We start from the raw sequence: 143,874 nt of genomic DNA, 5'->3' as shown, positions 1-143,874 counted from the left end.
CTTCAAAGTGATGGTGATACATACCTCAAGTGTTGCAGTAGTAGAAATCAGCAATCCCGGAGCGGCAATTTTGAAATGTGATAAGCAACTGCATTTCCTCTCCATTTTGAAACGGAAGCTGCGGCTTATTTGTGCATCTCACCATGCCTAAGACGTGGTGACATGTTATGTCTTTCATATGCAAAAGAAAAGCCTAATTACAATAAATAGCGTTTTGTACAAAGCCATCTGAATAAAGATCCTAATACAAGTTGATTCCAGATGCAGTTGCAGTTTAATCCAAGTCAGTAACAATAGAAAGACAAGAAAAAGAAATCATACTGTAAAATGTGAGCAAGTGATGGGGATTTCTCTGGATTTTTCTTTTGAAAGGTACAGACAGGATTTGGACGGACAGGCAGCCATTTCTGGGGATTTCAAACACATGATGTAGTCCCTGACATTGTTACTTTGGCAAAAGGAATTGGTAATGGCTTTCCAATGGCAGCTGTTGTTACAACAAAAGGTATAAGTGTTCTGTTCTGCTAAGGATTAAAATAGAGCAATTACAAAATATACTATACAATAATTACTTACTGGAGAGATGTGTGTTCAAACAGCTGAGCTTTATTAATAATCTTCATCTCAATCTATCTTTTGACAAATGAGTTGGATTCTCATTACTCGTTTGTTTTACCAAGTGCCATGCTATACCAGTGCAAAGCTTTATTTAAATGGGGTTAATTGTATAACTGAAGCAGGGATGACCTTCTGAATCATTGGTAGAGCTGGTAATAGATCCTGGAAATCCTCACTCAATTCACCATTTTACTAATCAACGTACTGCGAGTATATAAGGCAGCATGTTAGCCAACTACTTGATTGGTACAAGCAACTGGCTGAACCTGGTCGAGAAAATTTGTAGATGTCAGTTTAAGGGGACAATTGATAGCATATGTTAGAAGTGTGGCTTTTTTAAAAAAGTCTGGTTTTAGCATCTGCTAGACACTATAGTTTTGGGAAATAGTCGTATTTTGCACAGGCTACTTGCAGTAAAGAAAATAAAATCTTCCTATTGCATTGTCTCCAGTAGATTCAGGGTTGAAGCACAGCAAATTTAACTTAGCACTTAAGCCAAAGCAGGTAAGTACTGTAAGAGTAATCAATGCTATTCTTTTTCTTTTAGAGATTGCAAGTTCCTTGGCTCAAAACCTTCACTTTAATACATTTGGAGGAAGCCCTTTGGCCTGTGTGGTTGGAGCTGCAGTTCTTGATGTAGGGAGAACGTTACATATATTTATATATTCCATACTCTTTCTTGTAGCAAAAGACGAAAAATGTTTATGTTTATTCTTACTATAAAGTTATATATGGGCAATTTTTTAAATAACTGTATAAAATGCATAAACGTATGCATGTATTGTGCACACCTGGCTAATGTGCCCTATGTGTAGGGAAAAAAAAAATTCCTGGTTCGATCCATTGCAAAATTTTCATCCCTCTAGCAAGAATAGGAGTCCTCTAATTATGTTTTCAGAATCATCTTTCTTTTTCTGCCTTACATTCTTTACTTTGTTAATAAAAAAGTGGGAAAGCACTTTCTCAAAAGCCTTAGCTAACTCTTTCATAGGACTACGCAAATGCTCAGCTAAACCAAACTTATTCTCTGACACACATGCTTAACAAAATTTTTTTAACTCCACAGCTTTTACCTTATGCCTAAAAGCCCTTAACGACCAGGTAGTTAAAAATATTTGAAGTCAGAATTCCTATTGAAAAAAAAAATCCCTCATGAAAAAGACAATAGAAAGATTTGCAACATATTTCACTTACTATCCAGCAGCAAATCAGTCAGTGGGCAGTAGGTTGCTGTTTAATTTTTCTTGATCGTGTACAGCCCATTTTTCCTTTAATGTCACTTCGTTACAGCAGACACTGTTTCTACTCATGTTACTTTCCTGAGTGTTTTGGGGGTTTTTTTAAGCTATTTTATAAGATGACTGAACATAAAAGCATTTTGGAAAAAGCCGTTTACAAATAAGAAATTCTGAACTCATGTTTTGGGGTTTTTTGTTTCTGAAGTAACTTGGAGCCTGGATCTGAAGTAAGTCCAAGGAGGCTGTCAGAGTCAGGAAGAATAAAATGGAGTTCAAAAAAAGGAAAAGGAGAAGCACCCACTTTAACTTCTGTAATTGTATTTTTTGGTTTTTTCATGTGAATTTTCTTAACGCAAATATTAAGTTCATAAAACGGTTTGTGTGTGTCAGTGCTGATAGCTGGCTGCATGTCAGAACTTTCATTAAGGAGAGCAGAGTAAGGAACAAAAAAAAGATTGTGATTAAAAAGCATGGTGTTGATGAATCCAAGTAAAACACTCCAGTTGTTTCCTAAAAGGCTGCCTAGTACATAGGTATGCCTTGTCAAATTATAGTCTTCTTATGATACTGGAGAAAGAATTAAAATATTTCTGGTAAGATTTTGAAAATAATCCTACTGGTCAGGTATTTTTCAGTTTTGACTACATGTGAGCAACAATTACTGGATTAAATTTATGGAATAATAAATAAATGTGAAAAATGCCACAGCAACATCAAAATACTATGTTCAATTGTACTCTGATGCCATTAGAGGATTCCAAGAGAAGAAAAACGTAAGGACCATAGTAGTGAAGTAACATAGTCTGCAAGAATGTGAGATAAACATAATGCGTCATCAAGCTAAATAGGGATTAACCAACTGTATTGGAAGCTTTTCCTGGAAAACTGTCACTTTACATCATTTTAAGCAGGCTATTGAAGAAGATGGTCTACAAAAAAACAGTGAGGATGTAGGAACATACATGCTACTGGAGCTGGCTAAACTACGGGATAAATTCGAGATTGTTGGAGATGTCCGTGGCAAGGGACTTATGATTGGGGTAGAAATGGTGACAGATAAGGTTAGTGATTTACTTCATTCCTTTTGGTTTACGGTGCCATTGAAAGTTTTATCCCATTTTGTTTCTGTTGAAATAATAGGACGCTTTTCTGTTAAAAAAACAGCTAGTGAAGTGAGAAAACAGTGCTCTGGCTAAAAGTGAGCCAGAACATTCCAGCATTTCAAGTATTTCACAAGCTTTGAGTAAACAGTGACTTGTGTACCTTAATTGCATAAACTTATCTTAGAAAGCAGATAACTTATGCATTTAATGTTTTCAGCCAGAGATGGGGGTGGGATTTATTGGAGAGACTGGAATATACATCTTTTTCATAGAACTGATTTACAATATCTAAGTGAAGTTTAATGTTCACTTTCCTTAGGACAGTCGCCACCCTCTTCCAGCTGAAGAAATCAATCAGATCTGGGAGGACTGTAAAGACATGGGTGTTCTGATCGGCAGAGGAGGACTCTACAGTCAGGTACTAAGCCTCTGGTTATACATAAAGCTTATTTTCTGTCCTCATGCACTGCATCCCATTTCCCTCAAGCTAAATTAACTTCAGTTTAGTAAATAAACTAGAAAAAAGAGCTAGTTCCTAAGAGTATACGTTTAATTTTGCGTAATTTACAAATTGGGCATGAGGTACTTGTTTCTTTTCAAGTATGCTCAACTAGCTGTAAGCTTGCAGTTTTCCTTTAGAGGGGCAACCTCCCAGAGAAAAGCAATGTACTATAATGTGTGTAAATAAGAAGAAATCAGCAATATTTGGGTCTGCTAAGTCTTTGCTGCTGTTCAGGTTATCACCTGACCTGTAGGCACAGAACAAGTTTGGTTTTGCTAGTTCTTTCATTCTGGAGAGCTGGTAGCATTCCACCTGGATGGTAATTTTAAAAAAAAAAAAAAAAAAAGTCATTAATAGCAAGTTCAGCAATGCAGCACAAAAGTGAGAATTGCATCTGAATGGGCATCAGCCCACACCAATTGAAGATGGACCATGCTGGGCACTCTGTCACCAGCTTCTTAGAGCACGTGAGTTAATAGCAGAGAATTGCCTCAAGGCTGCTCAGGTCAGTGAAGCCCTCTGACATAAAGAAAGCAGCTTCTGTATGAGATGGATGAAGGATGGCTCAAATAAATAGGACACTGCATCTGTCACCTCGTCGGTTCTTGCACAAGTCACTGACTAGCAGGCTGCAGCTCAGAGTGCAGTAAAATCTAATTCTGTCTCACAAGAGTGCTGTTTATCTGTGAGTTTACCCATTTATCAGTTGGGTGGTGTGGGTGGGAAAGACCATTATTCCGCTCTTGCTGCATAAAGTCCTGGGATATGATGGCAGAAAAATTTAAACTGGAAGTTTAAGATTCTTAGAGAACTTAAATACTCTTGGCAGTATTATAATATACGTCAAACATTTGGATTTTAAGAACCTAAGTTCTTCACAAGTTAAACTGTGCATATATTCCCTTCCTGATGAACATACATTCAAGCTATAGCACCCTAACTGAAGCGATGCTTTGATAATACATTCTCTTAGAAGCCTTTAAAAAAGCCTATAATGTGACAGCAGATCAGCTGACACAATGCAAGGGCCACTCTTAACAGATACTGCTTTTCCCTGTGGCAAAGCTGCCAGGAAGGAAAACACAGCTACGTGTCTGTTCTTTCTTAGTGCAAACCCATCTAAAGTTTTATGCTAGCTCTGTCTGGAATAACAGAGCTGCAAACATGATCTACTCTAGTCAGGACTCTTTTGCAGGCAGTTGCTTTGTCACAAGAGTGGAGTGGCGAGTTGGATGCAGTGAAGTCCAAAATTGCACCACTTCAGAGTGGATTTATCGGAAGCCTTGGTCCTCGGTCTGCTGTTCTCCTATAATACTATTTTTCACACTTCTGGTTAGATTTTTTTGGGGCAGAAGGGGAGTGCTGACCTAGATGAGCTGCTAGAAACTGTATTCTTTCCATACAATTCTAAGGATTTCTTTTTTTTTTTTTTCCCCTCTTTTCAGACTTTTAGAATTAAACCTCCTATGTGCATTACTAAAAAGGATGTTGACTTTGCTGTGGAAGTATTTCATTCTGCTTTACAGAGACACATGGAAAGAGCAGCTGCAAAATAGACTTGTTTCCTTACATGAGAAAACCCAGACTCTGCGCTAATCTACACTGGATAAGAAAATCATAGTCTGAAGATGAAATACTTTTTCAGTATTGTAAGAGCAGTCTGACAGATCCAGCGTTTGATAAAGAATATGCCCTAATCTGTTTTGTAGACATAGAGTTAAGTTCTACAGTGGTGTCATGTATTAGCCACACCTGTTCTAGCATTAGCATAAAAACCCCCTAATTGGGTCAACTGGGTATCAGATGAAGAGGCAGACATGTGTTCATCTTTCATCTATGAGCATCATAACAAAATTGATAATTTTCATAAAAAGTGACAGCAAATTAATAAAGTTGTTTTGGGGAAGTACATGCGGTTTGGATTTTGTAGCACGCATAGTCCTCTTGGGGGTGGTACCAGCACTGCCATGGAATGCCTCCTTTGTTCCACAGCGTTGTGGCCCTCAAATGTGTTTTCACAGAAGCACCACACACTCCAGAATGGCTGAGCATTTGTGCGCAGTGGGTCTAGTGCGGAGCTGGCTAGGACCAGTGCAGGGCAGTCCCCCACTGCCTTCCACAGCTGTCACTGCTGCTGCAGCTACCACCCCTGCTACCAAAACCTTGCCATTTATACCCAATATACACAAGTATTTGTAAAACAGGCAAATGATATAAGTATTTGGTTTTATTTAAATAAGAAATAAAATTTAAGTCAAAAAGTAATACTGCAGGGCTAAGTCTGCGAGATTTCACTTACATAAGCATAGTCAATCTCTGGCTGAGAACCACCCTGAGCAGAACAAAGTTAAAACCATTTACCTTACTGTAAGGATACACTGTAATTAGAGCATGAAAAGAATCCATGTGCACATAGGAGTCAAAAAGTTTCTAATTACAGTAATTATTTTTATCATGGGAGTCTAATCCAGTCATCATCCTCTCCAGAATACGCTTTTCTTTTACTCCTGCTGCTTTTGGGATTGCACAGCACACCCATTAGTCATTTAGCAAAGATGCAAACTCAGGCTAGTGAAATAAGATGCCATGTTTCTTTCTTACATAATCCCTTTTTTTTTAATGTTTTAGTTCATTACCTCCTTCAGTTTCCAACAAAAAAAATGGCATTTATCATTTCACTTTCATTCAGATTTTAACATTTGAATAATTCCTTAACCCAATAAAAGTAACCATGTCAACTTGTTGGGGAAGGGGAGTATTCTGCCATTTTGTGAGATGAGTTGAAACTTAAGAGGAACTTAGTTAATGCAAGGTCAGTGCTTTTGGAAAATTGTACTCTAGGGGTTTCCTAAACAACATACTACAGGCCTTGCCAAGCACTGCCTTCTCCAACTGCATTGACAACTCCTGTGTAAAATCCACTTCCACTCCAAAATCAGGTGTTTGTTATCCCACCTGTTGTTTTTGTTTGTTTTTTTGTTTGTGGGTGGGTTTTTTTTAGGTACTACTCAAGATCAGGTAGATTATGCATTTAAACAGAGATACAGTACCAATTCCCATGGTTTTTTTTCACTAGAAATCAGAAGAAATTAATTTATGTCACTCATTTATTTCTTCCTTCACTTATTCCAGCAAGGCCTTTCCACAACTTCTTTTTCTAACACCTGGCATGCAGGTAGATGTACAAAACCAACAGGAACTGTCAAAACTGATTAACCAGCTTTGTCATCTTATTCTTTCCCTTCTGTCAACTGTTTAATGTAATTAAGTAATTTGAAAGGGCCCTTGGGGATGGCAGAAAAGGCTTTGTTTTTCCATGTCTTGGTGGTGTTTCATCCTTGATAGGTGATAAAGCAGCACAGGGCCCTCTATTGGCTATACTCACACTGAGCTAAGCCCTCTCAAAAGAAAAGCAGCAACACAAGTGTTAAAATAATAAATTATTTCCTCTGTGAGGGTACTTTATCTGCGAGTTTCAACAGAAATGCAAGGTGAGTAGCTTTGAATTACTCTTCCTCCACCCCCAAGGTAAAAGCTGCTGAGATGGTAGGTCAAATCCTGTCATTAAAGAAAGGCTGATAAAACCAAAAGGAAGCACATGTTCCTCCACAAAATGATGTTCCTTTTGTTGTATCTTCCTTTTTTTCTTTTTTAACTCCAAACACAGGCAGTGTGCACCTTTCGGTTTTGGGAGAGTCTTCATGTACAATTCTGAAGACTGTCACTGTCACAAAGTTCTATCTGGTTTTACGTTTCTCCTTTTTGTTTCTGGTGTTTACAGCTCCATTTACAGCTGGTGGTTGTGTTGCTTTTGCATGTCCTGTGGCTTTTAGGTGTTCAAACAGTTTATTTCGGGATGGAAATGCACAGTTGCAGGTTACGCAGTGGATGGGAACTTCATTCTACAATGAGGGGAAAAAACAAAATGCTTCACATTCGTATGGAATATGTAATAAATATAATACACCAATTTGTTGTATGCAGTTTCTCTTAGGCAATGAAATGTGAATAAGCTGTTTGTTTCTATCACAGATATTCCATTACTGATTAATAATTATGTATCTTAAAAAAAATCACAGATATGACTTCTTGACATTTTGAAGAGTACTAAGTAGAACCAAGAACACAAATAGAAGCCTTGCAAATGTAATTCAAGATAAAGAATACTTTTGATCTCACCTGACTAAAAAAGACTTCACTTACTACTTTCAGCTGTGAGATTTAGTGAATTTAATGCATCTTAGCTGTAGTTATTACAAGATTTTGCTCTTTCTGGGAAGCATCAATATTGGGAAAGATGCAAATGGTACTGCCTGTCATCTGCCTAATGACAACAGGTCTGTCTTCAGTTGTATGTTTGTTTTGAACTGACTCAGATATAGAGCTTTAGCAGCTCTCTCAGAACTGAAATTTAGTCCTGCTCTTCTCTGCAAGGACAAGAGCAGATGTTTCAGTCTCCTAGCTTCTAATAAAATCACAGGGATAGAAATACCTGCATTATTAAAAAATAAGCAAAAAACTGAAACAAAATTTGTAGACTGGAGGTCATGAACCAACCAACCTTGTTTGTAATAACATGACCAGCAGCTTTTACACAGCCTAAGTAATTTGACATACCGTTGCTGGGTGCTCTGAAGATGCCTTAGCAGATTTTTTTGCATCCTTGGCTTTTTTCCCTTTAGGCTTAGTACTGCTGATAAACAAAGAGAAACCAAGATCAGCGCACAGGAACATTCAACATTTAAGAGCTTCTGATGGTTTTCAATCATCAATGTCTCTGCTGTTTCCCCCTCTTCTTCCTTCACACAACACAATGCAAGTGCCTCAGGAAAAAAATAAAGCAATTTAACTTAAACAATCAATCATCGATCTCAAGATTTGGCTAGATCATAAATCTACTACTGGTAAGTGATGTGGCAGGGATCTGCAGTCAAATGCCATTTCCAAAGTAGATCCTAAAACTCCTTGTTTAGTATCATATTCAACTCTGATTTAGTGCAGTTGTCCCCCGTTCACATTGGTGAGTAAATCTAGATTTGTTTGACAGTATCAAACATGACACAGAATAACACGGGAACTGCAATATTGCATGTCAGCGCACCTTTTTACTTCAGTTTTTGTTTCATCCGCTTGGCCAACATCTTCTGCGGCACTTGCGTCCTCTGACGCAGCACATCTTTGGCCATCATTTACCAAATCCTCTGCTGAGCCACTGTCCTTGTCCACATAGGGCACCTCCTTTTGTTCAACTGTTTCTTCATCAGCACTTCTATCAAAAGAGTCCTCGTAAGTCTGTCCAAATAGAAGAAATGCAAGTTAACGACTTCAAGTTCATTAGTGATAATGTTTATAGTATTATACCTCATTTACCTCAAAATGGGTGGCTGGGGAGAACACAAAGCCATGGACCCTCTTAATTTTACTGTGTGCTTTCAGTGAGATTGTAACAGGTAAAACCTTAGTTCTCCTGTTTTGAAAGATGAGGCCACCTGTGATGAAGGGAAGAAACACCAATAAAACAGCCTCTAAAACTACAGAAGAGGAGAATGAAGGTAGCTTTTAATTATACACAGGGGTCATTCTGTTCTGGCTACCATTTCACATTATAAGATAGTGGCTTTGCTTATAACTTTGCAAAATGTTAATTATTTAGACTAGTTTTCTGTGCCAGACGTGTGTTAGGACACTTAAGCGAGAATAACTGAGCTGACTGAAGCTAGACAGACGCACTGTATTTTCTGTCCCCAACATCAGAAAACACTGGCAGCCTTTTCCATGCACCAGAAGACAGGGCACACTCAATACATGCAGTTCAGCAAAAGATCAACCCCTGAGCATGTCTGAATCAAAACAGCTCAGCTCCCAAAAGCAGGATAATTAACTTAACCTGACACTACATTAATGCAACTCTATAACCTCTAGTATCTTTCACAGAGTCCCAGCTACTGAAAAAACTTGGCTAATCTATCTACCTATCTTCAGGAAAAGAAAACAAAAACCATAGCAATTCCCTGCACTCCGTAAAGCTTGGTAGAGGATGGAGGTTATGCTTCCAGAAGAATCTCACTGCACAAGATTCCAGCTCATGCTATGCAAGAGTGGCACCTACTGTCTGAGCTGCAGAAGACCTTGTGACCAAACTGATGGAAGAGAGAGACAGTGCCTATATGCAACCTATACACTGAGGGCAAGACCTTCTGATTTCAAACTGAGGGGGCTAAGAGTTGAACAGGAGCCTGACAGCCTGCACAGAAACAAGGTCAAGCCAATACTGACTTGGACTATGCAATACCAGCCAAAGAGAAGCAAGAAAAATTCAGTTGCTTGAAAGTCTCAGGGGAGTTTCTTGAGGATGAGAGATAATGATGGTGTGGGAGAGGGCAGTGAAAGTAAACACGTAATAGGAGACTAGAGGGGGTTAGGCTGGGGGAAGACACAACCATCTGGGAAAAGACAGAAGAGGTAAGACTTGAAAAGGATCAAGCTTGAGGAAGGCAGACAGAAGAGTTTGCTCACTGTGGCACTCCTGCCACTCAAGCCTGAAACAGCTTGCAGTAATTGAATTCCACCCCACTGCTGTCAGCACAGATCTGTCATGTCATGCACAGACTCAGATCCTGGAGTACAACAGACTGGCGTTACTCATGTTTACAATTCAGGTGAAAGGTGGAATGGATGTGTTCTTTCCAACAACTACAGTGCCAGTAGGATGCTAATCTGTTACTTTCCCCAACTCCCCAAGTTAGAGATTAACAAACAATACATTATACCAACTCTAGCAACCAAAGCAGAAACCGACCACCAAACAACTGAGCTGCTAATGCACTAAGGCCATTGCTGGTCTTTCTGATCAACTCCTTGCATTCTCCCTATCTGCCTGTTTCCATCTGTTTTCCTTACACTTCAGACTGTAGCCTTTTTAGACCCAGCACCACATTTATTAGGTCTGCACAAACAGAACAAAGTGAGGTCTATGAGATTACTATCATAAAATATGATCATAAGTGTAATAATTATTTTGCAGTCAAAGAAGAATTAATATCTGGAAAGAGCCTTCAAGTTCTGTAGAATTTCAAGTTTGTTCTTATTTTTCAGAACAAAAAAAAGTTAAGTTAGGAGATAACAAAACTGGCTTGTAAAGTTCCCTGAATATCTTTATCTTTTACATACCATCATTGTTTTCTGTTTCTTCCTCTGCTTCTTTGAGAGTCTGTAAAGATAAGAATTTAACATTACCTCTTTTCAAGAAAATAAAAAAAAACAAACAAGTACCACTTCTAAAAAGGTGACAAGTTATATTTTTGCTTATCCTCTTAATGTGATATTAGGGAGAAGGTAGCCACAAACAGAAAATTACTCATGCCTGAAATACAAACAACAGTTCTGCTAAACTACCGATTTCATTTAGTAAAACACTGATCGTGAAGATACTAGTGAGACAGTTGGTATTATGATTTGGCCATTTAAAAAATGAAGTTGTGCAATTTACGTCATCAATTCTGATTTTAAGGACACTGTCCTGATTTCAGCTTGGACAGAGTTAATTTTCTTTCTAGTAGCTGGCATAGTGCTGTGGTTTGGATTCAGGATGAGAATAACGTTGATAACACTGATGTTTTAGTTGTTGCTAAATAGTACTGATGCTACTAGTGTAGCGTGTGTACTAGTACCGACACGGTACTAGTCAAGGAGTTTTTCAGCTTCCCATGCTCTGCCAGGAGCACAAGAAGCTGGGAGGTGGCACAGCCAAGACAGTTGATCCAAACTGGCCAAAGCAATCGCTGCTCAGGGACAAGCTGGGCATCAGTCAGCAGGTGGTGAGCATTTGCATCACTTGTTTTTTCCTACGTCTTGTTCCTCTTCTTGTTGTTTTCCTTTCACCATTTTTTAAATTATTATTATTATTATTTCCATTATTAAACTGTTCTTATCTCAACCCATGAGTTTTCTTACTTTTACCCTTCCAATTCTCTCCCCCATCCCACCGGGGGGCAAAGGGTGAGCAAGTGGCTACATGGTGCTTAATTGCCAGCCAGGGTTAAACCGTGATACACACTCATTTTCTACGTATGCCAGCACCCAAAAAGTACCAAATCAATAAACACTGGCCCTGCGCAAGTTCCCCTATTTGAAAAATAAGAACCACTACTTTTCCTTAACATGTAACTTTAAGAAGCAGAGAAAATATGAGACTATTATCCTACAACATTTGAACGCCGTCACATTAATGCATGCATTTTACTGGAACTCTGATGCTAAGAAATATTTTAAATTGCATAATGCTGTTTCAACACAACTATAAATCATCAGAAGCTCCATCTGAGGGCTTCCAAGACTTTTTCAATCATTAGTCATGATAAAATTAAAACCAATTTAAAGTACTTCTGTTTGGGCATGTCTTCTGTTTCTTCCTCCTCTTTGGTATGCATTCCATTTGCATCATCCAAAGACACAGGAAATTTCCCTTCTTCTTCTTCCAGTTGCTGTCGTAACAGTGCTACCATCTCTCGATGCTTCTTTGATTTCTCATGATTCTTCATGCTGTGAAGACCAGCAGATCGTTACTGCAGGTAGCTCGGAGCAAACATTGTTATATTTACGTATAAATTAACAACAGGCCCATTATCCATCACTACTAAGTATGGAAAATTCTGCCCTGACAATGTCTCTACTGGAAAGACAACACTGACCATTATGTGAAGTTAAAAAGTCTTAAAATGCAACACCCCCAACCCCAAATCCCCAACCGCAAGCACTTACGCTTTCTCAGTTTTTAACAATTTGTCACAAGCAGGGCAGTACAGACCATCAACAAATTCAGCTTCTTCAGTCTCATCATTCAGTTTGTCTGAAGAGATCAGTGGGGATCAGAGAGACAAAGTCAGATGAGTGATTTTTGTGTAAGCTGCTCTTAAAGCCCCAGAAAATAGTCACAACACTGACATTCAACTTATTCAGTATTACTGACACACAGACAGATCAAGACCATCTCACAAAATCACACATGAGCATAAATTAACAGCTGTAGCTTGATGTCTTCTCATGTTCAACAGAAAGCACCAGAGAGGGCCAGACTCTAGCCTGGCACACCTCAGCTGGAGGCAGGGAGCTGCAGTACAGTCAGAACTGTGAATCTGGGGCTTTAAGTGCAGTGAGCCAACACTCAGGCTGACGACTTGCTACAGGTCACCCCCTCACACCCCATACCTTCAATGTCTTTTGTTTCCTGTTCTTCTAATTCATCCTCACCATCTGATCCATCTCCAAATTCCTTTTCATATTGTGCCTCCATCTCTTGCAACTCTCTCTCCAGATCTGACATAGTTATCCAGCTCTGCTCTTTATACTGCTCAGCGAGCCTTTAAGCAGAATAATACAGTAACTTCTACATTGTGTCCATGAGATGGGAATTACAGAAACAGTATTATTTAAAAGATAACTTGTTCTTCTACAGTATATTAGTAGGAAAGTCCTGAACATATTATGATGGAGCAAACAATTGTCTGTAGGGCCTGGAAATCTGAGCAGTTAATTTGTGACATCAATGGGCAGATCTACGCTGCAAGTAAAGAGGTATTAACATAGGTGGGTCCTGCTTGAATTTCACGCAGGAAATGCTATGCAGCATGGTCAGTATCAAGCTGACAGCAGGAAAGTCATCTCAATCCTCAAAGCAGTACAGCTGCTTTTATGTGCTGCAAGATCCAAACCTGCAAACAGTACAGGACCACAAAAGCCACAAGCACATTACTGCTTGACCTTGTGCTGTGGGAACATAACCATCTCAGTTTTCCAAATCTAAGTATGGCCCAAGTTATCTATCAGTACAGTACAGCTGAATTTTGCTCCAGCTGGCTCCTGGACTCAGAATTATCAAGCCATTTGTCAGTAAATGCATAACTCTGCTTCATTCTCCCTTTAGGGGAAAAAAAAAAAGTGTACATAATATATTCCATATTTTTTTTATTATTATATAATTTTAATCAATATGCAGTTATTATGCAAGTGCACTCTTAAGAATTTAAGCTCCTTTCTCCCATTTGCAGGCAAAAAGCTCTTCTAGTTGGAAGAATAAATTGTGCTTACACTCAGGAGATTGCCTCCTCCTCTTACTTAATTTTGGGAAAAACAAAAGCATCAAAAAAAAAAAAATGCATTTAGTCCAATGAAAAGATCCTTTCTGAAGAGTTAAAAGGAAAAGCAAAACTAAGTTCATTTTTCCTACTTTCTTTTTAGCAGGTACAGTTCCAAGGCAGATGAAGCTGATCTAATCCCAGGTTGTCATAGTCCTGTTCTCCCTCATTCCAAAACATACATTCTTTTTTCTTTAAAGGAACCAATGATAACAATTAAATCTTACTTCCCCAGGTAAGTAAAAGCACACTGGATTCTGTGCTACTACAGCCAGTTACCTGCAGCACATACGTAACTATCCCCTGGTTATCTTAGATCTCTACTGTCAGTGCAATGAAGAGACACTCAGGTTTTAAAAAGCTCAGACTTAAGACCAAAACTAATGCGTAACATTTTCAGGGATGTTTAAAAGAGCAAGTGGAGCTACTATTAGAATCCAACTCTACATGGTATCCTCATGGATAGTTTCTCCAAGCTTAAAAGAAAAGATTTGTTCCACATTTACATACTTGGCTTGTTTGAGCTTCTGCTGCCTCCGAAATTCCTCTGCTTTCCTAGCTTTTTCTGCATTTTGTTCTTCTACAAGTTTTCTGTGAGCCTGTACTCTTTTATCCCTTTTACGAATAAAGGCTACTAGCTGACGGACCAGTTCATTCCTCTCTTTCCTTGCTTTATCTCTTGTTTTCTTGTTCTCTTTTTCCATAGCTCGTTTCTCCCAGCGGTTTGAGGCTTGTCGTGTGTCATATTCTTCCTTCCAAGCAAAGTTTTTCTGAGTACAGAAACTCTGCCAATATGCATAGAAAGGATGGACTACCTGTAAGAAAAAAAGAATTAAACAAGTCACTTGTTTTGGGGGGGACAAAAACCATATCAAATAATTCAGGACAACGTAGCAGTTTCATGTCTTCCATACAGGCCAGAGTTTTCCCTCAGAGTATAAATAAATCACACGAAGGTTTAGAGAAACCTCTAACATCAACCTTAAAATTTAAAACCATGCCAAATCAACAGCCTTGTCTAAACTATTCCAAACTGCAACTTCTAAAAAATATCCCCTTGCAGGATTGGATCATGCTGACTGACACTAGGGCCCAGTTACTTAGCTGTGCTGTACTTTTCTTGTCAAACTGAAAAGCACAACCAGAATCAGATACGCTGTGTGCAAGCAGGCATATGCATGTATTGCCTAAGAACCACTATACTAAATTATATCAAAGATCAGCCATACACTTCCAACAGCAGCCAATGACCAGCCAAAAAAGAGCAATAAAACAAACACACGTACATAATGCTATTTCTTCCCTGCATATTCTCTCTTCTTCCAAAACAAGACAGAAATTAATAGCCCTTGATGGATTTTTCTTTCATGAATTTAATATGTCTTTTATTAATTTAATTAAATAAATTATTAATTTAAAAATTGGTTAATTTAAAATCAATTTAATTATTTTAAGATATTTAATATTTCTTTTATTATTTTATTATTTCTTTTATTATGTATATTGGTATATACAATAGCACAGAGCTGTGACTTGGACAGTTTAACAAGGGGCTATGTGAAGATGCACTTAACTCCTGTTCTGTTAGCAAATTATATGACTGCAGATTAAAATGATGCCCTCTAGCTCTCTTTAAAAGAAACAGTAAATGATCTTTCCTTATTCTCCTTCCTTTTACTATTCATGAGTAAATGCTGGCATAAAATGGCATAATTATTTTTTGTTTTGTTCTCTATTCCTCTTCAAATAATTATTAAACCTCTGCATTTTGTATATTCAGGAAACACGATATGCCTAAACTCCCTTCTTACATTACTTACTCCATTAAGCTGCCTTTTTACTACTTACTCCTACATGCACTACTGTTTATATTTTGGAATACCTCATAGAAGTATTTAACCCTAACAGTTTAATATGTCTTCTTCTAGTATCTCCTCTTCTCCTCCTTCTGCCATTGGTATTCACATGGACTATAACTATCAACACCTCAACACTAATTTCTAATGGCCTACCTACACGCAAAGGTCCATGGCTGTGGCCTCTGGCAGGTAAGTTTTTCTCTGCTATCACAAAACCCCAGGTCTATAATAACCCATAAATATTCATATTTAATCAAATAACCTAAGTGACAGTAGACTCCCTATCTCAGATTTCTGCTTCCAAGGGGGTTATCTTCTGTGCAAAAGGATGCATGGCCATCAACTGATGACTGGGATCATCCTCCCCTTCACCACCTGTATAAGCTGAGACTTTCATCCTCCTCAGCAGCTACCCGAAATACAAGCACATCCCTGACACTCTCCAGAAGACCGTACAGCAGGTCTTGCTAACTCCCAGGTGGATTTTGTTTTGCCTACTACTTATACTTGGAGCTGATCACTTTTGTTTCTGCATCTAATCGACCTACAAGTCTTCCCTTCCCATGAAGTCCTGTGAAGTCACAGACTTAAGAATATCTTACCTGGCTGCCTGGCATTGATCAACCTGCCTCTCAAGCTTCTTGTGAATTAACTCAGCAGACTGAACCAGACAGCATTCACGTTACAGATTTTGAAGCCTCTACTGTAGAGTTTTTGTAGCTCCCTTCTAAAACTCTTTTCCCTTTTCCCACGATACTCCCACTGAGTAGAGAAGTGAGCACTGCAATGCTGGAATCGTCTGACAGTGTGATCTCTTTGTCTGAACATAAGGTAACAGGGATAATGATTTTCCCATTTAACTGAGGCCACTTCCCATAAAATACCCCTATGAATCCCTTTTAAAAAAACGTGAGCACTTTGCTTCCAAAAAGCGTGAACAAGGCAGATGTCAAAGCATGCTAATGCTAGAATATCAGCCATTTTTGCAGTTATTCATTGACAGCATAGAAGCTATTTTGGGTCTGTAACACTATCTATCCCACAGCCTCAAAACAAGCAGTTTCCAAAAGATGTTTCAAGATAACTCCATTAAAGGACAGATTTTAGCAGTTTCAGAGACACTAAATATTCTCTCCCTGGGACAGATTTTCATTTGTTAAGCCACCCTGTAATTTTACCTGACATTCAAACACCCATTCTGACACTTCTTAGTTTCATTTGTAACTTTGTTTCCAACTCCAACCAAGTTTTGTACCATTGAAGTTACTGATTTTTAAGGTCTGTATCAATTTAAATTTCATAAATAATTAGTCGTACAGTACAATTCTAAAAGTGACAGGGAGAAGTAGCAGACTAGGAACAACCTTTGAGTACACTGATACTGTGGAGTTATTCACTGGGGAAGTGAACTAAAAAAAAGAAAATTCTAAGTCTGATAGAATGTAACAAAGAGCTGGCAAACCAGATGACAAGAATTCAAGTGTCCCCCACATATTTTCTTTTCTTGCTTTCCTTTGGGAAGCATGCAATATTTTGGAAATTAAATTTTACTATAGAATAATTGTAGATGACAAGAGTACCACAGTGGGAGCTCACATCGCAGTTCAACCACCACATCTCCCATTTTCTACAGGCTGTGTTATGCAGTAAGTGCTATGAAGTTTTCCTAAATGAGGCAAGACACTACATGTTATTTAAAAAAAAAAAAATAATCTCAATATCCCTTTCTGTAATGTAAATTGCATTAAAACACTGGTAAACTATTCTCATCAGGAAGCAAAGAAAACACCTGTTCTTTTGTTTTATAGGCCTTACACTACACTTTAAGTTTCACTGGCATAACTGATGGTTAGCTCTGTGAAGTGTTTGCCTGACAACTTACCCTAAAAGCCTGGCTAATAATATAGTCCAACAGGAAATAGCAATTTTAATTCACCTAAATATTATGAATCAGAACACAAGCACTTCCTTTATAGTAATGGTCTACAGTAGTAACAAGGACAGCAGATACATGGTTTTGTACTCACATCAGAGATCAGCCAGAGCCCTTCCTTTGATTTCAGTGTGGGACAAAGTAATGACTTAAGTGTGTTACTTTTGGTTGATTTACACTTGTTCTTACCGTATCATAGTCACTTTGGGAATATCCAAACATAGGGAATTCTTCAGTATCTTCCTGGGTCATATATTCCATCTCTTCTTTTGCAATCTTTTCAAAAACTTGTCGATAGACAGTAAAGAATCCCTGAAATAAAAAAAAAAAAATCTGACTCATTTTGCACAGCTCAATAATAGATGTAAATGCTCAGCTACAGTAGTGTATTTTAGAGAGCTATTACAATTCTGCAACTGCAACTCAAAATCAGAGTAAAGCCCTTATAAGCACTTGCTCTAGATTTCTGTTTCACAAAGTTCCCGTTCTCTCACATTCCTTTTATTTCCATCTCTTTCGTGCAGTCTCTGTCTCTCGCACATCAAGCACCTGTATTCAAATCTAAACCAAAAAAAAATGTTTCAGCATGCTGGAGATGTTGGTAAGTTTCTGGTTACACAGAATCAAGTTTTGAGGAAGTTCCAAATAGAAAATTCACTGTTAAGTATCCTATCTCTTTTTAAATTAAGATGTTACTAACTTACTCCTAGTATAGTAACACAAAGACAGATAAGGATTTTCTCTTGCAGAGGTTCTTCTAATCACCTGAAGCTTTTAAAGTTATCACGAGTATCTTAAAACCCAACAGGGGATTCAATTACAGGAAGCACACTGTCCTCGTTTCGGCTGGGATGGAGTTAATTTTCTTCCTAGTAGCAGGCATAGTGCTGTGTTTTGGATTTAGTAGGAGAATAACGCTGATAACACACTGATGTTTTAGTTGTTGCTGAGTACTGCTTATGCTAGTCAAGGACTTTTCAGCTGCCCATGCTCTGCCAGGTACACAAGAAACTGGGAGGGGGCACAGCCAGAATAGTTGATCCAAACTGACCAGAGGGCTATTCCATACCATATGACGTCATGCTCAGTATAGAAACTGGGGGGGGTTGGCCGGGGAGCAGCGATCGCTGCTCGGGAACTGGCTGGGTATCGGTCGGCGGGTGGTGAGCAATTGCATTGTGCATCACTTGCTTTGTATATTGTTAGTATTATTATCATTATTATATTGTTGTTATTATCATTACTATTTTACTTTATTTCAATTATTAAACTGTTCTTACCTCAACCCAGGAGTGTTTCTCACTTTTACTCCTCCAATTCTCTCCCCCATCCCATTGGGGTAGGGGCAGTGAGCGAGTGGATGCGTGGTGCTTGGTTGCTCGCTGGGGCTAAACCACGACACACACTTTCCCCAAGGACTGTTGTTATATTGCTTTTTTTTAGTTTGAAGCATTCTCGCCCATTAAAGATATTTCTGAACAAACAGATGGTACTGCAAAGCACTGGAATGCTTCACTATGTAACGTAAATAAATAATACACGCACACTCTGCAGTTGTATGGTACAGTTGGAAATCATGACTAAGTAACTGTTGGACAATAAGCAGGAATTAAAGCTTCCCTAAGCATCCAGCCTAAGTTTTGTCCTAGAAAGACTTGTGTAAGCATTATCGCTACCTGTGCTCAACAATTCCACACATAGCTTTGCAACATGAAGCAAATGCCAACATTCTCCATGAAGTTTAAATTGATTCATTAAAGATTAATTAATTCATTACCTTTTCATCATCTCCATATCCAGAGTAACAGCTAACAGTGAAGTAGTGCAGCAGATCTAAACTATCATCTTGATAGTCTCCATCAACTCCTCCTTTCAGCAGAGCCTCCCTGTGAGTATCATACCTAGCGAAAATTCACAGTATCAAGGATGTAGAGACACAGAACATACCCCAGTGCTGGTAAGCTAACACAGTACGCATATCACCTCAGTGTATAGCTTAGCCCAGTGTCTGGAATTGGTCTCTCGTATCCAAAGGTTCCAGAGAGAAAAAAAAGATAGGCTCAGTAAATATTCTCTCCTGACTTTTAGTTTCCTTACTGTTACTTTACCTGCAATATCTACAGCAGCAATTTCTTAACGGGCAGGTAGCAAACACATTTGAGCAAGATGCTTCAATAAGCTTTCAGAAATGGGTAGGACATTATTTAAATCATCTAACACGTACACAAAAAAAACCCCCAAATTGTACATTAGCATATAAAAATCGAAAACCGGTACTTTCTAGGAGGACAAACTTAGTACAGGTGTTTTTGGCTGCACAATCCGACAGACGCTTCAGCCCATTTGAAAAAACAAGCTAGGCAGAACATTTGAAGCGGCAATCTCTTCCAAGAGAGACGTGTGTGCGTATTTCAAATTCGGACTGTTACAGAAACACGACGCTACGTATGTCATTAAGGCTCACCACCTGCAGCCACCGACAGCTCACCAAACACCCGCACGCGCTCAGCGCGGGGCTGGCTCGTCCCCCTAAGGCAAGGGCCACGGCCAGAGGGGTGCCCATGCCAACGTGCGAGCTGCCTCCTGCTCTGGGAGGAAGAAGCAGAGGCCAGCGCTGGCGCGCCCCGGGGCACCCCTCAGCACCCTGGGGCACCCCGGAGCACCCCTCAGCGCCCAGCCCGGCAGCACCCCCCGACGCAGCCTGCGGAAGCTGGGGTGCGCGGCCCTGCCTGCCCAGGAGGCCGCATGGCGCAGGGCCCTCAAGCCCTCCCAGAGCCTGCAGCCAAGCAGCCGCTCCGGCCCCTGCCGACGCGCGGCGAGGCCCAGCGAGAAGCAAAGTCAAAGTCCTGGCTGAGCGAGAATTTCTCAAAGCCTTCTGCAGGCTGCTACCACACGAACACTGCTCACCAGGCTCTTTCCTGGGGGTCACTGAGAACGTCGTAGGCTGCCTGGATCAGCTTGAACTGCTCGGCGGCTTCCTCCGCGTTCTCGAGGTTTTTATCTGTCAGACAGTTTAACGAGACGGCACACGAGTCAACGCGCGGCGGCACCGCCCGCCACAGCCCCTTCGGCAACCCGGGCCAGGCACACCAAGCCGCCCGTGCGGCCGAGGCCGCTGCCCGGCCGCTGCCCCCCGGCCCCGCTCCCCGCAGGCCCCCGCGGCGGCCCCGGCGCGGCGCGGCCCCACCGGCGGAGCCCCGGCGAGGGAACGGGGCCTCTCCCCGCGGCCGGGCGCGGTGCCGGCAGGCCGGGCCCTCTCCTCAGGCCTGCGGCCGGGCCGGGCCCGCGGAGGGCGGGCGTGGCGGCCGTACCCGGGTGCCAGCGCAGCGCCAGCCGGCGGTACGCCCGCTTCAGCTCCTCCTCGGCGGCGTCGCGCTTCACCCCCAGCACCTCGTAGTGACACTTCATGGCGGCGGGCTGGCGGCTCCGCGCCGGGGGAAGCGCCGGCCGGCCGGCGGCGCGGCCAGGGCAGCGGGCGGAGGCGGGGCCGGCGGCGGCGCAGCCATCGGCAGCCCGGGCCGCCCCCGCCCCCCGCCGGGAGGAGCCACGGGGCCGGGCGGCGCGGCGGGCCCCGGCCGCGGGAGGAGGGCGCAGGGGCGGCGCGGAGCCCGCCTTGTCCCGCACGCCCGCAGCCTCCGCCCGGGCGGAGCCGGCGCCTGGCTGCGGGGGCAGGGGGAGGCGCTGTCCCCGCCCGTGCTGCCGGAGTTGGGCCTTACAGTCACAGCATCATACAATCGTTCAGGTTGGAAAAGGCCTTTAACATCATCCAGTCCAACCATTAACCTACACTACCAAGCCCACCACTAAACCACGTAAGGGTAGGGTAGCAACCCCACGCCTCCTGGCTTGGTGGCTGGATCATTTATAATGAAAGTAAAAACTTGGAATCATTAAGATTGGAAAGGATCTCCAAGATCATCAGTCCAATCATCAACCCAACACCACCATGCCCTCTAAACCATGTCCCAGAGTGCCGCGTCCGCCCGTTTTTGAACACTTCCAGGGATGGTGACTCCACCACCTCCCTGGGCAGCCTCTTCCAATGCTTGACTACCCTTTCCGTGAAGAAATTTTTCCTAATATCCAATCTAAACCTCCCCTGGAGCAGCTTGAGCCCATTTCCTCTCGTCCTATCGCTAACTACTTGGGAGTAGAGCCCAACACCCACCTCACTACACCCTCCTTTCAGGCAGTTGTAGAGAGCAATGAGGTCTCCCCTCAGCCTCCTCTTCTCCAGGCAAAACAACCCCAGTTCCCTCAGCCGCCCCTCATCAGGCCTGTGCTCCACACCCTTCACAGCCTTGTTGCACCTGATGCCAAGTAAGCAAACGCCTTGTGCTACAATTTCTGTGAATGCTCGGGAGCTTGGGGGTACAGCTGATGCAGCTCCCATGTCTCAGGTTATCAGCATTAACTTTTTTATTTTTGGACACCTGGGCTCTTCAGAGATCTGAGGTTTGGCCCAAGCCACCTTTTTCTCCAGATTCGACGTGTATCGGTTGGCACTGCATGAACTCATTAGGCACTGCCTGTGGATTAGGCAGCGAGACCTGGGGGTTTGGGTTGATTGCAAGTTGAATGTGAGTCAGCAGCGTGCCCTGGCAGCCAAAAGGGCCAGCCGTGTCCTGGGGTGCACTGAGCACAGCATCGCTAGCCTGTTGAAGGAGGTGACTGTCCCACTCCGCACTGCCTGGCGCGGCTCCACCCCGAGTACCGTGTCCAGTTTTGGGTGCCTCAGTGTAAGAAGGACATCGAACTATGGGAGCGTGTCCAGAGGAGGGCAGCCAAGATGGTGAAAGGCCTCGAGGGCAAGATTTAGAAGCGGCTGAGGGCACTGGGCTTGTTCAGCCTGGAGCAGAGAAGGCTGAGGGGTGACGTCATTGCTGAGGGGTGACCTCATCGCAGCCTACACCTTCCTCACGGGGGGCAGGGGAGGGGGGATGCTGGTCTCCTCTCTCTGGTGACCAGCAACGGGACACGAGGGGATGGAACGAAGCTGGGTCAGGGGGAGTTCAGGCTGGACATTTGGAAAAGGTTCTTCAGTAAGAGGCAGTCGGTCCCTGGCACAGGCTCCCCAGGGAAGCGGTCACGGCACCAAGCATGTCAGAGTTCAGCGAGAGTCTGCACGATGCTCTCAGTCACGTGGTTTACTTTCAGGTGGTCCTGCGAGGAGCAGGGTGTTGGACTTGATCATCCTGACAGGTCCCTTCTGACTTGAGATATTGTCATCCTATGTATTAGACTACATGAACTGACTGAGCAGATGCCTGTATTCACCAGTCTTTCCAATCAGGTGGCACACAGGCCACCTCGTTACAGAGGTTACACTGAATTTCCTTTGCCCTACCAAGTGGGATAAAATTTAGCACTTAACAGGTCAGCATCCTCTTGTACTGGCAGCGTCTGTTCAGCACCAAGACACCAGAGGCTGGAACCAACAGAGGAACCAAATAGGAACAGGGCATGGGCAAGACTGGCATGAGCAAGACCTTGAAACACAGGGAAGCTCGGGAAGCAGACAGCGAGACAGCACTAGAGTCAGTGGAAGAACCAGGTCATGGGGGCTGGAACTGGAAAGCAGATTAAAGAAAGGTAATGAAGAAATAGCCCCAGAGAGGTCTGTAACTATTTGCTAAGATCGGTCAGGAAGAATTTCTTGGAATCCAACTTTTGCTCAGCACTATAGAGAAATTCTCACCCAATTACGGTTGAAATTTCTTAGTCTGGTTGCTGATGCCGTTAGACTTCCTGTGAGAGAATAGTGTACGCTCCTTCCCCCAGCTAATAACTTATTAACTCATTTAACTGCGCCTGGCAAAAGGCCAGGCTCGCAGACAATAATTTCCTAAAAGCTTCATGAAAATGCAGCCCCAAATTAAAGCTGACCTCAAGCTGCAGCTTGGAGGCTATGTCCACTGTCAGGCAGCAAGCAAGAACTACAGTGAACCAAACTCTGGACTTTCTGCTGCTCATCAGTGCGCAATGAACTCTGCTGCATTTAAAATACAGATGTTATCCATGAGCAAAATCAAGGCTTTTGGCTGTAAATTGGAAGCTTTGCCAATTTTATATGGAAAAATCTATGTGGACTCACTCTACTTTGAAAAACGAGACCTAAACACCACATACAATTGAAACAAGAGGACAGCATTTAAAAAAAAAATTGCTTGCATGTGTAAGCATATAAAAGTGTAGAATTCTGTTAAAAACAATCATTATTTTTAAGCACTGGTGCTGTAACAGAGAACCACAGGCAATTTGATTTCAGACGAGGGTAGGTGTATGGTTTTGATATGCAGTCATGGGTAACATGTACCTCTTGCCTTTAGGGAACTTGCAATTAATTTGGTATTAAGGGCTAGAATTGTAGGTTAGCCTGTTTCTCCCCAGTAGCCACGTTTCAGGTCCTAAGAACTTTATTAGGTACATGCACTGGTTTTAGGTGGGACAGTTAATTTTCTTCATAGTAGCTAGTATGGGGCTATGGTTTGGATTTGTGCTGAAAACAGAGTTGGTAACACAGGGGTGTTTTTGTTACTGCTGAGCCACTGCTTACACACAGTCAAGGCCTTTTCTGCTTCAGCGAGCAGGTTGGGGGTGCCCAAGAAGCTGGGAGGGGACACAGCCGGGACAGCTGGCCCCAACTGACCCAAGGGATATTCCACACCATATGACCACATGCTCAGCATATAAAGCTGGGGGAATAAGGAAGGAGAGGGGACGTTCAGAGCGATGGTGTTTGTCTTCCCAAGTAACCATTACGTGTGATGGAGCCCTGCTTCCCTGGAGATGGCTGAACCTGGAGATGGCCTGCCGGTGGGAAGCAGTGAATGAATTCCTTGTTTTGCTTGGCTTGCACATGCAGCTTTTGCTTTACCTATTAAACTGTCTTTATCTCAACCCATGAGTTTTCTCACTTTTACCCTTCCAATTCTCTCCCCCATCCCACTGGGGGGAGTGAGCGAGTGGCTGTGTGGGGCTTAGTTGCTGGCTGGAGCTAAACCACAACAGTCCAGGAGCTACCACAGGCTAAAGTGGCAGCTTTTTTACTATTAATAAAAAAGAGCAATTAAGAAGCCATAATCCTTTGCATTCCTGAGGGATTATGAGGTGAAAAAAACACCACCACCCCCCAAGAGAGATTTCCTACAAAGTTAAAACTTTTAAAAGGATTTTCTACTGGTGTCAGACTAGGAAGGCTGACTTTTGAATTCCAGTTCATGATGAGCATCAACGACTACCCAGTTATTTTTATTCCTTGTACATGTCACATGAGTTGTCTCCCAGAGGTATTCAAACATAAGAGACCAATTCTCAAAAGCAGAAATATTTGAAGTCTTACTCCTCCCTCCCTCTTGCCATGTTGTTTTTCAAAACCCAGAATCCTTTCAGAGGGGAAGACAATAAAAGAGTGCAAACTCAATCCTAATAAAGAAATCAGTATTTTGTTTACTTAAAAGTGAAGTCCAGTTAGTTTTGCCTGTAAAAACAAGTATTTACAATGTTATGTCAATATAGCTAGTTTCATTACTTGTAACGTTTATGCTGATGCTTCAGCTCTGAAAAACTTTTTTTGCTTCTTCCTCTGAATTTTGCGTGGCTTCTTTTTATCTTTAACGATTGGCTTTGACTCTGGTTTCACAAGCTGTATTTCCACTGGCTTTTCTTCAGCTGGAGTTTCAAAGACCACTTCAGTGGGATCTTCTTCAATAAGCACCTTACTCCCTTTTTTCTTAATCTTTTGTACTTCCTTCACTTGCTGTTTCTCCCTAAACTTAGCAGCCACTGACAATCTTACCAGTCGTCGATGCTATAAAAAAAAGAATTTAAATTACATCAGGTTTCAAATAAGCAAGATGGAAGAAATCAGGTATTAAAAAAACAGGTGGCAACTTCTCTGCTTAATTGTCAAAGTGTCAGTGTAATGCCATCTTTTCAGCAACATGAATTTTGCATTCATTCCGTTTTTACAAAATTACTCTGTTCTCAAATTGTGATCAGTTAGGGCACTCTTTTCTACAAAGGGTCCCAGGGAAGGACATACATGATTCTCCTGCACAGACAGACTTCAAGATCGGTTTTCAAATTAGTTGCTAAATGAAAGAGAAGACAAAGACAAAGCTGCTTACCATATTTGGGGACTGGTAGTGGGGATTTTCATACAGAGTTGGTCCTCCAAAGCTGCCTTGGAAGATTTTTATGAGGTTCAGGACAAAACGAGGCCCAATTTCTACTAGAGATGCATCTTCTTCTATTATCTGCAACAAAAAGAATGCTCTCTTCATTTCTCATGGATCGAATCAAAGTATATGACCTTGCAGGCACCTGCTATACGGTGACACACAACTGAATGTAAATCCAAGATATGATGCCACTGAAGCTGATAAGCTAGACTTATATCAACACAATTCTGTACGTAAAGCAAGTATTTTAGGTTCAAGCAAGCACTTAGAGAGTACTAGGTATTTGTGAGTTCCTCCTTTAGAAAGTAAGCTCCAGCACACTTTTGGTCAAAGCAGCAAGTAAGGTTAAAAGGCAAGCAAAGCTTAGGCTTTGGCTAGTACTTCCCATTACTGCGACAACCATCACAGAATCGCAACTAACAGAATGTACCAATGTTGAAATACCCAGAACCTAAATCAGCTCTCTCCAGAGATAGGGGAGAAGATAAGTAATTTTAGGACACTGAAATTACTTCGTGCAAGCACTAGGTGTTGGCATATCCTGATAATAATGATTCTTCTCATTTTATTGTAATTAATGGATTTGATATCAAATTACTCTACTGAGCTCCTCTTGAAGAGCTAAAAGAGACCACTAACCTGGTAATTCCGAAACCAGATCCTCTCATCTGTAATGGTGAAGGTAAAAACGTGATCTACAAAAGGCTGGCTTTTCGGGTGATACTGTGGTGTACTAAATATCTGTAATAAAAAGCAGTATTTCTAAATATCTGTAATTTAAGAGGTCAAACAGAAATGGCTTATTTTTAATATATTTTAATTTACTAAGATCCCGATCCCAGGTTATATTTCAAAACTTCAAAACTTAAGACCAAGTATCCCAGTGATTTTAAGCACATGACCCTAATCCTTTGGAGATTTTTTGCAAGTTCAGAAGTGTAAAACTATTACTTAAAAACACTTGATATTTTTAAATATGTTGCTAAAAAACGTTTCCAATGAGGAAGAAACACTGGACAACAGAACTACAGACTGACCTGAATAAACAGTTCTTTTAGCAGGGCATAGTGTGGCTCCTTGTCAAATGTCTACAAAGAAAAAATGTAATTTTACATACAAAGCTAAATGCAACAGTTATGCAAAGAAAACAAAAGCATACTCAATGAAATAAAACCGGTACTTACTGGATCAAAAGACAAAAGGGGCCGTGAGCCGCGTAGGCAATTTCCTGTCATCTTCAGTTCGGCCAGTGTGTGAACTACAGTGATTTTTTAAAAAGATCATTTTAGTACTTACAGAAAACTGTACAGACAAGAAAGCAAAAGTCCAAACACAATAACGTCAACCCACTTACCGTTCTGCACTAAGAATTTAGCTGATGGTCCCTGTGGTGTATTTGAAAGCCTGCAGAGAACAGGTAGTGGGGAAGAGAGAAAAGAAAAATGTTAACAGCAGCCAGAAGGCATGCTGGATTTCTCCAATACACTCCAACTAGTTATTTCTGTATTGAAGTAATTTCAGTTGCTTTTACAGCATTATTGAGTTCTTTTAGCGTATTTATAAATACTTGCTTTCTAAACAATTTTCTAAAATGCTTCTGTAAACAGCCTACAAAAGCTGATCTTGCATTGTAAACTTTGGCTACACACAGAAGTGCAGGATTAGTACAGATTTAACTAAGCAACACTACTTCATGCATCTTCACTATTACGGTAAGAAACATTAGATAGAACGGAAGCATCCCCAGCTACATATGGAAATGTAAGAAAACATAACATTAACTTACCACATATAGAGATCCTGTTTCTTTTTGGCTTCAAAAAAGATGCACTTATTGCAGTTTTTCATTTCACACACCTACACAAGACAAGCCAAATCAGCTGTTTACAAAATTCTGAAGACATTTTAAAAAACTTTAATCTTTAATCTTTAACATTAATCTCAAATACCTACACACCTCCCAAATAAAAGTTCAGAAGCAAAGGTCTTGTCTTAATAAATTATACCTACTGATCCGCAAACTTAAGTCGAAGCACTTGTTTTATTGAAAAATCTCATGTATTTATTACCATGAGTAATAACTTCCCTAAAGCTAAAAGCAACCTGATAAGCTCTCCAGTATATAGACACTAGAGCAGGAGCTGTGACATTAGGTTCTAGTTTCAGACCTACCAATGTCCTACTATATCATCTGGCCTGGCTGCATATTTGTTCCCTGCCTGCTTCAAGTACAAACTGTAACACAGCTTTCAGCTGTACAGAAAGACACATTCTGTTTTATGTCCGCATGATGAAAGTCGATGTTTAGTTAGAGGTTTCATTTTGGTTTTATTAATCAAAAGTCAACTTCCTGTTTTAACATGAGCACTTTTTGAGTATCATTAATTTTCATCTATGAAGTTATACAACTCCTTTAATTGGAATGAGATCCTTTGAACTTGGTTGCCATTTTCTCTTGCACATTGATTTTCCAGAGAAAATAAAAAAGCAGCACAGTTAAATCCTGGATTACCTCATTAATTACAAACAACTGGTCCTTACGGTCCATTTTAGTATCTGGAAGACAAGAACAACATTTCAAAGGCTGGAAAACCAATTTAACACAAGAAGTTCTTTTAACAGTCAATCCTTTTGCAAAAATTTTACTAGTTACAAATGAAAGATTAACTACCAAGTTGTTTCAGCTGTGTTATACAATAAAGAAATGTAGCAACAAAAGCATCCGGGCACTTCCAGGACTGAAGCAACAGGATTAATTTTCCAGAAAATATTAAGATACAGTGACAGTCGCTTTTTTTGTTGGCTCAAAAGGGATTTGGTGTTTGTTTGTTCAAGGTAGAAGTTTCATCAAAACAGTTATGTACCACATTTTTAAAAAGAACACGTTATTAGAAGTTCTTGATTTAAAACTATTCTGAAAATGTAAGTCAGGGCCGCTGCCTAACCCTACCTGCTTTAGAATGAGGCATCAACGTTCTTAAGTCTTGCATTAGGTGCCTTGTTCTGAAATTAATTCCACGAGAAGAGAAAATAAGCACTCGTTCCTTGTTTTTCCATTTACCCTAGGAAAAAGACACAACAGTTAAGCAGGAAAAGGAAGTTTCTAGCCTTAAAACGACTACAACACAGCAACAATAAGCGTTTGAACTGTAATTACAGAAAAAGACAGTAAGAACATCTGTTATTATCTCCCCATCGGTACAGAATCACTCTCTCAGCAAGAGTGCTGGCTTTCCTACAGAACATGGGGCATATGTTTTTACATGAAGAAGCGTCATCCATCCTGCTTCAGTATGTTCCTACATACAACCTTTCATTTGTACAAAACATGTAAGTCTTAAGAAAGCCATATGCAATACTTATTTACAAGAGGCATCCCTCCTTCCCTGCAAAATGACCTCAGCTACGGTCTTAGAGCACAATTTAGCTATTCCTACAGATGAGCATGTGATGAGGTCTCAGACTTCAACGTGCTACTTTTCGCTTCGCTTTTAAGCAAGCTACAAGGCAATTATTAAAGCCTTCTCAGGATGATTCCTAAATGAAACAGGCATAACTTCCCTCTATCCTTTGCACATAACAGAATTACCCAGCTCTCTAAAACACTTTTCAGATAAAGGTAGCACCATTTATTTGCATTGACCACAACAATGCTCTTCGCATGTTTTCATAGAAATAACCCACCACCGCACGTTACTTTAATTTGTGCTGCGATTACAAAAAAATTTCGAATGAGGTTCTCTATCCTCACTCAGCAGCTGGGTGCCCCCCAGACGCCCCGAGCCCCGGTACCCCAGCCCTGGGAGCAGCTCGGGCAGCCCGAGCCGGCCCCCAGGCGCCCCTGCCCCTGCGGCCCGCTGCAGGCACCACCCTGCCCGTGGAGGCGCAACACCTCCCGAACGCGCGGCCCGGGCACGGAGACGAGCTGCCCTTCCTAGGGGCAAACGCCGTCCCGGGCAGGGAGCGGAGCGGGGACAGCCGAGGCGGAGCGGGGACAGCCGAGGCGGAGCGGCCCGCTCCACCCCGCGCAGCGGGGCCCGGAGGTACCTGGGCGACCGGCGGCGGGATGCTGTACTCGTCCGGGGCCGGCTTGGCATCTGCCTCGGGCGCGCTCGGGGCCTTCTTAGCTCGCTTCTTGGGCCGCGCCGCCGGGCCGTCACGCTTCCTCTTGGTCGCCGCCATCTTGCTCGCACCACGCCGTGCCCAGCGTCACTCGCACTTCCGCCCGCCCGCCCGCACTTCCGGCCCTCCCCGGAAGCGCCGCGGGCGCGGCGGGGTGGCCGCCATGCCGCTCTCCACGCAGCCGCCCGCCAGCGGCGAGCCCTACGTGCTGGCCGCCAGCCTGGATAACGCCCGCCACCTCTCCAGCCTCCTCAGGGCCGTCCACCTCCAGGACCACGCCACCTGCTTCGCCACGTTCAACGGCCTCAGGGTGACGGTGGAGGACGCCAAATGCATCCAGGCCAACGCCTTCATCCAGGTGGGGCTGCGCCCCCGCCCGGCCCCGGGCCCGGCTGCTGCTGGCGGGGCGGCCCCTCCCCGGCGTCAGCGCTGAGGAGGGGCTGGCGCCGCTGTTACAGACCTTAGAAAGTCCCCGGTTACGTGGTGGGGGAGGTGTACGGCAAGTTTACCCCCGGAGGAGGGGAAACTTTGCTGAAATCACGGCATAGCTGCGGCAGCTGGCGTGAAGGAAGTGCTATGATGAGGCTGTGGTCATTTATGAGGTGTCGATGCTATTGAAAGGCCGAGCTCAGTGCCTTGTTTGTTCATGCATGCCTGCTTGTGTGATGCGCTTGCACCCTTGCTTAATGTGTTGGCACCTGCTAAGCCCACTTGCTCCTTCTGACCATCCTGTTCTTAATGCATGCGCAAGTTCGTAAAGCATCTATCTTGAAGTATTGTTATTAAATTTCATCCCACAGCCAAAAGGGTGAATTTAAGTCAAGTCTGGAGGAGCATGAATTCACAGACACTCATTAACAGCATATCAGCTGGGCTAAGCTGAGAGCTTCCAGCCACTGGGTGTGAGTGTGTGCTTCATCACAAGACTGGAGCAGTGGTCTGCTGCTTTTGCTCTCTCATTTTGTCTGTGCTGAACTTTGTCCAGAAAGGGTGCTTGAGAGGTTACACATAGAGGATCTCAGCTACGCTGAACACCATATAGGCAGCTTTAGATAGCAATCTAAATTATTTCTTCTTAACTTGCATTTAATATAAGATTAAAAGCAGCCTTCCTCACTTTTCTGCGACCTCTTTCGTAGCTGTGACTGCTGCCTTTCCTTCATTTTAATTTTTTAAGGTGCACTTTTAATTTTTTCTTCTTTTAACCATGGTTTACTTTCTGAGTGGGTTTTTTTGGTTGGTTATTTGGTTTTATTTAATGCATATCCAATTTGTAAATGCTTTGTTCATAAGAACAGGTGTCGTGCTGGTTCCTGGTTTTGAAAGCATGTGTGATGCTGGGGATGTAAGTGGAAGGGGCAAGGAATATTTTGTGGTAGTAACTCAAACCCACCTTTACCTGTCTTTTGTCCTTTTGAGTCTGTCTTTGCTAACTGTGAAACTGCAGCCTGCGCTGTGTGTGAAAGGAGAGAAGCCTGAGTCTCCCTGTTCCTGCATCTCCCCTTGCTTTCTCCTGCTCCTGGCTCTACAGTCCTTCTTTACACTAGTGCTGTATTGGTTTGGTTAGCTTTATTTGAGTGAGTTAAGCTGGCTCATGAAGTGGCAAGCATGTGCTAGTGGAAGTTAAGCAATGGGCACATGTGGGCAGGAACAGAGGAACAGTGTCTGGAGGTTCCTTTGAGAATAATGAGCTGTTCAGTATAGAATCATAGAATGCTTTGGGTTGGAAGGGACTTTCAGAGATCGTCTAGCCCAACCCCCCTGCAGTGAGCAGGGACAGCTTTAACCTGATCAGGTTGCTCAGAGCCCCATCCAACCTGACCTGGAATGTTTCTAGGGATGGGGCCTCCATTACCTCTGAATAATTCCAGTTGGAAGGGGCCTACAACAATCATGTAGTCCAACTGCCTGACCACTTCAGAGCTGACCAAAAGTTAAATCGTGTCATTAAGGGCACTGTCCAAATGCCCCTTAAGCACTGACAGGCTTGGGGCATCAACCACCTCTATAGGAAGCCTGTTCCAGTGTTTGACCACACTCCTGGAAAATAAATGCTTCCTCATGTCCACTGTAAACCTCCCCTTGTGCAGCTTTGAACCATTCCCACGTGTCCTATCACTGGATACCAGGGAGAAGAGACAAGCACCTCCCACTCTACTTCCCCTCCTCAAAAAAGCCTCCTTTTCTCCAGACTAGACAAGCCCAAAGTCCTCAGCAGCTCCTCATAGGACATGCCCTTCCAGCTCTTTCACCAGCTTTGTTGCCCTCCTCTGGAGGCATTCAAGGACCTTCACATCCTCCTTAAATTGTGGGGCCCAGACCTGCACACAGCGCTCAGGATGGGGCTGCACCAATGCTGAATACAGCAGGATGATCACCTCTTTTGACCATCTGGTCATGCTGTGTTTGGTGCACCCCAGGATGCTGTTTGCCCTCTGGGCTGCCAATAAAAGTTTGTAACTGCTTTTTCAAAAGCAGCTCACATCACCCTGCTTTATTTCTGAGATGTTCTGTTCCTGCAGTTAGCAAAAGCAGCTAGTGCCCAGTGGTGAACGGAGTAGCCTGGAGTACTTTAGGACCAATCAGATGAGTCAGAGGCGTGTTTCAGCACGTTTCAATGTGGTGAACTCACTGTTCTGTTCTGTTCTTACATATTTTTATTATCTGAAATGTTTATTCACTCTCCGAGTGAAGAAAAGTAAGTATTGTTTCTGGAGAGGGGTGACGCTCATATTACATAGTTCCCTGAATGTTTCCAGCTGCAGAAGTAGGCAGCTTTAGGCTTTAACATTTATAGCTTGTTTTTAAACTACAAAAGATAAGTGTTTAGATTTTCATGCTCATGCCATGCTACTTTGTTTCAACCGTGACCTGTTTTTATTTTACTAGTTTTGAGGATGAAGACTCTGATCTCTGAAAGTGAAAGCACTGAATTTAAGGAAGTAAGTGTAAACTGTAAATTAATTGCAGAAAGTCTCTTCATCTCTTTCCTTTCTCTTACAGGCAGATATTTTTCAGGAATTTTCTGTTCAGGAGGAATCGGTGACATTCCGGATCAATTTGTCTGTTCTTCTCGACTGCTTGACCATTTTTGGTACCAGCTCTTTGCCAGGTGTGGTGCATGTTTACCTTGACAGTGTACGTGTATCGTGTAATCACATAGTGAAACCTGTGCATAGCTATAGGGAGATTTCCAGTCCTGGCAGAACTTCTGACTTCCTCACCTTAAGTCCTTCTGAGCATGGCAGCTATCGCTGTTAAGCAGGATCCATCCTGTTTACTTAAGCTAATACAAGTGTGTGCTGTGATAGTAGTTGATGGAGAGAAGAAAGGAGCTCATGGATGTGAGCCTAGCCAGTGTGTCAGGGACTGCTGCAGCAAGAGAGGCTAAAAAGGGCCGATTCAGTTTGGAAGATGGAATAAAGGTGTATGTCTGTGTGACGCTATTAGAGTAACTGAGAAACAGACGAGTCTTCCTGTAAAGACAGTGTTTCCTGGATCTGTTTGAGGCACAAAAGAACCGCTTGTTTTGGGATACAACCTTTTTGTGGCATGAGGTCCAATGAACAGCCCCAGTTTGTACCCTTGCTCTGGTTTGGGGCTGAAGATCTCAAATACTTTCTGTAATCTTGGTAAGAAGATATGTCAAGTAATTTGTTCGGGCATCTCTGGCAAGTTGTACAATGTTTAGGCTGGAGTTCTGACTCTGAGGCCAGTGCTGTACCCTAGGACTGACACATGCCATGACTGCCTTTCCTGTCAATCTGTTTTCTGTCCAGAGCCCAGATCATCCACATCACACAAACATTAATTTGTTCCCAAGTGCCCTTCACTGAAGAGGAAAACCTGGGCACAGCTGGCAGAATAGTTTCTCTGCAGCCCGTTCAGGGTAGTCAGTATGGACGTAAAGGCGCCATGGTTCCCTCTGCTAGGGACAGTGCTTTGCACTGTCACATGCTTTTAAGTGCCCAGCAGGGCAGGCTGCACATACCCTTGGCATCAGGCTAAAAGACTACTGCTTGGGCAAGCTGGGGCAGCCTCTTGTCAGAGCTGTCACTTTGAGCTGAAAAAGCATGAAAGCTGTCAGTATATCTTAAGGCCACAGGGGATCCGCATTGGGCTTATAAAGGTACGGCTTGTCAGGCTGACTAATTGCTGTGAACTGTAGCAGAAATCAGCACACTGAGAGACAGTATAGACATAGCTTGGAGTTTGTCTTGCTAACAAAAAATTTTGTATCAACTCAGTAATAAATGTGATCTCTTTTCCAATATTTCTGTGGCCTGTGCAAGCCTGGAACATCCAGTTACCTCAGAAACACTAACAAGCATGTGCACGAATTAGGAAATGTTCTGGTGCAGATTTACTGGGCTTGAAGTCTGCAGGGGTTCCAGGTAGCACTGTCAGTTCGCAGCACTCCTCCTCCCAGTGCAATAGCTGTTATGTGGCACCTTCTGTTCCTTTGCTTCTTCAGGCTACACCTGCATGTGTTTTGTGAGTATTATCTCCACCTTGCAGAAGAGGTACTGAGGAATGATACTTACCTAAGGTCTCAGAAGAAATCTGCGGCTGGATTGGGGAGCACTTCAGGTGCTGTAAGAGCACTTTAGATCTTGCTTATTAAGTGTGTGAATTACAAAAATCAAGTAGGCTCTATTATTGATCCTGTTTGTAGTCTTTTCAGTGACAGAGGTGCGTGGGAAGCTGCCTTCACAATTATCTGTACAAATATTGAATTGCATTAGCCCATTTGTTTCAGCAAAAAAACCCACGCCTTAGTGAATTTTATTTCCTAGATTTTTTTTTTTTACTTGATGATGGTTCAAAAAATACTTTCACAGGCAAAAATAACTACAAGTTCGCATGACTGTATGGGTGCTACAGGATGCACTGTGTATGCATGCAGAGCAGAGTGATACCATGACAGTTTTTTTGGGCTTCCATTGCAGCTCTGTGTTGAACTCCACATTCCTCTACTGTTTCTGTTGTGATTCTGACCAAAATACCTAAATCAACTGTACTAAGCAGCACTGTGATTTTGGGAAACCAAGTGTTCAGATTATGATTACCAAGCAAAAGGAGGATGTGATGGTAATGCAAGCCAAGCTGCATTAATTTCAGTTCGGGTTGCACAAGTAACAAGAATAGTAAAAAAAGACGATGCGAGCCAGAGAGAGCCTCAGGACCATGGAGGATTTTCCAGTTTATTTGTAGCATACCTAGCTTCATTGTCACAGCTAGCATTATCTGTTTGGTACATGACACGAGTTGGATTTGAACTGGTGTCTACATACAAATGATTTCATTTTGCTGCATGACCATTAGCACTTCATAGGGTGTCTAGGAGGCTGCACTAAGCATGCTACATTAGTGCATTGGAGGCTGGACCAACCATGCTAAATCAAATTGATCTGTGCCCCATATGCCAGGAAAATGTGAGTTTTTTAAAGTGATCACATGTGCTAGCTAGCTTTCTGAAGAACGTATACTTCATTCTCTTTTTCAGGAACATCGACAGCCCTTAGGATGTGTTATCGTGGTTATGGTTATCCCTTGATGCTGTTCTTGGAAGAAGGAGGAGTAGTGACAGTGTGCAAAATCAATACTCAGGAACCTGATGAATTGTTAGACTTTGATTTCTGCAGTACAAAGGTTGTTAATAAAATTATCCTGCAGTCAGAGGGGCTACGACAAGCATTTGCCGAACTGGATATGACCAGTGAAGTTCTGCAGATTACCATGTCTCCAGATAAACCCTACTTCAGGTACGAGAAACCATGCTTTGAACTCAAAAATGTTCATGCTTAGCCTTCATTGGTAAGGACTGGAAGTTTTCAGGGTGAAGAGCGGGGAGCTATTTTAGAATACTGCGTTATTTCAAGAAGAATTGTAATGAGTATGGCAAATCACAGTATGTAATCTGATTAACATAGTTACGAATGTATTGACAACCTGGTAAATGTGACACTGAGGCAGGCAGTTTAGCATTTTTAACTAAATAAAAAAAAAGCCAACAATAGTATTTTGTGAAACAGCCATTGAGATATGCACAATGACTGATGAGGTTTTACAGATCTGTGATCAGGTATTTTGAGATGGTGCCTTTTGTCTTCCAGGTTATCCACTTTTGGAAATGCAGGAAGTGCACATCTGGACTACCCTAGGGACTCTGACTTGATGGAGGCATTCCACTGTAATCAGACCCAGACAAACAGGTTAGGAAGTCTGTGATCAGTGCCCTCTGTGGCAGGTCATGTGTTCTTGCTGGAAAGTTTAAAAAACTGTTTTTGCATTACTGTAACATTTATTTCACTAGTATTGGGGGGGGCGGGGAAATACTCCCATCTGATAAAGTCTGTGTGTGTGATCAAAAGCCAAGCAATAACAATGTCTGTCTGATGTTGTTACCAGGAAAAGACAAATTAGCACATTGCTAATTGTTTTTTAGTTATTCTGTGGCTTTAATTGGGAGTGATGTTTCAGCTCGTCTCTGCACAATGTATTTTTTTCAGAGGACTCTTTTTTTTTTTTTTTCTCCCCCCCCCCCCCAACAGGTACAAGATTTCCTTGCTTAAACCATCTACAAAGGCACTGGCTTTATCTTGTAAAGTGTCCATTCGAACAGATGCTCAAGGATTTCTTTCACTGCAGTATATGATTAGGAATGAAGATGGACAGATCTGTTTTGTGGAATACTATTGTTGCCCTGATGAGGATATTAATGAAGTAGAACCATAGGTGTATGTTTTGGCGTCTGTGTTGTATTTATGGATATATAAAATACTATTATTTTTTTATAAAACTGAATGAAAGCTGTAAAGATTGATAGTTTGATATTGTAATTTTTTTTAACTTTGGAATTAGAAATACAGACTTCCTTTTTATTCCCTTGTAAACATTTCTTTAGCCTTGACTCAAAAAAAATGAAGCTGAAAAAATCAAAAAGGGGATTTGATCTCCTATAACTACGGATTACAGCAGAGATGTTAAAGTGGTGTTTGTGTAATACGTTGCTGCTTTTTACGGTGCTCTCCAAGAATTTTTATTTGTGTTTTGTTTTTTGTCTTTGGCTTGTTCTAAGCAATTACACAAGGGAAAATCTGAATACTAGCTCTGTGTTAGCCAGTTAACTTTCAATGACTTAAAAATAAAACCAAATTTGTCTTGAAAGAGGATGACATTTTCAAACTGATTTCTTAATAGCAGCAGGTGGTTTCTTTCTGGCAAATGCTGACATGTTTTGCTAGTGAAGCCACGAGGCTCCTCCTCATCTTGACTAATTCCTAATATAACTCAATTCCTTGGAATTTCATCTGATACCAATTTACCCTTTTGTCTGCAGTACTGATGTTGAATTGGTAAATTAAGATAGAAGCCAGGATTTACTTACTTGTTACTCATAACTGTTCTGGCAACATTATTGTCTTGTATCTAGTAATCTATTACATATCCGCAAGAATGCTGCTGCTGAAATGTTTCTGTACATACATGTCCCCGTTTCTACCCTGCTACTCTCTACTAATGCTGTTAAGAATCATAAGAAGAGAGAAAAGTTTCATGTTTGAAATTACTTGTGAAATTTGTTTACCTTCTCAATAGCCTTTTCCAGCAACAGGAGGGACTCCTAAACTCAAGGGAAGGAATGTCTGCCTGTGTCCCATGGAGTGGTGTATTTATATCACTGCTAAAAATGGGCCTAACCTCTTACTCGCTGAGAAGAGAGTGTGGTTTCTGGAGAGCTTTCTGCAGTGGCGAGGCTTACAACATGGTGGGGTGGGCTGTACTTGGGTCAAAAGTTACGCTTCTCCTGTCATACCTCTCCACTGCAAGCAAACTGCTCAAAACAGGAGGTCCACCAAACCAGCCAGGCGCTGAACCAGATGCAGAGACTGCACGTCACACTGCAAGACTGAAGTCTTCCTGCCTTGCTGCTGTGGGATGTGATCCAAGAGTCAGCCATCTGCGCGTAGTTTCTACAGCTTTACACTGTAGTTGAGTTTTGTTGTTTATCAGATGATGAGGTCCTGCTTTGCATATGCGGAAAACAGTATGTTCAAGTGTTACCAAGTTGATCGCTCCATGATTTGAGAGAATCCAAGTTCTTTGGGTTTATTTTCAGTTTAAAAAGCTTTTGTTGTCATTCTGTGCAGATCATCCATTTATTGCAATAAATTTTACATTTGAAAAATAATTGCAGATCTTTGAACTACAGGACTGATAAAAATACTTAACAATATTCGAAATTACTCTTATTTAACATCATCTAGGTTTTTTCCAAACATAAGTATTCAGTATAGGTGAATTTCCATTTGGCTTACTGTCTCAATTTCTTCAGTGAAAAAAAAAACCCAACTATTATGGTCTCATTGGGAATTATTAATATTATCCCTGACTACTGAGTGTCAAGAATGATTTACATAATCTCTGGGTGATAGGATAAAAACGAAACAGAACACTTTCTTCATGTGATTTATGTTAGAGTATCAAAGTTCCTTGTATATTGTGTTCAAGGACGCTACTGTGGCTTAACATTTGTACTTTTATATAAATTGCCTGCAGATGTACTATATTACTTCTTAAAATAGTACTTGTAACAGTTTCATCTATAATCTACCAACAGTGATTATGGAAATAATATCCTAGAAAGTTAGAATGCCACAAAATACCAGAAAGTAACTGTTGTATTTAGTAAATAATAGCTATTACAGACATGCACAGTTTGTGCAAGGCTGACGGCTGTACCCCACTGGACTGAGTCAGGGCCTAGACTCACAAAGGTGGGGAGGTGTTTGTGTGCATGGTGCCTTTGTGGATATGGTTCTAGGTAAACAAAACACAAAGTTTGGTCTACAGACTCTTTGCAGTAAGGCAAGGAGAGGATTTAGGATCCACCTATGATGGATTTTATTACATTTCTGCCTTCAAACACAGTAAAATAAACAGGGTGAAGAGGAGAATGGCTGGAAGACTACTGTGCATCTTTTTGACCTGGTAAGTTGCTTAAATTCTGCAAACCTCAGTTGTTGGATTAGATTTAATTTCCTACCACGCTTTGCATGAGATCCAGAACTTAGGTGACAGTACCTTTCATACATTTTTTCTCTTCTACGTGATGCATCTTTTCCCCTTGCAGATAATGGGAAACCTGCAGTAGAAGAAACACTTAGTTCACATTTTTTTTATTTAGTACTATCACAGAATGGACTTGTCATGACTCAGATCTTGCCCATGTGCTTTCTTATAAAATATTAAGTACTCAGAATTACTGGTGGTATTAACTAAAAATAGTTCCTGGAGCTGGGAACTGGAACCAGCGTTTTTCACCCAGGTTCAATATAGCTGTAGTAGGTGCTCATGGGCTGCTATGATTTACTACACTTGGGGCTCTGGGCAGCCCAGATCCAGAGGCCACAAAAGTGACAAGTGACTTTTCCTCCCGATTATTTTAATTTGTGCTTTTCAGAGTAACAACTGACCTCAAGTCTTCAAGAAGGTACCTCTTCTATTCTCCTGACAACCCAACACGCCTTGGGTCCCATCAGTCTGCTAAGATACTGGAAGCCAGAATAATGAGTTTGGCTCCTAGTCCTGACAATCTTTATGCAAACACTGACTACGCCGGTGCTAGTGTTCTCTCTTACCTCCCAACATGTTGAGAAGTTCCTGCGTCTCTCTGGCTTTCACATGTTGAGGCCTACCCACAACCATTTGGATCTGTAAAGCTGTTGAGCACAAAACTCCTCAAAAGGAATTGAGTTCTATACCTCTGTTTCAAAGGTAGTCATGGGAAAGAATCAGTTGTTTACTATCTAATTATGTATGGATTTATAAGGAAATATATTCTTGTATTCTTGACTAGATGGGTCTTTAGTGAGGTTAGCAGAGTAGTTGGAAAAGTTGAGATAAGCCACATGCTGTTTCCTGTTGGTTTCTGTTTTGAACGTCACTGAGCAGCAGTTTGTAAACCCCTAAGAATCCAGCAGGTGGGTCTTACCAAAATAAATATGTAGAAATTGTATGAATAATTATAGTAACAGTAAGCAGTGCTTTTGCTGATAGAAGACTAATATTAAACTGAACAAATATGGAATTATTTTTAAAATGGAGCTACTAGAGAAGAGAGGCTTGATGCCTTCCTGTTGAGACAGAAACTCATTTTTATATGAAGCTGCCTTTGAGGGAGGCCAGGACTGCTTGGGTATAAATGGAAGCTAAGGGCCACAACAGGCTGCTTCAGCCTCTCTCTACCCTGCTCCCCTTAGCCAGGCTCTAACAGCTAGCAGGGTAGTGCATTAGCATTGCTAGATCTCATTGCAAGGGCCCTGCAAGGGAGTGGGTGTCGCAGGGAAACGTAATCAGGTGCCCACACAGCTCTAATCCCTTTCTGGAGTTACTAGTGGGAAGTGGGCTTCAGTATCCACCATGAATGTGAATGTCATTCTATGCAAGTATCCTGGGTCTCCATGGAGAAATGCACCCAAAGGAAGTCTGGAAAGATCTGAACTGCGCAACAAAGAAATCCAGGAAAAGCTCCCTTTTGTTACACCCTTGAAAATCTGCCCCCGCAGAAAGCAGAGACAGTGGGAATTTCACTCCCTCTGGAGCAACAGCATGCAGCTGTGTTTGGGGAGTTCGGGTCAGCACTTTGGAAATCCCCCGAGCCCAATCATTTATTTTGCAAATCAAAACCCCAGCAAGCCACTGGTCAAAAACCAGACATTAAAATTGCTTTGTTGGTGGCTGGCTCTTGCAGACAAACCTGGAGGATGTGCTGGGTTTTCTTGTCTCCTGGCGTCAGGCTGAGGGAAGGGACGACAAAAGCTCTCCATGGAGAATTTAGCAGCCTCCCACCCTTCCAGCTCAGATGAGACTGTGGGATTGACCAAAAATGAGCAAGCCAGCAGAAAGCCAGAGGCCTCAATGTATTTCCTGTATTTATCTAATTAGATAACAAATCTATCTGTACATATGTGTGGATTTTACCCCATAAATGCCGATAGAGCACAGCAATGGATTTGCAGCACTAAGGGAGGCATGAAGCCACTCACCCAGGCAGTAAATGCAGGGGGGTTGCGGCAACACCAGTGCCTTTATCTGCCTGAAAACCAGACAGCTGTCCAAGGAGACAGACTCATATGCAGCTCAGCGCAGTCCAGTACTCAGCGGAGCAAGCATTTAGGTGCAAAGCTGTTCCCACGAACACCAGCAGTGCAGGCTGAGGGCCCCAGTGCTGGCTCCTAGGCTACACCGGCCGTGCAGACCCTGCATGAGATGCTCCTGGGCACGGAGGGGTTGGGGCACGGCGCAGCCAGGGCTTGCACTGAGGAAACCTCAGCTTGCAAGGTGTAGGGCCACCTGCAAAGAGGAGTGGGCTGATCCAGAGCCACGATGGGCAGTTATTTGCAAAAAATGCTGGTTGGCCTGGGCCGACACCATATCCCAAGCTGTGTAATGGTACAGGTGGTCTCATTCTAGCATCCGAGAATACTCCCAACCACTTTTATAGGTGTGGCCTGATGAGTCACCAAGAACGCATTTCTTCTCCCCATGGTTTTACAATAAGCTGTTTACCTCAACACAGAGAGCTCTGTCTCTCTTAAATGCTGTCATCAGCTGGTTGGAGACATTCGCTTTCCTAATAAACTAAACAGAGGCATGAAACAGGTCCCAGAGGAGCTGGAGTAAACCCAGGCTGTTACCTGCTTTCAGCACGGGAGAGCGTGTCTCCTGCAAGCAACTACTCTGTGGAGGTGAGCAAGGGTCCCAGAAAGGCTCCCAGAGAGGTGCGGGCTTGCACAGAGCCGCTCGAGGGCAGCCAGCACAGCTGCACAGCCTCCTCTTCTGTGCTACAACCCAGACCGGGCAGTCACGCACAGCTTTAACTATGCAGATATTTGCAAAGGTACATACTGCCAGAGACCCATCATCCAAAGCATCTGCAGAGGAAATTCTGCCAGCCTGCCCCTCGCCAGTTGTTGGATGGTGACGTGATTTCTTCATGTGGCAGCAAGGGCAGGAATTTTAGAAATGTGGATACCACGCAGCCACCCTCAGGCAGTGCAGGGCTTCAGGGTGGTCCCGCACCCACCACACGCTCCCAAACCCTCTCCATACGTGCTGCAGGGTACAAGGCAGGAGGAGCACTACCAGGGAGCACGCTGCCCTCCCCACAGGCACAGGGACACTGCTAACCCCCCCAACCACAACCTTCCAGCAGGCACCCAGCTCTGCAACATCTGCACAAGCATGTCTTCACCTGCCTCTGCAACATCTGGCCAGCTGTGCTCACACCCAGCTGCGGCCCGACCAGCTGCTGAACACAGCGCTGCTTTTTTGGGAGCCGCGCTTTGAATAGCAAGAGTGCAGAGGAGCTGTTTCTAGGAATGGGGCTGTGCAGACCTCTGTCCTTTGTGTCTTTGCTCCCTGCCCTGTTTTCCAGCTGCAAGGGAGGCTCAGAGGGGAAGGAACGCCAGTTTTAGTGCTCTGCCTCTCCACTTACTTTTTTCCTTTGGTCTGGAAAATGCAACTTAATCCAGCTTCCCCCTTGCTCCCCAGCCTCTTCTTTGGGGGATGCCTCCTGGTGGGCAGCAAAGTGCTTACAGAGAAGCAAATGCATCCCAACATTTTTTGACAGGGCTTCCAAGTGCACAGCAGGGTGCGGGACTGTTGCTGCTTTAGGACAGGAGATTCAAGAAGAGTGCTGTGGGTCCAAGCCCAGCCGTCGCTGGGGAGCGTTTTGGCTAATCCCAAAGGGATTACCAGAGTGACAGCTTCCCATACGAGCACGTTTGTGTTTTGATGCAGGCGATGCTTGCCCCCAGAGAGCCACCGAGCACAGGGTACCAGCTGCAGCATCACTCCAGGGAGGGTTAACAGCACACCAGCAGCATGTGGAGCCGGGCAGGCAGGAGCAGACAGCCGCCCACTGGGACACAGGGAGACGGGCCCCAGCCCCGAGCTCCTCGCGGGGGATGATGTCACCAAGATGTGCCTGTTTCCAATCTCCAGCTGCTGGTAGGAGGCCCCATTACCAACCGTCTGAGCATTTCAGGCTGTTGGAAAATGTACGAGGAGGGCCAACACTGAGAATCTGGACAGATCAGCGTGCAAGCAGGCTTTTAAAATAATAGACTGGAAAACTGATGATTGTGTAAATACCTGTGTTAAACTCATCAAAGAGGAGCCTGTCAGGGCAGCCAAAGGTTTGTAAACAGCGACAGATGGGTTGCCATAAAACGCCTCATGAACTACAAGTTGTATCACAAAACAGACCCTCCTGAAGCCACCGGTGGAACTGGGGACTGGCATCTGCAGGACTAAAACCACAAACCTCTCTCTACTTGTGCAAAGGGGCAAAACCGACCATCAGAGGAGCCTTATGCTGGTGCCACACCACCCCAGCATTCCATCAGCGGGTCCAACGAGACAGAGGCTGTAATTTCTCTTAGAAGACATGTTGTCACATGCTGTCTACCTGGGGAACCTAACACTTGTAGGTGTCGAGCAAAGCACACGGCTTTCTCGCAAGCAGCAGGGTCTGCTGGAAGGATGATTCTGTAGCTACAGAAATTGTATCTCAGGCTCCCTCAAATAAGTAGAAACTTACTAAAGCACAGATTTTAATTCACTTCAGCTGCAGTTCACCACTGTATACAATTCTAAGACAGAGGGTTTATGGAAATTAGTATTAACATGATGAGGATTAATTTGTTACTGCCCTGAGAAGAACATGGACATAAAACCAAAACAAAAGTATGGTTCCAGTCTGTACTTAGTATCTCCGTTACTTATTTTCAGAAGGATCAGTAAAGGATCCAAATGGAAGAGGAGCAGGCAGGGATGAAGAAAAGCATTTGGAAACCTCACTTCTACGAAATGTTTTGCTGAGAGTTGGCTTGCACCCACGAGCACCCCCAGTGACCCGCATTTGAGAACGAGACAGTGTTGCTGTAGATGAAGGTTTCAAGGTACTCAAACTCTTGAACTGTGGCTTGACATTAAGTTTGGAATACTTTCAGTGTTCCCTGTGGCAGACCAAAACCACAGTGAATAGAGGATTTAAACCACTGATCTGTCCTAAAAGCCTTGCACCCAATCCTATTTGTTTGAAAAAATTTGCTGGGTTATGCTTGTGCCTGCAGAATATGTGCTGGGTTACCTCACATCTGCTTATGCTGCTACTCTGAAACCTCAACACCCAACTCCTCCAGGAGCTTTTCCATGAGTTTATTCAACTTGCAGCACCATGACCCGCTGCATAGCTGCTTTGCAGCCTGGATCCCAAGACCTCCTGCAGCAGCAGGCTGAGGCCCCAGCCCCACAGACACGAAGCCACAAGAGGCTGCCTCTGCCCCAGGACCTGCCCCACGCTGGCAGGCCTGACCACGCTGCTCGAGCCAGCGATTCTTCCCTGCAGCAAGCACGTGGGTCTCTGCCATGTTTAAGGTCAGATTGCTTCAGCCTTTCGCATCTGTCCTTTGCTCAGAGGAAGGCTGGCATGAGCGTGGAGAAAGCCCCAGGATGCTCTGGTTGGCCCAATGCAAGCCTGGGGCAGGTCAGACAGGCAAAGGCTCCCGTGGACACCCCTGCTCCACCGCCGTCACAGTGGCTCTGCCCCGGTGGCCTGCGGGGGCTCCGGGCTCCTTGCCCATTCTCCTCCCTCCTGCACACTCTAGGCTGGTACCCCATGCTGCCAAAGGCCCCCCACCCCGAGAGCAGCTTTTATGGTCTAAACAACACACACATAGCAACAGTAACTTATTTAGCTATCAAACATTCAGAGCAGTGACACACCACCTACCTCCTTCTCCCAGCCAGCCACCACTCAGCAAAACTCACATAACGTGAAGTGAGCTTTAAAACTCAAGCGCAGCTCCACATAGCGATGTAGCATCTGCCAAATGACTTCCAGCCAGCTTTTCTGCCGGCTGTCTGTTGGTTGCTTCTCCTAGGGCACTGTGCTGTGGTTTACTGCAGCACACAGCAGCTTGACCTTCCCTTGGCTTTTGCTGTCTTCTGCTGACACGTAGCACATCGTCACTTAGTTGACCAGAGGAGCGGTGGAAGGAAGACCAGCAGGGCCTTTCTGCCATCACTGAGCCCCCTGCTCAGCCAGCATGGGGAAGCATTAGCTTCCTACCTTGTGCCTCTATCCATGAGGCACCTGAAAAAACTATCTGGCAACCGTTTCTTTCACTCCTAGTCTCCTGTGCCTCTGAAAAGCCAGTCTCAGGAGAATGACACTTACATCAGTCCTCCAGAAGTAGGACTGTGCAGAAAAAAACCAAAATGTACCAAAACTAGGTATAGGGGGACCAATGACCAGTTTCCTTTTTCTGCATAGGGGACCTGTGAGCAGGAAATAGCCACAAGCCGCAGTGGGAGCATGCACACACTTTGGTGAGGAAAGGAGCAAGATGCTGCTGCTGTGGAGCACACCCAGGTAGCCAGACTCATCCAAGAGGGTTAACCACCCCTGAGCTCACATACTGGCTATGTGCCACTACATGTTTACGGCCTCAAGCTGCGTCAGGGGAGGTTTAGATTGGATATTAGGAAAAATTTCTTCACAGAAAGAGTAGTCAAGCATTGGAAGAGGCTGCCCAGAGAGGTGGTGGAGTGACCATCCCTGGAAGTGTTCAAAAAATGGGTAGACGTGACACTTTGGGACATGGTTTAGTGGGCATGGTGGTGTTGGGTTGATGGTTGGACTGATGATCTTACAGATCCTTTCGAACCTTAATAACTCCTAGTTTTTACTTTCATTAAAAATAATCCAGCCACCAAACCAGGAAACACGAAATTGCTACTCTACCCTTAATTGGTTTAGTGGTGGACTTGGTAGTGTTAGGTTAATGGTTGGACTGGATGATCTTAAAGGTCTATTCCAACCTAAATGGTTCTATGATTTATGTTGCTGAAGCCACAAGATCTGTCCATCAGGAAGGCACAGCACAAGAAGCCTCCTGATTGCTGCTGAAATCTCCTGAATCACTTAATTCTCCATCATCTTCTCATGCCCACCTAGGCTGGAAAAAGAGGGTGCCTGCGACAGCCAGATGCCAAATACTGAGGGACTCACACTTTCTTTCTCCAGTGAGAGGAGGAAAAAAAAAGTGGTCTTAATGCAGATCTAAACAGATGTCCCCTCCCAAATTCCAACCCACTCACAGTCCTCTGAATTCTGCTGCCACCATTTGTCACTATTCTGTACCATCACAGGGTGTGGGATGGGTGAGAACAGCCAGTATGCTCAAGCCGAGCAGTCTGACCAAATTACCTTTGTCGTGTGCAGCCTGCTGTCTGTGAGTTTGGTAAGAGGATTGTTCATCCCCAGTACTCATATGCTTAGTGTGGGGAGAAGAAATCAGCTATAAAAATGCTGCCCAGGAGAAGACCCATGCTGTCATGACTGCCCGCACAGGAGACCAGAAATAAACAACCACCAGACCAGTGATACTCGGGAAGCACTTCTACTTGAATGTGGCAACAACCAAGTTCGAAGGCAAAATGCAAAATGCAGGACTGCCACAGGTCTGCTCCTAGAAAAAAATCTGTCATGAAACAGAGCTGGCATCTGGCCACCGAGGAAGACAAATGGCAATTCACATGGGAGACACTAGGCAGCAGGCCCATTGGCACAAAGCAGGTGGGATCTGCTCTTCCAGGTGATCTCACCATGAACAGATTCTGCATACCAGTTTGCCAGCAGCCTTCTTCAAAGGAAACCCAGTACTGAGCAGAGTACAGAAATTTTCTACAAGAGGCTAAAGAGCTGCTTGACCCCTAGGATGTAACCAAAAGAGGTGCAATTCCTGCCATTTGTGTGTTCCACCCCCAGATAGGAAGATATTATTAACAAATAAGTTACTGAAAAACTAGTTTCTCAAATAAAACTCAGGAGAGGGAGAAATGATAAAAGGCAACAGGGCTGACTGTGTAACTATTGCTAAGTTTAAAGAGAAATATACATATCCATATATCCATATGCATACACACATATATATACTTTCACTGCAGTTCTGTGCATGAAGTGCTAAATAATACAGAACCAGTTTTGAAATATTGTGGGACATCACCGATCTGTGCTACTGCTCCAAGGTAGTTTTAAACTTAGCTGGAATGCATCCAGCAGTAAATGGGAAAACTGTAGGATGACCATGTGAGAAATGGCTCTGAACTTAGCAATCGGACAGAAGGCACAATCTGCAAGGTTTGGAGTGGATTCTAGTCTCCCTGACAGATCAAGAAAGTTAATAATCAAGTTGCAGTTTCAGGGAGGAAAAGCCGGTACATCTGACAGCTACCTAAACATGAGACATAGAACATATTTGCACTACGTTGAAATAGTGTACTGAGATTTCCCTCAATACAAAAAGTAAATGAAGGCACAAAAAGAACAAAGATGAAAAAATTGGAAATAGTTTATTTGCTGCATAAGGGAAACTTCTTGTAAATTACATATAAAGAAACTTGCTATGCTGTAGTATATAATTTTCAATATTCCACAGAGATAATTGTAATAAATATACAAACCAAAACAAAGTAGAAGACTAAATCCATCAGGCAACCTACAAAATGGTTCATCAAGTTTTATACTTCGCAGCATTAGAATGCTTAAAATCTTGTTGTTCATTTTGAAGTGCTGCAGCAAAATTCTTTTCACATTTCTTTGGAGCATTTTCAAAACCATCTAACTATAAAACACTGCTCAAAATTAACAGGCATTAGTTAAAACACCCAAGAAAAGTAACACCAAGGTCTAACTGATGCAAAGGTGTGATTTTTCTTTTTGCTTTTAAAATCCATTTTAGTTTTGCTAGGGTTAGGAGTTATCTAAGTGCACTATGAGTCCAGTCAGCCTAAGGCACTGTGACTCGTGTCATATTATGACTCTATATAAACTTCACAGATTATATAGCTTTGGAAGATTTCTCTATTAGAGATGTATCCACTAACAGGAATAAAACAAATACCATAGTGAAGCTGCAAGCTAGTTAGAATGGGTGTACCCTCAAGTGCAGTGTGTGCTTAGAAACATTTTTCCATCGTTTCATACTATACCACATCAGGCATTTTTATTTGACTTTAAATTTAAAAGTGCTGACAAAGGCTTTACTGATGCCCCTGGCCTCCAGAAACAACATGCAGACATTCCGGACACCTTTTGCTGTTCTCTACCTATCATTTCTACATTTTTTGAAACAGTAGGCTGAATCGCATTTTACACTTCACTGCTCCGGACCACACTGACAGACAGGTCTATTACTCTGTACAGATCTTTTACAAACTGAAAACACTTCACTGTGCTTCACTATTACTGAATACTTGGGGGTATAAAAAGAAACTCTCTAAAACACGATTACCTAAAAATATTTGTTAATAAGCTTAATGCAAACATTATGTAGAAAAATGGTTTAGTTACAAAAAAATTCATTAGAGGGCCAATAAAAATATACTGAAGAGAAGATCTTTACAAAAGTGAGGTTAGGAAGTATGAGGCATTGACATTCACTGTAAACATCCTGTGTTCACTAGAATCCCTTGTCTAAAGTATATGTTGTGGTTTTGTTCCTGAGCTTCATGGCGAACACTTGCATAGATAGCTAAACCTATCATAAAGGGTAGTTTATACAGATGTTTCTGTACGGCTTTGTACAAAACTTCAAGAAACTAATGATTTTACCTCTTGAAATAGTTTCATTCCACTACCAGGCAGTTCAAGGAAACTATGAAGCATGGTATGATTTTTGTGTACTCAGTGCATTGGATGGGTTGGGACAGCTACCTTATGGTGTGTTAATCTTAAATAATATTACACTAAAAAGTGTAGCTGTTTGATGTTCTGGCTTACCATAAATATCCACTTCTGCTCACAGCTGCAAGGCTCACTTCTGCTCTGCCAAAGACTGCATATGGCAAAATGTCAAAAATCTGAGTGCTACAACATCAAGCACCTAAGTTACTCCCCTGTAACAAGATGCAGCTTATAAACAGTACAGAAGACCTTATGGAGAATTTCACCTTTACCCAGGCAACACAAGTGCTTTCCTCTAGATTAACCTCCCTCTATTGGAGGAAGCTAGAAAGTACTTTCAGGGTAAACATGACATGGAGTGGCCTAAGTAAAAGGTCTGAAGAACATGCATTTTGGATATGAAAAGCAGGCATGTGTTTAGTTACTGCACATGCAAATGCACATGGGAAGTGGTAGAGACAGACAAACAAATCCACCTCACAAACAGCATAATAACACAAAAGCAGCAAATTGCCAATTTTAAATCTTATGTTAAGGCAAATCTAGATAAACACCCTTAACAGGATTAATAAAAATGTGGAGTTTCCTTGGCTTTTTTGTTTACTTTTTCTGTGATTGGCTTTTACACATTGATAAAATTTGTTTAAGCACTTTCTGGACATCTTCATCCATTTGACCCTAGACAAGGGGAGAAAGAAGAAAACATGATTGAATTCAAGCATCTGTCTACTCTTTAAGAAGATTTACAAACTATTTTTGAGTTACAGTAATCAGATCAATTTCCCAAAAGGAAGCAGTGTTAAATTTGTGCTTAAACAGTCATACCTTTTGGGTAGGATGTCTTAGATAAAACATGCAAAGTCCTTACTAGATCTGCAGAAGAAACATCTTTCATTAAAATACCAACACTGTGTAACTGAATGTGCAACCATACCTGCACAGCATAGAGAAGATGCATCCTGTAAACTGAGACAATTTCCTGATGTTGTTTCTTTGTTTCCTAGAAAATAGTTAAGCAGAAAGTCACAGAGCATCCAGAACTGTTGAATTCAGAACTCCCCAGCAAGATTCAGAGAGCTCTGGGGAATTACAAACCATAGTCTTATGCATGCATGGAAAACCAGCTCAGGCAGTACTGTGCCACTAGCCTTCCAAAACATAATTTGGTCAGAAGTGTGGTCCACAGAAATGCTGTATTTCCCAGTAAAAAAGCTGGTGAGATGACATCAGTTACAAGAAGTGCTGAGCTGCAAAGATGTGGAATGAGCACATATTCTACTTCTGAGCTTATCAGCAACTGAAAATAGGAGAGCCAAAAATACTCCGACAAATCAACGAGCTCTCCCCTGAAGTCATTGACCCTTCTGTCAGCTAATGCCTTCCCAGGAAAGAGGAGGTGCTTACAAAGGTCTTAACCTATGAAATCCTCAGTTAATTGCTATACATTCAAACAAGGAAAGCCAGCGTCTTTTTTCATGATCACAGACTGCCACATCCCAGAAGCCATCTTTCCAAATAAATGTGAAGCTGTTGGGAAAGCTAGCCTACAAGAAGGAAGGAATGCTTCTGTCCTGTTTTAAATCCTACCCACTTTCCTAATGTGGTGCATATCTTTGCACCTTAAACTACTTTGCTTGTCCTTGACCAGTGGGAGATAAAGGGTCCTTTTGGACTTGGCGGACTGGGATAAGAACCAGCCTGGGCCTCTACCCTGACAGGATGCAGTGTTTAACTGTCTGCCTATGTATTTCTCCCCACGGGAAGGTAATTCTTCTGGCGCATATTTATATTGTCTCTTCTTTCTGTCTGCTGGGGAAGGTAGGAAAGCAGACACCAGGTAAGTCGTTTAGTGTGTCAGGCTGGGAATTCTCCTTTCAGAGTTACCTTGGAGCTCCCAACAAAGGCCTCTGGTGGGCAGTACCTTATTTTCACCCTCAGCAGTGAATTAGCGTGCTCCTTTGGGCACGCAGACTCTTGGAAATAGCAATTATGACTCAGCCCAGCTTAGAAGACTGGACTTTCCATGCACAAACAAATACAATCTGAGAAAAAAATCTTTAAGCAGTTCAGAATTTCAGAGAATAAACTGTGCTTCCTATAAACAGATGGATTTGCTGGATTTGAAACTTCACACCTTCAATGACTATTTTCTTCTAGAAAGTCAAACTTATTTTAGCTTAAAAAACCAAAAAGACTTCAGCTGATGAATATTCTTGAGAAATCCACTGTACACTGGCTATATTTTTCATAAATCAAGGTCTTAGCAGCAGGTCTGGTCACTACATCCTACTACAAGTACAGGAACTTTGCTCCACTATTGATCTGAGGAAATATATTGGGGAAAACAGCTTTCTTTAGTTAGACTGTTTCTAAAGAGCGGTTCGTGACTTGCAGATTCCTAAATGTTTCAGATGAACAGCGAAATTATAGAATTTCTGGATGAAAATTCCTTTCCTTGTACTCACTGACTGTGCCCCATTTTAAATAAGGCAGAGTGAAGAATGGCATGCATATCTTTGGAGAACTGGGAATAGTGGTGGGTTTACAAAGTACCACACTTACAGTCAGTTGGTTTTGCAACTGCTTCACTTGTTGTTGTAATGCCTCCAGCTGCTGGCTTTGTCTTTTGGGGGCACTGGTCGAGTAGGAAAGCTGAGAAAGGCTGTTCAATGCTTCTTTTAATTTGCTGACTTCCTTGGACATTTCATTGATCTAGGAAGGCAAAAAATAGGTTTTCATGAAAAGCTGCAAGGCATACTGTATACTTGTGGGTCTCATCTGGGGGTTATTTGTGACTTAAACTTAAGAAATGGGGAAAACCAAGACGTAAACTCTATGGGGCAAAGAGAGACATCATGTAAGCAAAGGGCTACAATGCTTCTCTATCCCCCCTACTAGCCCAGTCAATTCAAAATGCGTTCCTTGTTCTGAAAGCCAGCAATATCTACAAACAAGGATTGCATATGCCACCTTTACAAATATTGCTGCTGAACACAAGAAACATACCAAACATAGGCCAGCTATTTGCAGCTAGCAAAATACATAGCTTTTTATAAAGAAACTTGTAGTGATATACACAGTAGTTGCAGAGGTAAAACAGTCAAGTCATGCTAAGGTTGAGATGATATAGTAAAATCATAATAGTGAATTTTTGCTCCTTTCTGATCTTTTGTTTTCTTGTCTCCTTTGGAATCTCTTCCTGCTGTAAATCCCACTTCGTTGACTTCTGTTGCCTGAAGAGTATAAACGCAACCTAAGCAGAACTTAAAAGAGGTAAACTGAAAGATCACGCCTATCTCCACAGGGGAGGAAAACCAACTGTAAAGTCAAACATATTGAAAACTTCTTTGACTTTGGTATCTGAATTTTTAGATGGGCAAATACACTCAGAAGTTACTCCACACTGTGACACCTGACACAACATTATCTATTAGGTCACCCACGCACCATCCAACATGCTTTGCAGTCTGAATTCATGTACTCCAGTGTAGTGAATCACTAACCTTTTTATCTTTATCCTCCTCTAGTTTTGATGAGTTTTCAGAAAATCTTTTCATTTCAAGAAGATCTTCTTGAGCTTGATGGTACTTTTGGTGAAGACCAGTCACCTCCCGTTCCTTTGCTTCAAGTAGAGTATGCATACCTTCCTTCTCTTCTTTCAAGTGCAAAACTTCATTTCTCAGCTGCATAGCATCTAAGGACACATTTTCCTTCTCTTGGATTACATCCTTCAGTTTGGATGACAAAGCACTAACTTCACCCTCTAGTGAAGACTGGAGCTTTTCATACGTAGCCTTGGGTACCATTGCTTCATTGATTGCAGCTTTTTCTTCCAGTAATTCCTTCTGTAGGTTTCTTACTTCGCTTTCCTTGTTGGTAAGCAGTCCTTTGAGCTCATTTATTTCTTCCTCCATTTTCTTTACAGTATTTCTAAGTGCATTCATCACCTGATGGTGTTCAGCAATTGGCAAAGAGTTTTGTTTCTGAGCATCTAACAGTTGCTTTAGTTCTTCTGCTTCATCTAATACTTTTGTGTACTGGGATTTCATTTCCGATAACTCATTCTCTGCTTTGTATTTCAAAGAATTTGTTACCTGCATCAGTTTCTCATGTTCATCTCTAGGAATGTAGTCCAAAGCTATATCATCTAGAGTTTTTCTCTTCCTATAGTCTTCAAGCTCTGTTTGTGCTTCTTTGTACAACTGAGACAATTCACTGAGTTGTCCGTTGAGTTCCTCTATCATTCTGTGCATTGCATCTTTCATTTCTCCAGCTTCAGCACTAGATTTCAGCTGTGTCTGATTTGTAAGCTTGTCCTGTAGCCTTTTAATTTCCTCTTGCCCTTCTTTGTACCTCTCAATCAACAATGCTTTCTCTTGATTAATGTTATCAATAACTGAACAATATGAATTCTTCATTTCCTCACACTCTTCCACAGACAATTTGCTTGCCACATTCTGCTCTCTTTCTTCAAACTTTTTCTGTAGCTCTCTCACTTTCTCTTTTTGTTTTTCACTCTCATCCAACGCTTTCTTCAATTCTTGCTTAAGCATTTCAACTTCTCCACACGTAACCTTCAACCTACTCAGATCAGAACTGGTTTCTTCACTTTCAGAGGAAACAAGCCCCAGCTTAATTTGCCTTTGTACATTCAAAACCTCTTTCACAGGTTCCTCATACCTGTTTTGAGTTTCTTGGAACTTCAGGTTAAGATCAGAACCATTTTCTGAAATGTCTGTGGTATTTAAATGCTCTGTTTCTGGGACTCTAGACTGGACCTGAGCTTCTACATGCTTTCTTTTGGCTTCAGAATTCTCTAATTTCCTCTGCACATCCTTTAAGTCTTCCTGGAGGTACTTAATTTTTACTTCACTGGAGCTTGTCAACTTTTCTTGAATTTGGGTGACATTTAATGTAGACTTCAGCTCCTGAGCTGAGAACTCATTTTGTCTACCTGCTGTTTGCTCAAACTCTGTTTGTGTTGAATGATAAGATTCTACAATTGAATCCACTTCTTTAGGTGCTCTTTCCTGTGCAAAAAGAAACCCAAACAATTGCACAATAAAAACAAGTACATGATTATATTTTCAGAATACAGTAAGCAAGGAAATCTTGCCACATCATACAGAGACAGACCATTAAAGTCCCATGGAAGAAAGTTTTAGCAAAATTCAAAACCCAGCTGCTCCCATTTAGTCATCTACAGCGAGAGAAGGCAGTAAGTGCCAAGCTCCTCTGAAAGTCTGGGCTGATCTCCATAAGCTAATAATCAAAGCTATGCAAATTAAAATTCTGCTAACACAACTGTTAACAACATCTTTTAGAATGTGGTTATCATAATAAACAAAGTTATTCAGTAATTTATGGGAAAAGGGGGAAGATCAAAACACTGATTTAATCCTTTGGGGCAGAGTGTTTCCATGATCTTACTACCAACAAGCTCATTAAATTATCTTCACAGTACATCTCTCTAAAACAGTAAGCAGCTCTTTGTTCTTCTAGCAGATTAAGAGAGCACTAGAACAGCACAAAAATATGCCACCTGTAACTTGTCCTGCAGCTCCTTATTGTGCAATGTCAAAGAAGCAATTTTTGCTTGCATCAACAGAAGCAGATCTTGCTGGTCAGCTTCAGAACTCACATCCAATAAACTATCAGCACCTTTGGAGAAAAAAAAAAAAGATTCAAAAGCTTTCAAAAAACTGAAATCCTAGCTAGTTATTCTAACCTTTCAAATTAAACAGTTTGTTCCCATGACCACTAAGCATAGTGAGCAAGCAAACTGTTCCTAGAAACTGTTTCCCCAAAAATGTGTTAGATTACCCAATAAAAGTAGGAGGTTTTGGTGGGGAGCTGCTAGTGAAATTACAAAAATTACTCCCAATACTTAATGTGCCTCACATTCTAAGCATAAAGGCACAGAGGATTTCTGACCAGATTTCAACATTTCACACCACCTAACCAGATACGAAAATAAGCATTAAGTGTTATTGTATACCTGTTGTGCTGTCACTCAGTCTGTCTTTATTATCCCGATGCAAGGAGCTGAATTCTTCCTGCTGAGACACCAAAAGAAAACGGTTTCACAGAAAGCAGACGTAAAGTTGGACTGTTCACCAAAGAGAAGTATAGACAGTCCAGATCTTGCTTAATAAAGCCTGGCAAAGTGGGTTTCTTTTATTTCTGGGGTCTTGTTTAATTGTAGCATGTGGCCAGCATTTCAAAGTCTGCTAAAGCCATTTGAGTTCCATTGCCCAGTTCTCATTAAATATTAACAAAATACAGGCAACTATCCCACGGATAGTTTGGAAGGTTGCAGCCCATGTGATAAATAATAGCAATATATTGTCATTTATTAAAAAAAAAAAAAAATTCTTCAATACTAAGGTAAACATCAGACAGAACACACTGAACCATTTCCCTGATGTCTTTTGGTGAAAGGGTCTCTACTTTTTGCATTGCAGAATGCCATGCACTTCACTGGTATTAGGTAATGAGCTCTCACAGCATTAATACTTACTTTCATAACCATATTTCTAAATACCAAGTAATTTATGACTAATTCTATTTACATATTCAGTAAACACTGAAGTAATCCACACTTGCTTTATAAATTACACTGAAATCAATTTGGATTCCTTTTTGTTCCTAAAACTCAGCTAATTAATTCACAGGAGACTCTGCAGTCAGCAAAATAGATTATTAAGCAAAATAGGTTATTAAGATACTATACTTTCCTTCCCTAAGTTTCATAAGAACAGAAAACTGATACCTTGCACACTTGGTCAGCAAAGAAAGCCTGCCCTTTTCCAGTCATGGGAGTTGAAGTTGTTGAGTGTGGAGAGGACAAATCACTGAGCTGTAAAAGATTTTATATAAATAGGTATGTATACATATGTGTACATATAACCACCTCCCTAACATGTGCCCATATATATATATATACACACATACATTAAAGAGTACTTTTCCCTGCACTAACATAAGTCACAACTCTAGGTTAGTTTCAAAGAGCAGATCTAATTATTCAGCGCTCTTCTGAGTCAGTATTACATATGCAGTATAGCTGTTATAGAGGTAACATTCCAGTTTAACATTAAATCTAACGGCTGAAATGCATTTTGATACTATATAAATCTATTTAAGTATTTTACTTTCATATGTATATATGTATATAATAACACATGCATATATATGTATAATTAAAATATACATAACTATTTGCTTATGGAAGTCAGCAGAACCAGGACCCCTTCAACTTTAGATGGAAGAAGCAATTGTACAGTAAAATTGGTACAGTTGTGTCTTAGACCATGCTGTATTTCAAGCAATTTTGCTTAGTTAACCTAACCAACGTGCTTTCATGGTGTCATCCTAATGTCAGGGAAAGGATTTGTGGTAAGACAAGCATATAAAATAACAATAACAGAGCAAATCCAGCCCACATCATTCACATAATGTTCAAAATGCTTTTCACCCCCTAAAAGCATCTCAAAATTGGTCTTTTCTTTACCTGAATAGGACTGATAGGAGGAGGTGGGGCTTTGCGTTTTTTTGGAGTTCCACTTCTTTCTGAACTTAATTTAGAGCCTTGATCATGCTGAAAGTTTCACCAGCCAGAAAAGGTAGGTTTGTTAGTTTGGTTAGTAAAGTCCGAGCAAGTTGTTTATTTTAAAAAAAAATAAAAAAATCCCACATTAATAACAACTTTAGCAGCTCATGCAGTGCCTTTTTTTCTATGTAAAGACGACATCTCTACTAACACAAAGATATTAAACATGCCTGACAATAAGAATCGGCCCCCTTGTAATCCATGCTTCCATGAAAACAAACAAGATTTAGTGAAAAAGCAGAAGCTGACAATAGGTTTAGCACTAGTGATCTTAAATACTTCCATTCATACATAGTCCAGTCATGCCATTCTTAACGGCTATCATCTTTCCTCTCCACCAGCTTCTGCCTGAGCTCCCTGAAAAACCCACCTCTCCACTCAGAGAAGGAATGAACCAATGCATTGCACCCTCGTCCACTTTCCAGCCACCAGCAGGTCTACAAGGTCTACTTGCACTCCAAGATATGATACTAAATAAAAAATGTAAGAAACTAATTTAATTGCCTAAATCTGTTGGGATTCTCACAGGTGAGGGTCTCCAGCAAGATATAACTGGGGATAACCTTCAATTATGCATTCTGGAAACTGAGAACTTTTCTAGATCATCTTCTCTACAGTTTAAGGAGATAGGGAGTCCAAAAGCCAAGCTCCTGCATTGCACATCAGAAAAGTGGCATATCTTCCTGGCACACATGTGCGCATACACACACACGTCCTCCCTTCCTTTTCTCACTAAGGGTGCTGGCTGCTGTTACAGAGAGAAGCTAAGTCTAAAAGTGATGTTCCTGAAACACATTTCTTAAATAAGCAACAAAAACCTTTCACATTACAGAGCAGTCAATGGCAGCACATCTCACAGTGACATTTACTAGTGCTTCTAGTCATGTCAATTACTGTTTTTTCTTAAGTTACAAGCCTATATAGCCCAAGTATTTTTAAAACCAAAAGGACAAATACCTGCTTTGCTTTTGTCGGTGACTTTGTATCTGTGAAGCAGAAAAGAAGTGGAATTAAGAACAGCTATATCAAAGAAAAAGTTATTTGCCATTCCTAAGCCATCTCTCAGCTCTATTTCCCACACCATAAATACTGTGTTTGGTTTTTGAATTCCTGTCCAAAATCTGAGAAATATACTTTAGTTTCCAAATTCCATTTGAACCATATCCTTTCTCTGCTGCTTTTTAGGTTTCATATTGAGATAAAATTCGAAGGATTGTGACAATTGTTATTCTATTATAGTCTTGCACCATTCTTGCACATTAGCCTCCTACTTTAGAAATCCATCTTAGTTTGACCATAAAACCCTGTCTGCAACAGTTCCTTCTCCCACCCTTCTACTGAGGAGCTATATGTTCCACTTACTCTTTCACATAATAAAAAAGGATCTATTCCAAATTGTATGCAAGACTTCACAACACTGTTACATCAGCTTACCTTTTCTTTCTCCAAAACACCTCTTTTCGCCCTGCTCAGTGCTTTATCCCATGCTAAATATTACCAACTATGGCAAAGATGACGTTTTCCTGATTTTGGGAAGCCTCAGCCAGACCATCTTAAAGATGGATTTTGACATTTTTCAGGCCACCTTATGAAGTAAATTTGTTCATTGCTAAACATACATGTAGCCAATTCAAGAAGTGACAAACTGCAGATCAGCATCTCTTACCCACATCCTGAGATAACTTTGATGATAGGAGATTCTGGATCCCTGTGTTCTCAGAGAGCTTGGAGTAATGCAGGGCATTCTGTCCAAAGACATCTACTAAACTCACATCTGCACCTTTCCTAAGGAAGGCTTCCACCATGTTAAGGCTACCAGCTTCACAAGCCATCATCAAAGCAGTTCTGGACAAAACAAACACAGAGTAAGTGTCAAGACTGTACTGTTTAAGCAGCAGCTCATTTTTTCAGGGAAAAAAGCGTGACTGATATTGTGCAATGAAGTCCAAGATTTTATCAGCGTGTGTATTGACACATACATGTAACTTGTTTGTCCTTACAAACACCTGCCTGCCCCTCCTCCTCTTCCCTATGCTCCCCAGCTGGACCTTCTGCAAAGACCTGGCATGCTTTGCACATGTCTCCAAACATTTCTAAAAATGGGTTCCTGAGGCTAAGAGGAGAGTCATAGCTAGAAATGGCTGCACAACAGAAGACTATCAAATCTCACTGCCACACTCCAATTACAGCTCTGCAAGTGGTGGTACAACATGAAAACATTTGTTTCTCATTTGCTGCTCTCCTTCACATGCTGCTTTTAAGACAAAATAGACAAACAGATTTCAATGAAAAAGCCAAATAAATCTCAAAGCTCTTCAGTGAGACTGAGAGATGGGTTTGATGTCAAACCCCGAGCCACTGTCACTTTTGGGTTTTTTGGGGGCAGTGGGGAGGGAGGGAGGGGGTTCATTAGAGCACAATTAATTCCCTCTCCAACACCGGGCAGCTAGACAGTGCGAGATCCTAGAGTAAGGGTACCATACAGAAGGAGTGTTTTCCTAACAGGTTGTATCTGTTTTTCTCAATGACTTGAAGGGGTCATAAGAGATGTACAGAATAATTACAAACACACAGAAAACCCCACCTTTCAAGCATGCTCTAATATTGCTTTCCTGCTTGGGCATAATTCTCCCTTGTTAACATGAAAACATACCTAATAGGTTGGCCAAGTTCATGGGCACACACATTCCTCAGTGCAGATTTGAAACTGAAAAGTTACTCCAGTGATAATATTTGCTAGGTATCGAGACAATCATTTCACTGATGAATTAAATGTACTCCCTGTAATAGGTGAGCTCTGGAGAAGTGATGGCTATTGCAGTGCTGTGCTAGTAAGTAGCGCTGAGCAGCAACTTGGATAACACTTTCAGAGTCACAGGGATGGCTTTAGATTACCAAAATAATTCGCTTAGTCTGGACAAGATAGGAAATTGGAAACGCCATTTTCAAAGGTTATCCCCTTCCAGGCCCAATAAGGCTTCTCCTTTTTCAGTAAAAACGTAACCACTTTTGTGAACAGGAGATGCAAGAGTAGTCACTCTACCAGAAGGGAAGCAAGAAGTAAAATGGTATATTCCATGTTATATCATTTTCTTGCTTCTACACACAGTACTTTCTTGAAAAAGAAAATACAAAAATGCGAGTCTGTCCTATCTATGACAGAAACGCCTTCATCCAATTAAACTAGAAACTCTTAATATTGTCTGTTAACTAAACAGTAGGTGAGTGAAGGGAAGAAAGAGGTCCCAGAGTGGGCAGCACCTCAGGTTCAAAGCACCGATGAGGCCACTCAAACCAATCAAGAGGACAGAGTGTTTTTCTTTAGACAACTTAAAACAAAGAGTGCCCTAATAAACTTTGGACTGATAAAAAACAAGTTAGGGCCCAGTCTTATCCTCCCAGGTGTTGCCAAAGAACAGTATGGGCATTGTATCACATACACCTGATAGTAATCTTGATTATTGTAAATGCCAAGTCGTCTCAGCATCCTGCTTTACCTTCACAGTTTAACCAAGTGTTTAGAAAACAATCCATAATTTTCAAAGACTTCTGTATGATCAAAACAAGTGCATTTTTCACTACAAGGATGTTGCTTTTTAAAAATAGTTTTCTGACACACTAGACATCTATTAATGCAACAAAATAGCACCTTCTAAGATGACAGCATCTCCACTATACAGCTCTACTGTATTTTTCTCTTGCTGCTGTCACTGCATTATGGTAGGAAAAAGAACCCTCTGCAGATGTCGCTTCCAAGTAACAGTTCTAGGATTTAAGTTGGAGAAACTAACTCATGCCAAGAACAGAGCAGCATTTAAAACTGGGACACGTACAAAGTGATGTGTGGGTAAGTACTATCAATCAGATTCTTATAGGAATTATTGAAAAATGAGATTTACTGCTCTGGTAGCCCAAGGAAAATCTTACAGGCACATCTAGTTTTATAGTTGCATAGTTTCTGTTTCACCTTTCCCTTTAGGCAGGATTCGGTAAGCCTTGTCAACAATCAGGATATGCTGTCTAGTACAGAAGGCATTATTTCACATAACAACTATTTTGGGAAGGATTTGAGATGAGAGCTTCATTTGACAGTCAGCCTTGGGGAAGAAATAACATGTTAACCTGATGTACCTTCCATTTTTATCCCTGGTGTTGATGTCTGCTCCATGATCTAGAAGGTATTTGCAGACTTCCGTGTGACCATTTTGTACTGCAAGCAGCAGAGGTATGTTCCCATCCTAGGAATGCATTTAAAGAAACTATGAATAATAATCCATCCACTCACAAATATCACTCTGAGAATTAAAGGTCAGCTATGAACTTTCCTATCAGTACATTTTTCTCGTGTACCATAAATGTAGCTGGGTTTACTTTAATTCCTTCCTTGACCACTGGGGATGCAAAGCATTAGAAGTAGGAATGCTTTTTGCTGTCTGTACTCCCTTTGCTGTTTGCTTAATACTATAATGATGATTTTGGAACTACACGATACCTTTAAGTAGCTCCAAAACAAAAATTATAATTTTAACTAAGTACAAGGCAAAAATACATCATTTTATATAATCACAGAATAACTTAGTTGGAAGACACCTTTAGAAGTCATTCAGGGTTTCTCCCCCTCTGCCCTCCATCCACAGCTAGGCAAACTTCAAGTTACAGTACATTGCTGAGAGACTTGTCCAGTCAAGTTTTAAGCGTCCCCAAAGGCACAGATGCCATGACTTCTCTGAGTACCAATTCCAATGTTTGATCACCTTTATGGTGAGATTTTTTTTTCCCTAGTACCTAACTGGAATTTCCCAGTTAGGTCCACTGCCCAAATTCTGACCATTGCTTGTCATGATTTTGTCATGCACCTCTAAAGTGGGTCCGGCTCCCTCTTCCCTGTGATCACCCATGATGTAGGTGAAAACATTTTTAAGATACTCCTACAGGATCCTCTTTGAACAAACCTTTTCTGCCTTCAGAATTCATCTGCTGAAATTTTAGGTCTAATCTCTGTGACAGATTTTTTTAGTAGAAAGATCAGGTAAGAGGTAGAAAGATGCAAGTAAAAAAAAAAAATCAAACAGGTTTAAATGTTTTTATGCTTCTTTTGTTCTTTTGTGCCTGATTTCTGTCAGGTCACCTCTCTTTATCATCAGGGGGTTTTCTAACAGGCAGTTGCATCTGTAGACATTTCATAATAGTGAATGTAGTGTCCCTGGAGCCTTTAGACTACAGCAAGTATATTTTTTCCCCCTCAGGCTTATCATACTCTGGTTGGGCTTTGTGAGCACTTCACAGCACTTGGCCATATAATGGGCCTTTTCCAAAGCCTACTGGAGTCAACGGAAAGACTTTTAATCATGTTTTGAATATATCAGAATTGGTTCTAGCTTCTTGTACCAATGTCTCAATTTAACAAGCAACAAACCCTGCCACTGCTGTGGTAGATTGTGAAGTACTTCCCCACCTCTGCTATGGCAAGCTACAAAATAAACTTCTGCCAGAGAAATCCAAGAAGAAATATAAGCATACTATTGCTTTGAACTGCTGCACCTGAGATTGATGGGAGTGGAGGGCGGTAAAAGCTCTGAAGTACACAATGGGAGAGGAGCTACGTACCAAATCTTTGATGTTAATTGGACACTTATGTTCACACAGAAGCTGAACTGCCTGAAGACAACCACATGCAGCTAAAAAACAAAAAGAAAGAGAGACAAGCATGAAAATCCATTTCCATTAAACCTCATTTTCAAAATTTGTGTTCCGCACTTCCACTTGCAATACTGCAGCATTACAGTGGGGTCCAAGAAACAGAAATTAACTTGTATTTCTCTGTTTTAAGAAGGAAGGAGAGAAAGAATAAAAGGATGAACAGCAAGCTCTATGCAGAAATACAACCAATATTCATGGTCCAAATTAGCATCAGATACAACCTTTAAAGGATGGAAATCAGAATCAACCTATTCTGAAGTATTTCAATGGCTCTGTACCTGCAAGTGTGAACCTGTTAACTGTAATTAACTGAAATTCAGTATTCACAGTATTCACCTAAAAAAAATACCTGAAATTTGTAAACCGTCAGATGGAGTCACTAGATTTACGCAATTACAACCTAAAAAGCTCCACCAGACCAAAGAGCTAGGAATATCAAGTACCACAAAACAGACAGTACAAACTTTCAACAAAGAAGTTACCTGCATAGTGTAAAGCTGTTTTCCCAGAATTGTCAGTGCTGTCTCCTGGACATTTACTCTGCACAGTCCAAAAAGGAGAAGGAAAAAAAAGCAATTAGAGAAACACCAAGAAAATAAAACATATGTTTGATGCTAAGAACAGAGTGCTGAACATCTTTGAGAAAAGTTTTATGAGCTACTCCAGAAACCTCAGTCCATACAACAAAAAACCCAAATACTGAACAAAGGCACAGCTTTCCTCTCTACCAGTGTTGTCTCCTTTCTTGGTACCAGCTTACACTGAAGCCATAGGAAACACTCATGGTGAGGGTGATAGCCCTAAAAAATGTTATAGTTTTGGAACAATTTATATTGGGAAATAAAAAAGGAAAGAAAGTCTCTCCCCTGGAAGAGCTTCATATTTTACATTACAGTAAGAGCTAAAGCAACCACGTTCTAAGGCAATTAGTCTTGAGTTATTTCTGTCAAAGGCAGTAATGCTTCATTTTCATTTGTAAAAACTAAAGCATCCACAATCCAGTTATATTTTGTAGTATTATAAGCCACCAGCTACTACTGGTCAATCTAGACTTTGAAGTAATAAATACAATAATATCAAATTACAAATCTTTATTGAGACTTGTTTTGGTACAGAAGATTTTAGTTTCAGTTTATGCAAAGATATCACCCTGAAATAATGGACTTCTAAAAACCAAATGTTAGAGCTTTCAACTTTCAAATATAGCCGTGCCTCCAACTTCCATGATTTCCTAGGAAAACAGGTTCACAAAGATTGTGTAAGAAAAATGTCAAGACTCTGCCTGTGTAAAATAATTATTTAGTCTGTTTTAATTCAACTCCAGCACATACAGTTCATATGACAAAGCTGGTCCACAGAAGCAAGAAAGCAATCCAAAGAGCATGAATTATTGGAGAATATTACCAATGGGTTTGCACTTACAAACATATTCAGAAAGCTGCATGTTGTAATAAAATAAGCAAAATAGCATCAAAAGCACTCTGTGGTTATAGCTGGTAAGTGAGTGGGTAGCAGATAATTGGTATTAAACACATCTACTTGCCAAGCTGATCATGCTGCGGTATGCGATACCATCAGTGGCAGCTTGATGTCACTATTTATGCTCTAAATGGGTTTGTGTTAGACATAGTGAATATTTGCCATGAAATCCCAAAGTGGGGAGCCTCAGTGGCTAATGATAACCCCTTCCAGGTGTGCAGGAACAGAGGAATCCGCTTGCAATGAGTCTGGACATGGGAATCAGTGAAATTAGACCCAATATTGCCAAAGACATTGATGGGGGTCTGTTACAGGACAACTGGATAGCCCTGAGGTAACTGGGGAAAAGGAATTTGGAGGTTGGGATATGGGATCATTCTCTTTCTGTACCACTGCACTTGAGCGAGGTTATTACTCATTATTTCATCTGCAGGCTGAGCCACAGTCTTACTGATAACTCCAAGCTTCTAAAAATCTGTGCCACTCCTCTGATCACCTCCACCTGGCCTTCTGGAATGGACAATGACCTTGCTTACACAAATATGCAGCCTCAATACCCCGAGAATCTTCTCTTCATCTTCACTTTCGTTTTTCTTATTTTCTTTCCCTATTCTTCCTACTCCCTTTCCAACCCCTCACTGTCCTTTGCCTCATTTCACTAAGGATTTGAGTATTTCCATATTTTACCATCTAAACTACTTACGTTTCTTCTCCCTTTGACTTTAAACTTGACAAAGACTTCTATGGTCAACAACAGACAGAAAGCATTCCAGTGGAACAATATGAAAATCTCCCCAGAAGTGAAAAAACCTTTTCCTCTATACCTCTTAACCCATCTACTTCCAAGTCATCCCACCACACAGACAAAACACAGGAAGTTAGAAGCTGCAGTCTGCTTGAAATCCAGCCCTGCTATGCCAGATCAGCTGCACATGGAAAACTGTCTTTGTGCATCACTCAGGGAAGATACCACACTGTTTTCTATCATCCATTCACAGTGCCTAAAAGGTCTTTAAGCGCAAGCACGTCTCTTGATTGCAACAGGATAGGACAACAGTATAGCGGTGTGATGCAGATCATTAGCAGGAAATGCGTCAATATCTAGTGGAACCAATCTCAAGGAACAAAAGGGAAACTTCAAAAATCAAAATTAATTTAATTTTTACTTTACCTGAAGTAACCTCTTAATGCAATCAGGGTGGCTGTTCTTTGCTGCAAGATGTAAAGCACTGTGCCCTAAATGAAAAAAAGCAAAACAAATCAAGTATTCAATCACGCCAAAGCACAGGAATGAACTCTTCATGACAAAGGCAAAATTTTGAATTATCCATCTGGTTCCTATCACAACACATGAACAATAAGGATAGAGAAAATAAAATAAAAACCTACATCAAGCAGAATGTATTTATGACAGACTGTTGTTCAGACAGGTAACAGAATAATCTTAATATCTAACTTCATATAAAGGAATAACGCAAACATTGTGTCAGACTATACCTTGGCAGAAGTAAGTCTAAGATTGCACAGCTATGTTTTGCTTCTTAAAAACCAGTTTTCCTATATTACTCAGCCTCTCTTGCAGACAGATGTCTGTCAAGTGCCTTCATGATTTCTTCCATTTGGCAATGAAAAAGGAACCCAGCACCAAGAGCAAAACCAGCCAAATTCACCAGCTACCACTACAAAGAATTTGTATCATCCATGGAGTGCACACAGAAAAGAACTCAGAACACAGGCCTACTTTGGTTTGCATTGCGTAGATTCTCTTTCCTGTTAATTTATTTAGCATCTGTGAGCTCATATTTAGCTATGCAATACAGTGATTTACTGGCTATGGATTTATGATGAAAGACTGCAGTCTCTCCTCTAGTTCCATCTTACAGAGTATCTGAAAAATTAAAGAGGCCAAGACAGCAAAAGAATAAATTATCCATGTAACTAAGAAAAGGAGGAGCCAAGATTTAGTACTCAATACAGAGCCACTTGTGACAGTAGAATCTCATTTTAAATAATGCGACTATTACAGACAAGGCTTTCCCTAATGAATACTGGGTCAACACTCTCAGGTGAGAGCAGGCAACCTCTTATCATCCAAACAACTAATAAATCCCGAGGCAAGATGAAGTATGAATCCTGAATAATAGTCTGTATCAGGTACATATATTGTCTTATCATTATGTATAATCTGAATGCTTCTTCCAGTATCACAGACACTTCCTTACAGAGGCAAATCATTTCCATGTATGACAGAAATTCCCTCAGGCTGCAATCAGTGGCGAAAACAGAACCCATGAGCCCAACATTTACAGATCATTACTGGAGAGCCAGAATGCTGACAGCTCATTCAGGTGACTCGGCTAGCCAGAGAAAATGCTGGGCACAGATTCCACAGATATGTCAACTGAAATCTATTATGAAGAGTTTGTCAGTTTCAAATTCAGCTCCCATCATTCTCCTAGTGGAATAGTAATTAAGGCACAGGACTTTTGAGGGCTGAAACAGCATACTTAATTGCTCTAAGCTCTGTTTTGGCCTGTATCAGCTCTTTTTGCTATGTCATAATCCTGAGGAAATGTCTTACTGCAACTCCTGTACAGTTAATAGGGTTAATAGCTTGGATACACATAAAAGCAACACCAAAGATCTTGATTTAACCTATAAAAAGCCTCAAATGAAGTTAACAAAAAGAGTTGGGGGAGGGGGATTTTTTTTTTTTTAAATTTAAAAATAAGTATAATTAAAAAAAATATTGAGGAACTATTTTGCATCTGGAGTCCACTATAAATGCTGCCATTTATAGTATTAGGGGAAAAGTTTTTAAGGGCTTTAGAATTGGAATTGTATGCACAGAAAAGCAAGTATGTCTAACAAGTACTACAACTGCTTTTCCTACACAGTGTGTAGGGAAAAGCACTGTTGGCAAATCTGTAGTTGCACTCTGCACATCAAGAACTATATAGGCAAACTGAGTGTATTATGCTACATGTGCGTGCTCACAGAGACATACCTGCACCATCTTGGGCTGTCACATCTGCACCATGTGTCACCATGATCCTGAGGCACTCTGCATGCCCTTTCGTGGCTGCCAGGTGAAAACTGAAAAGAACATTTACATGTTACTTTTCTTTTATTAAGACCTTCTTTCTCTTTCATTCACAAACCAAGTACTGTCAAGTTGTCCTCTCCTTGTCCTTAGATCTTTTGGCATCCCTCCACTGCCTCCCAAGAAGATAATAGCTCTGAAAGTGAGAAGGCACATCAAAAAGTTTTTGTAGTCACACTTTTACACAGGCTGCTGTCTCATTAACTCATGTCATATGCCTTATGTGCATTAGTCCCACACAATTTCTAAACTAATGTCCCTAGTGATGTAATATATCCTCGTAGAATGCCTGGGCTTGGGGAATTAATGAAGAAAACATTCACAATGACTGACCTTGCTCTGGTCATTCTCGTCAATCCTGATTTCCCCCTTTCAGTGGACAAAATTTAGTTCCTCTGAAAGGTGAGTCAGCTCCTAAACTAAATCAAGTTGTGCTTCTGCACTGTCCTTTACAGAGCTCATCTTTCTTCCATGTAGAGGGGTAAAAAACCCCTTAGTGTCTGTGAATATCACCTAGAGAAATCAAAGCTACTGGATATTTGTGAGACTATGCTAGAGATGCATTTTTTCAACTTTTGGTTTTCTTTTCACCTCAAGCACCTGTTTGTTTGAACAGTAGCAAATTGCAGAGGTTGCCAACCACACCATGGCAGGATGCACTATCATGGTCTAACCTCAGCCAGCAGCTAAGCACTACACAGCTGCTCGCTCACTCTCCCGGCCCTGGTAGAATCGGGGAGAGAATCAGAAAAGTGAGAAAACTCATGGGTTGCGATAAAAGCAGTTTAATAATTGAAATAAAATAAAGTAAAACAGTAGTAGTAGTAATAATAATCATAATACTATACAAAGCAAGTGATGCACCCTGCAATTGCTCACCACCTGCCAACTGATGCCCAGCCCGTCCCTGAGCAGCAATTGCTGTCCCCTGGGCCAACTGCCCACAGCTTGTATACTGAGCATGACATCATATGGTATGGAATAGCCCTTTGGCCAGTTAGGGTCAGCTGTCCTGGCTGTGCCCCCTCTCAGCTTCTCGCTGGCAGGGAATGAGAAGCTGAAAAGTCGTAGTGTAAGCACTACGTAGTAACAACTAAATCATCACTGTGTTATCAACATTATCCTCATCCTAAATCCAAAACACAGCACTACACCAGCTACTGGAAGAAAATTAACTCTATCCCAGCCAAAACCAGGACATGCACTTAACACCATCAATTACCAAAGATATAATTACAGAACAAACCAAAGAAGTTATACTGAATTCAAGCCTTTTTACAGCCAAAGGTTCATGTTTGACATCCTTGGCACCTCAAGATTCACAAAAGGAGTCCTATACACATGCTGCTAACTTAATTTTGCTGGGAAGCAAAAACAAAGGAAAAGCTTCTGAAAACAGAGACGTTTATGCCCTCCTGATGCATATCGTGCCAACATCAGCGAGTCTCAAGATATGGGCACAGGCAGACATACTGTTTCTCCGTGGGTCCTACTAATATCAGCTTGATATACAGAGCTGTTTTCCAGTGGAGGTAAAGTAAAAAACAAATTCAAGACAAAACACTTCCAATTACTACTAAATTGCATGTGAAAAGTTGGGACCTTCATCAACATGCCCCAAACTGAAAAAGCCAGTATTCCCCGGATGTTTTCTAGTATCTTTTAAAGGAGACATTAATTTTTAACATCATGCACCCCTGTGTTAAGGGGGTTTTCCCCTGGAATCTAAAGGGAACATCACAAATCATGTAGCCAAACCAACTACTGTATTTAAGAGTTTACATTTTGAACAACTGCTTCCTTTAAATGTTAAAACTAACACTGAAAGTTCAGCCTGCTAACCAGGGAAACTGGGAATAACAAGCAGGAATGAAACAGATACTTCTGGCACATAGTATGTGAACTGCAACACTTTGTTTCTCTAAGTCATAGACTCTTTGCAGCCTTCCTGAAAACTCAGCAGATAAAAACACCTACAGACAAGATCTTGTAAAGGGCGGAGAATTAATAAAACAGGAGAGCTCCTGCAACAGAGTCCTCTATCAAGTAGAGCAACTACCTCACTTCCTATAAGGAGTCCTTCCACACTGGCTGCTGCTGATTGCAAATGGCAGACAGGCAGCACTTAAACTTTGAACCATTCTCTGCAAATACAAAAATGTCTTGTGTGCTCATCCTTGTGCTTACTACTGCCATAAACAAACTGAAGAGTTAACACTTTCAACAGCATAAAAAGCACTGCTGCTGGCTGTCCTCTAGTCATTCAAAATGAAAACTTCATGTACTTGGTGACCAATGCAAAGTTGTGTAAACATTATTCTTCAGAAGAAGAGGTTTCTCAGCCTCTGGGAAAATGGCTGGGGGAGGGACACCAAAGGAGTCTGACAAATTCCAATACCTCTAATTTAGCCAGCACAACATACCAGCAAATACCAAAACACGTTCAGATACATTTGTGTAGACACATAACATAATCGAAGTCTCTTAAATTTTAGCAAGGCTGTGAAGCACGCACTTGGCTCACTTACATTTGACAATATTCATAAAAATAATAAATACCCGAATAATAACAACTTGGCTAAATCTGGGACACTGAGTTTTTAGGGACAGACTGTTCAGGATGGTGCCAAATGCAACATGAATACGCAACTGAAAAAGAAGTTTTATTTAGACAAAATCAGACTGCAAAGGAAGTATCAAAGGAGAAGAAAAACTTAACCCCTTTAAGGCTACGTACCTACGAACACATCAGTCCCACCAACGCAAACAATTCCTATGGCAGTTGTCAACAAGCCGTCACACATGCGGATGCTTTGTTTCATGTGGCCAAAAAAATTTTCAAATAAGAAAGGCCTGATTAAAAATACTGCTTCTTCCAAATTGATGGGATGAAAGAAAAATCATCTGTAAGCAGTACAGGTGGTGTGAAAGATGAGGGAACAGGTATGAAGGATGTAAAGATCTAATGAAAGCAAGAATATAGATGCTGTGTGGACAGTCCCATGAAAAGAGAGGATGATAAGGTTTAACTCTCAGCCATGTACACAGTGACCTAAGCCAAATAGCACTGGACTGCTACAGCTCCCTCCCAACTGCTTGCTGTGTGTCCCCTCCCTACGTCCTTACACTGCTACCATCTCTCACACAACCCCGTAGTGTGATGTTTTTTCTTAAAAATCTAAAAGCAGTTGGGAGGAGAATGGGGGACATAGTTAGTTAGCTTTAGTAAAGGGAACTCGTTTACCAGGAAATCAGCCCTGCTCAAGATAGAGAAGAGAATGACTCCAGGCTGGGGTGAACCGATTACAGTCATATTTAAGTCAGAGTATTTACAGAGTGCTGGGCAAAAACTTCCCCTTGAAGAGTAATTCTAACTGATTTTAAAGTTAACAGACCCCAATTTTTTTTCCACATTTTTTTTTAAAAAAAAACCCAAAAACCAAACCAACCTCCAGACACTTTAGTAGTAGATACCGAGGGCTCCTGTGTAGCAAGGGAGGCTCTTGAAAGCCTCTTGAAAGCCTGTAGACATTCAGTACAGAATAATTCTTTACAAGCTACATAAACTTCCCTAAAATATTTGAGGCAAAAGCTGCAGGTTTCCGAACACTGGAGTTCTCACCATCTGGAAGCCTTAAGCAGTGGTGCATTTTACTTGCATCTTTCACGAATAAACTTCCCTTGATATGAAAGCAAACAACTGTTCCTCCCACTTCCTGGTTGTGCAATGACTTAGGCAAACAAAAACAAACATGTAAAGCTTGATTTGGAGCAAGGGCCACAGTGAGGGTTAGATTCTCATTCAGCCTAAAATCTCATTACAACATAGTTAATTTTCCCTTCACAATAGATAAGCCTGTTACTACCACTTAAGAGACACATCTTGACACCCCAGCCCGAACTGATTGAGATAGATTTCTTTTATTGTAAAACACTCCTATTCTTCCTGAGGGGTGGGATGGTCCTTTATGATTGTCTCTAGACCTTTCAGTGCCACAGAGGAGCAGCTATGCTTCCCAGCGGTTTTCTCATTGGATGCAGAAATGAAGCAAGTCAGCATTAGAGACCCACCTCTGCAGCAGCTGATAAAGATCAGTTGGTTGACACTGCTTTTTCCTACTTGGAATGTACAGGTCTCGTAACTACTCAGTCTTTAACAAGATAAAGTAAAAAATTATGTTCTTTGGGAGGAACACAAAACCCAGTTTGAATAAACAGGCCTTGATCATAAGAGCGAACATACAGCAAAATTTCATCAGATTTGGGGTCAACTAGACAACAGGTACAAGAATATCACCTCAAACCTCTGAGATCAGGACCTGAAATTTCCTGACCAGAAATGTGACTCAAATAACATTTTCAAATGCCTTGATAGAGTGATGCTTTTTATGAATGCTTGGTGACTGAACAGAGTGGACAGCTGTGTATGACATATCTGAACTAGTTTTAAACAGCAGATTTCTTACAGATAGGAGATGTCAACTGGTGAAGCACTTAAAATTGTCCCAAACAAGCCCATCTGTTATTCACGGCAAAGGACCTTTTCCACATTTTGGTTATAAAGTCAAGCTAGCAAGGGAATGGAGACTTCTTCAATCAGTGTCTGACACACAAGAGCACAAGAGTTCAGGTAAAGCTGGTCTTTGCTAAAAGGACGACACTGCGTGTTTCCAGAAGTTATTTAAATGTCACAGTCTAACTCAAACAGAAAAGGGCTGTAATTTTTACTACTTAGCTCACATAAAACAATTCTTTACAAATCATTGCATCACAGGTAGACGAACAGAATTAATCCACATTTAGAGGTTAGACTCGTAAAAATGGAGCTAAATGAGCTTGCTAAGGTGGTGTTAGCAATAAGACATGGGTCTGCCATACCAGGTTCTCTGCTTAACCATTTGTACAGCTACATCCTGCAAAACTGAGCACAATCTTCTTACTGAATGTTATTTTGACAGCTGGCTTAGAACAACTGGGTGGTCCATATATCTAGGGAAAATGCTACAAAAATAGAGTGGAATATGATAATATAAGAAAAACAAATATGAAGTCTTAATTTAAGATGGTAACCTTCTAACTAGGAAATTTTCATCTGTGAAAAGAAAAACGGGAAAAATAAAAAAGAGCAGAAAAATTACACCAAATCAGGGGGCTCCATCTCTGTTTGGTAAGGTCATGCTCCAGCATTTTTTTCAGGGCAGAATTAGCATTCTCTGTAACAGATTTTCTCCAGGGCTGGAAAGTAGTCTGACACATTACTTACCAAAATCCAAAGCAAATAAAGAGCATGGTTGAATTATGGATACTAAGTGAATATTGTATTTGCTATTTTCTATTATGACAAACATGGAACAAAGTCAAATTTATATGCAAGCATATAACACTATTGTTCTCTGCCATTTTAATCTGAGTGCTCTGAAAATATTTTAAGTGCAAGAATGTTTGAAATACACTATGAACTCACATGCACTCATTGTTAAGGTTTATTTTGAGTAAAAACATCCCTCCCCAAGGCAGATCATTCTTCTTCATTTGCTAGTGTACATCCACTCTTTGTTGACTTTTAAAAAGTCTGACTTGTCTGCCAACAGTCTGATGATTTATAGTTTCCCAATCAACCGATACCTTCACACAAACAGACAAGACTGATAAAATAAAGATACAGAGCTGCTTGGAGTCTTTGTAATGCTAACTAAAAAAATGTAGAAATGGAAGATACTCAAGCTTCGCTGCTACCAGATCAGAGAGGCAAGCAAGTCTACAGCTATCTCGGTCACAAAGAGACCCACTGGTAACCCAGCTGATTTTCTGCACTGACTTGAGCAGTCTATGCATTTTAGAGGCAGCACCTAGCTTACAGTATCTATTATCCCCCAAAGCCTCAAATCCCACTTCAATAATAACAGCAAAAATAAATACATTAGACAATACCTTGCTTTTGATCATTTTCCACCACAGGCTGAGTGGCAGAAGTGCTAGAGTGCCTGAGACCTGACCTGGAAGAGAAATGGCCATGAGTACCACTAGAGCAGTGTATTCTGTGCATGAAGGAAGTGCCTTCTGTCACTCAGGAGAAGTCCAGTGTGGTGTCCTCTCGCATGGAGCATGATGACCAGTAATTACAGAATAGTTTACCTTTCTGTGCATGGTTTGAGATTTCATCAGCATAAAACCAATGACAAAAGGAAGCCTTTTAAACAAACCAAATTTTTGACACATCCTGAACCTAATTCATAGAAAAATGACCACCTTTATATTTAAAGATTTGCAAAGCCCCAGAATGGTCTTGAAACTGGAGGTGTTTTCTGCCTTCCTCTGCCAACCCAGACAGGGCTTTCAGCAAAGCAGTAACTGTCTGTTCCAGCAAGGATCATGCTTCTATGAGCAGCGCCTGCCTGGTTCTGCTTCTTCCTTGCACCAGCACATGTAGGTAGGTAGCTGTGCGGCTGCTGAGCTGAAACAGGGAACAAACCCAGTTGAAAACCAAAGCTACATTCCACTGTTTCATAACACAGTCACAGGTGTGTGCACCCTGTCAGTGCAAAGGAAGGAACAGGACGTAGAATTTCACCTTAAGTCTAAAAACTAAGATTAAACCATGAATGTTGCCCTGTGAAAGCCACAGAATCTTTCTCTTTCCCTGACTGCATTATCAAGAGACAGTCACAGATTTGAGAAGATACATGTCTTAGGAACAGCTAGTCATTTAATTATGGAAGAACTATTCAGATGTTGGGCAAATCAGACTGCCTTAAAGGAAAATAGGGCATCTACAGGTACCACAATCAATACTTACTAATTATTTAGGGGGGTTTTGTTGTCTGTTTTGGTTTTTTTTTTTAACAAATAAAAGCCATAGATTCGCACTGCACCCATTTCATCTCCTCCTAAGAGTAAATGTAATAAATGTAGCTTTTCAGTTCGTGTCATGATCTTGTCACATACCTGCATGCACCCACAGGAGTGCAAAAATCAGCTTAGGAAAAACAGTTACAGGAAATAATTTTTTTTTTTTTCAAGCCAGAGCTGGCACCATTACAAACTGAGAAAATTAAGTATTCCGAGTTTTAAGCCATTCAATGAATGAGTTGCTACTAACATCTTCTGGAGTGCAGGTGGGTTAAGATTTTAAGAAGTTGACATAGGCAGGTATGGATTTACTGGGAGTTGTGGGAGATTTTTCCGCTCTCTCCCCCTTAGTACCAGCCACTGCAAAGTGAAGTGACACACACAGCCTGTGTTCTCCTATCTTCTATTTAAACATGAGATGGCATCTGCCCTCCCCCAATACACACAAAACCCTCTGGCAAAAACCCTACATATGCTGCTTCTGCGTTAGCATATATTCTGGAACACCTTTTAAAAAAAAAAAAAACCAAAACCAAAAAAACAAACCACCACCAAATCAAACACAGTTTTCATATAAAGTTTCCAGCTTTGCCTCATAGCATAAAAAGTCTTGTTTCAATCATACACACCTCGAAGTATAGGACATTAATAAAAAGCAAGCCTGGTGAACGGCTGTTTTCTTAATAGGAAATAAGTAATTGCATCATGCAACACAGGAGCTGGCAAGCTACAGACTCCTGATTTTAGCCTTCAAACTCAGCAAAAATATCCACCCAGCTGGTCTTCAGAGAGATTTCTGGGATCCCCAGAAGCTTTCTATTTTTCATTCTCAGGTTGTGTTCCAGCAGTTCCATTTTCATACACAGTTTTCTTTGGCAAACTCCATTACCACATTACCACAAACTCCCACTTCAAGTCTGAGACGTATAGACTTTTCTTCCATGTACCATTAATTGTAAACATAAGTGTTCACAATTTAGATTTATCATATGAAGTTTCCTGCAGAGTATCCATTTTTAAAGTCCTCAATAACTATGGTCAGCAAATTGCAACAGAGATTCTGCCAAGGGCAAGCTTCAGGGCACTCCTAGGTGTTGACAGAACTCTGAAGTTTTAAATGCTACTTTTATTTTTGGTGTTGTAGGGTACGAAAAAGGACAAAGCACAACAAACAATGAAGTCTCAAAAACTTAAAGAGCCTAGAAATGAGAGCAGTGTCGCCTGTGCTTCTAAACCCAAGTTCAGAGGGATGGAGAAAGGCAGAGAAGTAGGGAAGATTCTTTCTGATAGTTTCTTTAAAAACACATGCCACATCTAAAGCCCAAAGGGGTGCACAGTTAGGTTCTCAATATATATGACTTCTGGCAAAACATCTTTTTAGCACAGGGTGAAATCCTTGAGGGTGCCATGGATGTGCCCAGATCAATGTAACTTCCTTCCTGAGTTAGGTAAAACCAGCTAGCGATCTGCTGCACTTTCCTGCAAGGCCAGAATAGAGTGCAAAGTCAAAATTAAGCCCAACAATGAGAGCAATGACAAGCGTCTCCCTTGACCTTCATCCTCCAACCCACTTGGTATTGCTGCCTATGGGCCAGCAAATGCTAATAACCACCTTAGTACATGAAAAGTCATGAAATTAGTGCAAGGAAATCCCAAACTATGTTAGCATAACAAGAGGCCAGGAAAAGCCTGGAAAGGCTGAGCACAACTGAATAGAAGTTAATCTAAAGAAAATATTTTTGTTGCATGAAAATCCAGCAAGGCTTAAGCACTGCATATAGAGCTCCAATAACCAAAGAGCATGGATATTATTATGTGACATGAGGGATGCTGACAAAGGATAGCTCAGGGTTATGTGCTCTGTTTGAAGTTTCTGTGCCTTTTACACTTACAGTACTTCAGAACTCTTCAGATTTGAAGCAAACAGAACATTTGGATTTTTTTTTTTCCCATTAAACTGTATGAAGTGAACTTCACTTCATAGGGGAAAAAAACCAAGTGCAATAATATGTACTTGTAGCAATTAAGCTACCAGTAACACATTCTTCAGAGACCACTGGTTAAGATGACCTCTTAACATTTGTTTTTATAAACTCTTTAAATGATTATGGCAATATATTTTTATTTTGCATTTCAGAATAACTGTACTACTAAAGCTTTTAAGATTCCACATTTCTGAAGAGCAGTAGGGACTGAAACACAGACATGTGCAGGAAAAGGCAACCTCAGAGGTTTCCTACATTTTCCAGTTAGTACTTTCCTAACACAGAATGCACCTATAAAGCAGGTAGCATAAAATGCAGAGTGATATACAAGCCCAATAAATAAGCAGATACCAGCATAGCCTATTTGCCTGAGAAATAAATCCAAAATTTGCACATTGCTCTGTTTTGGCCGTCTGTTCCCTTCCCCTTCCTAGATTACAGTACATTTTTAAGCCAGTAGCAGCCAGTTGGTGTAATTAAAATCCACACATACAGCTCATTTGGTTGCGTAAGTCTTTCAAAAACATGTAAAACAACTGCAGCCCATTATGTAGATATAAATCTGAAAACAACTGCGGCCTTAGCCCTGTCCCCTCCAGCCTTAGAGAGCCTGGTTCTGGCCCGACCCATGAGAGGCACGCTTCCCTTGTGCTCCCCTACCAGCTCAGGTAAGATATGTGCAAAGAGCAGCCACAGCGCTCCTCACGCCAAAGTCAGGCACTGGGCTCTGCCTCCACATGAGCCAAGCTGCAGCTGTTTCAAGCCAGGCATACAAAAACTTCCAACCATCTAGGCTATGCTCTGGTCAAAGCAACTGACAGACTTCTTGAAACCTGGCCAGGTCTGGTAAAGTCTGGGTATTTGGCAACTCCGCAAATAGAGCTGCTTTGCAGAAAATTCCAGCAGCTGCCTGATGCTGCACTACAGGTTTGGCCAATCCCACCCATGAGCAGGAGTGGAACGGGGCAGCTCACAGGCTATCTGAACACGTGTGCAGGGGCTCTTCAGAAGATGACTTGCTTTCTTCTGAGATGACAGCCCTACTAACAGATAATGAAATGCAACATTTTATTAAGAACAGCCATCCTATCAGCCTGTGTGAAAAACCAAGTATAGAACAGAAGACGCACGCTGGCTCCTAGAAGAAGTTACAGACTGATTGTTTCCCCTTTGAACTCTAGCTATCATCTGCAGGAAGTCCTGTGCATCTAAGATGCAAAACCTGTTGGGATGTTTCTCAATGCTCAAAGAACTTTATATGAAATAGGGAGTTTGTTCTTTAAAGAAGTGGAATTGTTTGTTTTAAAATACAGGAAATCACTAAAGAGAGAAAGTAGAAAGCTTCGGTTTTTCAGAAGTGAAGTTTAGGATCTTCATAACTGAAATCAAACTAAAGAGCATTCATTTCTGTCTCTTCAGAAGATGGCCTCTTCACTTTTTTTTTTTAATAACATGAACGTCTAAAAATACTAAAATGCCTTACAAAAAGTTGCTTCAAAAATGCATATGATAGAACCTGAATGCTGTTGATATCAAGTCTTGTCAAAACTATAGCTAAGAATTCTGTAAAAATTGGATCGTGACATCCCCAAGTCTAAGTGAGGGGTCATGTACTCAAAACGATCAGAAATGGTCTACACTACACAGTTTCAGACAAGAGCCAGGAACAAGCCACTAACATGAATTCCAGCCCACAGATGTCACTTAAAACCCTGCCTGATTGTCAATACAGTAATGTTTGTATGAAATGTGGATTTTTTCATGGATTGCCAAATTATAAAATAAAAATTAAGTATTGTTCCTCTGTTATGGAGATAAGAGCATTTCCTCTCACTACACACTAACAGTTGGCAGATACTGAACGTAACAGAAAGTTAATTAGCCCAATTTAGTACACTGGCAGAGGATGGCTTCGCCCAACCATGCCCAGATGTTTCATTAACATCTCTAAGTGTTAGTCTAAAGTAGAAAGCAATTTTTTAGGAAACTTAATATCAACATCTTAATTGAATTATATTCATAACAATGCTGCAGGGGGAACAAAAAGGAACAATCAGGATTTGAGCCTGAAAAGAACTTCAGGAAAGTTTTGAGGACACAAAAGCTTTTACACCCAGATCTCCCACAGAAATAAACTTTACAAGAAATTTTGGAATAAGAACCAGATTTCAGCTATCTGTTGGCTAGAGATAAAGCACACGTGGAGATCACTGTCATCTTCCTTACTTTATCCATGCTCCAAAACCTAGACATTATTGTGACCATCTGAACCGTCATAAATTAAATATTGTGATAAAAGTAAATTAAAAAAAATATTTTCTGTCAGGGATCGTATCAGGTCACTGGAACACCAATGAACTCCATTCCTGGAGAGGTGACAATCCTCAGGCACAAGACCTTTCTTGCAGCTCCCATCCTACAACTTCCGAAAGACAGTACACTAGTATGCTTTTCTACTTAAGTGTTTAGGCAATTTTAAGAGATGACACAGTCTCCACAAAAGAAACATCTTCTAGAGCATGGTGTTAGACTGAGGACCCCCAACATGTGCATAAGACGATAATGCAGAGACTGCCTGAATTTCAAGGTCTCCTAGAGGATTTATAGCAATTTGTGACCAAGAAAGGGAGGATAATACAATTCTCCCATTTCATAGGCAGTGGGCTCACCCGATTTCTCCAATTTTGAAGATGGGCTGTCTAAACCATTTCCTATGGTTTTCTTTCTCAACTACAACAGTATAAACAACTGTAGTAGGTCTATATTCTTCCAACAGCTTCCTTTAAGATAAATATTATTACATACAAGGAAAGACTCTCTCTCAAAGGTAATTAAAACCTGATTTACTTTTTGAACAGTGATGTCCTTCATGCCACTCACCCCACCTCCTTAGATGATAAGATCCAAAAGAAAGAAAAGAAAAATTAATACTATGTACATGATAAATATAAAGGATTTGGGGTTCGAATATGCTCCAAAATTTATTTTTGGTTCAGCCTCCAAGGCATGAACATTCTGGTTCAAATGAAAAGTTATCATTTCTACTAACTGCTATTGAGAATAGTTTTGTGAAAAGTCCTTAAAGAGTACATTTGTGGAGGTTTCTAAAGCTTTTTTTTATACCACTGTCACCCTCATTTTATTAAACAACAGCTGATTCAATTACAGTTAAAAAAAAATTTACAGAGACCTATTGTTTCATTTAATAGCCATAAGCATTTAATTCTAGTTCAGTACCTTGCAGAAACATGCAAACATGGCAGTGATGGACTGGCACACAGACAAAATAACTTTAGGACAAGGAAGTGCTGCCATTTATACATTGTGAATCCTTCCCAAAATTCTCCCCCACCCACACTCCCCTTCAATATTAAGCAGCAGCTTCGTTAAGTAACAGCCCATTTGAACACTTGTTCTTGTGGAAAGCGCAGTACGTGAATGAATCCTATCCCCTCCTGAAAAGGCTCTCTTTGAAAACTCTTTTTTGTTAGTTTAAGTGGGATTTAAATGATCAAATTCCAAACTGGAAAGCACTATTTTGTTGTTTAAAGAAGCAGGACAAAAAACCCCTATCTGGCAGAATAAGACTATAATGGCAGAGTCAGATTTCCAGATAGGTTCTATTACAAGTATGCCTGGCAATAGTCTGTGCTGTGTAAGTGGGAGCAACAATGGGGCTATGTCAACTTATGCCAAAGGTGGATTTGCTCCATGGCCTTAAAATTGATTTATTTTTTATAGAAAGGACTGAGTCAGAGGCAGGGAGGTGGTGTGGAAAGTCAGGCAAGCCTTAAAAAACTCATTTCATTACTCTGATGGTATTTTTTAATACTTTTTTTAAGAGATACTGCTGGAGAGTGAAATCTCCTGATGAAAATCTGTAAATGTTACCTCTGAGAAAGTTACTGGTACCTAGACCTCATTAATTTAAGCATCTCTATTTTATTGCATGTGGGCAAGCCACAAAGAAAAGGACCTACAGGACAGAGCAAAAGAGGATACAGATGAAATTTAGGTGGTTATGTCCAAAACTGAGCCAGAGCTGGAGCACACTGTAGCAGGACTCAGTGGAATGATGCACACAGTACTCAACAAGACAAACAGAGAATATCCTGGGTTCTGGTCTCTGTTCCTCTCAGTTCAAGCATTTTATATTAAGAAACCATTTTATTATAAAAAAAAAAAAACAACTTAGAAGTACCCCTTTAAGCATGAAAAGTTAGCATCCTCTCCACTTTCTGTTTAAAATAATGTACCATATTACTATACTTCAAATAAATATCTGGGCAGCATCAAGAATTTTGTGTGTAGGGTTATTAACGAAAAGAATGAAAAAGAAAAGATCTTAAAAGAAACATGTCACACCTTAAGGGAACAGGCAATGACAGACCTAACAAACCTGTACTGCAACATGTCATTGTTTCTCCTTTTTTGCTTTCAAGCACATTCCAAAGTCTTTAATCACATTATGCGCGTTGTTACATAATTGAATCCATCATGTTCTTCTGGTTAGTCACCTTCAGCCTAATTATGTAAACAAATGCATCAATATATATTCAGAGGGATCAATAGACCACTCATCCAAAGAGCTCCCTTCCCACATGGCACTGCAGACCACTTTCTAAAATGTAACCAGTGAAATCTGAGCACAATGGTGGCCCGTTATCCCCAAAAGACCTCTGCAGATTGCACTTTCCCAGCATGAGAGTCTCCCATGTCACAGATGAGGTAGCTGACAAACAAATACCATGCTTCTGTGGGACACTAACAGACCTCAGTGCTGGGCTGCAGTAGGGTCTATGCCTCTAAGCAGAGCTTCCGAGATAGGGCAAAACAGCTCTGTTAGGCACCCAGAATCGCTGTACAGCAGTGAAGCCCTGGCACCACAGTGCAAACATAGGAGAAACAAGCCTACCTATACAGAAATGATGGCTGTACTTCATTTTGCACACACTAAAAAGACTCTGAAGTGGGAAAAAATGCAAACAAGACACTGCCCATTATTAATAAGCCATACTGGAGAACATTTCTGGGTCATGATACTCTTTGGTCGCTATGTCTCTCCAGATCAGTGTCATTGTTTCTACACCTGTCAGTCTCTATCTTTCAAAATTGAGACAGAAATAACCTGAGCTAAGTTTCCCAAAGCACTGGAAACAGAATGAGAGTTGACACACTGTATTTCTGTATTACAGTAATACTATTTTTCTTTGTTCTCTCTCAAGCTTTCTTTTAAACCACTACACAGAAATAACTAAAAAAGGAAATGACAATTAAATGAGCATACAGAACAAGCAGAAGCAGAGATCTTCATAGCATTAATTCACATGTGTTACAAGCAATTGAAAGAAATACTTGTATCTGCATTATTAGTAACAACATCATTAATACAAATATATGGTCATCAATTTATTTGTAGTTGCAAATAAAGAGGAAAAAGGGGTAATTTTGTGGTGCATCCCTGTGAAGCTGAAAATCATTGCACAAGAAACCTACAGTTACAACAGTCCTATTTCTTAGAGTTAAGAGGCTTGTGCATACTCATTGATAATTTCAGTCTCGGTTGGTTCTCTAGAAAAATTCATAGTATAAAATTATATATGAAACTTGCAAACGAGGTGTTACACTGGATACAGTGCAGCTTAAGAATCTAGCTCTGAAGTTAGGTTGACTGTAAAAACATGAGATGCTAAACATAGCTGTAATTCAGAAGATTCAATGGAAGTCATGCTTCGATTATGTTCAAAAGAAAAACACGTGTATGTAACTTTTGAAAATTAAAAACAAATTGAAGTGTGGAGAAAGCCCACTTGAAGTAATTAGAGGACTTGGACTTCTGCAATAAGAAGTTGCAGGTCATTATGAGTCCCTGCCATCATTCAGTTTCCTCACATGCAGAACAGAAATGGAGCAGATGCAGGAAACAGAAACAGACTAAGCAAGAAGCAGAGCATGACTCAATAAATGTAACCCAGAGGTAATTCTTTGGTATAAACTGCCTGTGGTGCCTCTCCTAAGACTAGAAACTTTTCTCTTTCTCCCCATCTATCCAGAATTTTATGAAGGCTTTGGTTCTGTCATAGGATGCCTATTTCTCATTTATCCATTTAATCATCTTTCTGTTCCATAAGAAAGTCTAATGATAGCAATCTCTTGGCTGTAATTTTCTCACTGGAATCTTTTATCTTCTACAATTCAGAATGTTCAGAAGAGAACAAGAGGAAGAACAGAAGAAGAAAATGCTATATATGAAATACATTGAGACTGCAAAAGGAATCTCGTTCACACAAAACTTTCATTGCCAAACTTCAATCAAAACAAGGAACAGTTGCATGAATCACTAGCATCTGCAAGATTTTAAAACTCAGTCACCACAGTTTCAGTTCAAACTAACCCATTAGAAAGAAAAATTATCTTAATTTCTGTGTCATTAAACTAGTGCCCATGGGAAAACATAGCCCTAAAGATTAATGCCTTTTGGAGTGTGCAATCTGCAGTATGCCATGAAATTCCCAAGTTCCAAAATACCCTGTCCTAAAATGGCCTCAATCTACCCAGCAATACAGCTGCAAGCTACCTCAATGGGTTTGTGATTCTGAAACGGCATTTTAAATGTAGAATTACAAATATAGACTACCAGAAAGGAGCTTTCCAGAATGTATTGTGCTTCAGATGAAAAAGAAAACTTCATTCCCACAGCATTCTCCTAGGGAAGCTGGCAGCTCACGGCCTAGACAGGTGTACTCTTTGCTGGGTGAAAAACTGGCTGGGTGGCTGAGCCCAGAGCATTGTGGTGAACGGAGTTAAATCCAGGTGGCGACTGGTCACAAGCGGTGTTCCTCAGGGCTCAGTTTTGGGGCCAGTCTTGTTTAATACCTTTATCAATAGTCTAGGTGAGCGATTGAGTGCACCCTGAGTAAGTTTGCAGATGACACCAAGTTGGGTGGGAGTGTCAACCTGCTCGAGGGTATGAAGGCCCTGCAGAGGGACCTGGACAGGCTGGATTGATGGGCCAAGGCCAGTTGTACGAGGCTCAACAAGGCCAAGTGCCGGGTCCTGCACTTCGGTCACAACCACGCCATGCAACGCTACATGCTTGGGGAAGAGCGGCTGGAAAGCTGCCCAGAAGAAAAGGCCCTGAGGGTGTTGGCTGACAGCCGGCTGAACATGAGCCAGCAGCGTGCCCAGGTGGCCAAGAAGGCCAACAGCATCCTGGCTTCTATCAGGAATAGTGTGGCCAGCAGGAGCAGGGAAGTGATTGTCCCCTTGTACTCAGCACTGGTGAGGCTGCACCTGGAATACTGTGTCCAGTTTTGGGCCCCTCAATACAAGAAGGACATTGAGTTGCTGGAATGTGTCCAGAGAACGGCAATGAAGCTGGTGAAGGGTCTAGAGAGCAAGTCTTATGAGGAGCGGCTGAGGGAACTGGGATTGTTTAGCCTACAGAAGAGGAGGCTGAGGGGAGACCTTATCGCTCTCTACAACTACCTGAAATGAGGTTGTAGCGAGGAGGGTGTCAGTCACTTCTCCCAGGTAACTAGTGATAGGACAAGAGGAAATGGCCTCAAGTTGCATCAGGGGAGCTTCAGATTGGATATTAGGAAAAATTTCTTCATGGAAAGGGTGGTCAAGCATTGGAACAGGCTGCCCAGAGAGGTGGTGGAGTCACCATCCCTGGAGGTGTTCAAAAGTCGTGTAGACGTGGCACTTTGGGACATGGTTTAGTGGGCATGGTGGTGTTGGGTTGACGGTTGGACTGATGATCTAAGTGGTCCTTTCCAACCTTAATGATTCTATTCTTGTTTTACTTTCATTTAAAAAAAAATCCAGCCACCAATCCAGGAAACATGTAATTAATTATTACTCTACCCTTAATTGGTTTAGTGGTGGACTTGGTAGCATCAGGTTACTGTTTGGACTGGATGATCTTAAAGGTCTTTTCCAACCTAAACGATTCTATGATTTTCAGGATGGTCTCTGGTTCTTAATTCATGTAAGTGGCATACACATCCAAGGCTGTTTTATTGACCCCCCTTGTGCTTAAATCACAAGTGTAATTTGGACTTACGCAGTTTTGCCCTCACTATCTTGTTTGGTAGCACTGGCTCCCTTTTTACCCAGCAATGAAGCCACTTTCTCAGGATCGCCATTCTCCACCGCCTGCAGCAGTCGATCATCGTTCTTATTCCACTCATTGGTCTGGAGTAAAAGAAAGAGAAGGGAGAAATATTATTAGTACCAACACTGTGTCCAGGCTCTCCTGAATGATCCCGCACACATTTATCACCATTGAAAGCTGAAACAAAAGCCCAACCCAAAGAAATGGCACAGAGATAGCCGCATAAAAGTAATTTGCAAGCTGTGCAGCACAGGTTTCCAAGGACTTAACAGCTCGAGCCAGGGCCTCAGCAATTACTGGAGATGACCTGTAACATGGAAACTCTGTAGAAGAGTAGTGCAGGGAAAAAATCCATTTGTTCTTACTACATTTTAAAAAGTTCTCCTTCATTTGTCTAGTCCTTGTTTCTATTTTGGAGCTGTACTGGCCCCGCTGGACCTTCATCACATACATCATGTAGATAAGCGATGAGGTGCCTCAGCTGATTCACACCCCACCCTAACAACACAGGCCAGCGAAAACTTTCCACATTTAAGGCTTTTCCCAGCTCACACTTTGTAGAGAATAACAGGTTAAGAGACTGCCCTTTGCAGACTGTAACTAGCTTTACTGAGCTTTTATCCCCTACATTTGTCTTAAAAACAAACAAATCAACCACTCAGATGGCACATCCCTAGTGCTGCTGAAAGAAAAGATGACCACCCTACATTTAAATCTCTCCAAACTTAATCCACTAAGTCTTTTTTTCTCCTTATTGGCTGAATCAGGGAAAGGACGCTACTTCCTAACATGATGATTCCCCCTCCCCTTTGAAATCTCAGGTCACGGCCTATGTCCTCTACCAGACCTCCAAGCTGGATCTAGCAAGATACTAAGAAAACAGAGGACAGTTAACCTTCTGTATCCTATGTTATCACAGCAAAAAAAAGCTCTGGAAAAGGAGTGAAAGTTCCATCCATGCCTTCTAGTCCGGACTGACAAGAGGGTTCAGTCTTCAAGAAGAGCAACCTGGTGCAATTAAAAGCTGCATTTAGATGAGCATTAGCACCCTGCTACACTCAGGAGAGTTACCTTCAACAGGCTATGGCTTTCTCTTTGACATCAGTCAGCTCATCTCCAGCATGACTACCTATTCATTAGCACTCGATTTCTACACATCTTTCAGAAAGACTAAATTCATATTAATACACTCCTTGAGAAATACTCAAAAAACCCACCTTGTCCTGATGCTCTACAGAGACTTTTTTGCCCCCAGCTGAACAAAAGATTCGACTTGTGAGGAAAAGTGTATGAGGTGCACGCTGATGTGAACTAACAACACAGGCTGTGCACACCCTGAGAACCAGAACAGGAGGAAGGTGTTCTGGGTTACTAGTTATTTAAAAACCAAATAAAACAAACATTAGGGAGAGTGCAGTCTGAGCAGGAGAGCAGACAGGAGTTGAAAGAACACCACCTGGAACCAAGAGTATGAACGGCAGCTCTGTCAAAGGAATGGCATGCAGAAGACAAAAAGCAATTGCAGTCTGTTATGGCAGTGGTATGACTGGCGGGTAAATGCACATCGAGCAGGTTATATTCTTTATTCTTATAGCACTAGAATAAACCTCTGTAGACTCTAGTGCATTAATTACATCAGCAAAAAAAATTGTTTCCCCTAGCAATATTTAGACTCCATGACAATGAGTGGCTAGCCAAGCAGCAGGCTCCACCTAAAATGAAACTCGTTGCATATTCTTCATTTGGGGAATTTCATGCTTTAAAGGGAGTGTGTTATTAAAAACAGATGTTAAAAAATGTATCTTACTTGTAAATAAGACCTTTAAAGTTAACACTGTTTGTTTGACAGCATATTATGCCTTTTGTTTTGGAGTTTGTCCTGTTTCTGTGGTTTTTATTATTCAGTCGTATAAAATATGTAAATGTAGGATATTTGATGAATCACCCTTTCCACATATCACCAAGATGAGTGTAAAGCACTGGTAGTACATAACTCCTGCCCCTTTTTTTTAAAAAAAAATCTTGGAAAAGAAAGGATATTAGCAGGTAACATGATAATCTACACCACCCCACCCCCAGATCTAACCTGATACGAACCTGTACTTTGAAAAAGAAATACAACACTTAATTTAAGATTTTCTCATGACCTGAAATAACAAGTTTAATGCTGAAACATGAAACAGAATAAGCTACAGGAAAATGTTAAGATTAAGGCCTGCTGAAAATCCTTGGCAGAACAACTTTCAGAAGAGCATTCAGCTTTTTAGTACAAAAATGACCACGTCTTCAGGAAGCAGTTTCATGAATATTTCTTCAATATTCAGCTAATAAATGGAAACATTATTGATGTATAATCCAGTATCCAGTGTTCTGGTATAAGCAAGCAAGCACACTAATGCCAACTCCCAAATTTAAGAAAGAACTGCGATGAACAGTCAATTTCCCCTTTGAGAAGCTGCTGTGGAAACTATATCCCTGTCCATAATTACACTATCATTAACATCCCAGACCCAAGAGAAGCTAACACAGCTGGGTCCCAAATTACCCCTCACTGTTTATCTAGTGTGGAAGCTGCACCTAGGAGATATATAGATATTGAATGGGGAAGCCTGAAGTGTTCTGAAAGTGATCCTGATGTTGCAGAATGATGCCATGTTCATGCTAACAGTAAAACATTTTATGGCCTACAGTATTAGTCTCTTACAAGAACAGAGACTTTAATTCATCTTTACTGTAGTTTTCAACCATACCCTTTTTGGTAACAAAAAATACACACTCACACAACCACAATTAAAGATTTAATGATATCTCATTTAAAAAATTGCTTCCTACTTATCTGTACAGCTAAACAGATTCCCTTATATTTAAGAACTAAACAGAACTGAACTCGAACAAACTGTTAAGTAATGCAGTCTCTCACAGGGACCCTGAAAACAGTTCTATCAGCTTCATCTCAGTGTCAAGGAAAGGCTATCAGTGTACATTTCCTTATTTTTCACACAAAGCTGGTAATTCTTTTTCCTGCTTAGAGGAAAGTGGTAGAGGCCGAAGGCTAGGGTAGGAAGACCTGTACTTGACAGTCATTTTAGACCCCTGTTTTCACTTCTATGTCTAATCAGTGTCTCTTCTTCTAAGCACTGTGACTCAGTTGTTAAAGGAATGAATAATTTTAGAGACTGACACATTCCTAATCCACGTACATTAGTTCTTCCAACTGCACGTTTTCAGATTTCCTTACTGATGCTATAATATCTTTAACACTACTGTAGCAGCAATTTTGTTTTGCTCCTGGAAAACAAAAGGATACATGCAGTTTCCCTTCATCATTGTGCAGAGGAGTTATGCTCATTTATAAAGTAAAATAGCTGTGTTCTATTCTATGTAAGGTGCTTAAAAGCCATCATGCTGTACTGCCCATACAGAAGTTATGCATCTTTCATTAAAGCAATAAAGATGCCATTCTAAGGCATCAATAAATGTGTCATTGTAGATGAAATGTGAATTTGATATTCAAGCTCTCTCAAAATTATAGAAATTTAACTATAATCCAAGTTATATAAATCTACTTACAGACCTCATTTTATTTTAAAAATGAAATTGGGGATAAATCTGTCCACAAGAAGAAACAACTATGCAGGCATCAACTGTTGCTCAACTATTCCTCCGATAGGATTGAACTGTTTTTTTCTTCTCCACTGCATTCGAAACAGCAGCATTGTACAATGCATTCCAGAAGTTAAAGGTACAGCTAATAAAACAAATGGCATGTTAACTAATTCTCAAAAACATCCATTCCAACAGGGGGTTGTAGCCCCACTACCCATCTTCTTCAGGAAAAAAAACCTAGAAGGAAAGAGAATACATATGACACTCGGAAAGACACTGTACCCAGAACTTGGCAAGGAAGTTGGAGGCATTTAAGTCAGTAGGGCTCTCACAGTGCCTCATGTAACCAAAAATTGCACAGCCACTGCTGCCCAGAGTAGATCAGAAAATACAGATCTCTGAACAGAGGCAGTGACTGTTGTTTTACATATAGTTTCGGAATCTCTTGTAATGTTAGCCTGGTTTTGAACCCACAAGTCACACTTATCAAGTATACACCAAAGACTTGGGAGGTAACTTCTGCTGGGATGATGCAAAACACAGGTACTCCCAGCTATGGTTAATATTGTTCAGTGTAAATGCCACCTTGAACTGCCATTTATCGTGCAGCACCAGCATTTGTTTCTCCTGGAAAACATGCACATGAGAGATGCTCCCTTCTGTCAAGAGTACTGGAAGGACTGAGGTGGCCAGCATAACTAGAGACCTTAACTTCATAAACCTGCTGCACCAAGTTTCCTCAACTGCAGCCCCACGAACTGTCCCACTCCACTTATCCAGGCAGCCCAAAGGCTGTAAGGCCCTTTCTTCAGCTACCCCAGTGCCATGTCCTGCCCACCCCCATCACAAGGTTCCTCAGGACTCACCCCTTGCTTTTATCTACACCTACTGGCTCGACTTTCACATTTCATCCAAGTAGCATGGCACTATCCACCAAATAGCCTTTGGGAAGTTTCAGTCCTATTACTAGCACTCTTTCAGGTAGTATAAATCAATGTTTCCTCTTATGTCAGAGATCTCTAGATGTGCATCATTCTGAACAAACCCATGTAAGGCACATCAAACTGAAGGCTAACAACAGAGTAGCAGTAGGGTCTTCAGGAAAATCTCTTTAGTATAGCACCAGAGCAACAAAAACATCAGACTTGAGCCACTAAGCAGGTACTTTTCATCAGCAATAAAGCTACGGTTTTTGGTTTTTTGCTTGTTTTGTGTTAAGAGTCTTGCAAATATGCAGGTTAGCCAACTGAGTAGTACAGCATGACACATGGTGCTATATATGTAGCATGCAAATAAATAAGCCTGAGCCGCTCCATGTAAACACACATGTGTAATGACTGGAAGAATCTGATCCTGGAAAAGACTGGACATAGAATCATAGAATCATTTAGGTTGGAAAAGACCTGTGAGGTTTCTTTATCTCCACCCCCCACCCCCTTTTCTGTAGGCCACATGCCAAACAGTTATCAACAGCCTTCCTTCAAACAATTAACATTCTGCAACAACAATGGTTTGTGAACACATGCAAACCAGCTGTCGAAACACACATTTCAGCCTCATATAACAGAATCAGTACTCCACTCAGTACTTCTTCCGGTTTGGGGTGATTTTTTTTTTTTGGCAGGGGGAGGATTGGTTTGTTGTGGGTGTTTTTTTAAAATGTATGTATACTGTTCAGTTTAGGTAGCAATAATGAGCATTACATATGAAGAGACACGGTAAAACTGATCAAAGCTCAAGAAGTGCAAGTTTTTGGATAAAATAACAAATTTTAATTCATACCTAAAAATAGGCAATCTTTTCCTATTAACAGTAGTAAAATTATGCAGGGAATCAGATAATTCATTATCCCTAATAAACCCTAACTGCAACAATAACCTGCCATGCTGAAGCAAGGGAACTAAATACAACACAGTGACAGCTGAAGGGATGGTAAGCCAAAATCCAAACATCATATGGCTTAGCAGAGCTGGGTTGAAATTTCTGACTGAAATTTAACCTCCCTCTCAAGCATGCTCTGTAGTCTTAATTTTCATTTTTCAGTTAGGAAACTGTGCTGTACAGCCTCATTCAGAAGCATCTCTCTGGTAACAGTTAAGTGTTTTCCATATTTAAACATTTAGGAACTTGAGAAAGAAGTTGGCAGGAAAGAACTAGGCATGCTTAGGATGGAAAGCCACTCCTGCCCAGGGCACTGTCTGGTCAAGGTTAATGGAGTAAGGCAGCGGGTAGGAGAGAAGTGATTGACTTGATTTACATGATTAGTGATTAAAAAGGGCATGATACTCAAACCAAATGCAGAGTGCTCACAAGGCCTTCAATGATCACCATCAAGACAGGCTGAACTCTCAAAACTGCAGCTCTATCATCCACAGACACACACTTTGGCAGCGGTTACTGACAGTAATTGTACCCACAGTTGTCTACTGTGTGTCTCCTCTAAGCTTCCTCTATGCACAGGTTATTTCTTCTGCAAACCTAGAGATAATTCTATGGTTGCAAGATACTAATAAAGTAGTTACCATACTCTTGGTGCTGAAACTGCCCAGTAAAAATCCTTCATCATTGGGATTCACAGACTGTGTTGACAAGTTGACAGGCTGTTTTGAGTCCACAGAGAAACCTTCATATCAAGGCCTACTTTTTGTAGTTGAAGCTTGCACTACCTATTTTACACAGTTTTCTGTCACCAAGTGAACATTTTCTTTTCCACAAGAGCAGCTCAAGAATTAAAAAAGTGTTTAAAAAAGGTACCCATTCTTTTTTCATCACCACATCAGGCTATTAAGCCTCAGTTGTCTTTGAGATTACCAGTAAATGTCATGCAAGAAATAACAACATATAACAAGAGGTGATAGTTCTACTTAGCACTTGTACACAGTGTTTTCCGTGTGCAAAGACCTGAGCAAACATTAACTGGACAACAACTTTGTTTCTTTATCTTTGGCACTAAGCCTACAGGAGATGATTTAAGTGACCTTGCATTGTTGCAAACCTACTGGAGACAGAGTTACGTTATCTCCACTGAAATCAGAACTGCAGGGAAGCTGAGTAGCAAACTGAAATTCCTGATAATTTCAAACTCAGCAACTCACTGTCTGAAAAGGAAAGGAATACTTAAAGACTGGCGTCACAAACAATTGCATGGCAAAGACACTGAACACCACTGCATCACAAGGTCATCCACGGAAGTCCACATGTGCTGGACTTCCCAACAGAGTCTTAAAAACAAGAACAATCCTATTGTAGAGAATGCATTCACTAGACAAAACATCCCTCAAAGGTAAAACAACAGACAATGGCTTTTCTTAAAAGAACAGCTTATCTGAAAACATTATAACCTAGGAATCAGTGGTATGTGGGTAAGTTGCCTACACCTTTCCCTGCCCTCCATACCCAATTTCTATGATTGTATTTGCCGATAGCAAACTTGTGTGGTGGGAGTGGAAATCTCACTTGCAGAGGGACAGGCTGTTGTTGAGCTTATCAACAACAGCTTATCCAAGTCTGCGGCAGCAGCTCCCAGGACATTCAGAGCTTGTCAGATGCCAGACGCTGCTGCCCCCCAGGCCCCTGTCAATTGCTGTAGCTCCAGCTCTTTTCTGTACCTTTCAAAGTCTGCCCAGGTGCATGTATAGTACCAGTGGCATTGCAAGCAGACCTCTTGCACCGCACTCCACTGAGGCAGCACCCTGAAGGCCATGCCAAAAGATGCTATGTTCATTAACTTCACCACAAGTAAGGTCTTGACCTCTAATTAAGTTGTCAAAAAAGCAAAGTGTGACATGGCTTTCCAAAGAATTCATAGTGATATTATCTAAATGCCACTAATTGATACAATAGAAATAGTCTTTGCCAGCTTCACTTGGCCATCCATATTCCCTATTTTAGGTGACTGACAGCTAAAAATATTAATTATATTTACATAACACGACAAAAAATTTGTAGCTTGCAGACCTTACACATGCATTTCTTTAAAGGTGGAAACAGCAGCAGCAATGCAAGTAATCAGTGAACATTTCACAACCAGAAATGTTAATCCATTGTTCCTTCTCTCTTGCTTCTTGAGCTACTGTGCCTAGTGGGGGTAACTGTCCACACAAAGTACATGAGGTCTGTTTGACACTGGAGACTGTATTTGTGTCAGACCATGAAATTCCATTTGAACCAGAGATAAAAAGCACCATGGGGAAGGCAGGAAGCTGTTGGAGTGAATGAACAAGAAATGGTAACAAAAGACTAACAGTAGATTGTCAGTAAACCTTGATAATTACCCGTTCATTGGGTAGCTTCTGTAGATAAAGAAGTGATTATTATCCAAGCAAACCATTTTTTCATGCTGAACCCCAGAATAATGCAAATGAACAGCAAGTCACTCAGCAGGGCGCTTCTATCCGCCAGTGAGGCTGCCCGGAAACTTTACTGGCAAAAGGGGACTACAAGCTGTGAAATGAAAGGGTCTTTCACCAGCAGAAAAGGAGAAAGACGACCTGACTGAAATGGTCATCTGAGACTGCAAATTTGGCAGGGTGAGGTGGGTGGGGGGAGTTGTATAAAAAAGTTAGTGTGGTCTTTGCTGAAATAATGACTGGAATTTGCAACAGGCTGTGAGCTGTGCTCCAAGAACACTCAAGAGGGAAATGAAAATGGAAAGAAATGCATTTAAGAGTGTGCTGTTTTGCTGAGATATTTGTGTTTCTTGTTAATAAGTTTCTTGTTTGAGTTTTTTTGGGGTGGGGAGCTGTTTGGTGTTTTTTTGTTTTTTTTTTACAACCCTGTGTTTGGTTTCACAATTTCAGTCAGGCTTTAAATGCAGAGTAGCCATAAGGTCAGTATACGGAATCTGCACAGGTAATAAAGCATAGATAAGCAGCCTCTTTGTAACTCAACTGTTAAGATTTCATCAAAGAGGCTGAGCCCAGAAGTCTGCAAGGGAGGCCAAGAGAGCATGACAGTCAACCCAGACCAAGGAATACAGTTGGCCCACATCTAATGAGCTTAGAGACACATGGTGGAGTTCTGTGTGGGAGGCTCACCTCACACTTCACTGATACAGCAACTAGAGATTTATCTTTACTTTCAGATAGCAAAGGATGTTGCAGTAAACACACCACATACAATTGATCATTCTCAGTAAGACAGAAGAAAGTAAAGCCAAGAATTGTGTATATCTGTATAAATGAAACAATGTTTATCTTAACACAGGAAAAAAACACGAGGGACTTTTTAAAAATAAAATAGCTAAATCAATCCTGTTTGAAGTGACCATCTCCCGTTGTTCTGCTTTTTCTCACAGTTCTAAAGATTTGAGCTACAATGTCAGATGACTGTTCTCATCTTGAAATTACTCAGTAAATGTTACTAAAACTAAAAATACATCTAACATACTACTGTTTACGGCTGGACACATGGCAACTCTTTCCTTCGAAAAAATCCATGGGGTGTCAAAACACAGACTTGAGCACCCCCCCACCCCCTTCTCAAATGGTTATCCAAGGACCCCCACCAAGCCTCAGGTTTTCCTTACACTTAAAAATAAAAATATATAAACAAGAAATTGATCATCAGCATGAGATGCATGGAAAAGACTCCTTTCTAACGAAGTTTTAAGACTGATGAACTACTGAATCAACAGATTTTAGTTATGTATCAAAGTCAAATTGCAACTCACTGTGAGAGACTGAAAGACTTAATGTATGTTGATGTCTCAAACATTGTGTGGAGACAAGTTAAGGTCTGCATAGCACCACTGAGCCACAAGTGAGAAGCCAATTGGCACAGAGCCGGGAAGGCATTCAGAGGACGCGCAGTCCTGCCTTCTACTGTGCCTTACATCTAGCCACATATGGCCAGAGGTCATACAGGGTTCCTTTGGGGAAGGGGCTCATGACCACCCGAAAGACCCCTTGCAACCATCCCCCACAATGGCACCTGCCAGAAGATGAACACTGTGGAACAAGAACCATGTAAGTCCTCAATGGGGCGAGACTAGAGGTGGGGACTAGCCTACAAAAGACACAACTTCGAGGACTCCATGCTGCTGCTGCTCCAGACCTGCCTCTCCCAGCTGGTGCTGGTGCAGCCGGAGGCCCTGCACTCCAAAAGCGGCACGCCTACCACTGGAGGATTGCCACATTTACCGTCAACATCGTAGGATCCAAGGGGGGTGATCTCTCTCTCCCCCCTTTTATTCTTTTTCCTTTCCTCTTATAAGTATTTCAGTTAGAACCCATGCTGCTTATCTTTGCACTTTCCTGGTTCAGGTTGCCTACCACTATGCTTTTCAAGTTCAGGTTGTTTTTTTGCCATCAATAAAGTGTTTAATTGATCATTTGGTGTCATTTCACCTTAGTTTAGCCCAAGGGAATCACAGAACCGCCGCGATCCTCCCTGGGCAGCCCAGTTTGGATCGTGACACTCACATAAGGCCTTCCAAGTTTTCAGGATTTCTTCTGCACAACTGTTTCACGGTCAGTGAAACAAAAAAAACCAAAGTGAAATTGGCCGGACAATCTAATCTCACCTTTTATCTGGTAAGTGTATTACAGTGGTAAGCAGACTGTAAGATACAGGGACAATGCCAACTGTGCAAGCAAAGTTTGTTTATTCAGCTATTGTGTTGACTATCTTGCATTCCTCAATACTGATTTAGACACAATGGTCTGTGAAGATCAGAGTGTGCCTAATGACCATGGCATACATCTGAACTCTCTGGTTAGAGAAAGTGACAGAACAGCCTGTTAGCTTTCAATATTCAGTGCCATACACATACCACTTCTTTAGTGGGTTGTTTTTAAATTCAGCAGCACTGATTTCTTGGGGTGAGTACCTGAGCTGACTACATCTACCTAGATTTTTAGTAACACCTTCCAGTTTCTGTTGACTAGTAAATTTAGTCAGAGAACAGAGGTACATTGATGGATCTTCTTGCTGCCAGATGGGCAAATGGACATCCATCGTGCAGGAACCCACTCAACTGCAACATTACCTCACTCACTAGGACTGGCACTTTAGACCCATGGCTCCATCTGTCTTTCCTCCTGTCTAGTGCTAAATCTCTCCAAACATTGCTTATCTTGCCACTTCTGCACAATAAGCTGGTTTTCATTAAGTTTAGAGCTGCTGACCTTTTTTCCTCCCCATCATTCTACAAAGAGGAACAGAGACACAAAGGCTAATTATGAAGTCTGCAGGCAAGAAAAAAAATTCAACACCAAGCAGAATTGCACACAGTCCAGAATTACATTAATTGATCGGTATTACTACTGCTCTAAGATGTATTCATAAGGTACCAGCCACCACAGCACCTTATTTTTGTATTACAAATGACTACATGGTAACACAGCTCACAATGAAGGCTGTTTAATTTCTTTTTTCCTCTACTAGCAAGACTAAAGTAGATTACTTGACAAAGCTCCACCATCTTAATATTCTCTGCAAGTGCCAGAAACGTATTAGATGGTTGTTTTTAAAACCACTTCATGTTATGTTTCATACCTACTGGAATGCCATTGTAGGAAGCAATCTCAAAATTCATAACAAAATATGTATTAAAATCCCAAAATTATTCAGAGTAGAAAACCAGTCTATTTATAGTTGAATTTGTCATTCTTGTAAAGGACATGTCCACTCTTATAGGGTTATAGTCTTCTATTCTGAAACCCATGACAAAGCCAAACAAAACACAGTGCATACATAGAGACAAATCCCTATTCCAAGAAATTATTTTGCTTGGAGCCTTCAAGGGCTCAACATCTCCAAAAGTACTTCATGACTATGAAAAAAGGCAAAAAAGTTCCACTATCTGTCTAATCTTCATGAGGACACTGATAGATGTTTGTGCCATGGACTGACCTCTAGATCTAGTATTTGTCAGTCTCCAAAATGAAATATTAAAGCAGCAAGCTAAGCTTAGCTGCTTTTACTTCCATGGGTGCAATGAAGGATAATCCAAGAGTCATAGGAAAGTTACACCTAAGACACATTCCCAGCTGGACTTAAGAAATTGGGAAAGCAAACAATTGTTTTGCATGAAAATGAAATCCACTTCAGCAGCCAGAGAAGAGTATGTGAGATTTCACACCACCACATCTTCCCACGTTGTTTATCCTCCACATCACATGCACTGAGAATCAGGCAAGTCTTTCATGTGTCAGACTCTCTGTATGTGGAACATCAACTGCCCACACATGGCAGGCCTTAAGTAAAAGGAGAGAAAGAGCAAGCAGGCACTCACTGCGGTTCCTTCCCTTAGGCTTCATCTACAGAATGAGCTCCGTTTCTCTACAGGGATGAATAATGATATGCACAGCCCTTACACAGATTTTCTGTTCAGCAGGCATGGATGGCCTCACCTTTCATCTGATCAGGGCCACAGCTGGCACACCATCCTCCACTTGGCTGCACCAAGCTAGTGCTGGGGTTTAACTCTTGCCTGTTTGAACAGTGATTGAGCTATCTGCTGCCTGGCACAACCACCCCAGCTCAGTATTAATGGACCAGCCTACACATAAATAACCCTCCCATTCTCATCTGCATATTCTTACCCGTGTGTGATTTACTAGAGTGCTAAGTGCTATCTCTGCAGTGCTCTTGCTAATTTGTATACCCTGCACCTCACCAAACATGCCAGGATTATTCACACCAGATGACAGAAGTCACAAACAGACTCTTTTTTTTTTTTTTTTTTTTTTAAATTAAAGATTCACTTGGCTCCTATTAATTACTTCTAGGCTGGATTATATTTGCATGCCACAATCATCAAGATACTCTTATCAGAGGTAAGTGCTGCCAACAGTTTGTCTGTAGCAGTCTTGATCTCCCTCTGTGAGGAGTACTGTTGCTGCTACATCAAGAAACCCTGCTTCAGGTTGCCTAGCTTATATTCTGATTTCTTCACAAGATCCATGCACATTTCCTGTAATGAGAGCTCCACAGCTCAACAACCTAGAGATTTTCACCTTCCCAGTACAAAGCCACTGCAAATTAAAAATCTACAATGAAAAGATGCACAAAGCATAAAATCCTGGAGTGCAGGTTCAGTGCCCAGAGTGTCTTTGGAGACAGAGCACGCAATCCCATGTAAAGTAAGTGGGCCTGCCGTGCAGCACACTACCAGCCCCTGTCCCATCATCAAAAACCATCCCTGTTATAGCCATAACCTCTTTGTGAGGGTCCATGGAGGGGCTGACATAAGAGAGAAATGACTAGCAATAATATAAAACTTATTAGATGTTTCTGTAAAGCCACCCTACCCCTTTGATGCTTACAAGTAGAGTGACATGACAAATATCCCTAGTCATGCTCCTCATCATGCTCTGTTTACTCCACATACATTTCAAGATTGAGACTGCACACCAAGGCCATGCTGGATTCTGTGGAGTGCATCTAATGCAACAACTGTGAATGAATAACTGCTGAATTCAGACTGTTTCCAGGAGCAAATGGCCAGCCAGCCACGAGGTAATTCTCATCCTTTTCAAAACATGCTTTTCAATAACTCGTGAAAAGGTGGGGTGAGAAAGGGAGAACAAGGATTTGTAACAGGTTTTAAGTCTTCAAGGAAGAAGAGATAATGTCTAAAATCTTTGTGAGTCACGACAAAAATGCAAAGAATGTGTGTTTGTTGGTTTTTTGGTTTCTTTTAGGAATCCACGTCACCTCTTTGGGGTTCCCTTCCATCTCATGTGATAGGAAACCCGAAATAACACACAAGCATCTTTTTTGCATCCTGTAACAGCATCTTTAACAGATTCAGTTAATAACTGCAAATGATTATATAAGTAATAAGCTGAAAATGGGGTAGTTTCCATTGCCAGAGACAGCAGAAGGTTTCCAAATTTTATGGGTTAAAAAAGCCAATAAATTTAACAGTCTTTTGAAGATGCTATTATAATCCTTCCAAAACTGAAGAGAACAGATGACTCAACCATATGGCCAAGTTCCACTAAAATTCTGTTTTGTAATCATAAAATATGATGTAATGTAGTTTCGTCCCAGAAGAAGAAAAGGCGTTAGACATGTGACATGCACAAGCATTCCCTGGATCCATCTGGCTAGCTATTTTAAAAAGGTATTACACAAATCAGCAGGGTTTTTTAGAAGTCTCCAAGATAAATATTCTTAAGCCTTCTCTTGGAAAAGAAATGGGTATTGCTTTCAAAATCTACATTAATGCATCAACCATTATTGTTACAAACACTGCTCAGCTAAATAGGTATAATGAACTACTCGCTTGTTACACCTTTCTGCAGCAACGCAGCTTTAAAAAAGTTTGCCTTTATAAGTTTTGAAAGCAATCTGTAGTTTATTACTACTTCACACTTAATTAAAATGAAAATGCTAGAAAAAAGAGTTTAAAGGACTATTTGCAAATCAAAAGAAGTTTCCCTTTTAAAAATACCTAGAGAAGAGAAAAGAATACACATCAACTAAGAATACACATACACTAAGTGCCAAAGAATATTATTTTCTCCATTATGTAAAGGTTGAATGAAAAAAACTGCTGAGAATGAAATCAGAGCCATCAACTGTAACAGGTAAAATACTCTCCAATTTATTAATTACTCAAATATGCACAACAGAAGTCATCAATACCTCAGTTATTCAAATATTTCACATAATGACTTGGAATTAATGATAACCATTCAGTACATTGGTATCACTCTGGTCCTCATATTCAGGGCACCTTTTAAGAAGGTATGCACAGATGCCTTAATTAAGCATGCAATGTCTAACAGTTCTATAAAAAACTCCACCTTTCATTGCGGGTAGTTTAAATCCACCCGCAACTCAAGTCAGGCTACCAGAAAAATAGACTGATTCCAGGAAGAAAAGTAAGGAAAAATGACAAGCAGCAATAGTTGCATTTTTCATAGTGACAAAACTAGCAAGAGAAAATTACAGGGGACTGACTGAGATATAATTACTCCAAAGCCTCTCTAAAACCACCATGTTACAATGCCCCCCTATGTAATAATACCTTGCTCCACAACAGAGACAGGGCCCTGGCAGCCACTAAAAGAGCATAGACTGAGTATCCTTTTGCATAGGAGCGTGCACACTTAACCACATCAACATAAAAGTTTAGAGAAGCAGCAGAAACCAAGAAGTCAAGTGACCACACAAGTGAGCTAGGAAAAGCATCCATGTTTCCCAACTCCTAGCCCAATCCCTACGAAATCAAAGTGTTAGGAATCATCAGGTAAGGCTTAAAGAAGAAAACAAAATAACTATTGACTGAATACCAGCTGTACATGCAAGATGTTCACCAATGTGCAGTATTGGTCTCTTTCTCTAAAATGGCATTAGAGCTGGAAAAGTTTCAGAAGTGCAAAGATGATCCAAAACAGCATCTGTATGAAGAATGAACAGGCTAGGGTGCCTCAGCCTGAAAAGAGAGGCAAGTTAAGGGGGACAGAAAGTCGATAAAAATCAATAATATGGGGAAGGTGGATAGGGATCAATTGTTCAGAGTCTTTTCCAGAACAGTGAGGGACCACCACATGAAAGTAGAACCAGGTCAAAACCAAACAAAAGAAAGTCAATAGTAGACTTGTGGAACTCCTTTCAAAGGATGTTGCAGACACAGTAAGTTTACATGGGTTCAAGGAGGGACTGATCATATATTAGGTAGAAAGATTCACTACAGATTTGGAATAGAGATTCATTCAAACCACAGGGAATGAATTTCCACATTCAGGAAATTGCTTGAGCTGAAAATAGTCAGCAGCTATGAAAGTATTATGGAGAAGCATCATATACACTTGCTCAGTGCTTGCTCTTCCCTAGATATGCACTGACAGGCACTACTGAAAACAAAACACTAGGGACCCTCAAGCTGAACCAGTAATCGCTGTTCTGTTCTTAAGAGAAACCTGTTCAGCCCTGTTGCTTTTTGCACCACAGCTCCTATTCCCTCTCCTGCGCTGCAGAACAAAAATCCATGACATACTGGTGTCCATACAGCCTGATGGGCACCAGCACCAGGTCATGCTAGAAACACTACCCTGAAGAAGCAGCTAACCACACATGATGACACTGCTTTTCTTCAGTAGTGAGATGGAAAAGTAGAAAGAAAAAAAACAGCATTGCGATGCCTCATCTGTGCTTCACCTCACCAACATGCGTATTCCTAAGAAAGGAACCCCTGTGCTCAAGCAAGCTGTATGCTATAGGTCCCTAGCGATCCCTTAGCTCCTTCTCAAGCATCCAAAGGTAATTAAGAAAAGCAAGGCAGTAATTGTGAATTCAGCAGGCCAGCTCTGTATCACCAGCCCAACATTTTTTAGATGACTGCAGAACAAAAATGGTTTAAAGCCACCAGATTTGGCTATGCTGCCTTAACCACTCAGGCAGAAAGCTGGAATGCTTTTGATTGTATGGTCTTCTCATATACCAGCCACCAATTCCTATAATCTTCTGGCAAGAGCTTTTAATGACAACTTGAATCAAGGACTGAAGTCTAAACCAAGGACAGGCTACAGCCACACTTTAATTCAGGGTTTGAATAAAAACCTAAGGATGGATAAAGCAGTCATTCTGACAAAGGCTGAGGACATATCTTTACTATGAAAGGATACAACTTCAGTGGACTATCATCTCTTACATTAAGCATATTTTATGCCATGCACATCCCACTATAGAAATATTGAACTATTTGCTGAACCAGACATTTTGCAAGTTAAATATTTTGTTTATGTACCTAAATATGGATTTGGAAAGGAAGCTCTCACAAACTTGGCCTGCATGTTAGCAAAAAAAATTTTTCAGCTGTTGAAGTACGAATTACCACGTATCAGTTTTGTTTTATCCTTCTAAAAAACTTCACTGCATTAAAAAAAAAATCAAGGACTTATATTTGGAAAACTCCACATAGTATTTCACAACAGCCCTGCAACTACTTGGGAGAAATCAAGTTTTAAAGATTTTGGCCTGGTATGCAGTTTGAATGGGAAGAGACTGACAAAGCTAAGACAGTGAAATCAACCTCCCTGTTACTTTTCCAGAAAAGGTTACAATGAAGAAACTGTTATTTGCAAAATGTGGGAGTAATATTACTGTAGTGACTACAGAAATTACAGTGAAATGTGAACAGACAAGTCCTCCACAATCTCACCACCAAACATTGCTATCCGCTTGAGAAAACAACCCAAAGTGCTCTTCAGCATCTCCAAAGAACTCTACAAGGCTGAATGATTATGCACTGGAAGGTGTTTCCTTAGGAGTGAGGGAAGTTTTGGCACACACTCTGCAACGTCACTATAAATTAAACCTCTGTGCTGCAGCTGTCCAAGGCTTTGTACTCAGTCCCTGACACAACACGTTGCCTCAGGCTGCTTGCTGAATGCCTGCCCAGCCACTGAGCTGGTTTTACTATGCTCCCCTTTGTAAAACTGGCTGTTTTGCTCACTACAGGCTGGCCACATCCAATACCGCTTTCTTTTAGCGCAAATGCTGTCGATGGCACAAGACATCAAATACTGGGCCAAGGCTTCACAATTGCTGAACGTTACCTGCAGCCTCCATGGTGTGTTAAAAAGAGCTGGGAGGCTTTTATGTACTAGCTTTTCACACTGTTCACAGTTCAGTTTTGTTTTGGTTTGTTGTGGTTTTTTTTTTAATGAAGGCAATGAACATTTTGGGAAATGAAAAAAAGTTTAGAATAGTACATTATTTGGAAATAAATTAGAATTTTTAGATTAGTATTGAGCTTTGTGGGTACCTAGCCACTTCCTTAGCTTTGTTTTATTTTAGAATGCATCATTCTTTTATTTCTATGCCTGTGCAAAAAGTTTTCCAAACGTTTAATGTCAAACAGGAAAACTGAAGTGGAAAGTGGATGACAGCCAGTCTAACAGTTTTATCAACACACTCCATACATCCTGACACACTATGCATGCTCTGAGTTACTGCAAGCACTATAACCAGTCATGCCACTGCTATTTTAAGAGGCATCATATTTTGCAAACACAGACAATAGAATTTCAATGTAAAGTCCAAAATAACATAGTGTGCTGTTTATGATCCATCTGTTGTTTTCATGAGACTGCAACACGCAACAACAGGGCAATAAAAAAATTCCATGCATATCAGCAGACCTAGAAAAATTAGGTGTTGCAGTGCAACATTTTAATTATTTTTAAGCCATCAAAAATGATTATGTTTCAGAAGTATTTATTTAGTCCAGGGGGAAAAAAAAAGAAAGAATATGTAAGACCCCAGGTTTCATTATACATTTCACTGGCTGCACATGCACCTCCCACCAGAGCAAGTCAATACTGTTTTTTAGTTGGCTGAAGCAGTAATCACTGGGAAGATGAGCACAAAAAGATTTATTCTCAACCCCAGAAGTTGAGCATGCTTCAACACTTGATGTCTTCCAACCTTGGGAGCTTGGGACTGAACTCTGAACCCTTTCAGAGAGGTGACAGAGCCTGTCTCACACAGATGATCTCTAACTAAAACACCAGTCCATAAACAGAGAGCTAATTACTAATAAAAAAATAACATGTTTCTTGCTATTGCACCAAGGCAGTTACCACCAGCACTTATTTTAGACAGAGCTATTGAACTATGCCAGGAAAAGCCTGGTTACCTTGGAGACCACTCCCAGACAGCTCTGGCAGATCTCAAGATGTATTTCACCAAAATGTATCTCTCTGTTGGATACAGTCAGTCAATTTCTATGTGCTTGAGCAGAACACAAGGACACAAAAGAAAACAACCATCAAAGTAGTTAGTACTTAAACTACCCTCCCAGCATAGCTAGAATTTTAACATAAAGGCCAAAAAATAATTGTGTCCAGATCCTAATATATATGGTAGTATTAACACCACGGTGCAACAGGAGCCTGCTACACATAAAGGCTTTTTTTTGTTTGTTTGCTTTTTTTAGGAATTGTACAGATGAAAAGTATATATCACACTGAAAACACTCATCTAAGTAGGCTTCCTCCTCACCAAATATAGAAAATATACCAACTATTTCATTGGTTTAATACAATCTTTGGGACATAGAGTTGGTATTTTGGACACATGCGGGAATGAATACTCATGTTTATTTTTAAAAGAATTAGTAAGCAGACTCATCTTGAAATTCCTCCTTCTAAACTGAGCATGAAATAATTTGTATCTGGGAAATACACTGTGGACCCCTGAAATAAATACAGTCACATGAGAACTGGAAGGAGCTATGAAAAAGGAGTTCAACACATCTATGATGATGCACAGCATTCAAGGTTACTTTAGTTCCGTTTCTGAAGGCAGCACAAAAGGGCATTTCTTGAACCAACAGCTGAAAAAAAGGCAAAGAATCCATTCAAAGAGTACAATTATATCTGATTTGCATGGTTAAAGCATTCCAGGTTCCTTAACTGTTTATGTGGGAGGATGGAGCATGTTATCATGGCTACCTGTTCCACAATCAGCTAGACTTAGCTGCATAATCTGTATTTACTTTACATTAACATGTATTACATACAGCTGGGTCAGCCACAGGTAGTCTTCAAAAAGGCAAAAAGATTAACTTTTTTCAAAACATTCACTTCACAGTTACTCTATGAACACAGTTAGGAGAAAGGGAATATTTATAACCACTCAATTAAAAAGAAAAAAGAAAAAGCACACATTCCCACATACGTATTTTGAAATTGCCACAGGGAGACTGAGCTCAGATTTCACTCAGTATTAAGGTATGTGCATCCCTGTACATCTCAGGGATGATCAATAAGCCAGAGTAACAAGGTCAACAGGAGCTACAGGCTGGTCAGAACCAGGAAAGCATAATTTGTTTAGAATTCATTGCATTGATTTTACGATTTCCTCCTATTTCAGCATTTCTGCTGAACAGACACAAGCACTGATCCAAATTTAGGCTTCTGCCTTTTCTTACTGCACCTGTGCAGCTTACCTACTCACAAATAAAAACATGTAAGATACTTGCACTTCTTCTCTTTTTGAAGCAAAGAAATCTTTACCAGCAAATTCTGTCAGAAGTGAATTCCTGCATAAATCAGGCTCTAGGAAAACAGACAGCTCCACTGCCTCACTTTAATTCTGTACACAGCGTTGTCAAACAGGACTTCTAGATCCTTTCCACAGAGATGTATTCCCTGTTACGTTAGTATACGACACCCTCCTGCTTCAGAAGACTGCCTGAGGATGTGCAAGAAGTGCTACACACCATTTCTACTGCCCTAATGACACATAGCATTATTGCAGTAACACGTATATCAAGGTGGATATGCTTTTGCAAAAAAATGGATGCTCCTCTTCAGGGAAGTCAAGTAGAGGTTTCTAGCATTCTACAATAGTTAATCCACCACCACAATTTAAGCTGTTTAGCTACTTGCACCCAGCTTCCCCCTCAAACTATCCACCCTTAATTTTTTTCAGAAGTACAGCACAATTTGCACCTTTATTACTACAGCAGCTACCTCTTAGGCTGCTTAGTCCCTGAGCTACAGAAAGCTGCAACCAAAAGGCCCCAGCAAGAACTTCGTATCCCATTGGGCAAACAGTTCAGCTTCTGCTTGGAATGGAGCCAGATGAGTAGTGAGCAACAGATACAGCAGGAGCCAAAATTAACCAGCTCAACAACATGCACACAACTTGCAGACAACACACTTTACAAGCTGTGAAGAATTTCAGTGTTTTCAATGGAAAGCACTGATTGCAGAAGGCTCCCCTTCCCCTAGACCAAAATGCCAAGGCTAAGCAAGACAGTCAGATATCTTTGCCTATTACACATAATTACAGACCTATTTTTAGCCCTCAGACAAAGGTGTATTTTTCCCCCACCATCTAAATACTGTGAAGTTATACACAAACATAAGATGACTTTTAATTCATGACTTACATTCCAAAACCTCAAACAGGCATCAAGTTCTTCTCAAGATAAAAATCGTTCTAAAATTCTTTCTGGTTTTAATTTATTTTAGTGAGATTGCTCTAAAGAACAGAGGGTTGGGAAAGGAGCATATTTCTGTTCATATTTTCTGAGTTAGCCTCCCCTCTCCCCCCGAACTTTCACCCCCTTGCAGGAGTTCATGCCTGTTGAAAATTAAAACGTCTGCATTGCAGGATGGGCCATTATAACTCAACATGTGCTGCTTTGGTGGAGAAAAAGCATGTTTTTGGAATAGCTCTGTTACAGGTCAGGAATGTAAAGCAGAGTTCATATTTCAGATGAAAATGGGAAACAGGGCTTTTTCTTGCAAACCCAACTCAGCTTTCCAGTAATGAAAGAAAAAGAAGTCTGTGCAGTAAGCTCTTTGTAGTGTCCTGCATCAGACATTTAAGTACACTAATGAAGAGGTCACTAACTGCTTGTGTTTTACAAATCAGAGCATTGCAAAGTCCTGTTTTTGCCACTGAATGCAAGTTTTCAACATTTGCTTTAGAACACTTTCCTGCTCCAGCCTTTGCACTGCCACAGATGACTCAATGGGCAATCACGTGCTCTACTTCATTCCAGAGAGCATCCCAGGCTCACAAAACAACTGCACTATTGAAACACCACAAGTAGAAACAGTACAGCTCAAATGAGATGGTATCACAACTATGTATTCTATTCCTCAAAGCTACGCAGAATGTGGTTTGATGCATTTTGCTACAAGTCCCAACACCTCTCCACAGAAGAGTGCAAAATCTCTTTGCACCCAGTCCCACAACTGTTTTGGTTCATCTACTTCATACAGTCCTTTTTTGCATTTAGATTCATATGTGTGCTTAAGAGAGAAAGATTATGAAAGTCACTACATCTGTACAGTATCAATATCAGTACCCTGTAGCGGAGCATCTTGCTTGCTGGTCTTCTCAGAAGATGGATGGGAAGACAAGGGAAGGGAAACAAGACCAAGAAGAGTTCATTCTCACAGGAACAGCATCTCCCAAGCTATCCAACAGAATTTATGTTGCAGAATTTGCCTATCCCTCAGTTTTATTTGTCTAAGATGCTGGAATCAGTCTCATAGGCCTGCTAATAGACTAGCACATCTTCAGTGTTCACTAGATTACAGCATCTTGCTCGGTAACAGGCTTATGGGAAAAGCTCCTGAGGAACCCAGCAAGAATGCTATACACATCTCCCATACAGAACATGCATGTTTTGCGTGTAAGCTATTTAATCACTGCCTGGCTTTATGCAAAGTCTCTGAAGACAAGGCACTTCAATACATTTTGCCCCTAAAACCTCTGCTGCTCTGACAGGTTAGAGGAGGCAGCAACCTGGACAGAGTAGACAACAGGCAGCCAGCATTCCTGGAAGCTGCCCAGGGTGACTGACGCACGTGAGACGCTTGCATCTTCAGATGTAAGAGTCTCAATAATCTCCATCTCTGAAGGGTGAAACAGAAAAATTTACATCATACAATGAAGCAGGATTATGATATGACAAAATACCTTATTCTAACTCTTTCATTTCTTGTCTGCATCAACAGGGTAAATGTAGCAAGAAACAGGATGCAAGATCTACCATTTAAGTTCTCAAAACCATGATAGTGACAGCACATGACTATACCCTTTGGGCAGAGGTTACACCCACCAACATAACATGCATAATGTCAGGTAGAAAAAAAAAAAATACTGCAATGTAGCAAAAGACAGATCTATTTATTTTACAAGAAACCGTGCAGTTAGATGCATGTCTCTCTTCCCAAGTAACAAGTGATAACGACAAGAGGAAATGGCCTCAAGTTGTGCCAGGGGAGGCCTAGATTGGCTATTAGGAAAAATTTCTTCTCCAAAAGGGTTGTCAAGCACCAGAACAAGCTGCCCAGGGAAGTGGTGGAGTCACCATCCCTGGAGGTATTTAAAAGACATGTAGATGTGGTGCTTAGGGACATGGTTTAGTGGGATTTGGCAGTGTTAGGTTAATGGTTGGACTCAATGATCTTAAAGGTTTTTTCCAACCTAAATGATTCTATGTCAGAGTTCAAATTATGCTCACATTTCAGGGCCCCAGTCATGGTTGAAAGTGCCATTGCACAAAGCACTAGAGAAAACAATCTATACCTGATTATTCTCAAATTGCAAGCGTAGCCAGATGCTTGCTGAAACAAAGACAGTCTCCAGAACAGCCATGTTAAGTAACTTTATTAAACAAGTTCAATACGACACTACTTTTAGAGTTCTATCTATTTTACAGAGTGGAATCAGATCTCTTAACACGTTTATTTAGCATGGGCAGAAACCACATCCTTATTCTTGAATATAAATTGTCAGCTTTAAAAACTGATCCCAGCTGGTAGCTTTTTGTTAGCACTGCTGGTATTCACGACCAAGTGTCAGAGAAACCTACAGCCCTTGGTAAGGCTAGTTTTAGCAAACTCAGCAATACAGGTTTGAGGGTCCTGTTCTTGTTCCAGAATTATTTCTTTTGAAATAGCTTTTAATTTGGTGTCAGTTCCTCCCCCCTCCCCCGCCAAGAGGTTTATGCAATCATTCTGTACCAGTACACCTACTCCAAGGTTACTGAAAGCTAGGAAGCACTCTCCAAGATAAATAAGCTCATGCAAGTTTCATGAAAAACAGCAATTATGTTGACAAGAATAATACAGTGCTTCCACCAAAGGCTGCAGCATGAGCTTAGCTGTTTTGTTTGATCTGTCAAATGCCAAACAGCTAACTGCACTACCTGCTTTAGCAATTTGGAACAGCCCCAGCAGACACTGTCTGATGCCTGGCAGGCACATGGGGGACATGGGAGAGAGTTGCCTCTACATGCATGTCAGAGCAGAAAGGGCAGACATGGAAGGCCAGAGTGGGAAAGCCACAGGTGATGAGATGGAGAAGGCATACAAAACAACCATGCAAAGAGGCCAGGCTTCGCTAGTTCTGCTGCTCACAAAGGACCTTGCGAAATCTAAGAAATCTAAGACTGACTCTGTCCAGTCTCAAGAAACATTGCAAAATGCTCATATGATGTCTCTTAAAAGGGTCACTTTATTTTCTTACAACAGAATATGTAGTCATATTTACAACATAAATCAGGTTTTTACTAGGAAAGGAGGTTTAAATTGGGGGATCAAGGAGGAGGGTAAGGGAGATCTCAAAAAGAATGTATTTGGGACTTTTAACACCACCAGCAGCAACTCCACCCCATCATCTTGCACACAAAACACCAGTTGATTAACTCCCTTAAAAACACTCTCTGTATTGAGTCACTGAAAATGAACTGCATGAACACTACAGAGTTAACCACACTGCTTTTCACTACTGGAAATAAGATTCTCTCCCTGTCATTCTCATCAGCTGAAATTATGTTCTCCCCAGCAACTGCAGTGCATGGCAAGTCTGGCAAGCTACATACTAAAAGACTCAAGACAGTTAAGCATTAAATAAGAGAACACAAATTAACATCAACTGCTGATTTTCCCCACCACTAGGCTTTCTTGTAACAAAGACTAAGAACATTGTAATTAACTTTGCTCATGAAATGTTATGTTCTAAAGTTGGGCCTAATTAGATGCAATATAACTCTTGCCAGAAACAGATAATGTGTGTCTTTCATCAACTTGGGCGATTGGAATTTATTAATGTTTGGTAAGTCTGCGTAGCACAAATTATGTTTACCCGCTGCTCCACAAACAAGCACAGTGTCTCTTTTAGGTATGATCAACTGTATTTGGTATTTAATGAGAGAGAAATGTGGTTTTCATTTTAGAATGAAACTTTTAAGAGAAGAACCCCTCAAACTGCAAGGGCAAGAAGAGGGAATAAAAATAACAGCACTAAGCATAGCAAGATCCTGGGCCAGTACTAGCTTTCTGTGGTACAGATACATAATAAGCTTGCAGGGAACAGCAAAGGGATATGGAAAGAGGGAAGAAGGCACGGCTTAGCAATGATGCTTTTCATTATAGCAGTAACAACAACTAAGACCTATTGGTAAGCATAGTGCCTCAAGGGCAGTGTGAAAAAGCCATATGAAAAAATGCCAAAAACACCCTCAAAGCTGCAGTAGGACAATGGAGGCACAGGCTGATGGTAACTCTCTCCCAAGTTAGTGTCTTCTGAAGTTAGTTTGGCTTGAAATACTTCAGAACTCCACCCACTATCGGCTAAAGAGAAAACAAGGAACAGAACATGGATGATTCATGTCAGTGCAAGTTCCTATTTTTCTAATAAAACTCAGTCTTCAATAGACATATTTTCTTTTCTTTTTTTTTTTGTTTGTTTTGCTTCCAACCAAAAAATTTTTCTCCAGGGCTCAGCAGTGGTAGACGATCTCTAATGTCCCAACCCTTTTCCCACAAAGAGAGACTGAAGTGACCTCCCACATCTCTGCAGGAGGCAAGCAGTGTTAAAACACCAAGCTGAGGTCTGAAGCAGACTTTGCCAGAGTAGTCCTGAAGTAGAAAGAAAAATGATAGGCTGTGTCTTCTCTTAATGTCTTCCCCTACCAAAATAGCCCAGGAACAAAGAGAAAACTGAACAGAAATGCAGGGGGAGAGAAGGGCGTAACACCAGAAGTTCTATAATTTTGAGTATCCCCATACAACCCAAAGCTGCAACAAATCACACTTTTGATAAGGATTAATTGCATGGAAAACTGATTAAGTCTAGAATTACAAGTGTCAGAAAGACTGGAGAATATCCTCTAATTTCATTATAAGGCCCTGCCCACATGCCTAATGAGTTACAGTTTTCAACAACCAAGGTTTTGATGTGATGTAGCATGCACTCAGTCCTAACTGTAGATTCTTAGCATATTACATGCCTTCCACCCAACCATTCAGTGTTAATTATTGTTATAGGTGTTGGATTTCATAACCAGAGCTCCTAATCCTCTTTAATAATTACTGTTGTGCAAATATTTCTGACTTCTGTAAACACTGTTAGAAGAGATCATCTAAGCCAGCTGAATTCTGGAAAGCCAAATCATTGTGTTCAAAAGCTGCAGAAATTACAACTGGGTCTTCAGAATAAGACAGGAGCCAAACATTAGTAAGTTTAAACTCCTGAATGTGTACCAACACTACTAGTCAGCTTATCTAGTTTTGTCATACTTTAGACATCTTGGGTTGATATCCAAGTTTCAAAGAGCGGAGAGTAACATCTAATGTGACTATTTAAGGACATTTTAAGATAAACAGTAGGTTAGTTTTGGAACTTAACACTTATGTGTATGTGTTTGAAATGACTCATGAAGAGACAAGACTTTAAAAATTCACATCACACACACTCTGTGAAGGCATTTAGTACATTTCCGGTTTAGCCTTGCATGTTCAGTGTGGCAGCACTCTGGTAAACATGGTGAGTATTTACAAGATTTGCCCTATTGACCAGCCAATAGGTACAACCGCCACATACACCAATAGTAACAGCCACATCGGGTATGAAAAGATTTACAAGCTTTTAGACTAGAAGCCAGCTGTTAAGACAGTGTTCATTACATCTATTCAAAGCCTCAGGAAAAGGTGACTTGCTCTAGCAAGTAACCTTCCCCACAGAGGAAGGGACTTGCCTCACCTGTGAATACCAGGAAGTCCAAGATCATGCTGTGTACAGGTCACTGCACCTCCAGAAAGCAAGCTATTCCCCCTGCAGCTCTTTGGAAGATCTACTTCCAATTTCTCTTTTATACAGGGAAATGTTCTTTTGTGTTTCTTAACTGAATATTCCAGGTGACAAGCAAAACCAGCAAGGAGATATAAACATAGTTCTAAATATTTCTGTGAGTGTACTGTACAGAAACACTTCAAGGAAACCCAGGTTTGGGTTTTTTGTTCATTTTTATTTGTTTTTAATAGTTTGTAAGAGCATGGATTTGGCAATATTTAAGTCGGGTTTTTTCAATTTTCTGGACGTACTTCCTTCTACAGCAGGAAACTTGAAAAAAAAGTCTGCTTTGAAGAAAAGCTGAGCTAGAAACAGAAAAATTAGAATTAATGGAATAAAGTGAATAAATGGGGAGTGTACTGCATAAATTCAAATTGCAAACTCCTAAAACAGTGGTAATGATTGGAAATTGCAATGAATATTATTGTCACGCTAAACTATCACCATTTCTAGTGTTAATAAGGTAGCACTCCCACTACTTTTAACAGATCAGAGATGCACATAGCAAAACCTCAGTTTCCTCACACCTGGTCTGCATATAGTTGTATTTAAAATCCAGTCAGTTTTCTTCTTTAAATTGCAGGCAAAGAAACTTGAATGATCTAGCTTAAGCATACACTGAAACTTTCCCCTATTCTCAACCCAGAAATGCTCACAGCAGCTGAAGCATGCAATTTGAAATAAAGCTGGTTAAAAGAAGACAAGGGAATTGGTTAGGGAATAGGGGCTTCTTGGCATTCCTTTAAACCATTTCCTGTTCACCCTTGTTGAGTGTAATATAGCCCTAAGAAAATACATCTGACCTCACTTTTCAGCTGCATTAAAAAAAAGTTCTAAAAGCAATTTAAATATCAGATTGCACATTCATAAACTAAAAAAAAAAGAGGTTATACATATTATTGCCTTTGTCTTCCACTAAGACAAGTTGGTTTCTTTTTTGTTTGTTTTTGTTTTTTTTTTTTAAATTTAATGAGAGCTTTGATTTTCCTTGGGAGACGAGGTCAACAGACTAGGGCACTTCCTGTCTGCAGCAATGCTGTGTGCTTATGCAGACATGAGTCTTCTGACAAACAACTGATTTATTTCAAAGAGGGGGTCATTACAATCATGGCATATAGCAAGATCACATTCTTTCCTACTTGTTTTGCTTAATCACTATGGATTACTCAAACATACTTGAAAAGAAGATGCATTTCAGCTGTGTGTGAAAACTGACAATTCATCCAAAATCCCACACACGCACTGAAAACAGAGGAGGACGCGGCATGTTCTAGGTCAGACTGTGATCATGCATTGACGGAAACTGGGAGCAATCCTACTCAAAACAAGGGAGTTGTACCAAAATTTAAAAGCACCTTGTCACCAGGAACATAGGCCTCTACTTTTCAGAAAAGATCATTAAAGGAGACTATCATCAGGACCATTTATGGCTTCCATATTTAAAATCACCCCTCTGAATCTTACTGATGGAAGCATCCATGCAAACCTCATGCAGTCCTATTACACATATTTGGGACAAACAAAGTACCCTGCAAGGAAGGTCAGATCTCCAGCAGCGTGCAACAGCAGCACCTCAGCTAACTACCCACAGATTTTAAACAGCAGGAAACTCAAGAGACAGGAGTTTACAACAACAGCCAGCAGACATACCAAGGTCAGAACAGCCTGAGGATTCGCAAGCTATGTCAAGCTGAGAAAGAAGTTAAGCTGGTTGTCTCTCCTTAGGAGACTTTACACAGCCCTCATGTTTCCACAGAATTCAAGCACTGCAGAATTACTTTTCTATCCACCCCAGTTACCCCATATAAATATTCTTCCACATCTTTAAAATAAGGGGAAGGTATGTAAGTGGGATAACAAGCTCCCATAGAAGAGTACAGAAACTTGCACTGAAAGATGAGCGGTTGAGCCCTTCTTCCAATCTTCTAACCTTTCCTTCCTTTACTGCACTAGCTTGGAAGTTCTTACGCGGCTCAACTAGTAGCTTAAGCTAACTCCGATGGCAAGATTTACAGCATGTCCCCCTCCCTCTAAATGAGATAGTACTGAGTTTCTTTACCGCCACCTTCAGTGCATGTAGAAGCTACTTAAAAATGGTTAATTTGTTTTTCTTATGCCAAAGAATGTAATTTCATAATTGTGTTTGCTCTATATACAGAGGGCCGAAACAATCCTTACATTCATAAAACTGAAGCTACTAAGCACTATATCAGTAATTTATAGACTAATTTAAAAACAGAAGAACTGTTAGTGTTAAAAACAGAAGCATAAATCTAAGAAAATGAAAATGCTGCCTTGAACACAGTCATAAAACCTATGAGAGTTATCCAGGACACAGGAGAGAGGGATGAGTGCAAGAATTGCTATTGCAGAAGAGCAGAAAGAAATCTGTCATTAAGTAATACGTATGCATCATTTCTAGATTGCAGGCTTTTTTCTGTTAGCTTATAGACAGACAGAACCCGAGTCACCATTGCAGGAAATGGGCAACTTAGCATTTCAAGAATAAATTATAAAGTGACTTGACCTTAATCTAAAAGTATCAGGACACATTAGGGAAAAAAAAAAAAGCAGATTATAAATCTAAATTCCAGGCATGGAAACTCCCTTGTAGGGATCAGGAAAAACACACCATGGCAGAACAATTACATTCTTATGCTACCAGAAGAAAAACACTGAAAAATGCCAAGTACATTTCAGCTACACGTTAACTTACTAAACTCTCCTTCCTGGTCCCTGAAGAACACTTACCTAATGTTCTTCCATTTCATATCAGAAAAATCTCAGATTGGACTTGTTGCGTCCCTTCAACAACAGGGCACAGCTAGATGAAGTAGATACTATGTATTTTACAGGCTGAAACAGCAGCCATAGTTGCTTATTTTCCCAGAAGTGTGCAATGAGTTAGTGACTGAGAAGAGCCTGGAAACAAGCTTCTATAGCCACAGGACAGTCCCATGTTCCCCCAGCTAGCCTAAATTAAAAGAAAAATAATAAATCAAGTTTGGTGGTTACCACCTAATATGCAATGACTGAGCAAGCATCCACATCTAAAAATAGAAAATCCATACCATACGTTATTGCAAAGTCCTAGTCAATACAGAAACTGATGGTCACCCTTAACAGGCCTGAAGAAACTTACTGTAGCTATTTTCCCACACACTCCTCATGTTTGCCACATCCCATTCACTGTATCACAGTTTAGCAAGCAATATATAAACTACTTTCTACCTCAAATGATCCTCTAAGGAAAGCAATGTTACTCACAAACATAAAAAAAAAATCCAACCTTCATCTGACCTCATGCATCTTACCATCATCTGATTAAATGGAGATAGCTGAAGTGCACCACAACAGGAAATTTTCAAGAATTTTTTGCCATGACATTAATCTGAGCTGGTGGTCCTCACAAACACATGGATAACACAACCTTCCTCTTGAGAGCACAACATGCTAAATAACCAGGACAGCAATCCAGCAGAAGCGAGACCTGGCTTGCAAACAAGGAACCTATGTTAAGAATAACAAAACCAAAACACCCTGAGCAACTTTAAGTTTACAAGCAAACAACATATGCATTAAGAAGTGGTATTCACTACTGGAAAAAAAATTGCTGCCCAACACCAATCCTAGTGCAGCTTCTTGCCATGCAGCGCTTCACACGCATAGCCCTGTTTGCAACACCTATTCCAATATAACCACAAGGATGCACACCCACTGCTTGTTGTACTTATCACACTTTGACACATGATGGGAGACAGCTGTGAGACAAATCCAGCAAGAGCAGAGAGCGACAGGCTGTTTGTACTAAAAGAACTGGGACAGGAATATAATTGGGTGGGCAAGAAGAAATCCACAAAACTCCCACCCTTAAGTATGCTATTACTCTGCCAGTAAATGCAATTAGTACACTCCAAGATAGCTGGAACTTGCAGTCCTTCTCGAAGAACTACATAAGAAATAAGCACACAATATGCTGTTCAGGTTCCCTTAGCCGCAGTCAGACAAATGAAAAGTGTCCAGCTTCCTTCCCTGATAAACACATAGAACTAACATGGGCAACACATGGTCCCCCACAACATCCTTCTCTCTAAATGGGAGAGATATAGATTTGATGGATGGACTATACTGTGGATAAGATGGCTGGATGGTCGGATCCAGAGAGTAGTGGTCAATGGGTCAATGTCCAGATAGACATCAGTGACAAGTGGTGTCCCTCAGGGGTCGGTATTGGGGCCAGTACTGTTTAATATCTTCATCAATGACACAGACAGTGGGATCGAGTGCATCCTCAGCAAGTTTGCAATGACACCAAGCTGAGGGGTGCAGTTGACACACCTGAGGGACAGGATGCCATCCAGAGGGACCTGGACAAACTTGAGAAGTGGGCCCATGTGAACCTCATGAGGTTCAACAAGGCCAAGTGCAAGGTCCTGCACATGGATCAGGGCAACCCCCGATATCAATACAGGCTGGGGGATGAAGGGATTGAGAGCAGCCCTGCAGAGAAGGACTTGGGGGTACTGGTGGATGAAGAGCTGGACATGAGCTGGCAATGTGCGCTCACAGCCCAGAAATCCACTGAATCCTGGCCTGCATCAAAAGCAGCGTGGCCAGCAGGTCGAGGGAGGGGATTCTGCCCCTCTGCTCTGGTGAGACCTCACCTGGAGCACTGCATCCAGCTCTGGAGCCCTCAGCACAGGAAAGACATGGACATGTTGGAGCAGGTCCAAAGAAGGGCCACAAACATGAGCTGAGGGCTGGAGTTGGGGTTGTTCAGCCTGAAGAAGAGAAGGCTCCAGGAAGACCTTATTTAGGCCTTATTAAAGGCCTTTTAATACTTAAAGGGGGCTTATAAGAAAGATGGGAACAGACTTTTAAGTAGAACCTGTAGCCACAGGACAAAGGGTAATGGTTTTAAACTGAAAGAGGGTAGATTCAGACTAGATACAAGGAAGATATTTTCTACCATGAGGGTGGTGAACAGGTTGCCCAGAGAGGCTGTAGACGGCCCATGCCTGGAACCATTCAAGGTCAGGCTGGACAGGGCTCTAAGCAACCTGATCTAGTTAAAGATGTCCCTGCCCATTGCAGGGGGTTGGTTTAGATGACCTTTAAAGATCTCTTCCAACCCAACCCATTCTATATTTCTATGATTCTATTACATTACAAAAGGCCTTTACAAATAAACTTCCAAATCAAGTACACTTCCACAGATTAAACAACTTTCTGTGCCTGTATTCACAAATCACCATCTTCAACCAAATCCCCTCATCTCCCATTAAAAGGCTTGTATACAGATTTATAATTTCAAATCTAATTACATTACTGCACAATGTCTTCCCCCATTTTGTGCATGTTCACAAGAAGTAATGAAGGCAAAACAACCGAAGACATGAATCTGACAGTGCACTAGCTTCTCATCACTGACCTACCACTTAGCTTTTCTTAAAGATTAATAAGGTGTTTGTCCATGATGCAGCTTCCTCTACTTTGAAAATGCAGCAATCTCTCTGCAACTGGGGTGTGCAATAAAATTGCTCACAAGCAGTACATTGACTAACACTCCATAAGCTCATGCTGTTGCTTACTTCCTGGAAGATCCCAGAGTTCACCCACATCTCAAGAGGTGCATTTCACTTAGATTTCCTATACATCTATAAATTATACATCTGCAATACACATCAAAAAGGCAAGGTCACTGAGGGGTTGCCATTGTTCCTATTGAACAGAATCATGTCATATCATAAGCAATCACACCCCCCCAAAGCAAAAAAAGGGGAGAAAAAACCACAACAAAAACCCAACACACTCTAGACTCTAAAAAGAAGCACTGTTGGATAACCTGCCAATCTGAGCATCCTCAACAGCCATGTGTATTTCTATGCTAGATTCAGGGGAAGTCCCGTGCCTCACTGAAGCCCCACCATATGCTTCCATGGAGCCAGAATTTTGGGTTTGGTTCTTGATTCAAAGCTCAGTCAAGCAGACTGAAGTCTTTCTTCTGACTTCAAAGGGCACTGTTTCAGTCTCTGGATAAGCAGACAGGTTACCCAAGTTTACAAGATTCCCAAGAGGTTTCCACCACACACAGCAAAGAAGCAAAGATGAAAGAAAAGAGGTATGCACCTGTGAACAGAGCAGAATAGGAATGTCAGACACATACCTGTGCATTGGTAACCACATTATTTGCAAAGTTATTAAAACACCTTTGCTTCTATCATCATCATCAAGTCAGTGCAAGTGTTCTGCACAGTTAACTGTGTATTTCATCTGAGATATGCATATGCAGCATATCTGGGGAATGAGACTCTTCAGACAGCTGTAGAGCAGTAAATTTAGCTTGAGTTTCAGATTATGTTTTGCTACTTGTATTATGTCACCTCTCAAAATCTAAAGAGTACCAAGTAGCGCTAATGTTAGGCATTACACCAGAACAGCACTGAAAGAGGTTCCTGCCTCAAAATACTTCAAGGTAAAATATGAAGTCCATGTGATAAGCAAAATACAGGAAGAGAAGAGTACTTGTGGTAAGAATACATGTGAATACAAGCTGCAAGTCTAAGAGATCAAGACATCCTGCCGCTGTAGTTAAAAGACACTCAACCACAACAGCTTTCAACAGCACAAAGTCAACAGTATTTTTAAAAACTTAAGGTTGCAGCTACTTCTAGACAGTTTAGGTCCAGAAGTATGAGAAATAGCTCATTAAATAGCTTTTCACATGTCAGAATAACTACAGAAGTCCAGGCAGCTATACTACTAATGTATGGGCAAGGACATTATAGCTTTTTGTGGGGCTAAGCCTCAAGGCTTTTCAGGCAGCTAAAAACCTAGAATAAGATACCTCATAATTTTTTAAGAGTGCTTTGTATCTTTCAACATGATTGCAAGCTTCCTACATGATGTGTTTCAAGATATTAATCTTTATACAGAATCACAGAATGGTCAAGTTTGGAAGATAGTCTAGTTCATCTCCCCTGCTCAAAGGAGGCTCAACTATAGCAAGTTGCTCAGAGCCTTCCCCAATCAGGTTTTGTCTATTTATACAACCAAATTACAGTCAAGCATGAATGACTAAGTTATTAGCCTTGCATCAATTCCCAATAAAATGACAATTTAAAAGTCCGTAATATTTTAAAAGTTCATTAAAGTAGGATCATCTGTTAACAAACCTTGAGCAGTTGTTCATAAAACACTCGTACCACTGAGCTATAGCATACATACAAACTGTCCTAACAGTAAGACAGACACTGTGGTTATTATAGCTGTTTCTCAGTAGCGAAAAACTTTGGTTAGCTTCCAGTCTTCTATTCATATGAGCTTTGTGTTCTCTACACAGATCTGCAGTTTTTAAATGCTTTCTTCATCACTGTAGCTAACACAAAGCAGTCAAGCACAAACATCACCCATCAACCTCACCTTGCCCAACAAACAGGCCTTCAGCCAACAGAAAGCACCTCCTTACTGCTGTGTTGAAAAGAACAGCACAACTCTCTTATACAACTACAGTACAGGAAGGCTGCTCCATCTTCATTCCTTCTACCTGCGTGCCCCGTACAGTGCTTCTTCAGTAACTACACATTTGAACAAGAAAAGAGACTACAATGAAATGCCGAAAGTCCAACTGTCACAGCTCTTCCTAAACACCACATGGTATTTCCTGGGAAGAATGGCCACTGACACCCTCATTCTCCTCTACACTTAAGCTTCACAGATCTTCAAAACATGCATGGCATGAACCTCAAGAAGATGCAGAAAAAGGCAGCAGAAAAAGTCTTGATGTGTCCCTAATGCTGGGCATTTGCCTGCACTATACGCAATCAGAACAGCTTCTTGAAGAATAGCACTAGAAAATACTGCTGGAATAAGGCAAGTAACACATCTGTTTCAGCTTGATTAACTCCTTAAGGTTTGTCATCTGCTTGTATCATTCATAAGCTCCTAAAATATAAGCATAGGATGAAAAGGCTCAAATCTCCAATAAAATAATATGTATGAGTGTTTTACTCTTTAGATAACACTACAGCACCTATTCACAGCAAATTGGTTTTGTTCTTTTTGTTCTTAGACAAGACAACAGTCTTCAAACACAAAGACTGGACCATTCATTAAATCCTCTCCTTTACATGTGTTTTAACTGACAACTTTGACAGCTGGAAATTTTTTTTTCTTTTTTACATCAGATTAGGCACGAGTAATGCCAAAAAGGAAAAGAGAGGATATAGTGTACCACAGTAAGAACACACAGACTGCTCATTTATCACATTCTTAATTTATTTTATTTTACATTTAAATCTTATTAAAGATAAATAAATAAATGAAAAAGTTACAATTGCTTTTTTCCAACTCTTCCAAACTCAGGCCTTTGAACTTTTGTGCTCTGTTTAAAGGGACACAAAAGACGTATTTCTACACAACAAAGATTCCTTTCTTGTTACCAATATATTTAAAAAAAGCTAACTTTTTCCAGTTTGTAAATGCCAATTTGCCTTTCTTCTTCCCACCCACCCCCAGTTCATGCTGCTTAATTTTGGCAATTTTAGTAATGAACTGTCAAGAAACTGGCTAGCTTCACAATGTGGTTCTTCTGCACGTATCTACTACAATTTTGTATAATGCTGCCCATAACACTACAGGGTTTAACTTTATTTAAAACTATTTTGTAATGGTAGGGTTCCTCTTCATCTTTGAAAATGCTTTACATATATTCCTTTTAATGAGGGATCACATAAGGATGGCCAAACCAGCCATCCTGGCATAATCAGAACACAGGTGCAAAATGTTCAGCTTGCCAGGCACTGCTCAGGCTGGCAGGGCAGACCAGTGTTTGTGGCCAGCTGGTGACTAATCAATGTTTCCTTTCATGCTGCCTCTAACCCTTCCTCCAGCTCTAGATGGGTGAGCAAGCAAGAAGTCTGGGATAACAAAGTTGACAGGCCTGGGCTGGCAGCACCTGGGAAAAGGAGACACCTTTCCCTTTCCCCAGCCTACACTTACAGAAGAATCATTAGCCCCATGTCATTCTGTGTTGTTAAGATTATGACTCTAGGTCCAATAATAATGGGAGATCTGATTTCTCACCTAATCTGGGGCACAAGCATGGGTGGAGGTGGAAGTCAAAAGAAGAGCAGTGCAGGAGCTGCATGTCCTTTCCTTAGGGCAGTGGTTCAGGGACAAACACAAAGCAGAGCCCAGATGAGTGCAGTGTGCTCCCAAGAGGACAGAGAAACTGCAAGTGGGTGACTGAGGTTAATCTGACACTCATTCAGGCCCAAACCTTCTTCTGACTTCAAACACAGGGTTTAATAGCCTTGCACTTGCTATTCAACTACACTGTAAGACTGGCTGATTAGGATTGCAACTGTCCATGATCAACCCAATGTGTGGATGAACACTGCACAGTTCACACGCATGGGACTAGCACCAGACAAAGGAATCATGAATTTATAACTGACAATGATATTTTATTACAGACTGACAAAGACTGGCTGGGAACCCTATACTCCAGACTATAATCCTGTTTTAGGAAATAACTATGTGTTTATTCAAAGTAAGCCAACTCCAACACAGGTTCCTCTGCTATAATTCCAAACACCACAGCACAGTTCTCATTTAACCTATTACCTTTCCTTTCTGTCCCAACCATTTGGAGATGCTGCAGGTTTTTTCTAGAATATCTGCAAGTTACCTAGCCTCAAATACCCTGCCAAAGCTATGTACTTTCCCATCCAGAGACAATCAGCAGGCATCCCAAAAGAGCCCAGTTATTCCTCCTCACAGAACAGTTACCAAAAATAGTAACTGACCCTACAGCTTCAACTGTCCCTCCTCTGCCCTCCCTTTCAGACATTTTATTTTTCCTTCTGTTTCCCCTACCCTTATCGATCGGTCTTTACTTGCCTTCTCCATTACATTTTCCTTCCACCATTAAGAGATGCTACATAAGTTATGGGCTGATTTGCCCCACTCACAGATGGCTCAAGTGCACCAGAATTACAGTTCACCTGTGCACTGGTTTTGGCTGGAGTAGAGTTAATTTTCTTCACAGTAGCTAGTATGGGGCTATGGTTTGGATTTGTGCTGAAAACAGTGTTGATAACACAGGGGTGTTTTTGTTACTGCTGAGCAGTGCTTACACAAAGTCAAGGCCTTTTCTGCTCCTCACCCCACCCCACCAGTGAGCAGGCTGGGGGTGCACAAGAAGCTGGGAGGGGACACGGCTGGGACAGCTGGCCCCAACTGACCAAAGGGATATTCCATGCCATATGATGTCATGCTCAGTATATAAAGCTGGGGGAAGAAGGAGGAAGGGAGGGGACATTCAGAGTGATGGTGTTTGTCTTCCCAAGTAACCATTACGTGTGATGGAGCCCTGCTTCCCTGGAGATGGCTGAACATCTGCCTGCCAGTGGGAAGTAGCGAATGAATTCCTTGTTTCGCTTTGCTTGCACATGCAGGTTTTGCTTTTACCTATTAAACTGTCTTTATCTCAACCCATGAGTTCTTTTCATTTTTACTCTTCTGATTCTCTCCCCCATCTCACCAGGGGGGAGGGAGCAAGCAGCTGTGTGGTGCTTAGTTGCTGGCTGGGGTTAAACCACAACAACCTGAATAAGGTAATTTTAGAAGTGCTCTGAGCACATTCCTATTGTCAATAATGAAGAAAAGACACTACTTGATGGCAAGAGGTTCATGTTGAACTGACTGCAACAGGAAGCAGGTCTTACTCTATATACTATAAGACTCAGAACATGTTTAACTTCTTTCCTGCACAAAGCATTTAAGCTTTGGCTGGGAGAGCAAGCTGACGAGAGCAGAGCCTTATGCTGTCCAGAACTGCAGGCATGAAGCCAAACAGTTCCGGAGCAGAAAATAGGATGGAAGGTAAGACCTGACAGAGGGAGGGAGAATCAGGAGCCACAGCACTTATTTCCAGAGGGAGAGAAGGCTAAATCCTCCCTTCCCAAAAAGATGTGGTTGAGGACAATCTATACATTCCAGAGATCAAGTCTGCCCCTACACATTGTATAGTGGAATCAAAAATTATTACTGAAGAACACAGTAAACTGAGTGAGAGCTACGATCATGATGATGTTTCAGGCTTATTTAATTCAACACCCAATAAAAGAAGGACACGTAAATAAAACCAAATTTCAGTAGTTAATTTTCTAAATAATTGGGTAAAGTCATCAGGCAACACTGCTATTTCACTTTTCTGCCAGAGTGAACTCTGTATGCATTTTTTTGTCACAATTACCCTGAAAGAAAGTAGTACATGTACACAGAGTGGATGGTGCAATTTTCAACAGCCCCATGCTCCTTTTTAATTTAATTGTAGCTTTCCATGGATAGAAGATTTTAAGGGCTGTTTAAAGGAGATCCTGCTTTATTATTTTTAAAGTTGCCCCACCCAAGTTTTGTTCTCGCACACATTCAGTCCAGAGCACATGGGAACACAGTGATTTCAATGGAATGTATCCCAGCAATCTTTCCATACCAGACCCCCACGTAGCATTTTATACTTTAAAAACTGTTGAATGGGAGCCTACTACTTAGAACATTGGGCATTAAAAAGAAATGTCAAGCCTTAATTAGCATAGTGTCTAGATTAAGACTGAGATTTTATACTACAGCATATCTAACTGCCTCATTATTTTGAGATTTATGGAATAATTGCTACACTGCAGGCCAAAAAGCAGAAATTTTCATAAGAACTGCAAACTTTTCAACCCCCACATGATATTACAACAAATAGGCATTTCCAGAAATACCGGAAGTTAGAGCTGGCAATTAGCACTGGGAAATCCCAGCCAGTCTGGGTTCTGCTTCTGGCAATAGATACTTTTTCTCCTGAACTGCACAGTCAATTTTAAAAGACACTCTACTATTTTAATTATTCAGTATTGAAGATATTTGGAAACAAATCCCCATACTAATCTTCCTCCTGTCCAGTCAAGAAGCTAGCAATTAGAAGCAAATTGGCATAGTGTCAAATTGCAAGACATGTTTTTCAGCCAATCTTCAATACTTGGAGAAAATGGTCCCAAAACTTTTCAGTTATTTGCCCGCAGATATAAGTCAGAGAGTGAAAACAATCCAACCCACCACAGCCTTCACACAATATGACTTTTCTAGAATAATCAAGAACACAGTCAAAATCAAATCTACCTAAACAACTCACCTAGGTTCCTACAACATCTTAGTACCAAAGAGCTATCTATTTAAATGTGTGTAGGTGCCTAAAAAAGTTGATAAGCATCTTGTCATATTTAAGAAACAGACAAAACATGTTCAGACAGGCTTAATATCTTTGCACATTTGAAAATCCGCTTGGCCCTCATCTGCCTGTTTAAGATTCTAGATGCTTTTGAAGTCAGGCCACAAACTGGCTAGTTACTACAGAAAACACTCCAATCTCAAATATTAATAAGAGGCCTAATAACACACCAGCAGCACTGTTTTTGTTTTAGTTAGACTATTTCTAACTCTGCTTTTTCAAGCAGAAACAGTAAAGAACTTCTGTCTCACTAGATAGCAACATTCACTCTATCATGTGAATGAACTAGACAGTCTATAAAGAAATCTCTGAAGTGACAGTTCCCCATATTACCACACCAACTTCTTCAAATGTTACATGTAATAGTTTCTTGTAACAATTAAAATGGTCACCCTTTTAGGTTGTCAGCTTTTAGGTGTTACTAACAGTAGATTTTGAGTTTGATAATGAAGAGCAAGAGGTGAGGAAAGAGTGGAGAAAATACAGCTTCTCAGGCAGAAGAGACTAGTTGCTTTGTCAAGACATAAGTGCAATTTCTGTCGTTTTGTCTACAGACTCTTGAAGTGTGCACATCCATTACTTAGCTTCCAGTCTCAGCATTTGCTCCCACCTAGGCATCCTGTTCACAGATTTCTATGCTACAGGCATCTTCCTGTAACTACACATCACATTTTGACAATACTCATTTGTGACAGAGCAATAAATCTCATTCCTCCACTCCAAATGCACATGTTCACATGGCAACAGTCACCCCCAGGAAGGATTTCACGGTGATTAAGTGTGTCAAGGAAAAAAGATTCTCCAGTTAACGGAGCTGCCTGTGCACACAGAGAGTGAATCAGCTCACAGGGGAGCTGAGCAGCAAAAGCATGAAGTGAGGAGTCACTCTCCCATCTAAGAAGAGTCATGCTCCCATCTCTCAGCGGTGTACTCTATGAATTCTGCTAAATATCAGAATTAGCAGCCTTCTTTATTGGTGTGTTCCTGCATCTCCTTTGCTGGCATGCCCACCCCTGTGCTTTTTAGGCCAATAATCTCAGGGTGTGATTTGACAATGCAGCTAAGCCAAGCAACAGCTGCAGAAAGGGATGTCCTGCTGCTCCTCCTACTTTCACCATTCCTCTCAGGACTGACCCTACAGCAAGACAGAGCAGGGAGTTAACCAGCTAAAACTCACTCGACAAAGTAATTTTCCATTACTTTATGTCCCTGAACTGGCTTACTGCAGGGTCAAATATCCTCAAAACCAGAAGGGCAGAGATGAAAGAAGAGGGATCAGGGATATCTCTTTTGCAAGCTGCAAGACTGGTGTGGCTACAGCACCAAAGCAAAGCCCCACAGCAAGGACACAGAAATATATGCACGAATATCAGCAGTTGTGCCCACTTTTGATTCAGCCACTCCAGAACAGCCTAGAGAGCTTTAATCATAGAATCATAGAATTGTTTAGGTTGGAAAAGACCTTTAAGATAATCCAGACCAACCATTAACCTAACACTACCTAGTCCACTACTAAACCAATTAAGGGTAGAGTAATATTTTCTTGTTTCCTGGCTTGGTGGCTGGATTATTTTTAATGAAAGTAAAAACTAGGAATCATTAAGGTTGGAAAGGATCTCCAAGATCAGTCCAAACATCAACCCAACACCACCATGACTACTAAACCATGTCACAAACTGCCATGTCTACCTGTTTTTTGAACACCTCCAGGGACAGTGATTCCACCACCTCTGGGCAGCCTGTTCCAATGCTTGACCACTCTTTCAGTAAAGAAATTTTTCCTAATACCCAATCTAAACCTCCCCTGGCGCAGCTTGAGCCCATTTCCTCTTGTCCTATCATTATCTACTTGGGAGAAGAGCCCAACACCCACCTCACTACAACCTCCTTTCAGGTAGTTGGAGAGAGCGATGAGGTCTCCCCTCAGCCTCCTCTTCTCTAGGCTAAACACCCCCAGTTCCCTCAGCCGCTCCTCATAAGACCTGTACTCCAGACCCTTCACCAGCCTTGCTGCCCGTCTCTGAACATGCTCCAGCACTTCAATGTCTTTCTTGTACTGAGGGGCATCAGTGAAGTTTCTGGTGCAGTCTTCATTCCAGCATACAGTTTTATGTTATCAGCCTTACTGCTGCAGAAGTGTTTGTGTAATTCCTGTTTGTCACACACACCTTGAAGACTTAGTCCTACTCCTCACCCTCTTCCTATTCTTTTTATGCTAACAGTGAGGCTAAAGAGACCGGTACCATTCCTTCCCCCAAGTCACCTTCAGTTCTACAAAATAAGACATTAAAGATTTCCTCCAGAAAGAAACACAAGGGAGGTGGGATGAGAAAAAGTGTCCTTTCATCCCTGCTACCTCTACCCTTATCCCCAATCCAAAAGCAGTTACCACATCTTATGAACTGAGATACAAATAAGACTAATTCCAATTAAAACCACCTCTGCTTCCTCCTCCTCACAAATTACAGCTAAGGGCAGCTTCTGGAAACTAAAGAGAAGAGAAGGATAATTTTCCTTGCTTATCTTGCACAAAATATAGAACAGCTCCCGTTGGCTGTTTTGAATTATGCCCTTAAGGTTTGGCTTCAAAACAGAGGAAACCAGACTGTCACAGATTTAGACTACTGTGCTCTCAGAGCTGCATATCTAAATTTCAGGTACCTGAAAAATCCTTTGTGGTCAACCTTGCCTCCAGCCAGTAGACAGCAGTAGTATCAAAACAGCAATTACTTTCAGACTCCATTTGGTTTTGGGCATGAGCAAGTTATCAAGGATAGATAAGTAAAGAATAAGTGAACAAGTGCAATTTATAACAGTGGGTGGACTAGCTACAGCAAGATCTAGTTGCATCATGCATGTCACTTAGCCTTTGCTCTAGAGCAGCAGCCCAGCCAACTAGCACAAAAGTGTGAATGAAGTCATCCTAACACATAGGCACACCTAACTTCCATAATACCAAGTGTGCTCATATATTAGCCAAGGGACGGTTCTCATTACTCAAGCAGATTCCTATAAAAAGTTTTACTGGTGCAGGTGAACTCAAAATAGCAATTGCTGCTACTCATTGCAACAGGAGGAACAATGTCCGAGCACAAAATTCTAGCAGTTCTAAACTGAATGGCATATTCAGTTAGAGGAGACACCAGAGACTTGTGACATTATTTCTATTTGTTAGGAAGTGGCACAAGCCACTGTGCTGATTCAGTCTGGTGACTAGCAAAAGCCAAATACTGCTTAAGCAGTTAAAAGTGTTTCCCTCTGCTCCCAAAGGTTGGTTGGCATATTTAGCTCATTTATAGAGGCGGTCTTTTTAGAAAGAGTGCTTGCTAAACTGAAGGAGTAGAGCATCCACCATTGCTGCTGCCAGGAAGCCAATACAGCAGCTGCACCAAATGCTAACCTGTGGCTCAAAAGACTTTTAAAGCAGTAACCAGCACATCTGCAGATTACACCACAACAGCATGTCTACCTTCTTCACAGCTACTGAAGTGCATTACAAGGCAGCTGAAGATACCACTCTAATGGTGTGCCATGAGACCATCTTTCCATCAAAGCACAGCCTGTACTACTCCTGAGTACGGTGTGTCATTTTACTCCTGAACATCAGGACTTCTAAAGCAGCTCCATTTTCAAATGTATCTTTACCAAACATGGCTGCTCTAGGACCCCATGGGAATCTGGCCATGACAAAAAACCAATACGTCACTTCTTTCAAAGCAGCACACAAATCTAGGATGAAGGACGGAACATTACATTCTTCACAGATCATGGATGTTACAAATCCCACACAAAACCTGGAAAGTCAGTTAAACAAAGTCATCTATTTCACTGACTGCTCATTGTACTATCGAATAAGCATTAACATTAGTGTATGACAAGAAGCTGGAATGAGTAGTGATAGAAAAAGAAAGACAAGAAGAGGACTGGGCTACAGCAGTTTCGCTGCTCCAAGTGAAGTATGCTTACTATACAGGAGGCTAGTGGTAGTGCAGCCTAATGTCTCTCTAAATGCAGTTTTGAAGAGTCTCCTGTAGGACCACCATAGTTTTGTCTACCATCCTCACTGCTCAAGCCTCATATCCACCTCTTCCATCACACTAGAACTGATAAGCCACAGCTGCCCTAATTGCACAGCTGGTTCATGTATTCTTGCTGACAAATAAACCCTGCCACAGACTAAGGAGACATTTTGTTAATTGCTCAAACAGCACACTGATAAGAATGGTATTATGCTTAGACAGAAATATGATTGGGTAGTAAAGTCCTTACTAGGCTTAACCCTGTACCTAGAACAAAGTTTCAGTCTAGGCACCAGCACAATCTAACAGAAGTTCTGCAGACCCCACACATATGTGCATGATTCAGCTATAGGGAGCAAGACAGTGAAATGCTATTGGTTTGCATAACAGAGAATTGCACTCTGAATAGAAACAGCCTACCCCGTACTGTACTCAGCTGTTGCCTTTGTGCTTGGAAAAAGGTTTTCTTCTCTGTAATTCATTAACCTACAACCTTATCAAGGTGGGAGTGAAGAACTTGCTTCCAGCGTGGAAACCAGCAGTCAAACTGAGCAGAAATACTTACGTCACTCTTCCTGAACTTTGCTTTTAAGCTCTTCATGCTGATCACATTCAAGCCTCCAAACCTTTGAGGAGCTTTTTATCCTTCTTCAATATCTAAACAAGAAAGAAAGAAAAATAAGATTCCAACTTGATACCATTCAGATCACTGGCAGCCAAGTCTGACTTGAATTTGCATACCTATATCACCCTTTGAGAATTTAGCCTCAAGCTCTGAAAAAGATTAACAGCCAGCTAAGGGAAACTTTCTGTTTCTCCAAACTTGAAAGCAAGCCTAAGTCTGACCATAGAAGAATAGAGCAAATCTTTACCAAAAACTCAAGTGTGTATCATGTTATATTAGCTACCTCTTGACATAATTAGATCACCAACACGTTCATACATGTAGCAGCTTTCTCCGCCCACCGCCTATTTTAACATTATCATCAGAGCAGCCATTTGTAAAGTGGGAAAAGCAGAAATAAGTATGCAAAGTCATTCATTAAAACTTCACTATCCTACAACCATGGGTCTACATGGGGTAGCAGAAGTACCACCACTATTGTATGTACGCATCTAACCACTAAACAAATTGAAAACTGTACTTAAACAGTGCATGACACATACTAGGACAGCTCAACACAACATAGCAGATAGAACCATCTGAGCAAGAACAGAGGTTATCACTGGAAAAATTATTTTATACTCTTCCCCATAAGAAACTGTATGTGTCTTCTTGGAGCCATAGCTGGTATTAATTTGATGGTGCGGTATCACAAACAGTCATGCTCCCCCTTCCTCCCTTTGAAATGAGGAAAAGCAGCAGTTGCACAGTCATATCCAACTAACATTACAGACAAGCTGCAAGCTCTCACTGGGGAACAGGGAGCCAGCACTTAGGGCAAAGTGTCCTAGAGGAAGCTTCAATATACTACATATTACCAATCCAAGACAAATGTAACAGCAAACAGCATATTAAAGTAGCATGGTAATGTGTTTTTTCCTAGAGCACAGCAGAAAAACTTAAGAGAAGAGCAACATAAATCTGGACTGGGCAAAGCCATCTATGCAAAAGTGTTCCAAATTTCTAGTTTTACAGTATGCTTACTGGAATTGCCAGCCCCTCTCATCTACAAGTTTTAGCTGCTATACAAATTCCTTCTGAAGGAACAATTTAAAGTAAAGGATGTTCAGCTGTATAAACTTCCTCCCTCCACCTTAGAAAAAAAAGGAGAAAAAAATTAGTCTAGCCAAATAAATAACTGAAATGAGGACTGGAGCATAAATTTAAATAGGTCATGCGGGGTCACTAATGTTTCACATCACCCTTCAGAAACAGTAGATTACAGTTTGATAAGCAAAGTGAGATTCAATTGTTTCATAAAAGAAAGTCTCTTCTTATTATGAAGCAAGTTTCTATGTTCTACATGATCACTCTAAGTTTTAAAATGCAACTACACAGTACACTTTTGGTAGAACACATATGAATGCTTCCACAAAATACAATGCTAAGTACCATTCAGGAATAGCGATTAGTGCTAAGTAAACATGTCATTTAGTTCAACCCCATATTTATCTGACAGCCATTTAAGACAAACACATTTCTTCAAAAAACCCCAAATAAAAAATCCCATACACTACACACACACGAATACATTTCCCATAGAACACACATTTCCAATAGGTAAGCTGGATGGGGTAATTCTGTAGGCTGTTAAAATATCATTAAATCTAACTAAATGACTCTAAGTCTAATTAAACAGTCATTCTAAAGTCATATCAGATTCCTGACTGCTTTCAGGTATATCAACAAGGAGGTTCATTTGAAGTTCTTGCTTTTCATCTCAAGGAGAATGGGCTTGTGGCATTTTGTTTAGTTCTTTAGCATGCAAAAGGAAAAGAAAAAAAAATTGCAGAAGCTTTTCACTCCCTGGATTAAGTGACAATTTCTTGGGTTTTTCCTGGGCTGAATGTATTATTTGTAAAATAGTAACAAAAAATTTTTAAAAAAGTTTTGAACAATCAAAAAGAAGGAATTATTTTAGGTTGCTCCAAGAGAAGCATACCACTTTATTTCTGCTACACCTACTCAAACTTTGGAGAAAGTGTTTAAGTTCACAACAGTTGTCATAACCTACACTGGAAAGGAGAATGAACTTCAGCAGGAACCCAATAATCTCCTAAAATCATTCTCTAGCAACACCAAGGATGATGAGCATTGCAAAGACGAGAAATACCAGGGTACAGACAAGACAAATGCCATTACACTTACCTGCCCTTCTTTACATACCACACCAGCAAAAAAAGGAAAAAAAAAAAAAAGGAAAGAAAATGGAAGACTAAACTCCAAACTGTTTTTAAAACTTTGGGGAAAAATAAAACCACTATTTAAAGGAACTTTAAAAGGCTGAGAAACATCATACAGTATCCCACAAAACCCAAAACTTAACAGGACTTTTAAAAATAAAAGTTAAATGTGTTTGACCAAAAAAAAAAAAGGTAAACCATTTAATTAGACCAGTTAGTAAAAATATAAAGAAATCCTGTGCATGGGGAATTGAAAACAAGAAATCTTTCCTCACATACAGTTTGCCAAAGAATTGTCTGCTATAGGCTGTCTTTTCCCTTCCCACCCCCTCAGCATTTTTGGCTCCCACGAACAAAAGATTTGTTATAGCTCCCATGGAAGATAAAGTACTCAACTACAGGGCTACAGAGGAGATGACACAGAACAGCTGCAAAGCTGGACTGTCTTCTGTGAGGAACCTGTAATACCATCTAATTAACAGGCTTTGCAAGCACTCCTAATATGCTACTTTTCCCCCTGCTGAGGAAGGAAGAAGGGAGGTGAGCTGTGTTTCTATTAGAAGCCAACTTACTTTTCCCCACAGGATACTTCACCTCTTGCGTAAGTGCATTCATACATTGAATGTGAAACTCAAGTCCTCAGCATAATTAAAAAAGCATGGACAAGCACATAAAAACAGCATTCCCAAGTTTAGTGTGTGTCACATCTGTATTTTTTCCATAAGAGATAGTTAAACACAAATGTTAAGATTAGAGCTTGCGCATCATAATGTCCATAATCCTTCAGCTGTAGAGATAAAAACCCATGAAGGGCTGCCTTTTCTTGGCACTGTTTAAAGGAGGAAGTCACCTCTCAAAGGGTGTAATTATTGGAATTGATGCAAAAAGAGGTCAGCATCCTGATTCAGCAGAGCTTTAAGGCAACAGTTAATTTGCCAGAGGGGGGATAACGGAAGCACCATTAATACACTCCTGCTTTACAAGATAGGAAACAACAACTAGAAATTCACTAGGGAGCATCAAGACACTCGAAGACAGTATTTCTGCAATGAATCACAGGTATTAACAAGAAGCAATGTCTATTAATAGTGGCATTTCTCTGCTTTCAGAACAAATGTGATAATAAATACTGACTTTTGTCATTTTGTAGCTGCAGCAAGTTAGCAGTAGAGAAGTGCTTAATTCCAGGGATTCACATCAGCTAATGCTGATCACATGCTTTTAACCATTATCTCCAAAATTAAGTATCTAGCCCTCTATCTCATCTTCCTTCAGCTTAATGTTAAGAAATAGCTTTCAAGAATATAAGCCACAGAAAACATCCTTAGGTTGGTGGTAAACCTACCTAGTCAGAACAAGACACATTGAAGCAGTGGTAATCTTCATCCTCAATAAAACAGAGTTTCAATGAAGTTGATAGACAATATAATCTTTAGATTTAAATGTAGGAAACAGATTAGGATAATCTTCCCCACTGATTTACAGTGAGATTCATGCAAACCACAGTAAACAACAATACCGTCATATTTTTTTCCTTTCATTAAATTACGTTAAAATCAGAGCAAGGCCTTTCAAACAATGTTACAATGAACTCCTTGGATGGCCAAAGATCCAGTGATGCAACAGTAAAACAGCCTTAGTTTTACTAAGTAAAGCTACAAGTTTACAGTGAAACCATACACTATGCACACTGTTCATGCCAATGACAGTTACCCTTTACTGATAAGTGCTGAATTCAATTAATTTAGGTGTCAAAAATCTTGCACCTCTTTCAGAACAACCTGAGAAGCCTCCATCTCAGACAGTGCTCTTCTGCAGCAAAGCACGATTCATGTCATCAACTAATTTCCCCTTCCTCTCCCAAAAATACTTCAAAATTTTTTTTCACCTTGTGAGGTTACAGAAACTAACTAGAGACTCCATGCAAGATCTGGCAACATTAAGGGAGGAGCCGGGGGGAAGGGTCTGGAAGAATACCATAGCTGTCACACACTTACATCTCCTTTCTGTGCATCTCCTACGCTCACAGGGGAAAATAAAGGGCCCCAGAAGCGTCCTCTCCCAAAGCACACCACCACCATTTATTCTCCGGACGATGGCTTTCTAAGTCACAAGCCCTGCTCTTCCCCAGAAGCACAAGCCTTTGTGGCAGCCAGAGGCATCCACACTAACTAGCATCTCTTCTGCTGCCTACCTTCAGTGCCCAGCTTCTCAAATGCTTCACATGCCTGAGCTCCCCTGACCTACTATCCAATATCAAGAACATGCCCAAACCCAAGCTTCTCCTTGGCATTGCCAAAGCCACAGGACCACCCAGAGGCATTAGCCATTGCCCAGCCTCTTTGGTTGTTTGTAAATAAATGCAGCAAGCCCATGCTGTCCTAAAAAAAAAAAATCCACCCAACACTTAATCTCTGATTACCTTCTCATTTCCATGCAGCTGAGCAGATTCTTCTCTCTATTTCTCAGGCCAAAGCAGAGAAGCATGTATGATGTGACCAAAAGCAATGGGAACATATCCCCACTTTTTATCAGCACAGCTCAGTTTTTCCATCTTAAGTAACCTATCCTCCTATCATAGGAAAAGTCAAATGGAACAGAATTTTTTTTAAACTTAATGTCACCTATAAAGAGAAATAATTCTTGGCTTGGTTAATCTACTACTACTTACTAATGAAAACACACTGAAAAATGCACGGAGAAGCCCAAGTACTACACAAGAGTGGGAGTGATTTATGTACAGTTAATCCCACTCTAAACAGAATCAGACATCAGAGATAGCAAGGGCCTTGGGTAACTTAGTACAATCCCTCTATCTGTTCACAAATCACTGGCAAGGATGTGCTGAACTGTACAAATTTAAGCATTTGAGCCCCAAAGTTAGAGCTCCATAGATATTGCATCACTAACAAACCTACAGCTATCACTCCTCCCTCCAGAACGCTTTGCATCAACTCTCTACTCTTATGTTCCTTTTGATATTCAGAATTTGCAAATGTTAAACTTAATTTTTAATGGATTCAGCTGAAGCAGTACCGGTTCTATGCAACCAACACAAACCCAGGCAAGACTGTCGATGTGGGGATATGTGCAGTTTGTTAAACAGTGTTTTCAAAATCAGTTCTAGACAGCTAGGAGAAAGCTTGCATCAACAAGACCTTAGACACAGTGAATTACACGAGAAGATTAGAGAAAAATAAAAATGTGACATTGCCCTGATTTGTTTACTTGGCATATTAGACAGCAATCCAAAATCCTAGGTCAAGCAAGGTCCAGGCAAATTTGTCATTCACTCATTGCATATAACTTTACTCTGTTCTTACTCCAGTTCTTTTGCCTGAAAGTGTCTGTCAACACACACCCACCTCACTGAAGAGCATAGTAAAAGAGACAAGACTTGCTACATGAACTGGGGCATACTGCTGTCTCTCTCTGCTTTCAACCTCCCTGTCTCTAAAACAAAAAGGCCAAAAAGGCCCCCTCTTGTGTGCCCCTCAATTTTGAAACCATATTATCTGGTTTGATCATCCATGAGACATGTTGCAGTCCTGAAGACTTTTCCACGTTCAACGCTTAGTTCAACAGGGCTGGATTGGAATTTAAGCATCCAGCTACAACTAGAAATACAGAAAAATGACGCAGAGTCCCACTTGTGAAACGCCAGTTCTTAAATGAGAAACCTGCACGGATAACAACAGCTAGTAGTTGTTTATACTTACTCCCTTCCTAATATTCTGTATCAATCATTCAACTAGATGCTCTTCAGAATCGGCAAACATGACAATCTGTATAGTTGCAATGTTAAATCTGTGAAGAGACATATCCATGACTTTATGGATGAATATTCTGAAATAGCCTAAGGCAGAACAGCCATCTATTAGGGTGGAATTAGGAAGCCAGGAACATCGATTTAATTTAGGTAACTAAGACACTTGCCAAGCCCCACTCCCATAAACTCTGCTCTTATACTTCTGAAAGGTCTTGGAAGGGTACCCTACTGAAAACTCCTGTAGTCTAGAAATACCGTCAGAGACTGTGCTGATAACACAACTCCCCTATTCATCCTCCAAGTTCTTGGGTAGGGAAATGATTTTAGCTGATGAAAATGCAGTACCTTTTTAAACATCACCCCAAAAAAGGAAAGATAGCTGGGTGTGTTTCCACCCCCCAAAAAAACCTACTAGGAATTCAGATATTTTCTATCCTGGAAGACTATCAATGCTATAAAGTGGCAGAACATCAGCAAGATCAACACCTACATTGTAGTGATAATCAAGTGATTTTTATCTGATTTTATTCAGGTTGTTGAAACTTATATTCAATAGCAGCAGCACTAAGTGCTGTACCAATATTGCAGAAGAAGATCTAGTCTTTAAGATACTTCTCCCAGCCTTCAGACACCTATACTCTCTAGATCTCCCTTAAAGTTATTGTGCTGGTGTCTCAGGCAAGTCCTTGTAAATAAGGTCCTCAGAAAACACTCAAGTGTCAAACTCTCCAGAGACATTTCAGGGTGTCCCAGGGCCTTTGGGAATCCAGACATCTGCAATAACCAACAGTAGCTCCCTGCCTCTCAGCAGTTATGAGGAAAGAAGTGGAACATCCTCAGCTACTGAAGTTACAGAGTCACAGACAAGACCACTGTACAAATTCTTTTTCTATCGCAATGACTGAACAAACTTGGCTCTCCACTTTACGCATCCCCCAATAGATTCAGGTGAAAAAGACCCCATGCATCTTGTTTTACACTATTTTGAATACCAGCAATGGCTTCCAGGAGCAAAATCAAAAGGAGACTATGGCAGCTTTAGACAATATACCTAAGTTATTACAGCATTCATCCAAAATGCAAGATATGCCTGCAGAGGAAGGACTTGAGTCAAGTTCTAACACTTCCCAGGCAAATGCACTATTGGGCCAGAGGCTCTCTCCTCCAGAGGTGGTCTCAAGTTTAGCACACCAACTGCCACCATCACCTCCAGGTGTTACTGGCCATCCTGTTCTGGATCTCAACACAAGGGAAGGATGCTTTCTTTCACTGCTGTGTACTTCCACTCCAGCAGTCCTTGGCAAATACCTAGACTGGTAGCTAGTCCTAAGTGCCGGTGGAGATCTTCAGTTGCTTCCACACTTCACCAGACTCTCATTTGTCTCTGGCGGTATGACAGTGATAAGCTCTGCTCTAACGTATTACCAGAATTACAACTATTTGTGCTACTTCCTCTATACCCTAAAAGTGCATTATTAGATGACCCTCAAAATATAAGGAGCAGCAAGGACTGACAACTCGGAAAACAAGCTACCTCAAATGCATTCACAGGCACCTAGACAGCAACTCCAGTTACTCGAACCTATAACCCCAGAAGATGTTATGGATTGCTGTGCTTCCACCTTGGGATTTTCAGTCATCTAATATCTCTGCCACTAAGCAAGGCACCAAAGCTTTGAATTGATTTGTTCTAGTTTTGCTTGGTTTTCCTCTGTAGTCATTTCAAGCATTATCCCTGTGCAAAAAGAACTAGCCCACAATCAGCTCTCAAAAGGAATGTGATCAGGGTATTGTTGCAGTAGGATTTAGAAATTGTCAACATCTCACACAAGAACCTAGCTTTCACTTTTTTCCAGGCACCGCTTCTCCCTCAAAAGAAGCACAAACTCCTTATGAGAGAGCAGGAAAAGGAAAGTAACATAGCCTGGAACACACGAAAACAAAACAAAAAAAAAAAGAAAGAGATGAAGCAAGCGAGTGAACCCTCTTGTGAAATGCTTACATCGCTTCACAAGACCAGCAGCCTCCCACCTAGTCTCTCCTCCACTTGAGGTTATCCATCTCTTGGTTCAGGGAAGGAGAGGGGAGCAGGTAGCATTTTATTGCTTCGCTAGCAGATGAACTCTTGGAAGAGAGAAGAGAATAGCACAGGGCCAATATTTTTAGAGATTGGAAGGATGGACGTCTGCTACTGCATAGTGTCTTTTTGGCAGTGAGCTTGGCTTCAACTCAAGAGAACCCTGAGCTCATATCAAGCCTCGTTCTACTCAAATGCTCTTTCACTCTGGTTCATATGGCTGTTATGCAATTCTTCTGTTAGTAAATAAAATCTCATTGACAGCTTTCCATGAGTCCCAAGACAAGAGCCAAGCAGGTCACTGACAGATATTTACTAAATTCATTTACTCCTAGTTCATCTAGGACATCAAAAGGCCTTTCTAAAATTATGTATGTGTAGTTTTTGGCATTTGATTTTTTTTTTAAACTAACACACACTAATCCACAACCCTCTGGGATGGGGAGGGGGGGAGAAGAAGAGACTACAGCTTCTACCAAAGTAGCACTCGCTCCACTAGACTGCAAGTGTTTTATATCAGTTCTGTAATAAACACGCTCAAACTCACCATAGAAACAAATGGGATAATTTGTTACGATCTTGCAATGCCGATAAAGCAGAATTTAGTTAGTCTTTTCACAGGAGAAACTTAAGACTGTCACAAGCAGCAACAGCAGTTTGCAGAAGGCTTGTGCTGCCAAAGGCTGTGCAAGGGAAAGCAAACCTTTCGCGTGCTCTGTTCGAAGTTAGAGGCACAGGTTCCTGGTTAAACTTGATGCGATTCCTAAAGTAGACTATTTACTTACACACACACCCCACCCCACCCCCCCCGCCCCCCAGCCGCAGAAAATCTTCATCTTTTAAGCCCCCGCTGCCGGAGGAAGGCGTAGCCGCCGTGCGTGCCCGCGGGGCCAGCGGAGAGGCGGCTGGCAGCGGGGGCCGGGGGAGCCGGGTAGCCAGCCTTCCCTTCCCCGAGCTCCCACTAAAACCCCGGAGAGAAACCGCTGCACACGAGCGCCGAGACAAGGCCGTCCCCGGGGACACCTCTTTTACCGGGGCGAGGCAATCTGGGGGTCCCCCCGCGCGGGCGGGTTCAACTCCCGTCAGGGACCCCCGGGAGAGGGGGTGCGGAGGCGGCACTGCCGCCCCCGGGGCTCAGCCGCACCCGCGCTGCCGGGGACCCGGCGACCCCCTCGCTGAGGCGGCGAGGGCGGCCCCCGAGGCTCCGCTCGGGGCGGGGGGACCCGCGGAGACCTCCCGCCGGGCGGGCAGGGGTGTGGGGGGTGAAGCGGCGCCGGCCTGACTGCACCGCTCACCCCCGCAGGCAGCTGTCACTCCCCGCCGCGCGGCGAGGGGAGAGGTAAAAAACCCCCAAACTGTAAATAAAGTAAATATAAATAGTCAAGCGGCAGCGACTCGCGGGCTGCGCCTCCCCCGGTGCTCTCCGCTCCCCCACAGCGGGGAAACGGGGCTCTCCGGTAGCGCCGGTCGAAGCGAAGGGAGAAGTCCCCTCCTGTTGCACCGCGCAGCGGGTTTCTCCCCTCAGGCTCCGCCGGGGAAGCGCCGGCCGGCAACGGCGGCAACAACGGCGGCAACGGCGGCAACGGCAACAACGGCGGCAACGGCCCCCCGCGGTGGGCGGCGGGGGCAGGTGGGCGCCGCACACAAAGCCCCCATTCACAGCGCCCGCCGTGCCTGCCTGCCCGCCCGCAGCCTCCCCCCACCCCGCCGCCGCCGCCACCTCCTCCTCCTGCGCGCCGAGCCGGGCTCACCTCATGGAGGAACCGCGTCCCGCTACGATCGTCTCCGCCGCCGGCAGCCGCGCACGGAGCCGCGCCGCTGCTGGAAGGGGGCGGAGCCGGCGGCGCCGCGCGCGGCGGGACACGCGGCCGCTGGGCGCCGATAGGGCGGGGGGGGGGGGGGGCGTGACATCACTCCGCGGCCACGTGATCGCGGGGCTCGGGCCCCCCGCGAGGCGAGGGAGGGGAGCCCCTCCCTCGCCTCGCGGGGGGCCCTCGCGCAGAGCCGCCCGTCCCACCTCTGGAGAAATCTGGGGGGTGTCCCTCCCCCCCCCCCAAATATAATAAAGTTCTTCAAGGAGCGCAAGTGCTTCAGCGCATGAGGCACAGCCCCGCGCGTCAGTTCCCGCCACAGCTTCCCCCCTCCCCCCCCGCCCGTGTCAAATTCCCCTTTCTCAGACCCCTAGGGCGGGGGAGGGCTGCTGCAGGGGAAAGAGAAGCGGGGCGCTTCCCGTTTGGTACCCAAATTGGTGGGGGGGGGTAAGCGGTTCGGTTCCGCACGAATTTAGAGGTTAGACACTCACAAGCGGGCTTTGCGGCTGCGCCAAGGGCCTGCTTCGCTGGGGGTGTTCCAGGCGTCTCTCTCCTGTGTAGGCCAAACCCTTCTTCTCAAAGTTGACCCTCCAGACCGCCCTTTCTTGGGCCTTCTGGCAAGCCGAGGGCAAAACACCTCAACACCTTGCCAAAAAGATCACAGTCGCCTTCACCTGTGCAAGGAACTCTGGACGCTTCATCTACAAATCGTCCTGTCAAGTGGGTTGGTGAGCATCTGCCGACCACCCCGCCACAAGAGTCCTGCCAGAGCTGCCACTCGTCTTCCCATTGTGTCGTCCTCATCTGCTGGTCCCACTCACCGTGACCACATTCCCCGCCTGAGGTCTCCTTTAAATCTCTTATCGTCTCTGTTCTCAACCATATCCACACCTTCTAGCTGGTCCCACAACCATATCCACACCTTCTAGCTGGTCCCACTCACCGTGACCATGTTCCCCGCCTGAGAAGTTCTCCTTTAAATCTCTTATCGTCTCTGTTCTCAACCATATCCACACCTTCTAGCTGGTCCCACAACCATATCCACAGCTTCTAGTGGGTCCCACAACCATATCCACACCTTCTAGCTGGTCCCACTCACCGTGACCACGCTCTCCGCCTGAGAAGGTCTCCTTTAAATCTCTTACCGTGTCTGCTCTCAACCATATCCACACCTTCTAGCTAGTCCCACTCACCGTGACCACGTTCCCCGCCTGAGAAGGTCTCCTTTAAATCTCTTATCGTCTCTGTTCTCAACCCTATCCACACCTACTAGCTGGTCCCACAACCATATCCACACCTTCTAGCTGGTCCCACTCACCATGACCACGTTCCCCACCTGAGAAAGTCTCCTTTAAATCTCTTGTCATCTCGGCTCTCAACCATATCCACACCTTCTAAAGTGTCAAACCCTACAGGGAGGAAATGGGCACTTCAAAACTTCAGGTCATTATTGTAACAGTGGCAAGTATTGTTATTAAACAAATACACTTGATTATCACCAGAAGCATACTTTCCTCTGCTAATCTGCAGTCCTTACCTTGGCCGCTTTGTTTTGCATGTATTTTACCTTTGAGAACAGCCCTCGTGCCAGCACTGTTTCCTCTCTTTTTTTTCTTACAAAAAGCACACGCACCAATGTTAATCTAATATAGTTAATGCTGAGAATTTAATTTGCACAGCAACAATAAAAATAGGAAAATTAAACTTCCCTGGCAATGCTAGCTCAGCAGCTACAAAACATGTTGCAATTATTAAGCAATTATTTTTAATTCCAGTTACTTTTAAAAGCCAAATACATGTGTACAATATGGCCAGAAAGCCTCCTGCCTGCTTCTTCCAACACCAGCAAAATTCCATGTAATCATCTGTGACTAACCTGAAAATTATTTGCATATTGCAAGTACAGTCTCCTACATTCTGAATAGTTTGACCATGTTCATTTTTTAACTCCATTCTCAATGCCAGCATAAAGATGGGGTTTGGGTATGTTTGCACAGGATGGTTGCATATAATGACAGGCGAATAATAAACAGTACATTTTGGCTGTATTATAGAATATTCAGTTCTTGAGAACTGGAAAATACAGTATTTACTAGTTCCCAGAGAAGTATTGTTCACCATCTCATAAACTGTGGCCCCGGATAAAGGCTGTGGGCTTTGTGGTAGCAGCTAGCTTAAGTTCATTAATCCAAATTGATCTGTCTGACAGAACCTGACTACCCTCTAGGTTAGCCTCCTTGCATGGAAGACTGTGCTTTCATCTCTTCTTTCCTGAGCCCCCTTTTGGGTCCCTCTCGAAGGGCAGGGCATTGCTTCTCATTCAAAACCCTCCGATGTAATTTTGTGGCTGAAGCCTCTGCGGGCAGAGCACAAGACTGGGAGTCAGGAGATCTCAGCTCTATTCCTAATTTTGCCCTCGTTGTGCCATAGGACTCTGCGATAGTCATGTTTTTCCACCTGTGCTTCTACTGTCTACCTACAGGGTGAGAACAACACTTTTGAGAGTTTTATTAAATGCTCAGCATGAGCTAACAGAAGTTGTTAGTAAGACAGAGAGAATCGCATCTGCAAGAGGCAGAAGGTGGAGTACATCCTACACAAGCAGCTTCTCTCAGAATCTAAGTATTAGCACGTTGGCAGTGTGACGCCCTTCCTATGCCCCTCCGTTCCCTTGTACAACAGGCATGAGGTTGGGAGTGGGAGAGAATATCCTCTTCTGCCCAGTCTCCTGGAAAAGCTGTGCGTGTGGGGGGTGTGCTGTGCAGCCATTTTTCACTTTGAGCTGCTGCCTCCGTGATGAAACCACCCATGCATTCCTAGCTACTTCTCCAGAAGGGAGAGGCCTGGAAGTGGCTTAGAGATGTCTTTAATCACACCTTATCACTCTGTTGCACTGTCTTGATAGCATCTGCTAATTAGCTTACTTGGCACTGTTAATTTCTTTTCTGCTGCTTCTGGCTAGATGTTAAATTTTTTTGCTGCTTCTGGCTACTGCCTTCTGCAGAACACAAAAAGCGGGTCACATCTACACTTAGAATTATTTGCAAAGGAAATCACACTCCTGAGCTGGTTGATCATGTCCCTGCTATCCTTCAAGCAACTTAAACCTGTTCTATGAGCTGTAAGTGCCACATTTTCTCTTCCCTCGTTGGACTTGCTCTGGTCTGATTATTTCCAATCTGAATATAGTTTGTTTTGCATTACCTGTTATTTTTTGCTGAAGGATAATTTAAAGAAAGTTTGGTTTTAGATTTTGAGACATGATTTTGTTCCCAGGCTGTTCTTTGCTTACAGTAGAATATTTTTTTCACCCTTTGTGACAGATATCTCCCATAAATGCAGGAATCTCTGTGGTAACAAGTGAGACAGCTAAAAAGTGTGGTTTATGTCTGCTCCCACCAGAGCGCTTTCTTTTTTTGATAACTGGTTAGCACAGAAAGGAGGTACTTGATGCCTCTTCACAATATGGTATGTTTCAGAAAACTCGGTTGGCAATTTTTCTCATTTACTATTTCTGTGCTGTTTGTGTAGCACCAGCAACGGACCTGATGGGGTTCAACACAGGAAAATACTAAAGACTGAAGAAAGTTGCAACTGGAGCTGCTCAGATAGGGCTCTTAACTAAGACAGAATCTTGAGAGAGAGGAAAGCCTGCCTAGGGACTTCTTTTCCTTTGAATTGATCTTTCAAAGGCTGAAGGAAAAATCCAGAAATAGTTGCAGGGAATTTTCTACAATATTTAAACTTGCACTTGCTAGATGGGTATTTCCTCTGTTTTCACCAACCGTCCTTCTTCCTCATGGTTTTTACATCTATGCTCCTGTGTTCGCACCTTTCTGCACGGAGTCCCAGTCTACAATTTGTTTGACTTCTTCGCAGTCCCAGGTGACATTTCTAGGAAAGCTCCAGAGAAATTCATCTGCTTTGCCCTTGCAATTCTTCCTGTGCTGCAGGGCCCTGCTTTGCCATGGGCGCAAGAAACACCGCAAGGCTGGGTTCCCCTCCACAGGGCCCCGTAAATCTGAGTATTCCTCCTCTGCCATAGGAGCAAAAATCAGGAGCAGAGGGAGGAGGCCAGGCTGTCTGTGTCACTGTTGCTAAATCGTCCAGGCATTTCGCGGCAGAGATCAGCTGGACCTTGGGGAGCCTGCCGTAAACAGCAGCCTTACCCAGGTGGGACTCAATCGATCAGTTCCAGTTAGGAAAGAGAACACTCCTCAAGAAATGCAGCTTACTCTTCTCTCCCTATAAGAGGAAGGACGTTATCCGCCTCTGAATATATTTTTCATTTTAGTTTGTAGCCACTGGGATATACAAAAGGAATTAATGCAATCCTTCTTAACTACAAAGAGTAAAAATCCTCTTCTTTTTTCCTTTTACTTTCTCACATTATTATGGAAATCTGTGCTTGCATGTTAGTGCCTTTGATATGAATGTGCTTTCTGTAGGTTTAACAAGGAGAAAAATAATGTCTTGGCCTTTTCACAAACATCCAATGTGAAGTAAGTTTATCTTTTACACCTTCCCTGTGGGGACCACAGCATGGAGCTGCAAGGAAGTGGGCTTGATGATCTAATGCAGCTTTCCCACAGAGACTCATCCTCAGAATTATTCCATAAAATATTTCATTCTCGAATTATTTTAAAAGCACAAGTCCATGGAAACAACAAAAGAGGATTACACACTCCTTACACAAACAGATTGTGCCTGAAACGGCAGTGCATCTATGTGAATAATTTAGAAAGGAAAAAGTGCTTCATTTCTTCTTGTAGAAAAGCTCAGCAAGCAGGAAGACAACTGTCCAAATTGGCAGCCAGACCTTTGGAGGTAAAGAACAAAGCTTTATTAAAAGCCTATCCCAGAATCCACAGGGCGTATTTCAGGTCTTTATACCATGAATGAACTGGTTTTGTGTAGCATCCTCTGCTTTGTTTTTTCTAGCAAGAGTCCTTCATTCTCACCTGCACAGCTGCTCTTGCGTGGGGCCATGGGAATTCTGTGTGTTTCAGCTTGCACAACTTTTTTCCATTGTTCCGCAAGAGAGAGGAAGATTTCCTCTCTGCTTGGCCCCACAGATACAGCTGGGGACCCAGATCACTCATGAGAAAACCACTTCCTTCCCAGGTCCTGCACAACCTAGAGGCTTCCCTGCAAGCTTGAGGGTTGAGACGTCTCGAAAGCCTGATGGGAACGTCTGTGTGAAGCCACCAGGCTACCAGAGGCCAGGCAGAGCGTACCTTGCAGAGGGCTGGCTTCCACCCCTCTGCAAATATAAAGGGCTCTTTGAAGGCACACTGCTGAAAGTCCTGAAAGGCCAGTTGCCCAGGAACAACCAAAAAGAAGATTATACTAATCTGAGGATCACTAAAGAGTAAAACTCCAAGTATTCAATTACACCAGAGAGCACCTTGATTATGCTGTAATAGCACAAAAGTCAAAGCAGTTCCCACAGGAAGAGACAGTTATATGCCATATTCACTCCACACCATGCAGGGAGTTGCTTTGTCTCTACTCTTGCTCTAAGGTTTCTATTCCATTCAGAATTTGTAAATCAATTTTCTCTTCCCATTCAAACCGAAGAAATCCACATTCCTGCATATTTTATATGACTGTTTGCATTACAGAGAAACCAAGCACCTTGCAAATGGCATTTCAAACTGCTTATTTTTTTGTCTTTGCTCCTCACAAGATTTCTTAATGTACTTGGCATCTGCAAGCTGAAACTTCAGTTCTGTCCCACGCTGTATTCCCATGACACAATTTCTGGTGCTGATTTTGTTGTGGAGGTGCGAAATCCCATATGCATTCTATCTTTGTTGTCACTCTTCCAACTTTTGGAAGAGAAGTTTTCTTACATCTCCAGAAGAACTGAATCTCACTATGTCAGTCATCTCTTTTGTTTTTTAAAATGCTTCCTCTGTTACAGAGACTTTGAGACCATATTTTTTCTTCTATGAGTCTTCATTTGAGGCTTTAGGATCTTCCTTTTACATGTATAAATCAAAACTAGTTAAAAAAAAGAAAGGAAAATCCGGTATTTTTTTCCCCTGCATCACTATAATCAAACTAGCAATTTGTTTGGGTCTGATTCATATTTCTATGCAAAGCCCCCTGCCTCTGCTGGCGTTAGCGTAGATGATTCTATGAGTGTCAGACCTTTGTTTTTACTTCTCAGAGACAGCTATAGCATTTATCCTGGTTCACAAAAAAAATTTCAAAGGGTTGGAAAGTGGGATGGGATCCAAGGTTAAGACTCTGTGATTTAGTGTGGAGACCTTGGAGATTTCTGCACTTTGCACAAGGACAGATATAAATCTTATGTAATCCTGCTCCAGCAGAGAGGCTTTGCATAAGGACTTCTACAAATGAAGCACCTAATTACCACCAAATATGTAGCAAACAAAGGAGTGAGAGTAAATCTTTGGTATGCTGTAGCAGTTCTTAGAGACTGTGACAAACCAAAACATCACAGAGGAATGCAGTTGTACATAGAAGATTATAAATATGGACCCAAGGGCAGAGTTTCATGAAGTGATGAGACCTGGGTTTGGCATTATCGAGGTTAAAAAAAGCCAAAGCCACATTCTCCAGAGGGGTGAACCAGTATAAATTAATTCCACTCAACAGAAATAATTCGTAACTTTTTGAAGTCATTTCTTTGAAGTGTTTTCTTCTGTCTAGCAGAATTTTTCCTACATGGAATATCGTGTATCTGTATGATGCCATGGCTGAAATGTCCTCCATTCTCACAGTTTTACACTGCGCACTTGCTCTTTTGCTTGAATGTTCAGTCTCAGATGTTTTGTTGCCTACTGCTGACGTAGCCTCAATCTATCTGTTTAGCAGGTTCTCTGGCCTTGAGGGAAGAAACCATTTTGATGACATGGAATGACTCACAGGATCACATCATCCTGTGTGAGGGTTGTGTCAAAAGGTCAGTGGTCACCAGCAGGGTGATCCCCCCTTTTCCTTCCCCACACACTCATCCATCCCTCATGACCAGCTGGGGATTCATGTGTCCGTGACTGGGCCAAATCTCACCCTTCTCTCCCAGTCAGAGAAACACATGCAATGGAAGTCCCAACACGTTCTCACCGCAAACCCATCTGCTGCTTTCCAATTACACCAAGCATACCGCAAGGCTTTATTTTCTAGGAACCATTAGGACTCGCTCCTCTGCCTCTCCTCCCCTTCCAGGTGGGGAGCTGGGGCAGAGAGATAGGTCTTGCTATCACCAACACCGTCCCACCAAATAGACTCTGTCTGATAAGGAGGAGAGGAGGGTTTTGTCTCCCAGGACTTGGTATGTGAACCACTTTCATTCTCTTGCTTAGAGAGCTGGCACCTGGGAGTGAAGACACTCAAGCAGTAACCATTTTCTTCAGAGTGGTGAGAATTTGGGAGCTGAAAGAATGCAAAAGGACTCAACAAAACGAACAGTCATGACTGTGGGAGGGGGCCAGCAACCTGCTACAGGCTTGGAGCCTTTCCAGAGGGCATTAGCCAGCTAAGTGGATAGTGGAATACAAGGGATACCCAGCAATGCACTCTGTGTGCACATCCGTGTAAACAACATGTGGTGGCTGTGCTGATCTGATGCCAGGTTA

At 41.6% G+C, this 143,874-nt stretch overlaps 5 protein-coding genes across 10 annotated transcripts in view; 2 read left to right on the top strand and 3 right to left on the bottom strand.

The window, feature by feature from the left end:
* Window positions 1-5,017, top strand: part of AGXT2 (alanine--glyoxylate aminotransferase 2) — an 11,955-nt gene extending 6,938 nt beyond the window's left edge. The window contains exons 8-12 of the mRNA XM_009483266.2: window positions 373-505; window positions 1,166-1,254; window positions 2,768-2,917; window positions 3,279-3,377; window positions 4,907-5,017. Of these exons, the coding sequence (XP_009481541.2) occupies window positions 373-505; window positions 1,166-1,254; window positions 2,768-2,917; window positions 3,279-3,377; window positions 4,907-5,017 (582 nt within the window). The remainder of the gene's footprint in view (window positions 1-372; window positions 506-1,165; window positions 1,255-2,767; window positions 2,918-3,278; window positions 3,378-4,906) is intronic.
* Window positions 5,018-6,888: 1,871 nt separating this feature from the next.
* DNAJC21 (DnaJ heat shock protein family (Hsp40) member C21) lies at window positions 6,889-20,794 on the bottom strand. 2 transcript variants are annotated; one of them, XM_075726844.1, is made up of 12 exons: window positions 20,698-20,794; window positions 20,294-20,387; window positions 19,164-19,287; window positions 17,576-17,698; window positions 14,105-14,409; window positions 12,669-12,820; window positions 12,222-12,309; window positions 11,844-12,002; window positions 10,632-10,671; window positions 8,563-8,753; window positions 8,079-8,154; window positions 6,889-7,363 (listed from the first exon to the last, which is right to left on the bottom strand). In XM_075726844.1, the coding sequence occupies exons 1-12, from the start codon at window positions 20,792-20,794 to the stop codon at window positions 7,199-7,201; spliced, it is 1,614 nt and encodes a 537-aa protein (XP_075582959.1). In that variant the 3' UTR covers window positions 6,889-7,198. The 2 variants fall into 2 exon arrangements, with proteins under 2 accessions (XP_075582959.1, XP_075582960.1); XM_075726845.1 differs by having other exon boundaries at window positions 8,079-8,151.
* Window positions 20,795-22,530: 1,736 nt separating this feature from the next.
* On the bottom strand, window positions 22,531-29,787 carry BRIX1 (biogenesis of ribosomes BRX1). Of its 2 annotated transcripts, XM_075725864.1 has the most exons (11): window positions 29,617-29,751; window positions 28,520-28,631; window positions 28,082-28,125; window positions 27,356-27,426; window positions 26,924-26,973; window positions 26,754-26,827; window positions 26,607-26,657; window positions 26,209-26,310; window positions 25,516-25,644; window positions 24,918-25,196; window positions 22,531-22,549 (listed from the first exon to the last, which is right to left on the bottom strand). In XM_075725864.1, exons 1-10 carry the CDS (start codon window positions 29,749-29,751, stop codon window positions 24,927-24,929), a joined length of 1,038 nt encoding a protein of 345 aa, XP_075581979.1. In that variant the 3' UTR covers window positions 22,531-22,549; window positions 24,918-24,926. The 2 variants fall into 2 exon arrangements, with proteins under 2 accessions (XP_075581979.1, XP_075581980.1); XM_075725865.1 differs by lacking the exon at window positions 22,531-22,549 and having other exon boundaries at window positions 24,833-25,196; window positions 29,617-29,787.
* A 67-nt stretch (window positions 29,788-29,854) lies between these two features.
* RAD1 (RAD1 checkpoint DNA exonuclease) lies at window positions 29,855-36,435 on the top strand. Of its 2 annotated transcripts, XM_075726643.1 has the most exons (6): window positions 29,973-30,049; window positions 32,695-32,803; window positions 34,166-34,281; window positions 35,198-35,456; window positions 35,808-35,906; window positions 36,246-36,435. In XM_075726643.1, exons 1-6 carry the CDS (start codon window positions 30,022-30,024, stop codon window positions 36,427-36,429), a joined length of 795 nt encoding a protein of 264 aa, XP_075582758.1. In that variant the 5' UTR covers window positions 29,973-30,021; the 3' UTR covers window positions 36,430-36,435. The 2 variants fall into 2 exon arrangements, with proteins under 2 accessions (XP_075582757.1, XP_075582758.1); XM_075726642.1 differs by lacking the exon at window positions 34,166-34,281 and having other exon boundaries at window positions 29,855-30,049.
* A 10,753-nt stretch (window positions 36,436-47,188) lies between these two features.
* Window positions 47,189-126,400, bottom strand: RAI14 (retinoic acid induced 14). Of its 3 annotated transcripts, none has more exons than XM_075726435.1 (17): window positions 126,329-126,400; window positions 83,245-83,375; window positions 66,247-66,335; window positions 64,411-64,475; window positions 62,243-62,300; window positions 61,668-61,738; window positions 60,192-60,298; window positions 57,727-57,905; window positions 57,018-57,046; window positions 55,962-56,048; window positions 55,221-55,307; window positions 54,447-54,507; window positions 53,991-54,109; window positions 51,952-53,478; window positions 51,011-51,160; window positions 49,383-49,448; window positions 47,189-49,126 (listed from the first exon to the last, which is right to left on the bottom strand). In XM_075726435.1, exons 1-17 carry the CDS (start codon window positions 126,362-126,364, stop codon window positions 49,049-49,051), a joined length of 2,940 nt encoding a protein of 979 aa, XP_075582550.1. In that variant the 5' UTR covers window positions 126,365-126,400; the 3' UTR covers window positions 47,189-49,048. The 3 variants fall into 3 exon arrangements, with proteins under 3 accessions (XP_075582550.1, XP_075582551.1, XP_075582549.1); XM_075726436.1 differs by having other exon boundaries at window positions 54,447-54,504; XM_075726434.1 differs by having other exon boundaries at window positions 49,064-49,126; window positions 49,274-49,448.
* Window positions 126,401-143,874: the final 17,474 nt, after the last annotated feature.

Source organism: Pelecanus crispus, chromosome Z (genome assembly GCF_030463565.1).
Source record: "Pelecanus crispus isolate bPelCri1 chromosome Z, bPelCri1.pri, whole genome shotgun sequence".
NCBI lineage: Eukaryota > Metazoa > Chordata > Aves > Pelecaniformes > Pelecanidae > Pelecanus > Pelecanus crispus.
Note: the sequence above shows the minus strand (reverse complement) of the source record. Positions and strands in the feature narration are given on the sequence as shown.

Excerpts from the sequence above, each read along its gene's own strand:
- RAD1 (XM_075726642.1), top strand. The coding sequence starts at position 29,855 with ATGCCGCTCTCCACGCAGCCGCCCGCCAGCGGCGAGCCCTACGTGCTG. Across the intron at positions 30,050-32,694 it reads AGGCCAACGCCTTCATCCAG|GCAGATATTTTTCAGGAATT; the intron begins GTGGGGCTGCGC and ends TTTCTCTTACAG. Across the intron at positions 35,457-35,807 it reads CCAGATAAACCCTACTTCAG|GTTATCCACTTTTGGAAATG; the intron begins GTACGAGAAACC and ends TTTGTCTTCCAG.
- RAI14 (XM_075726434.1), bottom strand. The coding sequence starts at position 126,364 with ATGAAGAGCTTAAAAGCAAAGTTCAGGAAGAGTGAC. Across the intron at positions 57,047-57,726 it reads AAAGTTATCTCAGGATGTGG|ATACAAAGTCACCGACAAAA; the intron begins GTAAGAGATGCT and ends TCTGCTTCACAG. Across the intron at positions 55,308-55,961 it reads CTCCTATCAGTCCTATTCAG|CTCAGTGATTTGTCCTCTCC; the intron begins GTAAAGAAAAGA and ends AATCTTTTACAG.
- BRIX1 (XM_075725865.1), bottom strand. The coding sequence starts at position 29,751 with ATGGCGGCGACCAAGAGGAAGCGTGACGGCCCGGCGGCGCGGCCCAAG. Across the intron at positions 28,632-29,616 it reads TCCCGCCGCCGGTCGCCCAG|GGTAAATGGAAAAACAAGGA; the intron begins GTACCTCCGGGC and ends TCTTTTTCCTAG. Across the intron at positions 26,828-26,923 it reads TAAATTCTTAGTGCAGAACG|TTCACACACTGGCCGAACTG; the intron begins GTAAGTGGGTTG and ends AAATCACTGTAG.
- DNAJC21 (XM_075726844.1), bottom strand. The coding sequence starts at position 20,794 with ATGAAGTGTCACTACGAGGTGCTGGGGGTGAAGCGCGACGCCGCCGAG. Across the intron at positions 12,310-12,668 it reads GGAAACAAAAGACATTGAAG|ACAAACTGAATGATGAGACT; the intron begins GTATGGGGTGTG and ends TGATCTCTTCAG. Across the intron at positions 7,364-8,078 it reads CTTCAGAGCACCCAGCAACG|AATGAAGTTCCCATCCACTG; the intron begins GTATGTCAAATT and ends CCCTCATTGTAG.